The sequence below is a fragment of the Hypanus sabinus genome, chromosome 1 (genome assembly GCF_030144855.1).
Source record: "Hypanus sabinus isolate sHypSab1 chromosome 1, sHypSab1.hap1, whole genome shotgun sequence".
In the NCBI taxonomy this organism is placed as follows: domain Eukaryota; kingdom Metazoa; phylum Chordata; class Chondrichthyes; order Myliobatiformes; family Dasyatidae; genus Hypanus; species Hypanus sabinus.
The window spans coordinates 160604315-160745661 of NC_082706.1; the positions used below are offsets into that span (position 1 = coordinate 160604315).

Sequence of the window (141347 nt, forward strand, 5' to 3'; positions counted from 1 at the left end):
ACACTCAAAGCAGCTATGCAGGTTGACTCTGTGGTTAGGAAGGCATACAATGGCCTTCATCGTCATAGGATTGAGTTTGAGCCGAGAGGTAATGTTGCAGCTATATAGGACCCTGGTCAGACCCCACTTGGAGTACTGTGCTCAGTTCTGGTCGCCTCACTACAAGAAGGAAACCATAGAAAGGGTGCAGAGGAGATTTACAAGGATGTTGCCTGGATTGGGGAGCATGTCTTATGAGAATAGGTTGAGTGAACTCGGCCTTTACTCCTTGGAGCGATGGAGGATGAGAGGTGACCTGATAGAGGTGTATAAGATGATAAGAGGCATTGATCATGTGGATAGTCAGAGACATTTTCCCAGGGCTGAAATGGTTAGCACGAGAGGGCATAGCTTTAAGATGCTTGGAAGTAGGTACAGAGGAGATGTCAGGGGTAAGCTTTTTACAGAGTGGTGAGTCAGTGGAATGGGCTGCCAGCAGTGGTGGTGGAGGCGGAAATGATAGGGTCTTTTAAAAGACTCCTGGATGGATACATGGAGCTCAGAAAAATAGAGGACTATGGGTAAGCCTAGGTAGTTCTAAGGTAAGGACATGTTTGGCACAGCTTTGTGGGCCAAGGGGCTTGTATTGTGCAGTAGGCTTTCTATGTTTCAAGTTCAAGTTTAATTGCCATTCAACCATAAACATGAATACAGTCAAACAAAACTGTGTTCTTCCCATACGAACAATCACTCACAGTACACAGTACATATAGCACTTGGTCACACAGAAACATACAGTCACAGAAAAGTATAGCCCAAGTCCCTAAATGTCTTGACCTGTAAATTGATGGTGCATGGGATATTCTCCTGGTGCCACATTTCCTCATCACCATTAAGACCATAAGACACAGGAGCAGAATTAGGCTCGTCATTCCATTTTGACTGATTCATTATCCCTTTAAATCACTTTCTCCTGCCTCCTTCCAATAACCTTTGAGACCAGACTAACTAAGGAACTATCAACCTCCAAGGGAACTCTACAGTGATGGCTTACTGCCTTTACTTCAGCTGGTGGTCACCCATCCTCTTTCTGAAGCCTGCACTCTGGGTGTGACTACCTCACCTGAGGTTTTCTGCTTCTGGGCTGGTCCTGAGTCCATCCAGGTCCAGCTCCTTTTCCTGACAGATGTAGACATCAGGGAGACTATTAAGTACCCTGAAATCCCACAGTTCACAGGAGGAGCATTCCATTGCCTTAAGTACCTTCATGCCTACTCTTGTATTACCTCTAACTTCTCAAGCATAAGTTCTGGCCTGCACCTGCTCTCTCCTAAACCTCTTGAGCTAAATCCTGCCCACTGCTCATTCCAACAATGGCCTCTTCACTTACACCTCACATCATTTTATTGGTTCTTACTGAGTGCCTAAAGGATTGTGATAATTGCAGACCACTGAAATGTTCCAAAAGGCCCTGAGCTCTTTTTAAAGCTCATGCTACCTCTTCAACAAATGGCCCCACACGCTAGTACAGCGGCAAACAAATGCAATCCTGCTTGTGTTCCAGCATGAACACTAGAGGGCAGCACCGAAGGGAGAGGCCAGTGGCCTTAACCAGCACAGAATCCAGGAGAACCTCTGCTCTTTCTCACACAGCCTCCACTGTCTACTTCCCTGGGTGCTGTAACAGGAAACCCTGCTGTATGAGGGCCTGGTCCATGCAACAGCCAAAGCCACACAGCTCCTCTGCTGTTGGTCTCACCAATGAACCAGTAAACCCGATTTGCAATATTCTACTTTACCAATGTCTAACAGGGTCTTGCAATCATAAGAAAAATGTCCAAGACAATGACTTGCACCATATAGTGTCACTCTACATTTCTGCTGTGAATTCTGTTTGTGCATCAATAAAAGGGAAAGCGGACATGTTGTCTGGAGTGCAAACAAGAGAAAATCTGCAGATGCTGGGAATGCAATCGAAACACAAAATGTCTGACGAACTCAGTAAGCCAGCCAGCATTTATTGAAAAAAGTACAGTTGATTTTTTGGGCCAAGACACTTCATTGGGCCTGGAGAAAATAAAGATGAGGGGCAGGATAAGAAAGTGGGGAGGAGGGGAGGAAGAAACACAAGGTGATAAGTGAAGACAAGAGGGTGAGAGGTGAAGTAAAGAGCAGGGAAGTTGATTGGTGAAAGATACAGGGCTGGAGAAAGAGCAATCTGAAAGGAGAGGACAGAAGGCCATGGAAGAAAGAAAAGGGAGAGGGAGGTGATGGGTAGAAAAGGAGATTAGGTGAGAGAGGGAAATGCGGAATAGTGAAGGGAGGGGGGCATTTCCAGAAGTTTGAGAAATTGATGTTCATACCATCAGGTTGGAGGGTACCCAGACAGAATATAATGTGTTGCTCCTCCAGCCTGAATGTGACCTCATCACAACAGTAGAGGAAGCCACAGACTGACATGTTGGAATAGGAAGTGGAATTAAAATGGGTGATCACTGGGAGATCCCTCTTTTTCAGGTGGATGGAGCATAGCTTCTTGTGAAGCGGTCTCCCAATTTACATCGGGTATCACAGATATACAGAAGTCACACCGGGACTAACAGATATAGCAGAAGACATCAACAGGCTCACAGGTGAAGTAACGCCTCACCTGGAAGGACTGTTTGGGGCCCTGAATGGTGGTGAGGGAGGAGGTGTAGGGTTAGGATCTGCTTGCAGGGATAAGTGCCAGGAGGGAGATCAGTGGGGAGGGACAACTGGACAAGGGAGTCTCATAGGTAGCAATCCCTGCGAAAAGCAGAAAGTGGGGGCAGGGAGGGAAAGATGTGCTTGCTGGTGGGATCCTGTTGGAGTTGGCAGATGTTACAGAGAATTATGTGCTGGATGTGGAGGCTGGTGGGTTGATAGGTGAGAACGGGGAACCGTATCCCTGATGTGGTTGAGGGAGATGGAAGAGACGTGGTTGAGGGCAGTGTTGTCCCTTTCTTTGAAGAAAGAGGACATCTCCTTCATTCTGGAATGAAAAGCCTTATCCTGGCAGAGACAGAGGAATTGAGAGAAGGGAATAACATTTTTACAAGTAACAGAGTGGGAAGAGGTATAGTCCAGGTAGCTGTGAGAGTCAGTGGATTTATAATAGACATCAGTAGATAAGCTGTCTCCAGAGATAGAGACAGATCGAGAAAGGGGAGGGAGGTGTCAGAAATGCACGAGGTAAATTTGAGGGCAGAGTGGAAGTTGGAGGCAAAGTTGATGAAGTTGATGAGCTCTGTATGGGTGCAGGAAACAGCACCAATGCAGTCAACAACATAGTGTAGGAAATGTTGGGGAGTGATACCAATGTAGGCTTGGAACATCGTTTGTTCCACATAGCTGACAAAAAGGCAGGTATAACTGGGACCCATGTGAGTGCCCATGGCTACACTTTTTGTTTGAAGGAAGTGGGAGGAGCCAAAGGAGAAATTATTGAGAGGGAGCGCAAGTTCCGCCAGACGGAGGAGAGTGGTGGTGGGGGGAACTGGTTGGGTCTGGTGTTGAGAAAGAAATGGAGGGTTTTGAAGCCTTCCCGATTGGGGAGGGAAGTGGATAGGGAGTGGTCATTCATGTGAAAAATAATGTGATTGTGGCCAGGGAACTTGAAATCATTGAAAAGATCAAGAGTATGTGAAGTATCACCGAGGTAGGTAGGAAGGGACTGAACCGGGGGAGATAAAACAAAGTCAAGGTATACAGATATAAATTCAGTGGGACAGGAATAAGCAAAAACAATGGGTCTACCTGGACAGGCAGGTTTGTGGTTCTTGGGTAGGAGGTAGAAATGGGAGTGAGGAGTAAAGGAACTGTGAGGTTGGTGGCAATGGATGGGAAATCCCCACAGTCAATAAGGTCAGTGATGGTGTCACAGACAATGGCCTGGTGCTTCTTAGTGGGACCTGTTTGAGGGTAAGTAAGAGGAGATGTCTGAGAGTTGTCACCAGGCCTCAGCAAGGTAGAGGTCAGTCCACCAGACTACTGCAGTAAGCCCCTTATCTGCAAGTTTGATGGTGACACCAGGATTAGTGCAGAGAGAACAGAGAGCAGTGCATTTGGAAGGAGTGAGGTTGGAATTGGAGAGAAGAGTGGTGAAATTGAGATGGTTGATGTCCTGTTGGCAGTTAGCAATGAAAAGATCCAGAGCAGGCAAAAGACCTGATCAGGGTGTCTAGGAAGAGGAGGAGGAGGGTTGAAGAAGGGAGTGTGTCCTTGCCAAAAAAGTAGGCACAAAGACGGAGGCAGCAGAGAAAAAGCTCAGCATCATGGGGGGACAAACATGAGACCTTACTCAGGACAGAATATTCTACCTCAAAGAGAGGAAGGTCAGAGGGGATGGTGAAGGCCCAGCATGAATGAACTCTGGAATCAGAGGAGGTAAGGGGGTTGGTAGTGTCAGAGAAGAGTGAGTCCTGACAAAGGATCTCGGCCCAAAACATCGACTGTACTTCTTCCTATAGATGCTGCCTGGCCTGCTGAGTTCCACCAGCATTTTGTGTGCGTTGCTTGAATTTCCAGCATCTTCAGATTTCCTCATGTTTGGGAGATTAGGTTGTCTGAATAGCAGCCTCACTGTGGAGTCCTGGGACAACTAAATTTTCAGTACACTGTGCTGGACCAGGAACCCACAAACGTAAGTACAAATTTACCCTTCATCCTCTACTTTCTACTCCTCTCACTTGCTGATCTCAGCTTCAGCTCTTTGATCAGCACAGGTCTTGACCAATGGAATAAAACTTCAATCGTGCTCAAGATAGGAAGCATGAAAATCCACTGTTTACCCATAATTTACGTCCTATCTGCATCCTGTAAATACAACATATCTCAGATTGATGGAAGCCTAGTACCCTAGAGTTTGACTGGGGCTTTGGAAAGAAAGAAGGAAAGGGAGAAGGAGATTGGCTTTATTTGTCAGATACACATCAAAACATTGAAACATACAGTGAAAATGTGGTATTTTGTGTCAACAATGAACAGAGTTGAGGGACGTGCTGGGGAAGGTTTTTCCATGCCAGCATACCCATTGACTAACCCTAACTGCACAATCTTAGAATGCTGGAGGAAACCAGAGCACCTGGAGGAATCCCACACAGCCATGGGTAGAATGTACAAGCTCCTTACAAATAGCAGTGGGAATCAAACCCTGAATGGTGATTGCTGGCACAGTAAAGTGATTGAACTAACCACTACGCTACCATGTTATTCCTGAAGTTGAGTACTCTTGGGGGCTAGGAGGAGGAGGGAGTGTTTAAGGTAGTTGCTAATTGTCTAGTGCTTTAGTGGAGAGTGGAGAGGTTTGAAAGATCATGGTGTACATTACAAAATTGGGGCAAGGGGTGCATCATGTCATACAGGGGCGGGTAAGGGAAATGTGTTTACAGAATATGAGAGGAGTGACACTGATGCCCCAAAAGAGCAGGTAAATAAAACAAGTATAGATTACGTGCATATGGATCCCAGGACTGGGCCAAGATTGCCTCAGGAGGGCCTCATTAAATAGCCCTGTTACAGAAGCAGGGCCACCACAAAAACATGTTTCCCAACCACATTCACAACTAGAGCAAAGAAGCTAATTTGCCAGGCAAGATCCCAAAAAAAGCAGATCACAGGCAGTGACTCAATAGTGGAGTTAGAATACACTGGGGTGATTTGTAGCTGAAAGTACCTGAAAGTAATTGGCCAAATTTCAGGAGTGAAGAAATTAATCCCAGAAAAAAAATTGTCATTTGGCTTATGCTGCAGAAATAAGCAATTTTTCAAATCAGCACAAAATCAGAAAAATGCATCCATTTTCCCAAGCCAAACGGAAACTTTCTTCTGAGAACAATGAAGGGTTTGATTGCAGGATATTATAAAACAGTGGTGCCATTTATTGTATTCCAAACCTTGCAAAAGCCATAAACCCCCATAAATTTTTTTAAGTTCCTATTTTGCTGGAGACATGAGACTGCAAATGCCGGAAATCTGCAGCAACACAGAAAACTGGAGGAACTCAGTTAGTCAGGCAGCATCCGAGGAGGGAAATGGACAGTTGGGACTCTTCATCAGGACTGGAAGGAATGAGGAGAGCCAGTATAAAAAGGTGCAAGGATAGGGGTGGAACAAGAGCTGGTAGGTGATAGGTGAATGCAGGTGAGGTTGCTGATAGGCAGATGAGGGAGGGGAACAGTGGGAATGATGTGAGAAGCCGAAAGGTGATAGGTGAACATGAGAAAGCTTGAATAATATGGAGTCTGATAAGAGAGGCCATGGAACAGAGGAGCCAAAGGGAGGAATCCAGTTCCCCTGTTCACCTCTTTCCTGTTAATCTGTCTTTCCTGTCTTTATTTCATTGTTATTCCTTCTTTATTCCAACAATTATGAATGCATATCTCACTGTACTCCAGTTAATACTCTTTATCAGTAGCTTTCCTAGTAACCTCAAGTGGTTCATTATCAAAAAGGTTGAGCATTTTCATCATCTTTGCAATCATAGAAAGTGCACTATGCACAGATAATCATAGATGTAATTCCTAAGTTATGACATAGGAGCAAAGTAAGCCACTTATCCCCTTGAGCTTCCTTCGCCAATTTTTAAGATCATGATTGTCTTAGTGTCATTTTCTTGAACTATTCACATATCTCTTGTTTCTTTGCATTAAAAAAATGATCTCTTCTTAAAATAAAGATCATTGGGCCTCAATAGCTCTCCAGGTTTCAGAATTGCAAAGATTCATCACCTTCTGAGTGAAGAAGATCCTTCTCACATAGTGATAGACTGTGTGATAGGTCCTAAATGACCTATCATTTAGGTCCTAAATGACCTATCACTTATTCATAGACTGTGATCTTTGGTTCTAGACTCCACAGTCAGGAAAAACATCCTTTCTGTGAGGTCTCCTTTTGTTCACCTAGACACGAGAGAACAGAAATCAAATCTACTCAGTGTTTCCTCCATCCTTGGTGGAAATCTAGTGAATCTTCACTTCACTCACTCTATGCCAAGTCAATTCTTTTTTAAGTAAGGTGACGAAAATTGTAGCCTCACCAAGAACTTATGAAATTGCTGTAAGACTTCCTTTTTCCTGTATTCAAAACCTCTTGTAATTAAGATTAGTATCCCATTTGTATTCCTTTCTCTGGTTACATCTGAATGCTGGATTTCAGTGACTTGTATAATAGCACACACAGATACTCTCAACACCAACATCACCAAATTTCTCAAAGTTTAAAATGCTTTTCTGCTTTGAGCTCCACTGTGGATGACTTCACATTCACTTAGTGCACACTTCGGCAGCACAAATACTAAAATTGGAACGATACAGAGAAGATTAGCATGGCCCCTGCGCAAGGATGACACGCAAATTCGTGAAGCGTTCTATATTTTTAAAGGCCTGTTTCTCTGCTGTAATATTCTATGGTTCTATATTCCATCTGCTATACTCACACCCATCAAAGAGTGTGTCTTAAGCAGCACATGGGAATAAAAAAATGCTAACAGCCATAATTTCATGGGTGTCCTATTAGCTCTTTCTATTTCTGAATTTTTGTTGAATGCGGCATACTCTCTGCTACCCCATTCTCTCCAGTGCTACTATAACAACACAAAGCATACAAAGAAATCCACAAAGTGAATGCCTGCTTCAGAGAATTCTCAACAATTCTAGAGACTGGGAATTTCAGGTGACCTCACATTTCCGGAGACAGCAAGATGTAAACTAAGAATGACAAGCTGAATGCCAGAAATAAGCTGAAAATTTAAGAAAACAGATCATTTACTCATGCAACTTTCAACTCTCTCAAGGTCTAGACCTTACCTTTGCAACTGACTACAGCAAGAGAACTACATTATGTATGCTTTATTGGCATTTTATTCTTTGGATAAGAATGAATAGAAATGGAAGTTATATGATTTTACAACAGATGCCTTACCTCCCATTTTATGCTTCTGTGGTAAATAAAAAATAGCTCCCCACTCCAGCCCTCTAACTTTAGCTCACCAGTCATTGACAGTGAAAAACCTTTAAAGTTTAGGAATGCTGTACTCGTGTATTACTTTGCAAAGTATTTTAAAATTAAGTGATTGTGGACTCACAACTTGGATGGAGAAAAGATCCTTCTCATCTTTAGAAGGATGAGAAGGGATCTAATTGAAACATATAAGATTATTAAGGGATTGGACACACTAGAAGCAGGAAACATGTTCCCGATGTTCGGGGAGTCCAGAACCAGAGGCCACAGTATAAGAATAAGGGGTAGGCCATTTAGAACAGAGTTGAGAAAAAAACTTTTTCACCCAGAGAGTTGTGGATCTGTGGAATGCTCTGCCTCAGAAGGCAGTGGAGGTCAATTCTCTGGATGCTTTCAAGAAAGAGTTAGATAGAGCTCTTAAAGATAGCGGAGTCAAGGGATATGGGGAGAAGGCAGGAACAGGGTACTGATTGTGGATGATCAGCCATGGTCACAGTGAATGGTGGTGCTGGCTTGAAAGGCTGAATGTCCTACTCCTGCACCTATTGTCTATTGAATCATATCAGAAAACTTATAGATTGTTACAGTAGAAAACCTGTGGGAATTTACTTATTTCCCAATCTACTGTGCACACAACAAAAAAAGAGCTCATATTGTGAAGCCCAATGTTCTCACTTATTAAAGCTCGTTCAGTGTTGATGGGGGCTGCATGACCAAATACCAATTATATGAATGTAGCAACCTGGTGTCTGTAGAGAGCAAGCAGTAATGATACTATCTGAAGAATGGATATGACAACCAAGATTTGTTAGTACTTTTTGTTTTACTGTGAATATAGCCCTCAGTCATCATTTTGAGTGAAAACTTAACCTCTCAAGTGCAGTGAAAAATGTAAAGAATACCTTCTATTCCATAAATAATATAATAACATAATTAAATGGCATGTGCATTATCTTAATAATGCACTGTCTATGAAGTCAATTTCTATAATTTAGACACAGCACATTCTTCAGATTTTCTGAACAGAAGAATGCTGATCTTTGACTGAAGCTTGGCCACTTGCCAAGCTGCAAACAAAATGTGATTCTGATTCTCTCTAAAGTATAGTTGACACAGCAGTTAATTTTCCCTGCAGTCTTCTGTTTTTATCAGCCATCTATGTATTCTGCCGAAGTAACCATTCTTTTAGATGTGGTAAATCACAAAAAAAGGCTAAAGCAACTGATATGTTCCATTACCAAAATATGATAAGGCTACAACCTTTCACTTTCAGAAACCATACCCATAAATATAAAAATCAAATACAGCTCTCTTTTGATGTTGGTTCTGTTTTCAGGGTAAAAATATAGCCCTGTCGACTTTCCCTGAGAGCTCTGGTGTGATTAAATTGCTCTACTGAAAGAGCATGAATAATAAAAATGTAACAATATTCTAGATGAAAATGTGACATCATTCAAATGTGCTCATATTCTAAAAATCACAGAAACCATCATGAAATTCTGGTTATCAATGTTCTATGTGCAATAAGCCAATGTGAATAAATTGGGAAATTAAACTCATGGTTGGCAAATAATATTTAGTTGAGTAAGCATGACACTATACTTGGTCAATAATGAATGTAATGCCTCTGGGAGAAATACTAAGAGGGGGTGGATAGAGTTCTGAATCTTCTAAAAAGGGATCTATATATCATAGAATCATGGAAGCAGAACTGTTAGTTTAACAAGCCTATGCTAGAGTTCTAAGCCCAATGCAATCTATCACATCCTCCGGCTAGTCCTCTATTGGTTTTCAATTTGTTTTACTTTAAAAATGTATTTAATTTTCTTCCGGAAATGGCTATTTTCTAGCTCTGAGTGCATGTGTTTTGCCAGTCCTTTAAAATCTTTGTCCTCTAGTTCTTGATCATTGTTCCAATGGGAACAGTTTCATGTTTTAAATTTTTCATTATTTTGAGAACTTCTTGGAACCTACATTGTTCTCTCAGGAAAATAATCCGAGTCCCTCCAGTCTATTTGTGGAATTGAAGTCTGTCAGCTCTAGGAATATATGCTCAATCTTTTCTGCGACCAAGCATCAAAATAACAGACTTTTGAAAAGGCAAAACTAATGCTAGATGGGTCAGAAGTTAGTTCTCTTCTGGTGTGGTAAAAGATAAAAACATTCCACCAACTCTTTAAAAAAAATGGCTTGTGACAACTGTTAGTAATATCTGACTTCTCTCCTTTCACATTCCCTATCACAGACGATTATTCCTCTTACTTCAAATAAATAATGTTAGTAATGAATGCTTATTTCATACTATGCTTTGATTGCAAGAATTAATTCATGCGCATGCATTTGATTTATAAAGCTTGTATTACAACGTGTTTTTCTTTGCAATTTTAGACTTTTAATAGTGGCTTAAATTGAAAACTTGATGCAGCTTTTGATTGCTTTTAATATTTCACAGCTTTAAATTTCATATAAATTGCAAAACTGTTTCCTGTAATGCTAATCTATTAAACTCGCTATAAAGTATTGTATTGCGCTAGCTGTAATTCAGTTTGCTCATGCCTGTAAGTTGAAAAAAGATGACAGTCCATAGTTCTGCTACATAGTATCAGCTGCCACCTCACTGCAATGACCATTGTGTTGTTGGGGAAAGTAACTTTTAGACAAGTCATGAAATTAAAACCCTTCTGCTCCCCAGGTGGATATAACAAATTAACATGGCATTGTTTTGAAGGGCATGGAATTCCCTATCTTTGGTGTCATTTGCTGTATTCCTAAATCAAATCTCACTCAAAGTTGATAGGTAAACAAGCATTTAGCATATTGCTGTTTATGGGAGCATTATTTTGCGCAAGCTCTTTCTAGAAACATAGAAACATAGAAAATAGGTGCAGGAGTAGGCCATTCGGCCCCTGCACCGCCATTCAGTATGATCATGGCTGATCATCCAACTCAGAACCCAGTACCTGCTTTCTCTCCATACCCCCTGATCCCCTTAGACACAAGGGCCATATCTAACTTGCTCTTAAATATAGCCAAAGAACCAGCCTCAACTGTTTCCTTTGGCAGAGAATTCCACCGATTCACCACTCTCTGTGTGAAGAAGTTTTTCCTCATCTTGGTCATAAAAGGCTTCCCCTTTATCCTTAAACTGTGACCCCTCGTTCTGGACTTCCCCAACATCAGAAACAATCTTCCTGCATCTAGCCTGTCCAATCCCTTTAGAATTTTATACGTTTCAATAAGATCCCCCCCTCAATCTTCTAAATTCCAGTGAGTATAAGCCTAGTCGATCCAGTCTTTCTTCATATGAAAGTCCTGCCATCCCAGGAGTCAATCTGGTGAACCTTCTCTGTACTCCCTCTATGGCAAGAATGTCTTTCCTCAGATTAGGGGACCAAAACTGCACACAATATTCTAGGTGCGGTCTCACCAAGGCCTTGTACAACTGCAGTAGAACCTCCCTACTCCTGTACTCAAATCCTTTTGCTATGAATGCCAACATACCATTTGCCTTTTTCACCGCCTGCTGTACCTGCATGCCCACCTTCAATGACTGGTGTACAATGACACCCAGGTCTCGTTGCATCTCCCCGTTTTCCTAATCGGCCACCGTTCAGATAATAATCTGTTTTCCTGTTCTTGCAACCAAAGTGGATAACCTCACATTTATCCACATTAAATTGCATTTGCCATGAATTTGCCCACTCACCTAACCTATCCAAGTCACCCTGCATCCTCTTAGCATCCTCCTCACAGCTAACACTGCCGCCCAGCTTCGTGTCATCCGCAAACTTGGAGATGCTGCATTTAATTCCCTCGTCTAAATCATTAATATATATTGTAAACAACTGGGGTCCCAGCACTGCATTTGATATACTTTTAACTGTAATGCTATTAAAGGCAAAGTAACACACCCTCTCAGAAGTATTTTCTTTCTTTACCCTTTCTGATTTATAATGCCGAAAATTTTCATTTGCTTTTTACCAATTTTCTTTGAAATTCCTCTAAAGGAGATTTATGAAGGTGGACTTTGATGTATCTTTTGCCCTCTACCTTCACAGCTCTACAAAACTTCACCGTGGCTTGGAAAAAATTGCATCAATGGTAAAGCTTTCAGTGATCTTGTCCAAATACAAGGATGTGCAAAGGCAATAGAAATTAAATATATATTACTCCTGAACAAAATAAAACATTGTAATTTACACATTTCTCAGCTTATGTCTTCCTTGTGTATCACTATGAATACCTTACATAAATAAACCCCAGTTTTTCAGTGGTTTGCAGATGTAAATGATATCTCTAAAGTGCCAGGTACATTGTCATATTTATCTTTATGAAACATCAAAATACCTGACATCTTCCCCTGTAATTAGAGTCATGGGGTCACACAGCACATTATATCCATGCTGACCATCAGGTACCCATCTATACTTGTGATGGACATTCACTTCTTGACCAATGGGCCTCTTTCTTTCTTGGTTGTTTGCTAATCTTGCTTTCTAAACACAGCATCTTCTACTTGTAAGATCACAAACAGGTGTAAGTAAACTTCCAACTAACACTGGTTTGATTTAGAAACATAGAAAACCTACATCACCTTAGACATTACTAGGTTTACCCATAGCCTTCTGTTTTTCTAAGCTCCACGTACCTATCCAAAAGTCTCTTAAAAGACCCTATCGTATCTGCCTCCACCACCGTTGCCGGCACCCTCTGTATAAAAAAACTTACTCCTGACATCTCCTCTGTACCTACTCCCCAGCACCTTAAACCTGTTTCCTGTTGTGGCAACCATTTCAGCCCTGGGAAAAAGCCTCTGACTATCCACATGAGTAATGCCTCTCATCATCTTATACACCTCTATCGTGTCACCTCTCATCTGGTCATAAAAGAAGTCAGTCTTCAGTTCTTGAAACATAAATGGTAAGCACTAATCACCTTGAGGTTAAAACAAGTACTGTATTGTCTAAAGACCAGCTTTGCAAACAAGCTTTGTGGATAGTAAACATTCTGTCAGGGAGAAGTAAGGTTTAGTTCACTACACCTGCTTTATCACTACTCAAGATGCAGTATAAGCCAATGAGTTGTTTAATTCAGGTTGTTTCAGACAGAAAAGTAATGAATTCTTTGGACCTGTGCAGGGAGCTAGAAAGCATTGGAATCCAAGGTTTTTAGAGCACCTGTCTTGGTTCATTGTTGTTTTACGAGAGTCATTAATCATTTAGGTTTCCTTGTGTTTTTCTTGAGCAATTCACTCTTTGTAATGCTGAATCCTGGTGCTTTCTGTTTATACTTGTTAAGTTGAACTTGATAGGCTTGGGGATTCCGTGTTACTTGTAGTGCTTAAACAGATGCCTGTTTGGCACTGGTCGCAGGGTCCTAGTTTTGAGAGTGTTATATCTCACAGTGTTGCTCCGCCAAGCCACTGAAGTGCTGTTGAAATTATTATGAATAAACTCTGGTTGCCGTTACAGTCTACTTTCCTCCACACTTGGGTTCTGACATTTCCAGCACACATTGTGACAGAAGGACCCCACCAAGTAACGGAGGCAGTGGAGGTTGAACAGCAGCGTTTTAACATTAGTCAGCTTTAGGTGAGAACGTCATCTATTCTCAAGTCTACACTTTGGGTGTCTCACGTCTACATTCTGAGTGTCCCTAATCTAAGTTCTTGAGTTTCTCAAATCTACTTCCTTATTTTTTTTTTGTCCACATTCCAAGCTTCAGTCTATATTCAATGTTTTCCCTTTCTTGAGATTTCCAAGTCTCTTGAGGTTCCCTAATTTCTCTCAAGGTTCGCTTGTCTCTATCAAGATTCCCCAGTCACTCTCCAACTCCCCGGTCTCTCTCAAGTTTGTGATAAGCTCTTTGGGCCTGTGCAGGAAGCTGAAAAATGTTGGTTTCTGGGGTTTTTAAAACACCTGAATTGGTTAATTGTTGTTTAATGAGAATTGTAAATCGTTTAGAGTTCTCTGTGTTTTTCTCGAGTGATTCTCCTGGTGGTTTCTGTTTAAACTTGTTAAGTTTGGGATTCTGTGTTACTTGCATTATTGAAGCAGATGCCCAATTAGCTCTAATCACAGATACCTAGTTTTGAGAATGTTACTTCTCGCAGTTTCACTTGGCCAAGCCACTGATGTTCTGTTGAAATTTTCAATAATAAACTCTAATCACCATCTCTATATCGAAGTCTGTCTTTCCTCCACAGAACTACTGGTCAAAAGATGTTTTATTGTTTTTCTCTGTAAACTCTAGAAATTGTTGTATGTGGAAATCCCACGAGATCAGCAGTTTCTGAGATACTCAAACCTCCCTGTCTAGCACCAACAGACATTCCGTGATCAGTCACTTAGATCCCATTTCTTCCCTACTCTGATGTTCGGTCTGAACAACAAGTAATGCTCTTGACTATATCTGTATGTTTTTATGCATTGGGTTGTTGCCATGCGATTGGCTGATTAAATATTTGCATTAACAAGCAGGTATAAAGGTATACCTAAGAAAGTGGCCACTGAGTGTAGTATTCCAGTTGCAGCCCAACCACTATTGTATAAGGTTGTACCAAAACCTCCCTTCTTTTAGACTTCATACCCAAATAATTAATTCAGACATCTTATATGCCTTTTAAATCACCCGATCCACCTATGCTAATACCTTCAGGAATCTTTGGACTTGCTCACCGAAGTCCCTTTGTTCATCACTATTCCCTAAGTAGTCAGGCAAGTAGGGCTTGTCAGTCTTGGATGACAGCCCACCTGGGAGAAGGAAAACTCTGATCTTAAACCTCCGCTGCCTTGCCCAACCATGGGAAAGGCTTCGGGAGTAAACCCCAAGGAAGAAATCTGGGTCCCTAAGGCAGTTTGCTGTTGTTTACAACTTCACCCTGGCAACCTCTACAACAGCACTGGTGCCAAGCTGTATTGGCACTTGCCCTTCCCTTGGACTACATCAGTGACGTGGAGAGGGGGATCCCACTGCATGGGCAACAGCTGGTTCTTCAGATCTTCCCACCCAGGCTTGCGCCCTGGAGAGGACACTAGTCCACCATGAACCATTGGGACTGACGGCTGCCTGCTACTCCCTAAGGCTCTACATTTCATGTACATGTTCTACACTTATTTGAACCCCACCTCCTCAAATAATATCACCTCATGATTTTTTGGGATTAAATTCAACTTGCCATTCCTCTACCAACTTACCAATTGATCAATATCATTCTGAAGCCTAAGGCAATACTCCTCACCATCAAAAACAACATAAAATATAATCCATTTTTCATGAATATTAAATAATTTAATGAAAGATGTGCTGGCTCCCATCAGAATGTTGAGCATAGATTAGAATGAAATCCGGTTTTAATGGGTTTGATTTATGTTCCTTAATGATTTATTGGCAAAAGTTTAAAATGTGAAAAGATCCTAAACACAAGAAGATCTGCAAATACTGGAGTTCCAAGCAACACTCACAAAATGCTGGAGGAACTCAATACGCCAGCCATCATCTATGGAAAAGAGTAATCAATTGATGTTTCAGCCAAGACACTTCTTCAGGATGTGTTAAATGTGAAAATGTGTGGTCAGGGAAAGAAATTATTAATTTTGGTGATAGGAAACTAAGCAATGAGATACTGTAGCGATGTGCCACACACAGCGCTGAAATAATGACACGTAGTTGGTAAGTCATTTCAAGACTAGTTTATTCAAACTTCGCGGCGCTGGCACTTAATCCCTAGCGCCTGCCCTCTCCAGGTGGAAATGACTTCAGAGGTGCATTACCAAAGACTCCCCCCGCGAGCCGGTTCACCTGCGCAGAAAGTGGGTCGCCACATACCCCCCCCCAAGAACCAGTGATACACCCCCCAATGTCCACAGTCTGGATCAGCCTCTGTTTGGGAGGTCTGCCTCTGCGCCGCGGTGCCTGAACCCCGACCAGCCGCGCCAAGTCCACATGGACTGGTTTGAGTCGGTCCACCGTGAAAACCTCCTCTTTCCCCCCAATGTCCAGAATGTACGTGGACCCGTTGTTGTTGATCACCTTGAACAGCCCCTCGTATGGCTGCTGTAGCGGTGCCCGGTGTCCACCCCTTTGTACAAACACAAACCTACAGTTCTGCAGATCTTTGGGTACATGGGTCGGGGTCCGTCCGTGCTGTGACGTCGGTACGGGGGCCAGGTTGCCAAGCCTTTCATGTAGTCTGTCCAGGACTGCTGCGGGTTCTTCCTCTTGCCCCCTTGGGGCTGGTATGAACTCTCCTGGGACGGCCAGGGGTGCGCTGTACACCAACTCGGCCAACGAGGCGCGCAGATCGGCTTTGGGAGCTGTGCAAATTCCAAACAGGATCCAGGGAAGCTAGTCCACCTAGTTAGGTCCTCTCAGGCGGGCCATGAGAGCCGACTTCAAGTGACGGTGGAAGTGTTCCACTAGTCCGTTCGACTGTGGGTGGTAGGCAGTTGTGTGGTGTAGCTGCGTTCCCAACAGGCTGGCTATAGCCAACCACAGGCTGGAGATGAACTGGGAGCCTCTGTCGGAGGTAATGTGGGCCGGTACCCCAAAGCGTGCTACCCAGGTTGCAATCAGTGCTCGGGCGCAGGAATCGGCAGATGTGTCAGTGAGCGGGAGTGTCAGTGAGGGTGGCCACCTCGTGAACCAGTCTACCATAGTTAGGAGCTACTGCACTCCTCGGGACACTGGTAGGGGGCCCATGATATCCACATGAATATGGTCGAACCTCTGGTGGGTGGGTTTGAACTGCTGCAGCGGGGCTTTAGTGTGCTGCTGCACCTTGGCTGTTTGGAACTGTGCACACGTTCTGGCCCATTCACTGACCTGCTTGTGAAGTCCGTGCCACGCGAACTTGCTGGAGACCAGCCGGATGGTTGTCCTGATAGATGGGTGCTCCAAACTGTGTATGGAGTCAAAAAGTCGCCACCTGCAGGCTGCCAGGACAATGGGGCAAAGTTGGCCGGTAGCCACGTCGCACAGGAGGGTCCTCTCGGCTGGGCCTACGAGAAAGTCTTGCAGCTGCAAACCCGAGTCTGCGGTCCTGTAGCTGGGCATCTCGTCATCTGCCTGCTGTGCCTCTGTCAGTGCTGCATAGTCCACTCCCAGGGACAGAGTCTGGACAGCTGGTCTGGAGAGTGCGTCCACCATGACGTTGTCCTTTCCCGAGACATGCTGGATGTCCATCGTGTACTCGGAGATGTAGGACAGATGTTGCTGCTGGCAAGCTGACCAGGGATCGGACACCTTTGTGAACGCGAAGGTCAACAGTTTGTAGTTCGTGAACACGGTGAACAGCCTGCCTTCTAAGAAGTACCTGAAATGCCGGATTGCCAGATACAGTGCCAACAGCTCCCAGTCGAAAGCACTGTACTTGAGTTCGGGTGGTCGTAGGTGCTTGCTGAAGAACGCCAGGGGTTGCCAGTGCCCCTCCATGAGCTGATCCAGCACCCAACTGACTGCTGTGCGGGATGTGTCCTCCGTGAGGGTGGTCGGAACGTCCGTTCTGGGGTGCACCAGCATCGCGGCATCTGCCAAGGCTTCCTTGACTTTAACGAAAGCGGTCCCGGCCTCCTCGTCCCAAGTAATGTCCTTGCCTTTACCCGACATCAGGGTGTACAAAGGGCGCATAATACGGGCTGCTGAGGGGAGGAAATGTTGGTAGAAGTTCACCATACCAACAAACTCCTGTAGGCCTTTGACCATGTTGGGCCGGGCAAAGTGGCGGATCGTGTCTACCTTGGCGGGCAGAGGTGTTGCCCCGTCTTTGGTAATCCTGTGGCCCAGGAAGTCGATGGTATCGAGACCGAACTGGCACTTGGCCAGGTTGATCGTGAGGCCGAAATCACTCAGGCAGGAGTAGAGCTGGCGGAGGTGGGACAGATGCTCCTGGAGACTACTGCTGGCTATGAGGATGTCGTCCAAATAGATGAACGCAAAGTCCAGGTCATGTCCCACCGCATCCATTAGCTGCTGGAATGTCTGTGCGGCATTCTTCAGGCCAAACGGCATTTGGAGGAACTCGAACAGGCCGAACAGGGTGATAAGTGCTGTTTTGGGGATGTCTTCAGGTTGCATCGGGATTTGATGGTATCCCCGGACGAGGACTACTTTGGAAAAGATTCTTGCCCTGTGCAGGTTTGCTGCGAAGTCCTGTATGTGCGGCACAGGGTAGCGGTCTGGAGTTGTAGCCTCGTTCAGTCTGCGGTAGTCCCCGCATGGTCTCCAAACCCCGGCTGCTTTGGGCACCATGTGCAGGGGGGAGGCCCATGGGCTGTCGGACCTCCGTACAATCCCCAATTACTCCATCCTATTGAACTCCTCCTTCGCCAGGCGGAGCTTTTACGGGGGGAGCCTTCATCCACGGGCATGGAGTGGTGGTCCCTGGGTCGGGATGTGGTGCTGAACCCCGTGTCTGGGCATGGCTGTCGTGAACTGCGGTGCCAGAATTGATGGAAAGTCCGCCAGGATTCTGGTGAATTCATTGTCCGACAGCATGGTGGAGTCCAGGTGTGGGGTTGGCAACTTGACATCACCCAGGGAGAACGTCTGGAAAGTCTTGGCAAGTACTAGTCTTTTCCCTTTCAAGTCGACCAGCAGGCTGTGAGCTCGCAAGAAGTCCACCCCCAGGAGTGGTTGGGCCACCGCGGCCAGTGTGAAGACCCACGTGAACCGGCTGGTGCCGAACTGCAGCTGCACTGTGTGGGTGCCGTAGGTCCTTATCGTGCTGCTGTTTGTGGCCCTCAGGGTGGGTCCTGGTTTCCAGTTGCGGGTGTCATACCTCGTCAGGGGCAAGACGCTGATCTCCACTCTGGTGTCGACCAAGAAGCAGCATCTTGACTGTTTGTCCCAGACATACAAGAGGCTGTCCTGGTGGCCAGCCGCCATAGTCATTAGCGGCAGCTGGCCCTGGCCCTTGCAAGGCAGGCGACAACGGCAGGCTTTTGTGCCCCACCGCTGGTGGCAGAAACACCACTGTTCACTGGACTCCTCACTCCTGCCTCTGTGTTGTGTGCGCCCCCCTGCCGGGCCTGGTCTGGTCCGCTGTTGGGCGCGTGGCCTGGTAATCTGACCGAAGGATGCCACGCTCTCCCTCTTGGCTTTCCACAGCACATCTGCCCGGGCCGCCGCCTTCCGGGGGTCACTGAAATCTGCGTTAGCCGGCAGCAGATGTATGTCCTCGGGCAGTTGCTCTAGGAACGCTTGCTCGAACATGAGGCAGGGCTTGCGTCCGTCAGCCAGAACCAGCATCTCGTTCATCAATACTGACGGCAGTCTGTCTCCCAAACTGTCCAGGTGAAGCAGGCGGGCACCCCGCTCACGCCGTGAGAGGCCAAAGGTCCCAATGAGCAGCGCCTTGAATGCTTCATATTTGCCTTCTTCCAGGGGCGACTGTATGAAATCCGCAACCTGGGCAGCCGTCTCCTGGTCAAGGGTGCTCACCACGTGGTAGTAACGCGTGGAATCAGAAGATATCTGCCGAATCTGGAACTGGGCTTCTGCTTGGTCAAACCACACGCGTGGTCGCAGCGTCCAGAAAGTCGGCAGTTTTAGCCAAACTGCGTGAACAGATGAAGAGTCGGTCATCTTTGGTCCAAATCCTGTTTGGACCGTCGGGGTCACCAATGTAGCAACGTGCTACACACAGCGCTGAAATAACGACACACAGCCGGTAAGTTGTTTCGAGACTAGTTTATTCAAACTTAGTGGCGCTGGCATTTAATCCCTAGCGCCGGCTCTCTCCGGGCGGAAATGACGTCAGAGGTGCATTATCAAAGTCTCCCCCCGTGTGCTGGCTATTTGTGAGCCAGTTTGCCTGTGCAGAAAGTGGGTTGCCACAGTACTAGCTTAAAATGATGGCTTGGACATTCAGGAGTGAAGTCAGAAAGCATCATTTAAAGCAAGGACAAGCAGAAATCTGATCATTCATTTCTTGTGTATGGATAGTCTGTTGGGGAGGTACATCCTGTGTTTCCTGCAGATTTACCTCCAATTCACTACCATTCTTTCTGATACTTTGGATCACTGGTGGCTAATAAGCCATCGGAGTGAAAAGAAAAGAAACTTGTTGCAGTTCCTCCCTTTATCTTTTTTTCTTCATTTTTGGTATGTGGGCATTGCTGGTAAAGCCAGCATTAACCGTAATTTTCATCCATAACTAGTCTTTAGAAGGTGTGATGAAATGTCTTCTTACAGTCCTTTTTTGAAGTTTCCCCCTACAGAACTGATGGGAAGTGTGTTCCAGAATTTAGATCCAGTGAGATAGTATTATATTTCTAAGTCATTAAAGTGTGTGACGTGTAGGGAACCTGTGAAGTTGTTCAGGTGTGGCCTAAGTGCAGAAAGAGAGACACTGAAGTGAGTCGACTGTTCAGATTTTAATACGAACTTTGCCGGATTTTAAGGGAAAGGAAAAAAATGCTAGGCCAACAGGGCCATTAACTAAAACCCTCAAACTGAAAGTTAGATGCCAACACCATACCTGAACGTAATATATGAAGACTAAATGAATACCATTCGTTTCCAGCGTCAGTCGAAACGAAACAAAATACAAGGCCGAAGGTAAGCAGGGAGCGTGAGTTGCTGTACTTTGCTCAAGTCTCGACAACACTACACTGACAGGAAGGGAGTTAAATACCGCCATAAGGGAACAGTAATTAGCAATTGCCAAGCCTGTTGCACCTACAGCAAAGTCCATGGTTGTGACAGAACCATGGTGGTGTTCTCATGCACTCCTACCCTTATCCTTCTTGGTAACAGTTACCCATTGGTGCCCATTAACTCCAGTTCAAGCAGGACTTTCTTGAAGCCACCTTTGGCCAAGCATTGCTCTGACATTAAGGACAGGCATCCTTACCTAACCTGGAATCTTGATGTCATCTCTTTAATTGATATATGGATCAAGGATATAAGTAATTATACTGAAAATGAGCTGGACCTTGATGGCAAAGATGAGAAAATCTGCAGATGCTGGAAATTCAAGCAACACACACAAAATGCTGGTGAAATGCAGCAGGTCAGGCAGCATCTATAGGGAGAAGTGCTGTCGATGTTTCGGGCCAAGACCCTTTGTCAGGACATTGGTGGGTAGATTTTTGGTGAGTATGTGTTCCTTGATAGCACTGTCAACAAAACTTCACATCACTCTGCTGATTAGTGACAGGAAATTGATGGAATTGTAATTAGTTGGATTGGATTTATCCTGCTATTTGGACATTATGTACCCACTATTTCCATAAAATTAAAAAAAGCAATGAGTTGATTTTATAAACTCAAAAAATTGTGCGGATGCTGGAAATCTAGTGCTGGAAGAACTCAGCAGGTCAGGCAGCATCTACAGAAAGGCATAAAGAATTGATGTTTCAGCTGAGACCCTTCATCAGGACTCAAATCAGAAAGTTAATTTTATAACAAGTAAGATAGTGAGATATATTACAGCTTTTCTTTCATCACTGCATTTACTATTATGTGTAATATGAATATGTACACTGCTAGATGTATTACAGTACTTAATGATTAAAACAATAGTTGTCTTATTGTATTGGTCTAATTTTATTAACGATTGTTTTTAATAGGATGAGATCTTGCTTCTTATATGCCTTTTTTGAATGCATTTCTGACAGTGGATTGACGTTAATACCATTGTGGTGAAGAGGCTTCCATTATTTTGAATCAAACGCCTGTAGAAGAAAAGCATAAGTTCAGTCGGAATATTTATTCCTGACTGCTGTTCAGTGAAGATCTCCATGTGTACTTGGATGATTAAACCCAGTTTTGAGCAGAAAAATGTAGGGATAAGAATTCATCTTGCTATTCTCATACTTCCATGAAACATGTCAGGTTTCCTGGAACTGAGGATATTATATATTCTTCGGAGCCATCAAAAACATAATCCATAATCCCTCCCACAAAGATAATCAAGATTATGTTGCTTTGTGTTGGACAAACTTACGTGTTTAACATTAAACTAACAAAGTTCTGAATTTTCACAGGTGAAAAAATTATAGAATTGGAACTAAGTGCCCAACAGAGCTTGAATGTGATTTCACAGCACCAGTTATGACTTAATTTTGACTCTGCTGAGACCTCATCACTCATTAGGATTATATTTAACTGCAAAACCATTTCAAAATGATACAACTTTTTACAAATATACAGTTAAAATATATCTTCCCATCTAAGACTGTATATTTTAAGAGCTAAAAATGAGAGAAGTGTTTTATTCCAAGAATATTTTTAAATATTCCAATAGATATACTAAGGCATTCATGAAACATGCTATTGCACTGTTGGCTTTTGATATTATTCCTCATACATCATGGATGTGTGCTATGTCATTTATAGTACCAAAAGTCTTGTCTCAATAGCAGATTCAATGTACTAAATTGTACTATTTTGTCTAACTTAAAACTAGACGGCTGAAGTTGTCCCAAGCAGCATATTGCTCTGCTGCAATAATATAAATGACACAATGTCTGCAGCTTGATAGTACACAACCTCTGTGTTTTTAATGCCTACCTTTTAAAAATGCATCACTGCAAGAGTACTCAGAATAGTTCTAATCAAGATTGTCCATAGTTCGCAGTCTTATTAACAATGAATATTAATAGATTGGTTTCTTTGGCTGGTAACAGTGAGCTGCATATTAACTATGCAATTTTATCCATTCAATTATATCATGCCTTATCTGTGCTTTGTTAAATATAATATTGAGATTAACATTGTTAATATTAATTACAGTATGTTTAAAGGTTAATCTGAAATCAATTTATTGCCAACTTTCAGATGTAAATTCCTGTTTCAGTATATTTTCATTACTAGCTCATTTTATTCTTGATGGGTTTTATTAGATCCTGGGTCTTCAGATTTTATTTCTCATTCTAAACTGGTGTACTCAATATGCAAAGATATGCAATTATCAATACCAGTTTCTTAATATAGCAATAGACATCAACAGTATTGCATGAATACTTATATGTTAACTCAAATTCAGTTGACAAATGCAATTAAAATATCTTTGTGTCACCTATTAAAGTATCAGTTTGAAAAGATCCTAACACTGCTCTAACTGAACCCAAGTTCACAATACAAAATAGACCACCATTCTCTGTTGTATAATCACAGCACTCACACTGTGAATAGAAAAAAGGTGATTATGCTTAGAAATTGCACTCAGTGCTTTACAATTGAGCTGGGTTATGTTGAGAGCAGAACATTTCATATGCTCAGGAGGACTTTTGTTCCTTCCGGAAGAATGGTTAGTTTGGAGTTAGAAGGTCCTATTTCATCACAAGCATGATTCAAAATCCTGAGATTCTGCACTAGGGGTTTGGAAAACTTACGGAAAAAAAAAGATAGGAGGCAAACACAGTTAAATGTGCTGGTAATCAAAAACTGCTGGTAAGCAAAAACTAAAGTCCAGTATTGTATTTAAGGTGTTGTACTTAAATGCATGCAGCATAAGAAATAAGGTGGGTGATCTTGTCGTACAGCTACAGATTGGCAGGTATGATATTGTGGCCATCACTGAGACGTGGCTAAAGGATGCATGTCTCTGGGAGCTGAATGTCCAAGGACGTACGGTGTATCGGAAGGATAGGCGGGTAGGCAGAGGGGGTGGGGTGGCTTTATTGGTTAGAAATGATAATAAATCATTAGAAAGAGGTGACATAGGATCGGAAGGTGCAGAATCTTTATGGGTTGAGCTAAGAAATCACAGGGGTAAAAGGACCCTGATGGCAGTTATATACAGGCCTCCTAACAGCTGCAGTGATGTGGACTACAAATTACAATAGGAAATAGAAAAGGCTTGACAGAAGGGCAATGTTATGATAATTGTGGGGGATTGTAACATGTGAGTGGATTGGGGAAATCAGGTTAGCATTGGATCTCAAGAGGGAGAATTTGTAGAATGTCTACGAGATGGCTTTTTAGAACAGCTTGTTGTTGAGCCCACTAGGGGATCGGCTGTACTGGATTGGGTATTGTGTAATGAACCGAGGTGATTAGAGAGATTGAGGTGAAGGAACCCTTAGGAGACAGTGATCATAACATGATTGAGTTCACTGTGAAATTTGAGAAAGAGAAGCTGAAATCCAATGTGTCGGTATTTCAGTGGAGTAAAGGAAATTACAGTGACATGAGAGAGGAACTGGCCAAGGTTGACTGGAAAGGGACACTAGCGGGAAGAACAGCAGAGCAGCAGTCGCTGGAGTTTATGTGAGAAGTGAGGAAGGTACAAGACAGATATATTCTGAAAAAGAAGAAATTTTTCAATGGGAAAAGGATGCAACCGTGGCTGACAAGAGAAGTCAAAGCCGAAGTAAAAGCAAAGCAGAGGGCATACAAGGAAGCAAAAATTAGTGGGGAGACAGAGGATTGGGAAGTTTTTAAAAGCTTACAAAAGGAAACTAAGGTCATTAAGAGGGTAAAGATGAACTATGAAAGGAAGCTAGCAAATAATATCAAAGGGGATACTAAAAGCTTTACAAGTATATAAACAGTAAAAGACAGGTGAGAGTAGATATAGGACCAACAGAAAATGATGCTGGAGAAATTGTAATGGGAGATAAGGAGATGGCGGAGGAACTGAATGAGTATTTTGCATCAGTCTTCACTGAGGAAGCCATCAGCAATAAATCAGACATTCAAGGGTGTCAGGGAAGATAAGAGTGTGCAGTCACAATTGTGACAGAGAAAGTACTCAGGAAGATGAATAATCTAAGGGTAGATAAATTTCCAGGACCAGATAGAATGCACCCTCGTGTTCTGAAGGAAGTAGCTGTGGAGATTGCGGAGGTATTAGTAATGATCTTTCAAAAATCGATAGACTCTGGCATGGTTCCGGAGGACTGGAAGATTGCAAATGTCACTCTGCTATTTAAGAAGGGGGCAAGGAAGCAAAAATGAAATTATAGACCTGTTAGCTTGACATCAGTGGTTGGGAAGTTGTTGGAGTCGATTGTCAAGGATGAGGTTACGGAGTACCTGGAGGCACATGTCAAGATAGGCAGAACTCAGCATGATTTCCTTAAAGGAAAATCCTGCCTGACAAACCTATTGCAATTTTTTGAGGAAATTACAGGTAGGCTAGACAAGGGAGATGCAGTGTATGTTGTGTATTTGGATTTTCAGAAGGCCTTTGACAAGGTGCCACACATGAGGCTGCTAAACAAGATAAGAGCCCATGGAATTACGGGAAAGTTACATATGTGGGGGCAGGAAACAGAAAGTGGGAATAAAGGGATCCCATTCTGGTTGGCTGCCGGTTACCAGTGGTACTCTACTGGGGTCTGTGTTGGGGCTGCTTCTTTTTAGGTTGTATATCAACGATATGGATTATAAAATAGATGGCTTTGTGGATAAGTTTGCTGATGATACAAAGATAGGTGGAGGGGCCGGTAGTGCCGAGGAAACAGAAAATCTGCAGAGAGACTTGGGTAGATTGGGAGAATGGGCAAAGAAGTGGCAAATGAAATACAATGTTGGAAAGTGTATGGTCATGCACTTTGCTAGAAGAAATAAATGGGCAGACTATTATTTAAATGGGGAGAGAATTCAAAGTTCTGAGATGCAATGGGACTTGGGAGTCCTCGTGCAGGCAACCCTTAAGGTTAACCTCCAGGTTGAGTCAGTTGGCATTCATTTCTACAGGAATAGAGTATAGGAGCAGGGATGTGATGTTGAGGCTCTATAAGGCACTGGTAAGACCTCACTTGGAGTACTGTGTGCAGTTTTGGGCTCCTTATTTAAGAAAGAATGTGCTAACATTGGAGAGGGTTCAGAGAAAATTCACTAGAATGATTTCGGGAATGAGAGGGTTAACATATGAAGAACATTTGACCGCTCTTGGACTGTATTCCTCGTAGTTTAGAAGAATGAGGGGGACCTCATAAAAACATTTTGAATGTTGAAAGGCATGGACAATGTGGATGTGGCGAGGTTGTTTCCCATGGTGGGGGATTCTAGTACGAGAGGGCATGACTTAAGGATAGAAGGGCGCCCATTCAGAACAGAGATGCGAAGAAATTGTTTTAGCCAGGGGGTGGTGAATCTGTGGAATTTGTTGCCACAGGTGGCAGTGGAGGTCAAGTCATTGGGTGTATTTAAGGCAGAGATTGATAGGTATCTGAGTAGCCAGAGCAGCAAAGGTTAAGGTGCGAAGGCAGTGGAGTTGGACTAAATGGGAGAATGGATCAGCTCATTACAAAATGGTGGAGCAGACTCAATGGGCCGAATGGCTGACTTCTGCTCCTTTGTCTTATGGTCTTAAGGTCTAATCCTAATGTTAACTATTGATAAAAATGTTAGCATCAATTAACAGTAGACGTTTGGAAAGTCATATTCTGATTGAACGGAATCAGCACAACTTCATGAAGGGAAATCAAGTCATACAACTTTATTTGAGATCTTTGAGAAATATCAGTCAGACTAATACAGGGGAACAAGGAAATGCAATGTATTTGCATTTTCAAAAGGCATTTGGCAAGGTACCAAGCAACAGGTTCCTCGGCAATACAGAAACTCATGGCGTTGGAAGTAATAAATCAGCATGGACTGAAGACTGGCTAACCAGCAGGAAGTAACACATAAGGATTGAGATTATTTTCAACCATTTATAACCAATGGGGTGCTGCAAGGATTAGTGTGGATCACTAATCCTTGTTTGTAATATAAATTGTAGTAGGGAATAGTGATTTCTTAATTCTGTATTGCATTAGTGGGGGATCATGTAGCAAAGAGATAAAGAGACACTCTACAGGGTTAAAGAAAGTCTGTTACAGGTCCAACCCAGCCCAAGCTACAAACTGTAAGCCACAATGTATGATAGTAAACTCATGCTTAGTTATCAGCTTAAAAATGATTTGATAAACTGCAGGACAGAGGTAAAAGGTGGAACTACTCACACCTTAATGCAGCATACATAGCACTGAAGCTTGGCACTGCAAAAGGCTTACCTCCCTCTTTGTATACACAGCACACACATGGTAGAGACAGTGAGTGGCAAATAGATAAGAAATAGTATAAGAATAAAGAGAAAGTATGAAGTCTTTCCATTTACAAAATGATTTAAAGAAAGTGAATGTAGTGTTAGCCGGATTTGTAAATGATACAAAAGTAAGTGGGAATGCAGCTGTGAGAAAGATGCAAGCAGCTTACAGGGATATTGATAGGTTACGAGACTGTGCAAAAAAATGGCTAATGGAGTATAGTATGGGAAATATGAAGTTGCTCAATTTGGAAAGAAAAATGATAAAACAAATTACTATTTAAAAGAAGAAAGACTGCAGAAAGCTGAAGTTTGTGGATCTGTATATGAAATAGCAAAAACTACCACATTGGTGCAGCATGCGATTAGAAAGGCGAAAGGATTGCTGGCCTTAAAGGGTTGATGTATGGAAGTAAGAGTGTCTAATTACAAATGCACTACCAGTGAGTCCATGTGAAATATACTGTGAATAGTTTTTGTGCTCTTAGTAAAAAAATAATGCATTATTAATGAAGACAGTTTCACTTGGAGGGAATTCTGAGGAGGAAAGTTTGAACAGCTTGTCTGTATTCATTGAAGTTTAGAAGAACGAAAGGCAATGTTATGGAGATATGTAAGATTCTTAGAGCAGAGATCTGATAAGATCTCGGACCTTAAATGATAACTCTGATTCTCTTTCTACATGTGGCCTGACCTACAGAGTGCTTCTTGAATTTTCTGTTTTTACTTAAGTTTCTTAGAAAGATCGAAAGCATAAATATTTCCCTTGCGGAAGAATCTTAGACCAAAATATACAGTAACAGAATAATGGATCATTTATTTAAGACTCTTAGAAAGTTGTGAATCTTTGGCCGAGATATTTAATCCTTAAATATACTGAAATCTCAGGTAGATTTTATTCTGAAGGCAATCAAGGGCTTTGGGAAAGACCAAATTTGAGGATGAGGGAAAATGGATCCTAATCATATGGAATGGAAGAGCAGACCGAAGGGACTTGCTCTCCTTGTTCTTATTTGTTCTTGTTCTTATACTCTTGTCCTTATCTTTTCTACTGTTATGGTCAGGATTGTGATGCAAGACAACTATGCTAGAGGTGTGGAGGTTACTCTGGCAGTTAAGCAATAGTGAAGTGAATATGTTACCATAGAGTCCAAATTAAGTTGAAGTCAATAGGGATTAAATTTTTTTTTAATTTTCCAATGTTTGGACTAATTTCTGGCTCAAAAGAAGATGACTACGCCTGCCAGAAGCCAAAATTTCTCAGCTCTCAGGCCACCACTGCAGGAATACCTCAGGTCAGAATCTTGACCCCATCAGCGGACACTGCTTTAGCAGCGATATTCATTATAGCATAAAATCGGGAATGGTTCAGCTTAGTTCTATTCACACATTCTCCAAAATTGCAGCCTATACCACTTAGAGCAGATACAAACAAGAAATATTTGCAAATAAAAGTACCAGAAAATGAGTACTTCAGGCAGGAAAATACATAATTTACTGAGCTCCCTTCCTCACCCTTCCCAGCTTTATACCTACTTGGATGAGGATATTAAGTACAGCATAGTAATCTTTGCTGATGCTACAAAGCTGAGTGGCCTTGTGGACCATGAGGAGAATGCCAAGAAGCTTTAGGGAAACATAGACTGGTTAAGTAGAAGATGAACATAGCTGATGGGACAAAATAAGCAAAAATGTATGGTTGTACATTTTACTAGTGAAATAGAGAAGCAGGATTTATTTTTAATGGTGAATTTGAAATATATTAGCATATAGATCTTGATGTCATTGCTCATTGAAATTTAACGTGCAGGTACTGCAAGCAAATGTTATGTGGATTTTATTGCAAGAGGATTTGAGTGCAAGTGTAGTTACGATTACTTGATGAGATCGCATCAGGGTTATTGGGGACAAATGTGGCTTCTCTACCCAAGGAAGGATTGAGCAGACTGTGCCTGAACAGGGTAACTTAGGGATAATGTATCCCTTGGCAAGTTCTCCTAAACCAGCTTTCCAAAATAAGAGATCTATCATCCTGGATTGTGATAAGAAACCTTTCTTCATTTGGAGGAAAGCGAACCTTTGGAATTCTCTACTCAAAAGAGCTATGGAGGCTTAGTGATGAATGTATTCAAGAAAGAATTTGATGTGGTTAGTGCAGGAAAGTAGTGCTATGATTTACTGGCTGTAAAGCTGTCATGGGGGACTGAACGTTGCTTTTATTTCTTATGGTTTCATAAATTTCAAGCCAGAGTGGGATGGAATGCAGATGGGTGAAGTTACAACAATGTTCAGCAGACTGATTTTTTTTCTGAATGTATCTATCTGCATGATAGACACCCCAGACTGGAACATTATGACTGAAATTCTAAGTATACAATGCTAGAGCTGATTTTTTAACTTCAATGGCACTGTTCTATCTCACAACCACTGCAAATAACAGGAAGAGAGACTATAAGAAAATCATTATTTCCGAACTCTCCTCCAAGTTGTAAACAGTTCTGCATAATAGCATAGAGTCATGGAGTAATACATCATGGAAACAGGCCTTGCTACCCAGCTGGTCCTTGCCAACCTTAGCATTCTCCCTGCTAGTCCCACATTCAACTCATAAACCCTCAAACCCCTCCCCTCCATATATCCACCTATCAAAATGCCTCTTAATGTGTTGTAGTTGTATCTATCTTCATCACTTTGTCTAGCAGCTCATTCCAAGTACTCATTACAGTCTGTGTAAAGGAGTTACCCAGGAGGTCTCTTTTACCTCTCTCTCCACTTCTCTTGTATCTGTGCCCTCTAGTTTTAGACTTCCCTGCCATTCACTGTAATATAGTGAATAATATATCACAGTGAATATACTACATTACAGATCCTACCCTTGCTTGAATATCCAAAATGCATCACCTCACACTTATCTAAATTGAATTTTATTTGCTATTCTTCAGCCCATCTCTCTAACTGATGAAGATCTCTTTGCAATTCATTGTAATCTGCTTCACCATTGACAATATCTTCTAATGTAGTATCATCTGCAGACTTGTTAATTATGTGATGTATATTTATATTGAAATCATTTAAGTCTGTGTAAAAAACAGATTTCCCAACATTGACCCCTGGGGCACCCCATTAGTCACAGGTCTCATTGGAGAATTGACCTTCAATCATCAACCTCAGCTTTTTATCAACAAGCCAACTATAAATTCACCTCACTAACTCCCTTGAATTCCATGCAACCTAACCTTCCAGATCTGTTTTCCATTTTGGATCTTGTCAAAGGCCTTACTAAAGTCCATAAAGATAACATCCACTGCCCTACTTTTATCTTGAAAAGCTCCACAAGATTTGTCAGATATGATCTCCTGTGCAAAACTGCCATAATTTTACTGTAGCATAAACAAGAGAAAATCTGCAGATGCCGGAAATCCGAGCGAAACACACAAAATGCTGAAGAAGCTCAGCAGGTCAGGCAGCATCTATGGAAAAGAGTACAGTCGACATTCAGGGCTGGCTGAAGGGTCTCAGCCCAAAACTTCCAGATATTGTTTGGCCTGCTGAGTTCCTCCAGCACTTTGTATGTATTGCTTGACCTTTACCATAGACTTGGACAGGGATAGGTGCAGACAGAATGGGAAAATATTTAATTGGAGGAGAATTATGATGCTATTAGGCATGAATTTTGGACGGTGAGTCGCGAATAGATATACTCAGGCAAAAACATAATGGAAATGTGGAGGCTGCTTTGGGAGTACATGCATGAGGTTCTGGATAAATTTGTCCCATTGAAGCAGGGAAGAACAGTAGGATGAAGGAACCATGGTTGACAAGAGATGGGAACATCTAGACAAGGGGAAGAAAGAACCTTGCTTAAGGTTTAGGAAGCAAAGATAAGACAGGGCTCTAGGGAATCAAAAGCAAACCAGAAGGAGCTTAAGAATGAAATTAGGAAAGGTAGTCAGGGGCATAGGAAGGCCTTGGCAAGTAGAATTAAGGAAGATCCCAAGGCATTCTACATGTCTATGAGGAACAGGATAACTGGAATGATCAGGGATAGAAGTGGAAACAAATGCCTGAAGTCAGAGGAGGTAGGGGAGGTTCATAATGAATATTTTGCTTCAGCATTTACCAGTGAGACCTTGATGTTTGTAAGGAATTTGTAAAACAGGTTAACATGCTAAAACATGTTGCATGTAGAAAGAAGATATCCTGGAATTTTTGAAAAAAATTTGGATGGATAAGTCCCCAGGGTTGGACAGGATACACAGTTCCTCAGGTACTACATAAGCAAGAGAAGAGATAGCTGCGTCTTTGGTGTTGAACTTTGCATCCTCGCTGGCCATTGGAGGATTCCTTTGTTCAAGAAAGGTAATAGGGATAATCTGTGATGACCCATGATTTCAAAATGAAATTCAGTAGGCACTTGCATGAAATAAACTCTGGAGGTCTATGAGAAAAGACATGGGGAATGTCATTTAATATATAGAATTACCTCCTTCTGTGTTATAATGACTATGGTTGGTTAATTTGCTTTGCATTTTAGTTGTGTTAAGGCTTTTTCTGAGGCATCTGCTTGTTGACTCAGCTCTATTCTATCATGGAAATTGCATTGCATCATACATATTTCCCTGTCAGTGTTTCGGTGGTTCACACAACTATCCCCAAGGCAAGTATTTACAGCACAATATTTATCTGACTTGCATTACCTTCCAGGCTTTCACCCTTGCTGGATCTGATTTGAGCTCCTTTGAAGTGGCCATATGACCCACGTTTCAGTCTGAACTTTAGTTTCTTCATGTTGATTCCCTTTGCATCTTCATTGAGGCTCTCATTTTCCTCTCATAGTCGAACTCTGCTTCCAAGTTGTTTCTAGCTCTAGCTCTGTTTACCTTTCCACAAAACACACGTTATCTGCTATGGTCTTTACACCAGCAAGTCTATCAGGTCTTTGTTGACACTCCTCTGGTGTGGTGCTAATCGCAATATGAATCAAAAACCTCTCAAAGATGTGTTGATGCTGTTTAGGAACAAAATCTTATTATGAAACCAGGATTGCAAACTCCAGGACAATGAAGATTATTTATTCCACTTAGATCTGGCAGGATATCTTCAACTGTTTTCAGTGTAGAACACTTTGGATCCACAAAGGCCAAGCTTGATATCCAAGATAGGAATACCTGCTGGCATTATAATACTGTAAATGCCTCGTCCAGTTCTTCATGATTTATTTTTGTTTTTTCTTTGACAGCTGCCTTAAGAATGCACTATTGTTTAGTTACTCTCATTTGGTTCCAGACAGTAATTTTCTTTCCTGCTCCTTAAAAACACATGCAAAAATCATCTAACAGCTGCTCCCTGGTGAAAACAGAAATTGCTTCTACAATACCATCATCAGGTTCTCTGTCTATTATCAGTTTTATTAGTTCAGCTGCAGAGCTGTCAAGGTTGTTACAGTTAACTCAATACATCAAATTCTACTTTTTATTTTTTCAATTTTTAGATATTTTTAATTTCAGTTTGCATTTGTCCAGTGAGTCTATAGCCATGATTGTTTATAGTTAACACTTATCTTGTGTTTTCAAGTTTCCTTTGTTACATATTCACAGTTTGAACGGGACAGTGGGATGATGTAATGGTCTTGTACGTGGGATGATGTAATTGTCTCATGACCGTGGGATGATGTTATGTCACATAATGGCATTTTCCAAACAGTATTTAAACCAAGCCACAGTCTGTGACACAGTTCTCATTTTTATTATTGTGCAACGTTGTTGTTGTCGGTCGGAGGTGTGGAGGCTCCGCCGGTTTTGTTTGTTGCGTGTTTAGTTTTCCCTTACAGTCCAGTATTGGAGAGTGAAGGCATTACCGGAGCTATTCAAGTTCAAATGATTGGATAAAATTAATGTCGTTCAGCATCTTGGGAATGATAGACCTTTGTGACTTTGTTCAGGAATTGTGGCATGCACATTTGAGTTAAACCCCTGCAAGGTCAAGAAGGTTTGTGCAGTGACCACCCTCCAGTCAAAAGGTCAGTTCCTTTTATTTCCTCGTGATTTCTTCGAACAAGGCATCTCTGGGCTGTGGGATTGACAGATTTGTCGTTACTTCAAAGGAATCGTTGTTTCAGGGAAGTCTCTCCTTAATGACTGTATAAATCACATGGACTTTTGAATTTACCACTTTAAGTCTGTGCTTGGATGAGAGCTCGTTAAGAACAGTTTCTACATTCAACTGTTTGTTAAATATTGCAGTCTAACTGTTAACTTCTGGTTAAGTTAGTCACTTTTTTACTTTTCTAAGTTTTGAGCAGAGGTTAATAAGTCTTGGGATTTGTTTATAAACCCTGTCTCAGTTTCATATTCATCACTGCTGCATTCGTAACACCTTTCAAATGTTTAAAGGTATTTCATGAGTCAAATGTATCTTTTTTTTCAGCTTTTAATTATAGTAAGCTTTTGTGACATTGAGATTGGTCCCTGTTTCTTTACTGGTACTCTTCTGTTTGCAACTCATTTTCTCCTGCTGCAATGGAATGAAAAGTGATTGATTTTAAACAGACGTGTCATCCTTTTACTTAAACTCAGCATTTCTGCTTTGGTCATGAACCCCATTTGCCGCTTGCTTGTTTTAATATGCTGTGGTTCTTTCCAGCTGTAGAACTGTGTTGCCTGCCATTTACCCCATTTCATCTTTGAAGAGCTCTGAGCACGTGCAGAGCTTTTGCAACACATGCTCTCATTCATAAAACATTAATTCTGTATATAATTCAATCTCTTAGGTTGCTATTTACAAACAACAATTAACAGCTTCTGTTGAATTAAGTATCAAATGTCTTCTAATTCACCTGACGTCTCCTGTAAAACTTGAACCTATACACCATCCCACTTTATTGAGGAATATAGAACATCTTCCGGTATTGTAGTGGTAGGTTGGATTGTTTGGTAGAATCCTTTGTAATCAACCAAATGCAACAACACCTTTGTGTTTAACCTCATCACTTTGTTAGCCATTTACAACTCGATAAAGGCAGAACTTTTCACGTTCTATTGCTTCCACTCATTTGAACAGTTACTTGCCTCAAAGAGGAGCTACTAAGATTGCTTTCTCCAAAAGAATGTACAGCCAAGTGGAAGAAAATCCATTCTGGCATTTCCTGTCTCTCAGCTACATGTCTGCCATGTATCAGCTTAATATAGCGATCTAGTATCTGTAAACATGGCAGTTGGCACCCGTCCTTGGCAGATGAATCCAAAATCTGTCTTTTTTAATGTTCACCATACACTATTTCTCCTCTTGCAATTCTTGTATAATTTCTCAGAGGTGTGATCTGAGTAAAACCACACATTAATGTGACCTCTCTGACAACATGCTGCATTTTTCTGTAACCTCTAGATGTTTGTTCTTAAAATAAAGTATTCCTTGTCATTTTCTGTACATGCTTGGTGAGTCATTTCTGAACTCATGGACTCTGATGCCGTCACCCTCCATTTGGCAGCACCCTCTGATCTGGAAACATTTGGTGCTTACTCCTGTTTTTACCATGAGGTAGTACTGTGTGGCACTACACTTCTGACATTAACATATTAATATCGTAAATAGGAATTTGCTTTTATTCTACTTTAATCAGTCCTCATATTCTTTGCTCTTATCATTCCATTTATTAGATCTTCTCTGGCTTTATCCATTCAATTGCATCTCTTTGAAAACGCTATTAGTGTCTTTGATCACTATTGCAACTTGGAACTCAGAAATGTACACTGCAATTTATGTATTTATAATCTATTTTGGAAACTGTGATTTCCCAATCGATCTTAAGGGATGATACATCAATTTTAAACCTCCGAGTTTCTAACAGCACAAAACCTCCTCTCCACATCCCATCCTGTCATGACATTTTAGGGTTATATATGTTTATAACTAAGAATCGGGTTTATTATCACTGACATATGTACTGAAATATGTTGTTTTGCGGCAGCAGAATGGTGCAAGACCTGAAAATTACTTTAAGTTACAAAATAAATAAACAGTTCCAAAGATGAAAAACGAGGTAATGTTTGTGGGTTTATGGACTGTTTGGAAACTGGATGATGTAGGGGAAAAAGCTGTCCTTACAAAATTGAGTATGGGTCATCAGAGTTCTGTACCTCCTTCCTGGTTGTAAAAAGGTGAAGAGATCATATTCTGGATGGTGAGGGTCTGTTGTGATGGATGCTACCTTCTTGAGGCAAGCCTCTTGAAGATGTCCCTGATAGTGTGGGGGATAGTGTTTGTGATGGAACTGGCCGACCCTCTAAACGTCATCCAATTCTATGTATCTGCGCCTGCACAGCAGGCAGTGTCGCAACCATTCAGAATACTCTCATTGTACACTTGCAGAAATTTGCAAGTCTCCACTTACTCTCCTTGAGCAGATAAAAACCAACATTGTCATTCCAGATATTAATAAGCTTTCTTTAAACTGCTTCCAAAGCATTAGCATCCTTCCTTAAATAAGAAAACTAATTACATAAATAGTACTCCAGATGCGTACTCCCCAAAGCATAATTTCCAAAGCCTCACTGAAGCATAATTGAAAAATAACTTCACTGCCTTTGTATTAAATTTTGCTAGCAATAAATGATAGCATATTAGCTTTCCCAATTACTTGTTGTCCTTGTATACTAGCCTTTTGAGGATCACACTAGGTTACTCTGCATTTCAGAATTCTGCAATCTCTTTAAGTGCTGGATAATAGGGAAACAATATGTGGTCTTTTGTGGCTATATAACTTCTTCACAAGTTGCTTTCCTACTCACCTATCTACATCATCAGCAAACTTAGCAGCCGTACTTTCATCTTCCCATTCAAGCCACGTAACCTACACTCAGTGACCACTTTACAGTATTGGGTCCATCTTTACACCAGCTCATGAATGGAAATATCTAATCAGCCAATCATGTGCCATCAACTCAATGCATAAAAGCATACAGATTCCCCCCCCCCAAATGAGTTCAGCTGATTTAAAAAGGTCTAAGGATTCTGTTATGCCTAATAGTATGTCAGTTCATCAATATATTAAAGAAAATTACTTATTATGTTCACCATTTTTACAGGTGGATCAAAAGATAATTTAACCGGGAATGTTAGTGCGGCTGTTTCTGTGCCTGAATTACAAGTAACAATAAATAAATGACTTACTAACCATTTATTAGTATATACAGTAGAACTGGTTGCCAGCATTTTAGGCTTACAGTGGGTGGAGGAAATTTGTCCAATGTAAAGTTGTAATTTGTTCAGATTCCTTTTCCATTCTGATGAGTCTTAAAAAAGGTCATTCCAGCAGTAGGTCAGACTTACTGTTGGAAGCTCATCAAACACTATTTTGTGTACAGTATTGGTTTATATCAGGGATGGCCAACCTATGGCACATGCGACAAAAGTGGCTTAATTGACACTCGTGCGCTACAGAGTTGCGCTTTGTTCGTCCTTTGTGAACATTTGCAGTTTTGTACCTTTTCGAAAATTAAGTCTTGTTTTTACATTCAGTTACTCATCACAGTGCAAAAGAAAAGCAATAAGTGATAGTAAGCGTGAATTCAATGACAGTGGGAAAATTAGTTGTTATTTATAGCGGGTCCTTCAGGAAAACCATTGTGTATTGTTTGTGAAAACACTTGCTCACATAATAGAAGACAAGATCTTATCGACACAACATCAGACTGAAATAGAAGGAAAATTGAAGCTAGTGCTTGGGTCTGAGTCATGGCAAGAATATGTGATTAAGAAAAAGGAAGAAATCAAAAGCAGACAAAATATATTTGTTAAAAGTCTCATTAAGGTAAGTAATGTTTATCTTGTTTTTATATTAAATCAATATATCATGTAAAAATGCTAAATATGTCTATAGTAACGTACTTTTACAAGAATTGGATGGGGGTACAAGAGTTGTATGGCGCATCTGAACTCGTGCGTGAAAAAATTGATGCATGGAATGTAAAAGGTTGGCCATCCTTGGTTTATATGTTTGCTTCTTATGGGTCCCTGCACACAGAGGTGTTGAGGGGAAGGAGTGGGTTGATTCTTTAGCTAAGAAAGCTGTAAAATTTTAACTGCGGATACAGATCTCCCACTTAGCAAATCAGAAGCTGAGGGGTTGGTAGGGGTTTATGACGACTTGTTTGATAATAAGCATAAAGGGAGACACCTTTATAGAATACATAAAACTGTTGGGTTTATGGGAGGAAGGTGTAAAACAAGAAGGGAAGGAATTATTTTGATGCAACTTATAATTGGGCATACTATGATTAATTAATCCTGATATTTGTTGGAAGATATTATTCTGGGTTGAGTATGTTTTATCATCATTATAAAACAGTTGAACAAACTATATATTATTACAGTGTGAAGCACATAATGTTGAAAGCAATCAAATGCAGGCTTCATTACAATTTTTGGGGATTGATAGTTTTCATTTAAAAACTTAAGTTATGGGAGTAAATTTAATTTAATTCACAATATTGTTTTTCATTATTTACAATTTATTGGGCTTTTTGGGGTAATTTAGCTTTCATTTGAAAGAGAAGTAGTAAGGATTTTTTCCTTGATTCTCTGCACCACACCCCAGTCCAGTTGCTGGTAGTAATGCCCCTTAAAGTTGGACTGCCAACAGCAAAAAAAAGTCAGAAGAAGAGGTTCAGTTGTTGTTCAGACCAAGCATCAGAAAGTGGAAGAAATGTGATCTAAGTGGCTTTGACTGTGATGCAACATGGGGTGATTTTGAGAACCTTGAACTGCTGATCTCCTGGGATTTTCACTCACAATTGTCTCCAGAGGTTACAGAGAATGGCGCGAAAAACAAAAAAAAATCCAGTGTGCGGCAGTTCTGTGAGCGACAATGTGAGTTAATGAGAGAGGTCAGAGGAGAATTGCCAAACTGGCACAAGTTGACAGGAATGTGACAGTTACTCAGATAAACATGTGTTACAACAGTGGTGTGTAGGACATCTCTGAATGCACAACATGCCAGATTTTGTAGTGGATGGGCTACAGCAGTAGAAAACCACACTGGGTTCCACTCTTGTACCTAATAAAGTGGCCACTGATTGAATATTGAATAAAGTTAAAGCCCAACACTAATATCTGAGGTACACTACTTGCTACCGGAAAAAAACCAATCTATTTATGCATACTCTAATTTTTCTGTTACCTAGCTAAGTTTTCATCCATGCTAATATGTTACCTCCTGAACAACATTTTATTTTTTGCTATGTTTGATACGGCACCTAATAAAATGCCTATTCAATACACCCACAGGATCACAGGCTCATCAAGTAAATCAATAAATTAATTGAAAATTATTTCCCTTTCATTTGGTCTGATAGCCTTGAATTTTTTCAAGTGCCTTGAATGTTAGTGATCTGATCACATCATTTTCAGTCAAATGGGATCTTCCCACAATCTCAGAAAACATGGAAAATAAAAACCAACATATCATCGAGATCACAGATATATTAGCTTCATTAGAACTATTTCCTTTGTTATGGTACTTTTCCCAAGTTCCTCCCTCCTTCCCATTCCTGGATTTACAGCTGTTTTTGTTTTTTCCTCTAGAGTGAACATGGATGTAAAATATCAGTTTAAAAAATTGGCAATCTGACTGCTTGTCAATATTAATCCAGACTCATTTTTTATATGATCACAAGATATAGGAGCATAATTAGGCCATTTGGCCCATCTAGTCTGGTTCACCATTTTATCATGATTGATCCATTTCCCTCTTAGCCCCAATCTCCTGCTTTCTCCCTGTACCTCTTCATGCCCTAACGAACCAAGAACCCACCCATTTATCTCTGCCTTGGACATACCCAATAACTTGGACTCCACAGCCACCTGTTGCAGTGAATTCCACAGACTCACCACTCGCTGATTAGAGAAATTCCTCATCTCTGTCCAAAATGGAGGTCCCTATACTCATGAGGCTGTATCCTCTGGTTCTAGAATTCCCCACAACAGGAAACATTCACTCTGTTGAGACTTTTCCACGTTTGATATGGTTCAATCAGATGCTCCTTCATTCTTTTGAATTCCAGTGACTACAAGCCCAGAACCATCAATCAATCCTCATATTGTAATCCTTTCATTCCCAAAATCATTCTCATAAACCTACTCCCTCTCCAATGTCAGCACATCCTTTAGGGATAAGGGACCCAAAACTGCTCACACTATTCCAAGTGAGATCTTACCAGTGATTATAAAGCCTCAACATTACATCCTTGCTCTTATATTCTAATCCCCTTGAAATGAATGCTAACATTGCATTTTTCTTCCTCACCACTGACTCAACCTGCAACTTGACCTTTAGGAAATCCTGCAAGAGGACACCCAAGTTCCTTTGAACCTAGGCTTTTTAAATTTTATCTCATTTACAAAATAGTCTAAGCTTTTATTTCCTCTACAAGACTGCATGACCATATACTTCATGGCATGTATTCCATCTGCCACTTCTTTGCCAATTCTCCTAATATGGCTAAGTCCTTCTGCCAGCCTCTCTGCTTCCTCAACATTAACTGCCCTTCCACCTATCTTCATATTGTTCACAAAGCTGGTCATAAAACCATCAATTCCATCTCCAAAATCATTAACATATAACATAAAAAGAAGTGGTTCCAACACAGACTCCTGTGGAGCTCCATTAGTCACCGGCAGCCAACCAAGAAAGGCTCCCTTTATTCCCACTCTTTGCCTACTGCCAATCAGACACTGCTTTATCTGTGCTACAATCTTTACTGTAATACCATGTTATTCTTAACTTTATAGGTATACAAACTCCTTACAATTTATTTTTAACATTTCTGGGCAGAGATCTTAATCTTTCATTCTAATTTTTCCTTCCTTAATCTTTAATCTCGAAATTCTTTGCTTTTATAATATTCTGTTAAATATTCTTACTGTCAATCATCTTTGCACAATAATAATAGTTTTCCTTTAATTTTCATACTATCTTCAAATTTTTTGGTTAATCACAGATTTTGGGTCTTTTATTTCCTCCTATATAATTATTTTAATTTAGCTTTATGCAAATCACATCTCCATTTTGGTTTTCTGATCTCACCTTTTCGTTCTAAAATGTCATTAATTACCAGAGTCACTCCTCCACTTTTACCTTGCACTTTGTGAACCTGAAGTATCAAGAATCCTTCAGTATTTAAGTCCCAGTCTATTAAACAGCTGTTATGTATCTGTAGTGACTATTGGTCAAACTTATTTATTTCTATTTAGTCTCTCAGCACAAATATTTTAGTTTAAATGCTATAGGCACAGTTTTGATGCTTTAGTATTTTTGTCACCACCAGCCTTATCAGTTGAAATACCCTTAGACTTGGACTGTATCTGACCTTGTACCATATTCTTTATCAGTTCCCTTATGAGTACTTTTCCCCTACCCAATCTACTATTCTCTGATTTAGCAAATCTTCCTAACTTTGGTCATCCTGACATCTGAAGTTCCCATGCGTCTGTTTCTGTCCCTGTCTGTAGTTCAAATCAGAAGACCCCATATAGTGGGATGTGACTATTTTCTGCTGCAAAGTACCTGGGTAAGTCTCTATTCCTTGATGTGTCGCAATATCTACAGCCCAGTCTCCAGCCATAGCTTCCTGATCTGTGAACACTTACTGAGGACTTTTATCTCTAGTTTACATAAGCATCTGTAAATTCCATCTAGCACAGCCATAACATATCACTTGCCCTGCTGACTGGATCAATTAATCACTGAATTCAGTCCATTAAATCTGCATTGATTCCTTGTAAGAACTATTTACCTCATCCCACCCACTTCCCTAACCTACAAATTATTTTTTATGTATTTATCCAGCTCTCTTTTGAATCCTACAATTGAGTTTCACTCATACAATCCTGGCAGTGCATCCAACATTTTAATTACTTTCCTCACATTACGTTTTCTTCTTTCGCCAATCACTTTTATTTTCTGCCCCCAATTCTTGACCTCCCCACCAATAGGACAGTAGCTATCTAATTTATCTGAAACCTTATTGATCTAAATACCCCTGTCAAACTTCTTCGTTCTAAGGAAAGAAAACCCATCTTCTCTAATCTATTCAAGTAAATGAAGCCTGGAGAGACTTGTTCTAGAGCAGCTCTAGCCTATGGTTAGGCCACACTTAGACCCCCTCTAGTTCCCCTACCAGCCCTGACTAGGAGTTGAAGATGCCATCGTCTGCCTGCTGAACCATGTCTACGTCCACCTGGACAAGCTGGCGAGCACTGTGAGGGTCATGTTTTTTGACTTCTCCAGTGCGTTCAACACCATCTGCCCTGCTCTGCTGGGTGAGAAGCTGACAGTGATGCAGGTGGACGCTTCCCTGGTGTCATGGATTATTGATTACCTGACTGACAGACCACAGTACGTGCACTTGCAACACTGTGTGTCAGACAGAGTGGTCAGCAGCACTGGGGCTCCACAGGGGACTGTCCTGTCTCCCTTTCTCTTCACCATCTACACCTCGGACTTCAACTACTGCACAGAATCTTGCCATCTTCAGAAGTTTTCTGATGACTCTGCCATAGTTGGATGCATCAGCAAGGGAGATGAGGCGGAGTACAGGGCTATGGTGGGAAACGGTGTCTCCCATCCACTCCATAATGTACTGGTTAGGCATAGGAGTACGTTTAGCCAGACTCATTCCACCGAGATGCAACACTGAGCGTCACAGGAAGTCATTCCCGCCTGTGGCCATTAAACTTTACAGCTCCTCCCTCGGAGTGTCAGACACCCTAAGCCAATAGGCTGTTCCTGGACTTATTTCCACTTGGAATAATTTACTTATTATTATTTAATTATTTATGGTTTCATATTACTATATTTCTTCACTATTCTTGGTTGGTGCAACTGTAACAAAACCCAATTTCCCTCGGGATCAATAAAGTATGTCTGTCTGTCTTACCTTGGAATGATTTTGGTAAATCTTTTCTGCAACCTTTCTAATGCTTATTGGGATCTTTAATAGATCTTATTAGCACATTTATTATCACTGACATATGTCGTGAAATTTGTTGTTTTATGGCATTATAGTGTAAGACGTATAAACGTAAGGTTACTATAAAATTACTATATTTTATTACAATAAAAATAGGGTAAAAGAAGAGTAATGAATTAGTGTTCATGGCCCATTCAGGATCTAATGGCAGAGGGCGAGAAGCTGTTTCTAAAATGTTACGTGTGGATCTTCAGGTTGCTGTAGCTCCACCCTGACAGTAGTAATAAAAAGAGGGTATGTCCCAAGTGGTGGGTGTCCTTCTTGCTACACTGTCTTTTGAAGATGTCCTCGATGGTGGGGAGGCTTGCACCCACAATGGAGCAGGCTGAGTCTACAAACCCCCGTAGCCTCTTTTGATCCTGTGCATTAGAGCCTCCAAAGCAGGTGGATGATGCAACCTATCAGCGTGCTCTGTACTGTACATTTGCAGAAATTTGCTAGTGACTTTGGTAACATACCAAATCTCCTCAAACTCCTAGTGAAGTATAGCCACTGATGTCACTTCTTCATGATTGAGTAAATATGTTGGTTCCACAAAGGAGATGATGCAAGAAGGTGGAGTGGCCAAATGTGTAGACTGACAAATAAAATTTATGGCTGTAGGAGAGTTAGTGTATTGTGCATTTAAAAAGATGATTGGGCTATCTACAAAATGGCACTGGATTAAGATGACTGTCACGCTCTCTGCAGATCAAGTCATCAATAATATTATTATTGATTATCTCTTTTAAATCTAAATACCATGACTCAAAGAATGACTCGATGCACTAACATGATGAAATAATCTGAAAGTATTGAGAAATATACCCGACATAATCACTATATATACCTGAAATATAACCGCTATGTACTAGCTATTTACTATGTAATCACTCCTATGTACTGAATATTACTATGTATTATTTTACTAGACGCATTTTGCTATGTATTGTTTTACTAGATACCTTGTATTCTCTTAGCTACATACTGTGGCAGTTAAAGAACACCTGTTTAGCTAGCAGCACTAATTAGCTGAAATGTACTCCATGTATTATACTCAGCCTTTGTTTAGTAAGAGATAACGGTGGCGGACAGGATGGTATGAGCAGGAAATGTAATGTGAGGGAGGTTGTCTGAAAAAATAACCTTGGCCAGGAATGGGGCCCCAATGCGAACTGGAGAGAAATAATGGTGGCGCACCAAGAGCTAGGCAAAAGCGATTGATTAGTTAATGTATAGATGATATGCAACTAAAAATTGATTGTGTATGCTGATAAAACTGAAATGTAACAAGAAATTACTATAAAGAATGCTGTACACCAGAGCTCAGCGGGCTTTCGGTGACAAGTTCATTGATTGCCTCAGCCTTTGTTTGCAAATAAAGGTTTAAACTTCTCGAAGAATTGTCTGCGTCTCCTGGTCATTTCAAGTAACCATGACAAAAGAATGCTTTCACATACATCTGACAATATTAAACCAACTTACTTTAATGCATAAAATATTTCAGAAGGAAGTAATAATGATTTCAAGGAATTAGGTAGCAATACACAGGAGATGGAGAAGAGTGCCATTTGGAAGATCAGTGGGGACAGATATGATGATCACATTTCTTTATGCAGGGGCTTCTGATTTGATCAGTGATCAGGTTGTTTAAATGGTTGTTGCACAAGTGATCTCACATTTAGAGGCAGCAGGGAGGTCACAGTAGGTGTAGCGAGTCAGCTATATCTCATCAGCTTGTGCAAATCTGATACTTGGCTTTTACGGAGTAATAGATATGAGAAAGTTTAAATTAGATCCTTGGGGGATGCCGCAGTTGATAGCTGTGGGAATGGAGTTACTTCAGGTATTCCTAGGCTAGATAAGAATAAATAAAAACAGAAACAAGTGAATGTGGTCCCAGGCAGCTCCTCAGTTGGTGAAAGTATAACTGTCAAAGTCGGAGTCAATATTGTTAATTTAAGAACTGTGGAAGGGACCAGTGTGTTTTAGAGATGGGTCCACAATAATAGTTTTGAAAGATGAACGAAAAAGCCAAAGGGAGGTAATAACAATATAAGTAAATACTAGGTTGATGAGGAGTATACTTTTAATGAGATGTTACATTGTATGGGGAGAGGAGAGTCAAAACTTTGGAATGGGCAGCTAGTTGAAGGCTTGAGCAATTGGGTTATACTGTGATATGAAACAGGAGCGACAACATTTGTTGAAGTCAGTAGGTCGGGCTGCATCACCTGTTGAGTTCGTCCAGCTTTTTTTGTACGTCTTGGTTTGACCACAGCATCTGCAGTGCACTTTGTGTTTAACATTTGTTGAAGGTATGCAGTAAAAGTTCCTATTGATACTATTTTTGGAAGGATTTTGACATGACGTGAGGCTCCGAATAATGTATTCGCCACCTCTTGGAGAGAACAAGATTTCAGGAAGAAAAGTCATCCAACTACTTCTGAATCACTTTGATCCCCAAGATACGCATTTGCAATCACAAGTTCGAGGTTGTGTGTGAACCCTAACATTTTACCACCAATGCCTAAGGCACCCCAGCCTAAAATGAAATTTCTGCAATGGACGGATGTAGTAAAATAAACTGCAGATGTTGGAAATCTGTCACCTTTTCCACAGATGTTGAGCTTCTCCGGCGTTTACTGTTTTTAAAATCTTGTTACGATGTGATAACACAGGCTGCTAAAGCAGGTTTAAGCGTACGATGGGTCATTGTTTCCAGCACATCATTCCACAGCTGGCCGGACCAGAGGGAGCAGCGACTGCTCACAATCTCGACACCGACCCACCCGGCTTCAAACTGCCCGCCTGCTGAGGTCAGGGGTCGGTGTTAAAGCAAACAGTTCCGGAGACGGATGGCGGCTAAATTCCCTGCCGTACGGAGGATGGGGGCCTTCACTTTTATCGGTGAGTCTTTGAACAAAAGTGCAGTCCTTTGGCCAAGGACTTGAGAGGGGGCATTTAACATTAGTGAGCGGGCGGCTGCTAACAGAGGCCTTTCTGTGGGCGGGACGCTTGCCGTTGCTGGTTTAGCTCTGTAGGCCGCTACCGGTATTCCTGCCGCTGGTTCTCGGCTCAGGCTTCTGACCGGTTGGGATCCAGTCCCTCCAATCACCCGGGGTGACGGCGGAGCACATGTGAGTAGAGCTCCCCCCGCTGAGCCCATCGCAGCTTGGCTGCAGTTTGAGTTGCTAGCGGCGTTAACCCGCTCTGGCTCTCTCAGTAAACTACCTACTCCTTCTACTTTACATTATAACACTACTAAAGGACGTTAAATCTCTTTTCTTTAACCAGAATTGTACTCGGAATTGCCCTCTCCCTTGATGTTGACTGATGGGAGATGGTCTTTGTCAGAATCAGGGTAGAATCATGACTTGAAGATGGTTACTTTGTCCAGAATGTAGAACTAGATACCTGTATGTGTTATTGCAGAATTTGCACGAAATGCAACTTTGCAGTAGGTTATCTGATTTAAGATCTTTGCAAGAATATAGATGACTTTAAAGTACTACTATTAACATCAAAGTATAAATGGTAGGGCAAATAAAATAGGCTAAAAATGCTGTGTTTACCCCAGAATTATGTTGTAAACATTGGAGAAAGATGAATCTCGGGTCCTTGGAGTTTAAACATAAATATTGATTGATATAAATTAGAAATGGGATAAGTGAAAAAGGTATCTAGCTGCATGAATTATTAAGATGAAAATCGATTTTTAATATATTGCATTCTCATCATATAGTTAAAAGCAGAATTACTCTAATATAAGCAATATCCTTGCCATTATTCTGCAACAAAATTTGTTGCACAGCTCTGCTATGATGATGGGAAAAGTGATAAGAGCGTAGTTTGAAAATCCATACGATATCTCATTTCCATTTAGCAAAAAATGTTTTATTGACTTTGTGATTTATAAATTATTAGTTAATGTTTCAGTCAATTGAGAAAGATAAACAAATGTGTAAAAAAAGTTATTTCAGTCTTGCTTAGAAAGAAAGAAACCCCTGCTGAATTAAAAGGTTATGGCTAAACACCTTTTATTTAAATCCACTTCATCTTGAATTTTGAATATAAACAAACACAGAAAATACTGGGGAAATCTCAGGGGTGAGAGAGCATGTGTGGAGAGAGAAACAGTCAATGTTTCAGTTCTGACACCGAGCTCTGAACTGATGTACTAACTTTCTTTTTCTCAAATGCTGTTTGACTTAATGAATGTTTCCAACATTTTGTTTTTTAAATTTCAGATTTCCAGCATCTGTAGCCTTTTATAATTTTTCTTCTTCCTTGACACTGTTTGTTAGATATTTTAAGTTTAAGATGTTTTAATTTAAGATGATGGGTTATTCAATAATGCTGCAATCAATGTGTTCCAATGATAAGAATTTGAAAATTAAGGCCAATGTCCTGTTATCTTGAATACTTCTAATGAAGTTCTACATGACTCTTGCTTGAAAATTCAATGTTATCTAATTATTCTTTATATCTTAGTCTTCTGATTCTGAAGATTGATTTTTATTGTTCTTTACTCTATTGCCCTGGAGACTGGAATAATTTCTTGTCAAGATTTCAGAACACAGACCACATTCAGAATTGTGGGTCATCTTATATGACTTGGTAATGAACTGATTGGATTGTGAATCAACTTAGTTCTAACATAATTGAAATGCTGTGAAGTCAATGTGATTAGCATAATTTTGAGGGGAAAGATTTAAAAGGAAACTGGTGAGCATTTTTTTCCACCCAGAACATGGAAAGTGCATGGAACAAGTTGCAGAGGAAGCTAAAGAGGCGGGTACAATTACAACTTTTTAAAGACATGTAGGCAGGTATATGGACAGGAAGGGTTTGGGATATGGGTAAAATGGAGGCAAATACCATAGGACTAGCTCAGGTAGACATGGTCAGCATGAACAAGTTACATCTGCTTTTGTGCTATATGACTATGATGAAATTGGTGCATTGTAACCCTGTCTTAATTTCTGTTTGCCAAATAAGTTTGAAAGAATATTTACTCACTTTGAATTGTAAGCTAAATCTAGCAAGAAACAAACTGTTGAAGACTACAGCATGCCGAGCAGTATCAGTAGAGGCAAAGGGATCATTGATATTTGAATTGAAACTGTATCAGAACTTTTCCTCAGTGCTTATCTTTGTTTAATCCTCCAGGCTGCAGCATTGTGTTTCCAGCTAAAATAAAGTGTTTATTTTTAATTTTGTTATTGTCATCCCTTAAGTGTTTTTATTGAAAACATTGCTGAAGGTAATGTATCTTCAAACATATTGAAAAGAAAGGTTTGTAAAATGAAATATAATTTAAAATAACAGAAATCAATTAATTTCTGTTTTAGAATAAACCCAATGGCTGAGCTTCCACAGCCTTCTAGGATAATTCTGAATTAAAAAGTTTCGCCACCTTTTGAGTAAAATGAATACAATTACAATGTTTAAAAGATATTTATAGGAAAATGCATGAATAGAAAAGAGAACACAGCCTCAGAATAGAGGGGCATCCTTTTAGAATCAGAATCAGGTTTCTTATCACTGGCATGTGACGTGTAATTTGTTAACTTAGCAGCAGCAATTCAATGTAATACATAATCTAGCAGAGAAAAAAATAATAATAAATAAACAAGTAAATCAATTACGTATATTGAATAGATTTTAAAAAGTGCAAAAACAGAAATGCTGTTTATTTTTTTAAAAAGTGATGTACTGTAGTGTCCAAAGATTCAATGTCCATTTAGGAATTGGATGGCAGAGGGAAAGAAGCTGTTCCTGAATCACTGAGTGTGTGCCTTCAGGCTTCTGTACCTCCTACCTGATGGTAACAGTGATAAAAGGGCATGCCCTGGATGCTGAAGGTCCTTAATAATGGATGCTGTCTTTCTGAGACACTGCTCCCTGAAGATGTCCTGGGTACTTTGTAGACTACTGCCCAAGATAAAGCTGACTAGATTTACAACCTTCTGCAGCTTCTTTCAGTCCTGTGCAGTGAAGTATGGCCAGTGAAGTAGCCATAAGAAGACAGTGATGCAGCCTGTCAGAATACTCTTCACGGTACAACTATAGAAGTTTTTGAGTGTATTTGTTGACATGCCAAATCTCTTCAAACTCCTAATAAAGTATAGCCCCTGACTTGCCTTCTTTATAACTGTATCGATATGTTGAGACCAGGTTAGATCCTGACATCCAGGAACTTGAAGCTGCTCACTCTCTTCACTTCTGATCCCTCTATGAGGATTGGTATATATTCATTCATCTTACTCTTCCTGAAGTCCACAATCAGCTCTTTCATCTTACTAAAGTTGAGTGCCAGGTTGTTGCTGCGGCACCACTCCACTAGTTGGCAAATTTCACTCCTGTGTGCCCTCTCGTCACCACCTGAGATTCTACCAACAATGGTTGTATCATCAGCAAATTTGCAGATGGTATTTGAGCTATGCCTAGCCACACAGTCATGTGTATACAGAGAGTAGAGCAGTGGGCTAAGCACACATCCCTGAGGTATGCCAATGTTGATCGTCAGCGAGGAGGATATGTTATCACCAATCCGCACAGACTGTTGTCTTCCGGTTAGGAAGTCAAGGAGCCAATTGCAGAGGGAGGTACAGAGGCCCAGGTTCTGTAACTTCTCAATCAGGATTGTGGGAATGATGGTATTGAATGCTGAGCTATAGTCGATGAACAGCATCTTGACGTAGGTGTTTGTGTTGTCCAGGCAGTCTAAAGCTGTGTGGAAAGTCATTGAGATTGTGTCTGCCGTTGACCAATTGTGGCGAATGGCAAATTGCAATGGGTCCAGGTCCTGCAGAGGCAGGAGTTCAATCTAGTCACGACCAACCTCAAAGCATTTTGTCTCTGTTGATGTGAGTGTTACTGGGCAATAGTCATTAAGGTAGCCAACATTATTCTTCTTAGGCACTGGTATAATTGTTGCCTTTTTGAAGCAAGTGGAAACTTCTGCCCATAGCAGTGAGAGGCTGAAAATGTCCTTGAATACTCCAGCTCATTGGTTGGCACAGGTTTTCAGAGCCTTACCAGGCTCCATCAGGACCTTCCACCTTGCGAGGGTTCACTCTCTTTAAAGACAGCCTAACATCGGCCTCTGAGACAGAGATCACAGGGTCATCAGGTGCAGCAGGGATCTTCACAGCTGTAGTTACTTTCTCCCTTTCAAGGCAGGCATAGAAGGCGTGACAATGGAGATGAGGAGGTAATTCTTTAGCCGGAGGGTGGTGAATCTGTGGAATTCTTTGCCACAAGCAACTGTGGAGGCCAAGTCTTTATGTATATTTAAGAGAGAGGTTGATAGATTCTGGATTGGCCAGGGCATGAAGAGGTATGGGGAGAATGCAGGAGATTGGGGCTGAGAGGAAAGTTGAATCAGCCATGATGAAATGGTGGAGCAGACGTGATGGGCCAAATGATCTAAATCTGCTCCTATATCTTTTGGTCTAATACATATTAGTTTATTCAATCTGTTCTCATGGTATATTGGCCATTTTTGGAACCAATCTGTTAAATATACATTACACTTCCACAATGGCATTTTTTAAAATAGACCAGTCATAACTGTAGATGGTATAAAGAGAAAATCTGCAGATGCTGGAAATCTGAGCAACACACAAAATAGGCTGGAAGAACTCTGCAGGCCAGGCAGCATCTAAGGAAAAGAGTACAGTCATAGATGTTGCCTGACCTGCTGAGTTCCTCCAGCATTTTGTGTGTATAACTGTGGATGGAGTTCTGGTAAAATGGCGGCACGCTCGGAGGCAGCAGCCACTCTGCGTCCAATCGAAGGTGTATTTGTTCACCTCTCATGTCCTTTTTACGATTGCAAATCACTGTTGGATAGTAAGAACATCAAGTACTGCAGGACTACGCCATCAGCAAGTTGCTCAGACTTGCAGTATACTGTTGTTGTGTTGTGCCCTGGAGCTGTTGTGCTGAGACGGTGTACGGTCCAAAAAAATTATGCAGGTAATGGTCTTGGACAATTTGTGATTGCAAGAGCCTGTTTGGACATTTGTAACACAGTATACTGCAAATCCAATTTACTGGTTCATTGGTGACACTGATGATGGAGGAGCTGCATTGCCTTGGCTGTGGCAAGGACTAGGACTAGGCCCAATCCGTGGGCTTATCTGTGGAAACCGGCCAGGAGAGGGGACACCAAGGTGATGCAAGCCAATCTCTATAGGGCACTCGTTAATCCGTACTTGGGTTGGGGGCTGGCCACTGCCATCAGTGCTCCCCACTCTGTGCTGCTCTTCAGTGTTCGCTGGATGGAAGAACAAGCTGGACCAGGACAACTTGCCATCAATTCTACAGTCATACCACTCAGGGACTTGGGCTTTTTCTTAAATTGTAACCATGTATGTTTTTTGTGCTATGTGCAATGTGTTATGTGCTGTTGGTAATGCGTTTTGCACCCTGACCCCGGAAGAGTGCTGTTTCGTTTGGCTATATTCATGTACAGTTATACTTGAACTTAATACTCAAATGCAGTTTCACAAAAGGCTTGTATAATTGCAAAAAAAAATCTGTTATACCTACATGTCAGCTTTCAATAACTTGTGTTGAAGAACACTTTGATTCCTTTGAACACCGTAGTTTTGTCAGTTAAAAATGGTCTGCTTTTCTGTTTTGTGCACAAAATGTTCTTGTATGTTTCCATATTATACTCCATCTGCTATGTTCTCACCCACTCCCTTGTTCTCTTTATATACTCCATTCGATCACAATTCCATCTATTGTTATTAAACCTAGAATTCACATTTGACTCCAAGACATATTGTGGATATTGATTCTCTGCCTCCTGACAAGTCACAGTCTGTTAACCAACAAAAGACCTGTGTATTACCACTCCTAGTTTTCTACCTTTGGATGCGTGTTGTAATATTTCCTCTCCACTTCCATGTGATTTTAAACTTGTTGACTGACCTGTATGGGATCCTAGTGAAAGATTTCTAAACATCTAAGTGTAGCACATCCTTACCTATGCTATTAGATACATTCTCAGAGAATTCTGATAGATTAATCAAGCATGGTTTCTGTTTTATGAATCCATACTGAACTTGTACCATCCTATGATGTTTCAAGACAACACACACAAAATGCTGGAGGAACTCAGCAGGCCAGGCTGCATCTAGGAAAAGAGTACAGTTAACATTTTTGGGCTGAAACCCTTTGGCAGGACTGGAGAAGAAATCTGAGGAGTATATTTAAAAAGTTGGGGCGGGACGGGGGGGGGGGGAAGGGGGAGAAACACAAGGTGATAGGTGTATCCTGAAGGGGGAGGAGATGAAGTAACGAGCTGGGAAGTAAATTGGTGAAAGAGACAGAAGGCCATGGAGGAAAGAAAAGGCAGAAGAAGCACCAGAAGGAGGCAAGGAGAGAACTTATTGTGTTATTTTTTTCTCTGCTTCTCACTGGATTCCATGAACAGAAAGCCCTTAACTCCGAGTGGAGTCATTGGGACGCTGTTGTGATGACGTTTTTTTTAGCAGGCTGTCTTGTTTGAATGAGGCCGAGTTGCTATCTTGACGCTCAACCCAGCACGGATGGAAAGCGTGCAAGGGAGCTGGCTGGATTCAGAATTGGGAGCCTTCGCTCCGAAGTCCAGCGCTGATGCCACTACGCCACCAGCTGGCGGATTCCATATGTATTGCCTTGAATCTCTGCCCTCTGGTCATTGAACTTCCTGGTAAAAGGAGTAGGAAACAGACAAGACTTTCCATCAGTTGATTTTTAGAAACAGCATGTTAGTGCTAAGATGAATGAGGTATTCTGATTTTTTTTTCAACTGAATTCCCACGATTGTTATACTCACAGGTATTAATCTGCAAGCATAACTGGTGCTTTTGTAGTCTGTATGGCAGCTCTCCCAGTTTATAACATGGGGTTCTGCAGATGCTGAGAATCCAGAGCAACACATACATACAGTGGCATGCAAAATTTCTCTTACTGTTAATAGTTAAGTGAGTAGAAAATGAACTGATCTCCAAAAGTCTCAAAGTTAAAGAGGAAACATTCTTTTCATCATTTTATGCAAGATTAGTTTATTATTTTTGTTTTGTACAATTTTAGAGTGAATAAAGGAAAGGAGCGCCATGCAAAAGTTTGGGCACCCCAAGAGATTTGAGCTCTCAGATAACTTTTACCAAGGTCTCAGACCTTAATTAGCTTGTTAGGACTATGGCTTGTTCACAGTCATCATTAGGAAAGGCCAGGTAATGCAAATTTCAAAGCTTTATAAATACCCTGACTCCTCAAACCTTGTCCCAACAATCAGTAGCCATGAGCTCCGCTAAGCAGCTGCCTAGCACTCTGAAAATTAAAATAAATTATGCCCACAAAGCAGGAGAAGGCTATAAGAAGATAGCAAAGCATTTTCAGGTAGCCGTTTCTCAGTTCATAATGTAATTAAGAAATGGCAGTTAACAGAAATGGTGGAGGTCAAGTTGAGGTCTGGAAGACCAAGAAAACTTTCTGCGAGAACTGTTCATAGGATTGCTAGAAAGGCATATCAAACCCCCGTTTGAGTGCAAAAGACCTACAGGAAGATTTAGCAGACTCTGGAGTGGTGGTGCACTATTCTATTGTGTAATGACACCTGCATGAATTTGACCTTTATGGAAGAGTCATCAGAAGAAAACCTTTCCTGCACCCTCACCACAAAATTCAGCTTCAGAAGTTTGCAAAGGAACATCTAAACAAGTCTGATGCATTTTGGAAAAAAGTCCTGTGGACTGATGAAGTTAAAATAGAACTTTTTGGCCGCAATGAGCAAAAAGGTATGTTTGGAGAAAAAAGGCTGCAGAATTTCATGAAAAGAACATCTTTCTCCAACTGTTAAGCACGGGGGTGGATCGATCATGCTTTGCGCTTGAGTTGCAGCCAGTGGCAGGGGAACATTTCACTGGTAGAGGGAAGAATGAAATTCAATTAAATAGCAGCAAATTCTGGAAGCAAAACATCACACTGTCTGTTGGGGGGGGGGGGGAAGCTGAAGATGAAAGGAGAATGGCTTCTACAACAGGGTAATAATCCTAAACACGCCTGAAAATCCACAATGGACTACTTCAAGAGGCGCAAGCTGAAGGTTTTGCCATGGCCCTTACAGTGCCCCGACCTAAACATCATCGAAAATCTGTGGATAGACCTCAAAAGAGCAGTGCATGCAAGACGGCCCAAGAATCTCACAGAACTAGAAGCCTTTTGCAAGGAAGAATGGGCAAAAATCCCCCAAACAAGAATTGAAAGACTCAGCTGGCGACAAAAAGTATTTACAAGCTGTGACACTTTCCAAAGGGGGTGTTGCTAAGTACTGACCATGCAGGGTGCCCAAACTTTTGCTTCGGGCCCTTTTCCTTTTTTGTTATTTTGAAACTGTAAAAGATGGAAATAAATAGGTAATCTTGCTTAAAATATTAAAGAAATGTGTCATCTTTAACTTTATGCCTTTTGGAAATCAGGTCATCTTTTATTCTCTTAGCTATTCATAGTAACAGAAATTTTGGCCAGCGGTGCCCAAACTTTTGTATGCTACTGTAATGCTGGAGGAACTAGGGGAACAAACAGCCAATTTTTTTGGCTGAGACTGGAAAGAAAGGAAGCCAGAATTAAAAGATGGGGAGGGTGGGGAATGAGTACAAGCAAACTGGTGAAACCAGGTGAGGGAGGGGAAGTGAAGTAAGAAGCTCAGAGGTTAGAGGTGGAAAGGTGAATGGCTGAAGAAGGAGGAAAAAAGAGGAGGTAAAAAGTGAGCCAAAATGGAGAATGGAAAAATAGAGTAAGGTTAGAGGGAGAAATTACCAGAAGTTAGTGAAATCGATATTCATTCCATCAAGTCAGTGACTACCCAGACCGAATATGAGGTGTTGCTCTTCCAACCTCAGGGTGGCCCCTTCGTGGTAGTGGAAGAGGCATGGACTGATATATGGAAGTAGAATTTAAATGGTTGCTGCATAAGTGATCTCACATTTTAGATGCAGCAGGGAGGTTATGGTAGGTGTATATTTATATTTAAGACAAGGTTGGATAGAGTTTTGCATAGAAGAAGAATTAAGGGTTATGGGGAAAAGGCAGGTAGATGAGTCCATGGCCAGATCAGCCGCGATCTTATTGAAGGGTGGAACACACTTGACAGGCTAGATTCCCCTACTCCTGCTCCTATTTCTTATGTTCTGATGTAGCTACATGTCATCAACTTGTACAAATTTGATTTTTTGCTTTTAGACCATACGACACAGGAGCAGGATTAGGCCATCCGGCCCATCGAGTCTGCTCTGCCATTCAATTATGATTGATCCTTTTTTTTATCTCCTCAATCCTAGTTCCTCGCCTTCTCCCTGTAACCTTTGATGTCATGTCCAGTCAAGAACCTGTAAATCTCTGCCTTAAATACACTCAATGGCCTGACCTCCACAGCTGCATGTGGCAACAAATTCCACAAATTCACCACCCTTTGGCTAAAGAAATTTCTCCACATCTTTGTTTTGAAAGGGCACCCCTCTACCCTGAGGCTGTGCCCTCTTGTCCTAGACTCTCCCACCATGGGAAACAAACTTTCCACACCTACTCTGTCTAGGCCAGGCATGTGCAAACTACGGCCCGCGGGCCATATGCGGCCCGTAAAGCTTTTTAATCCGGCCTGCAGAACTTGATGAAATTATATTAATAAACCTTGTTAACGTTTTTTCCCCGCAATTCTGGCGTTTTCCCAACAGATGACGCACTCTATATACATTTGTGGCGACCCATTTCCTGGCACATCCGAACTGGCTCACAATTAGCCAGCGTTCCGGCTAAGGGAGGTAGCCTACGGGGGTTTGCGAGCACAGAGCTTTGGAGCCTCTGCGCAGGGGGGCAGGTTGAGGGAGGCTTAAAGTGAGGCTGGGGATTTCGAATAAAATTTTTTTTCTTCGACTGCAGTTACCGACTCCGTGTCATAATTTTAGCGCTGCATGTAGCACACCGCTACACATTGACCTTTGTTGAGGTGCAGCGTATTACTCCACATTTGCGCTTTACTCTTTGTTCGGCTCGACCTACTTGTGTGAACAGGCGTTCAGCGTCATGAACATCAACAAAGCCAGCCACAGATCCAAGTTAACTGACCAACACCTCAGATCCATCCTGAGAATCGCCACAACAAAACTAAATCCAGACTTTGATGTGCTGGCTAAAAAGGGAGACCAACAACACTGTTCCCACTGAAATTAAAAATAAGTTTCTTCATTGTGTTATGTAAAAAATGCATTTGAAAATATTTTTTTCAATAAGCCTTACATGTTACATGTCATTTCTGTTAAGTGATGGACATGAGTAGTGCGCAGGTGCACGTACGTTCTCAAAATAAAAAATGCGCTCCAGATCAAATAATGCGCTCTGCATACTGTTCTGTCATTGTACGGGTCGTTGTTGAGTTTTGGCACGGGGACAATTGAATAAGAAGGAGCAGGACAAGTAGACCTGCATCTCCTACCGTTTTTGAAATAAAGACAGTCAGGAGGAGAGGGATGATGATAATATCTTGAAGGATAACAGAATTTTCAGTGCTTTAAAATAATAACTGTTACTATTAAAAAAAGCTGTATTTTATTCATTTAATTTTCAGTGTTTTAAAAGTCATTTCAATAAATAGCTAAATACCATGGGACTTCAAAGACAGATATTTTGTTGTAATGCATGTGTTCATTTTCAATTGAATTTAAAGCACATGTTTTCTACATATCCCATGATATTTTATTTTCTCTTATGAGGTGTATTACCAAAACACTCCGTCCATCTGCTCCTCGTCCGGCCCCCCTTTCAAATCTAAGAACCCTTTGTGGCCCTCAAGTCAAAAAGTTTGCCCACCCCTGGTCTAGGCCTTTCAACATTCAAAGGGTTTCAATGAGATCCTCCCTTCTTCTTTCTGAATTCCAGCGAGTATGGTCCCAGAACCATCAAATGTTCCTCGTATGATAAACCTTTAATTCCTGGAATCATCCTTGTGAACCTCCTCTGGACCCTCTCCATTTCCAGCACATTTTTTCTAAGATGAGGAGCCCAAAACTGTTCACAATACTCAAGGCGAGGCCTTACCAGTGCCTGATAAAACCTCAGCATCACATCCTTGTTCTTGTCTTTTTTTCTTTGTTACTGTTGGGAAAGGGTTTCTTCATTTTGTTAACTAGCAGGAATGCTAATTTACTGATAACGAGAATGGTATTCCTTTGTAAACCAAATGGGGATTAATGTTCTTTCTTCTGAGTCTGTAAGCTTTTGTTGACGGGCTTTTGGGCAGATCGGCGCGAGGTGGTCGAGAGAGAGGACGCAATGCTGTAAGTGGGGCGAGGATCGGGGTCCGAGGCCGGGAGGTTCTCTGAGGAGAGGAGATGAAGCTAGATGTGCTTGGTTGACCACTCGGAGGGTCCTGAGCTGTCGATACCTTCAAATTCTACATAGTTCCTAACTTGCTGAAGTATTGAAGTAGGTTCCATTTTCAGACCCACCTACCTCTGACATCTCCAAGCCTGAGTGCTTAAAACTGCAATTAGCAAAACAGTTCGGAATTACCGTGTTATTACTTACTTCTTACCAACTATCAGTGACAAAAATCACTGATTTTTGAACACAAACACACACAACCGATGCTATTTAAAAATTATTCGCTCTAAGCACTAGAGCTGTAGATAGTGTCTAATTGCCACATAAATGCACACAACTGATACTAGGTAGAAACAGTCACCTGTCCCAATTAAGTGGGATAGTGTCCCAAATAAATGAAGGGAATCCTGTCTATTTTCTTGACTAGTTTTTGCTCTTTTAGAAGTTGTACCAAATAACCAGCTTCACCAATTAACAGATGGCCCATTTAATCGGAATCCACTGTATGGACTATGTGCCAAGACATCTGAAGGAAAAATATTTAGAGAGAGAGAGAGAGTAGGGAAAAAACAAAGAGTTAATAAATTACAATGCTGCTTTTAATAAATGAACAACATTCATTGCAGTTTTTATTCTTCCATGCAACAAATTTTCAATTGGTTTGCTTCCTGAAGTGGTGCTTGCGTGGGCCAATTCATGAAAAGTTAATGACAACATTTTGTTTTTATCTTTGGTTGGGAATTGCTTTCATTCTAAAATATGAGAGGGAAATACACAGATGTATATGCAATATAAATATTAATGAAGCTAATAACAATCTAAAATAATTTGTTGATTCTCTCATGTTCTCTTTACGTTGCCCTTTTTACCATTTAATACCATTGATCTCTTTAATTTATGTCATCTGTTTTACTCCTTTAACAGATATTGGTATAAATCTGACAGATCCTATGTTTCATGGGATTTATCGTGGTACTCAGAAGCATCAAGGTAAGTGTTATAATAAAATATACATCGTTTTTGTATTCAAAGAAGATAATTATCTAAATATTTTATGAAATGCTACTTGTGCTTGAGCATAGGAACTTAGTATTTTTAAATTACTGTCTTGTACTTGATGTTTAAATTTTGTACTTAAATGTGAGATAACTTTCAGTTTCCTTTTAATGGTCATTAATAGAAGGTTGGATAAGCAATTACAAACTTGAATTAGCATTTTGTTCTGGAGAAATGAGTAAGGTCAGATAAGATGGATTACATGTCTTTAATACTATTAGCATTACTACATTATCAAGTAGTCAGTGAAGAACATTTTCAACTATTTAGCTGACTTCTTGCTTTTTTCCCTTGGGGCATGGTTGGCAGTTAACATTGTAAGCTGATGTGCCTAGAAATTAAATTGCATCGCACCATTATTTTTGGTTTACTTCATAATGACAATATTCTGATTCCTGGATGGCAGCCCTAATACAGGGTTTTGACCCAAAGCATTGACTATTCCTTTTCTTCTCCAAGTGTTGCTCAACCTGCTGAGTTCCTCCAGCAGATTTTTGTTGTGAAGAAAAAACAGAATTTGCATGACATTTTTGATTTTTCAATTATATGGAATCAGTAACAGTTTTTTCATTCAGAATCCCGTTTGTGTTTGGTATACTCAAAAGTACACTGGAAGCTGCACTCTCCCGATTTTGAGTATTTGCAACTTGCTTCTGTTTACTTTCATTGTTTTCCCTCCTATGCCCCTAATATAAATAGCCTCTTTGGTTGTTGACAAGGGTAGGTCAGTTATCGATACTGATGCCCCTGTGTCCACTAACATTTTGCATTGCCGGCCCCCTAGCAGTGCTGTTGTGTACATCCATGGGTCACTAGCACTGGCAGTGGGGCCCGACGCCATATCTTTTTCTGACCTAGGAGCCGTCTTTACTAAACACAAAGTACACTGCAGATACTGTGGTCAAATCAAGACGTACAAAAAAGCTAGATGAACTCAGCAGGTAGGGCAGCATCCGCGGAAAGCTTCTTTCAATGGATGCTGCCCGACCTGCTGAGTTCATCCAGCTTTTTTGAGCTGTTTTTACTAGCTCTATGATCTGATCAGATTGGTCAGACTGGGCTCCGGTGGGCTGAGAGATTGCATGTCTGCTGTGACATTCACCTGATTTTCTTTCCTTTTTTTTGGACACTGCCTCCAACCATGTCCCAACAGGCCACACTTGTAGCATATCAACTCCTTTACCCTCCCATATCTATTCCAGCAGTTCCTTGCTTCATGCCCTGGTTGCTGACAAACAAAACACTCTGGGACATCACAGCAGCTGCATCTACTGTAGCCACCTTAGGATCTGTCTTGCACTTTCTCAGTCTATCTCACTGACCCACAGGTCAACCCCACTGTTATGCCTAAATCAAAAACTTCCTAGTGGGCTGAGCTCAGGCCTTCTGGAAGACTTGGTCGTCTCTCCTGGGATTATCCAACCCGGAATACTCCTCAAACACTCAATATTTATGTTCTCCATAATCCATAGCCATCTCATCTGCCTTTTGATTCACTGCCATTATCATTCCCCAGTTACTCTCACCTCCCCTCAGTCACTTCCTCACTTCCCCTTTAAAAAGGCACACCCAGCTTGAAAGAACTAACGGTGAAATATTGCCCATTACTACCTGCCAGGGGAGTTCACTTCAGGTGTCCTGAAGGTAGTCTACAGGTGGCCGTGAAGCCTGCATTCAAAGAATGATACACTGAGCACAAAGTATAATTAAAAAACACAAAATGCTGGCAGAACTCAGCAGGCCAGACAGCATCTATGGGAGGAGGTAGTGACGACATTTCAGGCCGATACTCCTGATGAAGGGTTTTGGCCCGAAACGTCGTCGCTACTTCCTTCCAAAGATGCTGTCTGGCCTGCTGAGTTCTGCCAGCATTTTGTGTTTTTTATTTATTTCCAGCATCTGCAGATTCACTCGTGTTGACAAAGTATAATTATTTGAGTATCCCACTTCAAAGTCAACAGCTTTGAAATGGGATATACTGGAGCCTTCTCCATTGCTGGTGACTTCAATCATGCCAACTTCAAAAGTGTACTACTAAAATACTGCTAGCATGTCTACTGTCCCACCAGTGGTCCAAACCTCCTTGACCATGCTAAACAGCCCTCAAAGATGCTACTGAGCCAACCCCTGCCCACACTGTAGTAAGTCAGAGTGCCAGAGTGTGCTTCTTCTCCCTAAATGCAAATGGAAGCTGAAACATGAGATTGAGTACAGAAAGCCGTGTAGTGCTGGTCTGAAGTTTGTGCATGACTGCTTTGTAGCCTGGTCCATTTTGAAGAAGTCAGCAGGTCACCACCTTCAAAAAATTTATCAGCAAGTGTTTTGAGAACTGTGTACCAAGGAGAACAGTCCAGGTGTTCCCAGACCAGAAACCATCGATGAATCGGGAGATCCAGGCCCTTCTGAAGACCGGGACTGCAGCTTTCAAATCAAGTGTCACTGATCCATAACTGAAATTGAGATGTGACCTCTGTAAAATTATCAGTCAGTTGTGGCAGCCCTTGCAAACTATAGCAGCTACAAGATGAATTCAAGTAGTATCAGCAACAACAGCTCATCCCTTCCAGTTCAGCTAATACATTCAATACACATTTTAACTGTTGAGTGCTAGTGTCTTCACTATGGAAGACACTAGCAGCATGGTGGAAGCTCCAGGTATCATAAGGCATGAAAGGTGTGAAGTTACCATAACTAAGGTGAAATTTCTTGGGGAACTGAAAAGTCTGAAAGTAGATAAGTTACCTGGACCAGATGGTGTACACCCCAGAGTTCTGAAAGGGGTGGCTGAAGAGATTGTGGAGACATTAGAAATTATTCAAGATTCTGCAGAAATTCCAGAAGACTGGAAAACTGAAGTGTCACTCCACTCTTCAAGAAGGGAAAGAGGCAGAAGAAACTCTTGGCCAGTTAGTCTGACTTCAGTGGCTGGGAAAATGTTGGAGTCAATTATTAAGGATGATGTCTCAGGGTACTTGGAGACACATGATAAAATAGGTCGTGGTCAGCATAGTTTCGCCAAGGGAAAATCTTGCCTGACAGATCTGTTGGAATTTTTTGAAGAAGTAACAAGCAGGATAGACAAAGGAGAATTGTTGATGTTGTGTACTTGGGTTTTCAGAAGGCCTATGACAAGGTGCCACACCTGAGGCTGCTTTAACAAGCTACAAGCTTGTGGTATTACAGGGAAGATTCTAGCATGGATAAAACAGTGGCTGATTGCCAGGAGGCAAAGAGTTTCTGGTTGGCTGCCAGTGACATGTTGTGTTTCACAGGGGTCTGTGTTGGGACCAATTCTTTTTACATAATATTTCAATAATTTGGATGATGGAATTGATGGCTTTGTTGTAAAGTTTGCAGACAATATGAAGGTGGGTGGGGGGCAGGTAGTTTTGAAGAAGCAAAGAGGCTACAGAAGGACTTCGATTAGGACAATGGGCAAAGAAATGGCAGAGGGAATGCAGTGCATGACCATAAAGTTCCTGACACTTTGTAGAAGAAATAAAAGGTTGGACTGTTTTCTAAACGGAGAGAAAATTCAAAAACCTGAAGTGCAAAGGGGCTTGGGAGTCCTTGTACAAGATTCGCTAAAGGTTAATTTGAAGGTTGAGTTGGTGATGAGGAAGGCAAATGCAGTGTTAGCATTCATTTCAAGAGGACTAAAATATAAAAGCAAGGATGTAATGTTGAGACTTTATAAATCACTGGTGGGGCCTTATTTGGAGTATTGTGAGCATGTTTGGGCACCTCATCTTAGAAAGGATGTGTTGAAACTGGAAAGGCTTCAAAGGAGGTTCATGAAAGCGATCCAGGATTGAATGGCTTGTCATATGAAGAGCATCTGGTGTTCACAGGAACTCAGAAGAATGAGGGTTGACCTCATTGAAACCTATCGAATGGTGAAAGGTCTTGATAGAGTGGGTGTGGAGAGGATGTTTCCTATGCTGGGAGAGTCTAAGACCAGAGGGCACAGCCTCAGAGTAGAGGAGCGTCCTTTTAGAATGCAGATGAGGAGGAATTCATTTAACTAGAGAGTGGTGAATCTATGGAATTCTTTGCCATATTGGAGGCCAAATGGAGGCCAAATCTTGTATATTTAAGGCAGAGGTTGATAGATTCTCGATTGGTCAGGCATGAAGGGGTATGGGGAAGAATGCAGCAGATTGGTGCTGAGATTAAAATTAGATCAGCCATGTTGAAATGGCAGAGCAGACTCAATGGGCCAAATGACCTAATTCTGCTCCTATATCTTCTGGTCTATACTGAGGGATATTAGAGCATCACTACCACCCCAACAGTCTCCAGGGCACCTGAACCAAAGTCCCCATTTGGACATTTGATGAAATTCCCAATAGTCAACCAATGATGCGCATCTGGCCCAGATGGTTTCCTTGGTCATGTCCTTATACCCTGTGTAGTCAGCTGACAGTCATATTTGCTGACATTTTTTAACCTTTCTCTGCTTCAGTCTAAGGTTCCTACCTGCTTTAAGAAGACCATTATCACCCTGGTACTTAAGAAAAACAAGGTAATGTGCCTTAATGACTACCACCAACTGGCTCCAACACCCACCATCATGAAGTGCTTTGAGATGCTGGACTTGGCACACATTAAATCCAGCTTCCCAGACTACCTCAACTGAGAAATCCAATCTATTGGAGATGTAATTTCCCTGGCCCCACATCTCTGGAGTATCTGGACAGTAAAGGCACCTATCTTAGACTATTGTTTATTGACTATAGTTTTACCTTGAATACTATATTTCCAAGCAAACTTATCCCAACTCTCAGACCTAAGACTCAACACCACCCCCCCCCCCCCCCCCCCGGCAAATGGATCCTTGATTTCCTGACCAGCCAGAGTAGACAGTAATTATAGGCTTTCACTAGATTATCCTCAACACTGGCAGCCCACAAGGCTGTGTCCTCAAGCACTCAACTCTACTCCCTGTGCACTCACGATTGTGTGGCTAGATTCTCCTTTTACTCCACATACAAGTTTGCATTTGATGTCACTGTAGTGGACTTTATCTCATATAACAATGAGTCAGATTACAGGAAGGAGAGAGAACCTAGTGACATGGTGTCATTTCAGCAACATTTCCCTCAGTGTCAGCAAAATAAAAAGTTGATCATTAACTCCAGGAATTTGGGGGTGGGAGGAAATTACACATGCTCCTGTTTAGACCAACAATGCTGAGGTCGGGAGGATTCCGAGCATCAAGTTCCCAGCAGTGAACATCACCAATGGCCTGTCCTGGTCCAGCCATGTACACCCAAGTATGCTCACAGGTGCTTCTACTTCCTCAGGTGGCAAAAGAATCTTGTCATGCCCCCTTTGATCTTCACCAATTTTTATCAGTGCATCCTGTCTGAATGCATCATGGTATGGCAACTGCTCTGCCCACGACCACAGAGAGTTGTGGACAGAGTTCAGTACCTCATGGAAAACAGCCTCCCAACCATGAATCCATTCTACCCATTTTGCTGCCTCAGTAAAGCAGCCAGCATGATCAAAGACCCCCCCCCCCACTCACCCACATATTCTCTGTACTCACAACTCCCATAAGGCACAAGTTATAAAAGCCTGTTAGCAGGCATCGGCAGGCTCAAGGGCAGCTTCTATCCTGTTGCTTATTAGACTATCGAATAGTCACCTAGTATGAGACAGACAGTGAACCTCACAGTCTAGCTTATTATCATTGTGCACCTTTTTGTCTACCTGCACTGTCCTTTCTCTGTGATACTTTATTCTGCATTCTGTTATTGTTTTACCTTGTACTATCTCTCTGTTGTAATGAATTTAACTACATGAATGGTCTACAAGAAATGTTTTTCACTATTCCTTGGTACATATGATAGAAATAAACCAATTTAAAATTTAGACCATGCAGTTCAGGTGTCTGGCTACTATTGTACTTAGAGTGACCTCTTGTGGTAACAGGAGTATCCTAACCTATAGGAGATGTAAAAAGGCACATGGAGGGATCTGGCTGCTAAACATCAGCTGTCCATGTCCTTTCACAGATGCTGCCTGATCTTCTGAGTGCCCCAAGCAGTTTGTTTTGATGTATCCTAGCATACTGAATTGCTAATGATTTTTCCCTCCTAACTTGTGTTCTTAATCTTATGCAGGATTTTCTTGGAGATGGTAACTTCATTTAAGTATTCTCCATTCCAAAACAAAATGATAACTACACAAGTTAGGAGAAAATAATGAAAATTAAAACGTTATCCGGTGCCAAGGAGAAAAATATAAAGTGTGTATATATAAAATAGCTTATTTAAATAATGTCTGTTAATATCAAAACAATGCGTAAAAAGAAAAAGATCAGCATGTCAGGCATTTTCAGTGGAAAGAGTAACAGTTAATGTTTTGAGTCAAAGAGCTGTCAGAAATGGGGAAAGAGAGAATAAGTTTTGAATTGCAGAGGATGGGGAAGTGATGGATGGGACACAAGAAATATCTCTGATAGGATTGTCATGGTGATTGTTGTCATTCAGTCAGTCATTTACAGGCACTGTTACAACTGTACGAGACAAATAGGTCAGAGTAGGAGTGGAATGCAGAATTAGAGTGGCAGGCAACAACACTTTGAGTCACCTCTTCAGACTGAAAACAAATGCTTTGCAAAGCAGTCTCCCGATCTGCATTTTGGGTTCTCCAATGTAGATGAACCAACATTGCGAATGCTATAGAATTGGTATAAGCACCAGCATAACTGGCTGACAGGCCTAATGTACAATTCCACGACTCTACATTTTTATGTTATCTATGCCTGTGGATTACTTAATATTAATTGACCAGATTAATTCACTCCTTGTAAAATGTCTGAAACAGTTTTAAGATAAGGTAACTGCTACATAATTGAAAGTGTTTTTATTTTATCATTACTGTCCCCTTAGTATATGAAAATAAAAAGTATTAGATAAATCCTGAACAATATTAGAGGCCCTCCAGAGATACATTATAGAAGAAAAAGTAGAGAGAATAAACGGGGACATAATTTGGAATAGCATGTTATCAAAAAGGAACAAACTGTAAAATTGTTTGTAATGGCTACTTAATATGTGGCTATTTTGAAAAATTATGATCGCTGACTGTAATATTGGCATAGTGTCCTCCTGTATGCAAAATGTTATTTACTTACAAAGGTTTGATAAATAAGAGCACCTGAACACTTGTCTCACAAGAGGTTTTTTTAAAATAAGCAATTTGTTTGTGGGCTCTTACAGATGACTTTCTAGATGTGGTGCAGAGGGCAGTAAAAACTGGAGTTCAGAAGGTAAGCAAAATTCTGCTTGGTGTTGAAGAAGAAGAAGAGCTTTTAAAATTTTTGTTTAAAATTCTGTTTGTATACTGTTTAGATATTAGGAGATTAAGATTGAGTTGCCAGATTAATGTATAACATTAAATCAAATCCTAAATTCATGGCATGCATAGCAGCAAAATTGATCCTGCGACTGCTGATGGCAACCGTTAGTCTCATGAGACCATGGATCTGCGCTTGGAAAATCTTGTTTCAGTCTCTTGTTGGTAGAGCAGTGTCTGTTGTGGCTGTAGAGGCCCACACGGGAGTGACAGTCTCGGTGATGTTTTTTCAGCGAGTGCGCTTTTCTTTAGCAGCAAGCCTCAGCTTCTCTTCTGTTTTTTTAGACTTCTGCATAGTTCTAGCCTCCAGCAAGAGTGATCGCTTGCAATGTCCTCCCACCTCTCGACATTCATGTTCAGTGACTTCATGTCTGTCTTGCAGACGTCGTTGAAACGAAGATGGGGCTCTCTTGCCGGAGGCCAATTCTCCTTACAGCAGGTCTTACAGGATCCTCCCGTCTGACATGCAGTGTACGTGGCCCAGCCAGAGGAGACGGCATTGTTGGAGCAGGGTGAAGAGGCTGGGTATCTGGGCTTGGGCCAGGACCTCATTGTTGATGACTCAGTCAGTCCACCATGTCCAGGATGTGTCTCAGGCTGCGAAGGTGGAAGATGTTGAGACGCTGCTTGTCTGAAGTCGAGGCTCCAGGTCTCGCTGCCGTAAAGCAGTGTGTTGAGGACGCAGGCCCTTTTAGACTGCAATCTTGGTATGCATTGTCAGCTTTCTGTTCTCCCAGACTCTCTTTGTCAGCCTGCTGAATGTTGAGGCTGCTCGTCTGATCTGTCTGTTGATCTCGGGGTGTAGTGAGAGACTGTCCACGATGGTGGAGCCAAGGTATGTAAACTCGTGAACTACCTCCAGCTCATAGTTGTTGTTGGTAATGGCAGGGGAGTGCTCAACATCTTGGCCCAACACGTTGGTCTTCTTCAGGCTGATGGTCACAAGCTGAAGTCCTGACAGGGTCGTGAGAAGCTGTCCATGAGGCGTTGCAGTTGCTCTTCAGAGTGTGTTGCCAGTGCCGCATCGTCTGCAAACAACATGTCCCTGATGAGTACTTCGCAAACCTTGGTTTTCATCCTCAGCCGGGACAGACTGAACAGCTTCCCGTCCGATCTGGTGTGGAGGGAGACACCATCACTTGATGTTCCAAAGGCGTGCTTCAGCATGACTGTGAAGAAGATGCCGAACAGGATGGGGGCAAGCACACAGCCCTGCGTCACACCACTGCAGATGTCGAAGGCCTCCGAAGAAGAGCCGTCAAACTGAAAGACGCCCCTCATGTCTGAGTGGAATGACTGAACTATCCTGAGGAGCCTTGGTTGGGCGGGGGGGGGGGGGGGGGGGAGGCAACCAATCCTGGCGAGGACTTTGAACAGGCCGTCTCTGCTGACAAGGTCGAAGGCCTTCGTGAGGTCAATGAAAGTGACGTAAAGTGGTTGTCTTTGCTCTCTGCATTTCTCTTGTAGCTGTTGAAGGGAGAAGATCAGGTTGATTGTGGAGTGTCTGACCTGAAACCGCACTGAGATTCTGGATATACCCTTTCGGCTATTTTCTGCAGTCTTATGGGCTTGTTATACTTGCGTTACATACCCTCAGCTCCAATGAAATGATTGTTCCAAAGATTTGAATCCTTTATTCGATCCTGTGTTAGTAATTAGAAAATACACAATCTTGAAGTGATGAACGTAAGCCTAACCAAATGTATGCTAAGCATTGTCCAGCATTATTAAGCATTTTCTCAGTGGTCAGCAAAAGATACAACCTCTTCCAGTTCCAAGCTACAAATTGCCTTGAAATAAGCAAGAACATGTAATTTATTTGTGCAACACGCAACACAAAGCGGATAGAGAATAGATACATGGCTCCTACATTCCAGCCCCCTAATATACTAGAATAATTACAACTACCCGCTACTAGAATGTAGGAGCCATGAAACTTCAACATTTACACACATTTCCTAGCAGTTTTTCCTGGATTGTGATTTTCTCCTGACAAACCAGGTTTGCTCCCCTTGACTGTATTAGAAAAATCTGTTTTGAATTGCTGCTGCCAAAGCTCACTTAAGTGTAAAACTGAAGTCCCTTTTCCTGTCAGCTCTGGCCAAGGGTAGCCTTTTCCACACCGCGGTCTTCAATGGTCTGTTTATAGTCTAATTCAGTATTGCTTTCTTTGCATAGGGTCCATCACTAATACCGCAAATCACTTGCAATGACTCCAGTGTCTTTGGCACATTCTATCAGCAGGTCAATTGCTGAACCCATTTCCGGTAAATAAATATGCTTCAGGTGTGATAACTCCTGAAGGTTTCTCTGACGAGCAACGTTCACTTTGCGGACAGGCAGATGTTTCTGTGTATAGATGTTATGCAGTTCACAATAGTTTTCACTATCTAAACCACCGACTTCAATCAAACAACGTAGCAACTTCCAACATTCTCTTGACCTGTGGTGCGTAAGAGAATGTGTGTTCCTTTCCCTGTCCAGTGAGCTTATTCATGAGGCGCTCTGTGCAGAGCACTGTTGTACTTCCTTGAACTAGGAAAGCACAAGTAGCAACTGTCTTGTTACTCTTCTTGGACTTCACCTGAACTGAGCTGGAATTATAGGAAGTTTATAGTCATGATCACCAGACCCCCTGAAGCCATTAGATATCAGGGCAGTACTCGCTGCTGTTTTGGCTTCATTCACGGTCTGTTTGGAATCTGCACCCTTTTCATCTTCACTTTCAGTTTCAGCTTCACTTTCCACACCAGCAAAGTTGTTCATTTAGCTTGAGAACGAGTTTGTGATCCAGTTTTGTTCATATCTTTATTTGCTCCTGGCAATGTAGCGTTGCATTGTTTTCCAAGCTCTGGGTGTGTAGCTATCTTTACTTGCCTTTCAATAAAATCATCAATGTTCAGTGAAAGTAACCTTACGGTTGTGCCTTTTTTAGCAGTTTACAGACCACTGATCTTTTTTTCCCAAGTTCATCAGGCAATTTATTTACGACCGTCTTTCAACTTGTGCATGTCCTACATGCCTTCCATAGCATTGCAGCAGCCTTTAAGAAAACTTGAAGAGCTTTCACATCTTCTAATTTGACATGTGACCAAGAAAGAGCCTTTTCCATGTAGGCCACAGCAATTTTGTGCTCATCACCAAACTCTTCTTATAGTAAACCTTAGGCCTTTAGATATTCTTGCTCCGGGCTGGCCCGCTGGCAACTTCTGACAAGCTCTCTAGGGTAACACCCCGCAAAGCTTGGTTTTACCTCCTCCCCAAGATCCACAAGCCTGACTGTCCCGGCAGACCCACAGTTTCAGCCTGCTCCTGCCCCACCGAACTTGTGTCTGCCTACCTGGACTCCATTTTATCCCCCATAGTTCAGTCTCTCCCCACCTACATCCAGGATACATCCCATGCCCTTCACCTCTTCAATAACTTCCAATTCCCCAGCTCCGACCGCTTAATTTTTACCATGGATGTTCAATCCTTATACACCTCCATCCCCCATCAAGAAGGCCTCAAAGCCCTCCGCTACTTTTTGGATAACAGACCCCACCAGTTCCCCAGCACCACCACACTTCTCCGGTTAGCGAAGCTTGTTCTAACTCTCAATGACTTCTCCTTTGGTTCTTCCCACTTTCTCCAGATCAAGGGTGTAGCCATGGGCAGTTGCATGGGCCCCAGCTATGCCTGCCTCTTTGTGGGTTACGTGGAACAGTCTATGCTCCAAATCTATACTGGCACCACTCCCCAACTTTTCCTTCGCTACATTGACAACTACATTGGTGCTGCTTCCTGCAACCATGCTGAGCTCATCAATTTCATCAACTTTGCCTCTAACTTTCACCCAGCCCTCAAATTTACTTGGTCCATCTCGGACACTTCTCTCCCCTTTCTTGATCTCTCGGTCTCTGGAGACAGACTATCCACTGACAATCTTCTACAAACCCACTGACTCCTATAACCACCTTGACTATACCTCTTCCCACCCTGCAAAAATGCCATTCCCTATTCCCAGTTCCTCCATCTCCGCCGCATCTGCTGCCAGGATGAGGCTTTCCGTTCCGGGACTTCTCAAATGTCCTCTTTCTTTCAGGATCATGGTTTCCCTTCTGGCGTCGTTAAAGATGCCCTCACCCGCATCTCCTCCACTTCCCGCACTTCAGCCCTTAACCCATCCTTCTGTCACCACAACAGGGACAGGATTCCCCTTGTCCTCACCTACCACCACACCAGCCTCCGGATCCAGCATATTATCCTCCACAACTTCCGCCACCTTCAACAGGACCCCACCACCAAGCACATCTTTCCCTCCCTACCCCTCTCAGCTTTTCGCAGGGATCATTCCCTCCACGACTACCTGGTCCACACGTCCCTCCCCACAGAACTCCCACCCGGCACTTATCCCTGCAAGCACAAATGCTACACCTGTCCCCACACCTCCCCCCTTACCACCATTCCAGGCCCCAGACAGTCCTTCCAGGTGAGGCAACACTTCACCTGCGAGTCTGCTGGAGTCGTCTATTGCATCCGGTGCTCCCAGTGCAGCCTCATTTACATTGGTGAGACCCGAAGCAGTTTGGAGGACCACTTCGTCAAGCACCTACACTCTGTCCTTCACAACAGACAGGACCTCCCGGTTGTCACCCACTTCAACTCTGCCTCTCATTCCCATCTAGATATGTCCGTACATGGCCTCCTTTACTGCCATGATGAGGCCAAACTCAGGTTGGAGGAGCAACGCCTCATCTATTGTCTGGGTAGCCTCCAGCCTGGTGGTATGAACATTGAATTCCCCAATTTCTGGTAATTCCCTCCCCCTCCCCCTTCCCCTATCCCAGGTCCCTCTCTGCCTCTCTCCCCTTTCAACTTTCTGTTTCTTTATCTCTACAGTTCTTTCATGCTTATCCCCTCCCCTCCCCCCTTTATCTTTCCTCTGATTGGTTTTCCACCTGGCGCCTCTAGGCCCTACCCCCTCCCCTATCTCTATTACTGGGCTTCGGCCATCTCTTCCCCCCCATTCCTGATGAAGGGTCTCGGCCCAAAACATTGGCTATTCTTTTCTCACGGGTGCTGCCTGGCCTGCTGAGTTCTTCCAGCGTTGTGTATGTATTCTTTGATCCACAGCATATAACCATATAACCATATAACAATCACAGCACGGAAACAGGCCATCTCGGCCCTCCTAGTCCGTGCCAAACTCTTAATCTCTCCTAGTCCCACCTACCCGCACTCAGCCCACAACCCTCCACTCCTTTCCTGTCCATATACCTATCCAATTTTACCTTAAATGACACAACTGAACTGGCCTCTACTACTTCTACAGGAAGCTCATTCCACACAGCTATTACTCTCTGAGTAAAGAAATACCCCCTCGTGTTTCCCTTAAACTTCTGCCCCCTAACTCTCAAATCATGTCCTCTCGTTTGAATCTCCCCTACTCTCAATGGAAACAGCCCATTCACGTCAACTCTATCTATCCCTCTCAAAATTTTAAATACCTCGATCAAATCCCCCCTCAACCTTCTACGCTCCAATGAATAGAGACCTAACTTGTTCAACCTTTCTCTGTAATTTAAGTGCTGAAACTCAGGTAACATCCTAGTAAATCGTCTCTGCACTCTCTCTAATTTATTGATATCTTTCCTATAATTCAGTGACCAGAACTGCACACAATATTCCAAATTTGGCCTTTCCAAAGCATCTGCAGTTGTATTTTTGTGTTTTGTAACCTTTGGAGAGTTGTTCGAGAAAATAGAAACAGTTGCCATAATTATCCATCTTGCCTTCAGTGCTAATCTTGAAAGCCCTTATAAATGAATGATACTCGAAGATTTGAATTTATCTTTTAGGCAGAGATGCAGTGCATTGTTGTTGCATCACTATGTTTGTTATTTCCTTTTGTGTCCTTATGGCCTCCAGCATGGCACTTAAACCTTTTCATGAAACATGAGTATCATCCGACTGTGTATTAACGTCCTCAGAGGCACCTTGTGCTATTGGATATGGCATAGGTTCAGAGCCCCTCCTTGATACAGGCTGAGAGTAAACATCCTGAACTACCCCTTGGAATTCAAACTCATGGCTCATAGGTATTTGTTCCTCAGCTGTATCCACATTGAGATCAAATATGCTGAGTTTTCTGTGCCATGTCAACGTAGGAATTCTCAGCAGAGAACTGCTGTACTGGTACATGTGTAGCACCCATGGCACTTGAAGCCCTTAGTACTTTAACTCTGGCTATTTTGGCTGCAATTTTCTCCTGCAACTTAAGTTACTGCTTCTTCCTCTGAAGTTCTTCCTGGTTTTCCCAAAGCTGTTCTTCCTTTTCTTCCAATGCATGTTTGTCCCTCAATATTTGTTGTCTTGTGTATAACTCAGCTAGATCAGCCTCCATTCTAAAGCATACCAGTGAGGTATCAGATGCATGAGTCATTCTGCTACAAATAGAACATGCTGCATGCATGTTAGATACACTGTCATTCTGTAACTCATCACCTTTAGACCGAACCTTTAGCCTGTTCTCAGGCTTTATAAATATTTCAATTTCCTCCAACAAACTGGTCTTCAACATTGCATGTTTGTTTAATTGCTCTCTTAGTCTTGGCATCAGGGGCACTGCTTCCAGCTGAACTCATGTTATTTTCCAAGTGCACAAACCAGACAAAACATAGACAAATTCAGTTCAGCCTTTAACAATGGAAGCAATTCAATTCTTAAGATTTTCAACAGAACCGAGTAGTTGACACTACTATACAGTTTTTCAGTCCAACCTAGTTTGACATGACAATGCTGACTATTCAAAACTGTTTTAAACCCAAACACACAGCATGAATCAACAAAAGGTCATTACTTGCCACAAACTACTCCAGGCTGCGGTGCTCATAATTGCATGGACATGTCCGTATTCTTAGTGTTCATTAAGAATAACTGTCGAAAACTTTTGCTGATGGAATGCAGCAGCAAAACCAAACCAAAACAATTGCATCTAGCCTGTGACTGTTACAAAGTTGTTATACTTGCATGACCTACCCCCAGCTCCAATAATTGTTCCAAAGAGTTATCCTTTATTTGATCCTTTATTGGTAAACATGCAATTTTGAAGCAACGAACTTAGATGTACCCAGATGTAAGCTAAGCATGATTCAGTGTTGTGTTATTTCAGCGGTCAGCAAAAGATACAACTTCAGCCGGTCCCATGCTACAAGCTGCCATGAAATAAGCAAGAATACATAATTGATTCCCTTAGCTTCTACCACGCCCCCACTGATGTGACTAGTTACCATAATAAACAGGCATTACAGAATACAAAGCAGATAGAGAATAGATGCATACCACCTTCACACTGTTTCTTAAATATTTGGTTAGTGTTCCACATGCCATTTAGATAGTAAACATCTGTATTTTCCCATGAATGTAAAGTGTGGAGCAAATGTTAAAAAAAATACACACAATATGACCCAGATATTAGAATGCACTTTATAGGATGTGTTAGATTACAGTACAGCAAGACATCTTTAACCATTTCAGTCTTTGACTAACAACAAAGGGATAGGAGCAAATGTGTTGGGCTGAGTCATGGAATTGGGGGTGGGGGGGAATGCTTTGAAACCCAGCATTGATCAACGATTGTTTGGAGTGTGCAACATGTGGATGGTTGGGTTTTGAGTGGAAGGAAGAATCTGAGGGGCCCTGGCATTGAAGATGGTTGTACTTGGCATGGTTGATTGATTGTGGCATGCAGTGGGCATAACAGATCAGGAGACCTAGGAGCATGATTTCACTCAACTCTAGAATTACATAATGCTGACCTAAAAATAAAACAACGGAATTATGCAAAGCAGCTGACACAAAATGCTGGAGTAACTCAGCAGCATCCATAGAGGTGTGTTGCTTTGGATTTCCAGCATTTTATGTGCATGCTCTGGACTTCCAGCATCTGCAGACTTTCTTGTGTTTATCAGCTTCTATGTATATGCATTTAAGGTTTGTCGTGCCTAATGATTTGTTTTAATTTTCAGTTCATGATTACAGGAGGCAGTTTGCAAGATAGTACAGATGCAGTGGAACTAGCAAAGACAAGTGGTAACTTAAAATTTATTCTGCTTTACTATTTCTTTTGGAAAATGTACTGTATAGCTGCAGGAGTAGCTGCATTTATCTTGTTAATTCCAGCCATTAACCTGCTCATCACTAGGGAGTGTAGACTATGTATACACAGTCTGTCTCGCCATGATAAATGGTTGGTGCAAATATGCTGACAATTTCTTTTTCATTTTGTTGGTTCAAAGATATTTTCTACAGTACTGTTGGCTGTCACCCCACACGGTGTGGTGAATTTGAGCAGAATAACCCAGAGCAGTATTTGAGTGACCTGAAAACATTGGCCACAGAAAACAAAGCGAAAGTAGTGGCCATTGGCGAGTGTGGCTTGGGTAAGTTTAACTAAAAATAAAATCAATTGAAAATGTTGGTCTATTTTGTAATGGAAATAACCATTTAATAGCTCCTGTAAATAGACTATGACAGAAGACTTTTGAATGATTGTTGTTTTTTAATTTTCATAGATTTTGACAGATTGGAATTCTGTCCAAAAGAGATACAATTAAAGTAAGTATTCCTTTTTTTTGTTTGATATCTTGTTCTCAGCCCTCCCCAGATTTCTTTCTAAGTCATAGCTTAAAAACACGTATTGATGGCTGGAAACAGTCTTCACCCAGATAAGAATAAAAAGCAAGCAGTGTTGTTAAATGATATTGTGCTACTGTTGTGTAATATGTCAGTGTTGCCACAGAATTTTGTGCTGAAAATTACAATTTTTATTGTGAAATGCAAGTTCAATAAATCATGGATAATTCATCAAATTATGTTCCTAGAAGTGGTAGTGAGCAAAATCTGTTCATCAAAAAATGGTATGTGGAAATATTTAAACAATTTGTGTTGTGGCTATCTGTAAGTTGTTCTCAAGTGCATTTTATTGTTTGGGTGCAATTAACCAATTGGTCTCAGTGGGAGGATGTATCTACAGTTCTTTTAGTATGCCATAAGTTTAAGATTGATTCACTAAGCATTTCTACAACATTGTACAGTTGAAAAGCAATTATTTTTTCTTCTGAATGAAACAAGGAAAGAATCATTTTCAGACTGTTCTGCATCACTCCAGACAATTAACTGGGTGTGAACCACCCTTGTTCCCTTGACTGTCTGTGTCACATTGCACAGGACGACGTTATTCCTTTGACAGCATTCCACTGGGATCATTGCAGATCTTGCACCATTTTGTTGAGCATAGTTGTCTGGCACTCCTGGAACAAATCAGTTTTCCCAACGGTTAAGAAGAAAGGAATTTCTCAAAACGGCCAGACAATTTGAGCACAGCATACCACCCATGACTATATTTCCCTCTCATCCTCTTGATCAGTTACCCCTCCATTGCCATCATCATTGATATCAAAATATTGCCAGAATCTCAAATTTCCCCCATTGTTCCCAGTCATAAAAAGGGCCTTGGCCACAGGCCATCCTGAGCTCTGCTTTCATGTGGACACAGCTTATGCATTTTCAGTGCTGAAAATATACAGTTGAAGTTTGCAGTGGTTGATATAGGGATGCAAAAACTGAATTGTTAGTGGTGTCCCACTGATAAAGTTATCAAGCACTCGATGGGGACATGTAGATCATACATTTCTCTTGGCAAGGTTTGTTCAATAATACCTTTACATCTAAAATAGTGGTAAATTTTAAGTGCATTTTGGACAAACTAATTAGCATATTAATGGATAAGGAGACAACATATGGAAAGTTGTGAAAGCAAAAGTTTGTCATCCCTTATTGAGGTGAGTGACATTAACTTTCCCAATATTGTCTTGGACTTCCTTAATTTGGAATACCATCTAAGCCTTCAGAACTTTGACCCAGTCCTTCCCCTCTACTTTTCTTTCTGTTGTAATTTCTTGAAGGTTGACAGGCCACATCAGAATCAGGTTTAATAACACCAGCATATTCTTTGAAATTTGTTAACTTTACAGCTGCAGCTCAATGTGACTCATATATATAAGACACCAGCAGTGTAGTGGAAGTTCCAGGTGTCAGGGGGCATGATGTGTATGTAGGTGTGTGAATAACTAGACAGAAGGTTCTCCGGAAACTGTAAGATCTGAAGGTAGATAATTCACTTGGACCAGATGGTGTACACCCCAGAGTTCTGAAGGAGGTAGCCGAAGAGATTATGGAGTTATTAGTAATGATCTTTCAAGAATCACAAGATTCTGGAATGGTTCCGGAGGACAAGAAAATTGCAAGTATCACTCAATGCTTCAAGAAGGGAGAGAGGTAGAAGAAAGGAAACTATAGGCCAGTCAGTCTGACCTCAGTGGTTGGAAAGATGTTGGAGTCTATTATTGAGGATGAGGTCTCAGGGTACTTGAAGGCACATGATAAAATAGGCCATAGTCAACATGGTTTCTTCAACGGAAAATCACGCCTAACAAATCTGTTGGAATTCTTTGAAGTAGTAACAAGCAGGACATACAAAGGAGAGTCGGTTGATGTGTAGTTGGAAGGCCTTTGACCAGGTGCCACACATGAGGCTGCTTAACAAGCTATGAGCCCTTGGTATTACAGGAAAGATCCTAGCATGGATAAACCTATTGAATGGTGAAAGGTCTTGATAGAGATGTGGATGTAGAGAGGATGTTTCCAATGAAGGGAAAGTCTAAGACCAGAGGGGACAGCCTCAGAATAGAGGGGTGGTGTTGTTTTAGAATGGAGATTGAGGAATTTCTTTAGCCAGAGAGTGGTGAATTGTGGAATTCTTTGCTACAGGCAGCTGTGGAGGCAGAGTTGATGTATATTGAAAGCAGAGGTTGATGAATTCTTGATTGGTCAGGGAATGAAGGGATATGGGGTGAAGGCAGGAGATTGGGGCTGAGAGGAAAGTTTGATCAGCATGATGAAATGGAGGAGCAGATGTGATAGGCCAAATCTTGGATACTACTGAGGCTAGTACCCATGATGGAGCTAACTAATTTTACAACTTTGCAGTTTATGACAGTGATGCAGCCAGTCAGATGCTCTCCATCTGTAGATGTTTTTGTGTGTTTTAGGTGACAAATCAGATCTCCTCAAACTGCTAATGAATTATGGCTGCTGATTTGCCTTCTTTATAGCTGCATCAGTATGTTGGGACCAGGTTAGGTCCTCAGAAATATTGACACCCAGGAGCTTGAAAATGCTCACTCCCTCCACTTCTGATCTTGTGAGGATTGGTTTGTATTCCCTTCTCTTACCCTTTCTGAAGTCCATAATCAGCTCTTTGGTCTTACTGTCCTTGAGTGCAAGATTGTTGCTATGACACCACTCAACTAGCTGATGTATCTCACTTCTGTACACCCTCTCATCACCATCTGAGATTCTGCCAACAATGGTTACATAGAAACATAGAAAATAGGTGCAGTAGTAGGCCTTTCGGCCCTTCGAGCCTGCACCGCCATTCAGTATGATCATGGCTGATCATCCAACTCAGAACCCTGTACCTACTTTCTCTCCATACCCCTTGATCCCTTTAGCCACAAGGGCCATATCTAACTTCATCTTAAATATAACCAATGAACCGGCTTCAACTGTTTCCTGTGGCAGAGAATTCCACAGATTCACCACTCTCTATGTGAAGAAGTTTTTCCTCATCTCGGTGCTAAAAGGCTTCCCCTTTATCTTTAAACTGTGACCCCTCGTTCTGGACTTCCTCAACATCGGAAGCAATCTTCCTGCATCTAATCTGTCCAATCCCTTTAGAATTTTATACGTTTCAATAAGATCCCCCCTCAATCTCCTAAATTCCAGTGAGTACAAGCCTAGTCGATCCAGTCTTTCTTCATATGAAAGTCCTGCCATCCCAGGAATCAATCTGGTGAACCTTCTCTGTACTCCCTCTATGACAAGAATTTCTTTCCTCAGATTAGGGGACCAAAACTGCACACAATATTCTAGGTGCGGTCTCACCAAGGCCTTGTACAACTGCAGTAGAACCTCCCTGCTCCTGTACTCAAATCCTTTTGCTATGAATGCCAACATACCATTTGCCTTTCTCACTGCCTGCTGTACCTGCATGCCCACCTTCAATGACTGGTGTACAATGACACCCAGGTCTTGTTGCATCTCCCCTTTTCCTAATCGGCCACCGTTCAGATAATAATCTGTTTTCCTGTTCTTGCAACCAAAGTGGATAACCCCACATTTATCCACATTAAATTGCATCTGCCATGAATTTGCCCACTCACCTAACCTATCCAAGTCACCCTGCATCCTCTTAGCATCCTCCTCACAGCTAACACCGCCACCTAGCTTCGTGTCATCCGCAAACTTGGAGATGCTGCATTTAATTCCCTCGTCTAAATCATTAATATATATTGTAAACAACTGGGGTCCCAGCACTGAGCCTTGCGGTACCCCACTAGTCACTTCCTGCCATTCTGAAAAGGTCCCGTTTACTCCCACTCTTTGTTTCCTGTCTGCCAACCAATTTTCTATCCACATTAATACCATACCCCCAATACCGTGCGCTTTAAGTTTGCACACTAATCTCCTGTGTGGGACCTTGTCAAGAGCCTTTTGAAAATCTAAATATACCACATCCACTGGCTCTCCCCTATCTACTCTACTAGTTACATCTTCAAAAAATTCTATAAGATTCGTCAGACATGATTTTCCTTTCACAAATCCATGCTGACTTTGTCCGATGATTTCACCTTTTTCCAAATGTGCTGTTATCACATCTTTGATAACCGACTCTAGCATTTTCCCCACCACCGATGTCAGACTAACCAGTCTATAATTCCCCGGTTTCTCTCTCCTTCCTTTTTTTTAAAAAGTGGGGTTACATTAGCCACCCTCCAATCCTCAGGAACTAATCCAGAATCCAAGGAGTTTTGAAAAATTATCACTAATGCATCCACTATTTCTTGGGCTACTTCCTTAAGCACTCTGGGATGCAGACCATCTGACCCTGGGGATTTATCTGCCTTTAATCCCTTCAATTTACCTAACACCACTTACTTACTAACATGTATTTCCCTCAGTTCCTCCATCTCACTAGACCCTCGGTCCCTTACTATTTCCGGAAGCTTATTTATGTCCTCCTTAGTGAAGACAGAACCAAAATAGTTATTCAATTGGTCTGCCATGTCTTTGTTCCCTGTGGTCAATTCACCTGTTTCTGACTGTAAAGGACCTACATTTGTCTTGACCAATCTTTTTCTTTTCACGTATCTATAAAAGCTTTTACAGTCAGTTTTTATGTTCCCTGCCAGCTTTCTCTCAATCTTATTTCCCTTTCCTAATTAAGCCCTTTGTCCTCCTCTGCTGGTCTCTGAATTTCTCCCACTCCTCAGGTGTGCTGCTTTTTTTTGCTAATTTATATGTTTCTTCTTTGGACTTGATACTATCCCTAATTTCCCTTGTCAGCCACGGGTGCACTACCTTCCCTGGTTTATTCTTTTGCCAAACTGGGATGAACAATTGTTGTAGTTCATCTATGCGATCTTTAAATGCTTGCCATTGCATATCCACCTTCAACCCTTTAAGTATCATTTGCCAGTCTATCTTAGCTAATTTAAGTCTCATACCTTCAAAGTTATCCTTCTTTCAGTTCAGAACCTTTGTTTCTGAATTAACTATGTCACTCTCCATCTTAATGGATTCCACCATATAATGGTCACTCTTACCCAAGGGGCCTCGCATGACAAGATTGCTAACTAACCCTTCCTCATTGCTTAATACCCAATCTAGAATGGCCTGCTCTCTAGTTGGTTCCTCGACATGTTGGTTCAGAAAACCATCCTGCATCCATTCCAAGAAATCCTCTTCCTCAGCGCCCTTACCAATTTGGTTCACCCAATCTATATGTAGATTGAAGTCACCCATTATAACTACTGTTCCCTTATTGCACGCATTTCTAATTTCCTGTTTAATGTCATCCCCAACCTCACTACTATTGTTAGGTGGCCTGTACACAACTCCCACCAGCGTTTTCTACCCCTTAGTGTTATGCAGCTCTACCCATATCGATTCCACATCCTCCAGGCTAATGTCCTTCCTTTCTATTGTGTTAATCTCCTCTCTAACCAGCAATGCTACCCCACCTCCTTTTCTTTCCTGTCTATCCCTCCTGAATATTGAATATTCATATAACCATATAACAATCACAGCACGGAAACAGGCCATCTCGGCCCTCCTAGTCCGTGCCGAACTCTTAATCTCACCTAGTCCCACCTACCCGCACTCAGCCCATAACCCTCCACTCCTTTCCTGTCCATATACCTATCCAATTTTACCTTAAATGACACAACTGAACTGGTCTCTACTACTTCTACAGGAAGCTCATTCCACACAGCTATCACTCTCTGAGTAAAGAAATACCCCCTCGTGTTTCCCTTAAACTTCTGCCCCCTAACTCTCAAATCATGTCCTCTCGTTTGAATCTCCCCTACTCTCAATGGAAACAGCCTATTCACGTCAACTCTATCTATCCCTCTCAAAATTTTAAATACCTCGATCAAATCCCCCCTCAACCTTCTACGCTCCAATGAATAGAGACCTAACTTGTTCAACCTTTCTCTGTAATTTAAGTGCTGAAACTCAGGTAACATCCTAGTAAATCGTCTCTGCACTCTCTCTAATTTATTGATATCTTTCCTATAATTCAGTGACCAGAACTGCACACAATATTCCAAATTTGGGCTTACCAATGCCTTGTACAATTTCAACATTACATCCCAACTTCTGTTCTCAATGCTCTGATTTATAAAGGCCAGCGTTCCAAAAGCCTTCTTTACCACCCTATCTACATGAGACTCCACCTTCAGGGAACCATAGTTCTATGCACTGTTATTCATAGATCTCTCTGTTCCACTGCATTCCTCAATGCCCTACCATTTACCCTGTATGTTCTATTTGGATTATTCCTGCCAAAATGTAGAACCTCACACTTCTCAGCATTAAACTCCATCTGCCAACGTTCAGCCCATTCTTCTAACTGGCATAAATCTCCCTGCAAGCTTTGAAAACCCACCTCATTATCCACAACACCTCCTACCTTAGTATCAGCGGCATATTTACTAATTCAATTTGCCACCCCATCATCCAGATCATTTATGTATATTACAAACAACATTGGGCCCAAAACAGATCCCTGAGGCACCCTGCTAGTCACCGGTCTCCATCCCGATAAACAATTATCCACCACTACTCTCTGGCATCTCCCATCTAGCCACTGTTGAATCCATTTTATTACTCCAGCATTAATACCTAACAACTGAACCTTCTTAACTAACCTTCCATGTGGAACTTTGTCAAAGGCCTTGCTGAAGTCCATATAGACTTCATCCACTGCCTTACCCTCGTCAACATTCCTGGTAACTTCTTCAAAAAATTCAATAAGGTTTGTCAAACATGACCTTCCACGTACAAATCCATGCTGGCTACTCCTAATCAGATCCTGTCTATCCAGATAATTATAAATACTATCTCTAAGAATACTTTCCATTAATTTACACACCACTGATGTCAAACCAACAGGTCTATAATTGCTAGGCTTACTTCTAGAACCCTTTTTAAACAATGGAACCACATGAGCAATACGCCAATCCTCCGGCACAATCCCCGTTTTTAATGACATCTTAAAGATCTCTGTCAGAGCTCCTGCTATTTCTACACAAACTTCCCTCAAGGTTCTGGGGAATATCCTGTCAGGACCCAGAGATTTATCCACTTTTAAATTTCTTAAAAGTGCCAGTACTCCCACCTCTTTAATTGTCATAGGTTCCATAACTTCCTTACTTGTTTCCCACACCTTACACAATTCAGTATCCTTCTCCTTAGTGAATACCAAAGAGAAGAAATCATTCAAAATCTCTCCCATCTCCCTCGGCTCCACACATAGCTGACCACTCTGATTTTCTGAGGGGCCAATTTTATCCCTCACTATCCTCTTGCTTCTAATATAACTGTAGAAACCTTTCGGATTTACTTTCACCTTATTTGCCAAACCGACCTCATATCTTCTTTTAGCTTTTCTAATCTCTTTCTTAAGATTCCTTTTACATTCTTTATATTCCTCGAGCAATTCCTTTACTCCATGCTGCCTATATCTATTGTAGACATCCCTCTTTTTCCGAACCAAATTTCTAATATCCCTTGAAAACCATGGTGCTTTCAAACCTTTAACCTTTCCTTTCAACCTAACAGGAACATAAAGATTCTGTACCCTCATAATTTCACCCTTAAATGACCTCCATTTCTCTATTACATCCTTCCCATAAAACAACTTGACCCAATCCACTCTCTCTAAATCCCTTCGCATCTCCTCAAAGTTAGCCTTTCTCCAATCAAAAATCTCAACTCTAGGTCCTGTCCTGTCCTTCTCCATAATTATATTGAAGCTAATGCTATTGTGATCACAGGACCTGAAATGCTCCCCAACACATACATCTGTCAGCTGACCTATCGCATTCCCTAACAGGAGATCCAACACTGCCCCATCTCTAGTCGGTACTTCTATGTATTGTTGCAAAAATCTATCCTGCACACATTTCACAAACACTAAACCATCCAGCCCTTTTACAGAATGAGCTTCCCAGTCTACGTGTGGAAAATTAAAATCTCCCACAATCACCACCTTGTGTTTACTACAAATATCTGCTATCTCCTTACACATTTGCTCTTCCAACTCACGCTCCTCATTAGGTGGCCTATAATACACTCCTATCAGTGTTACTACACCTTTCCCATTCCTCAATTCCACCCAAATTCCTCCCTAGAGGAGCTCTCTAATCTATCCTTCCAAAGCACCGCCATAAGATTTTCTCGGACAAGCAATGCAACACCTCCTCCTCTGGCCCCTCCTACTCTATCACACCTGAAGCAACTAAATCCAGGAATATTTAGTTGCCAATCACACCCTGTCTGCAACCATGTTTCACTAATAGCTACAACATCATAATTCCAGGTATCAATCCACGCTTTAAGCTCAACCACCTTTCTTACAATGCTCCTAGCATTAAAATAGACACATTTAAGATACTCTCTACCTCCTCCTCTCTTTTCATCCCTAAGAATGCATTCAAATTTATTATTCTTTTCTTTCTTCTCCCCTACATCTTCGGGCTGAGCGCATCCCTTCTCCATCACCTGCCTTTCCTCCCTCACACACTGTTTATTTACTTGCTCTACTGGTGAACTAACCTCCTCTCCCATAGTTTCCTCAAATTGATTCCCGCCCCCCCATCTTACTAGTTTAAAGTCTGCCCTGTAGCCCTAGCAAACCTCCCCGCTAGGATATTGGTCCCCTCAGGATTCAAGTGTAACCTGTCCTTCTTGAATAGGTCACACCTGCCCCAAAAGAGGTCCCAATGATCCAGAAACTTGAATCCCTGCCCCCTGCTCCAATCCCACAGCCACGCATTCATCCTCCACCTAATTCCATTCCTACTCTCACTGTCGCGTGGCACAGGCAGTAATCCCGAGATTACTACCTTTGCGGTCCTTCTTCTTAACTGCCTTCCTAACTCCCTATACTCTCGTTTCAGGACCTCTTCCTCTTTCCTACCTATGTCATTGGTACCTACATGTACCACGACCTCTGGCTCCTCACCCTCCCACTTCAGGATATCTTGGACGTGATCAGAAACGTCCTGAACCCTGGCACCAGGGAGGCAAATTAACATCCGGGACTCCCGATCACCTCCACAGAACCGCCTGTCTGAACCCCTGACTAACGAGTCCCCTATTACTATGGTCCTTTTTCTTCTATCCCTACCCTTCTGAGCTACAGGGCCGTCCTCTGTGCCGGAGGCCCGGCCACTGTCACTTCCACCAGGTAGGCTGTCCCCCCCAACAGTACTCAAACATGAGTACTTATTGTCAAGGGGTACAGCCACTGGGGTACTCTCTAGTACCTGCCTCTTCCCCTTCCTGACCGTGACCCACCTATCTGCCTCCTGTGGCCCCGGAGTGACCACCTGCCTGTAACTCCTCTCTATCACCTCCTCACTCTCCCTGACCAGGCGAAGGTCATCAAGCTGCAGCTCCAGTTCCCTAACTCAGTCCCTCATGAGCTGCAGTTCGGTGCACCTGGCGCAGATGTGACGTCCGGGAGGCTCGGAGACACCAGGACCTCCCACATCTGACACCGAGAACAACAAGCTGCCCTCACACTCATACTTCCCGAATAACTGAAAATAACAAGAACTAAAAGATAAGCCTACTGTGCCCTCTTCCGCCTAAGCCCCCTGAGCCCAAGCCCTACACTCTGTTCCCGGCGCACTCCGCTGCCCGCTTCTTAAGGCTGCGTTCTTTTTATATCTTCCCTCCTTCACACGCCTGCGCAGTCCTGCCTTTCAGAACTCCGATCTGAGACGCAATTGGACAATTTGAAAATGGCCACCGCCACACTTCCTCTCAAAGCCTCGCTCTCCTCTTCCAAAAGATGTTCCAAAACATCCCTGGATGTTGAGCTCCCATCCTTGGTCACCCTGGAGCCATGTCTCTGTGATCCCGACTATATCATATTCATTAATAACTATCTGCACATTCAATTCATTCACCTTGTTAAGAATGCTCCTCGCATTGACACACAAAGCCTTCAAGCTTGTTTTTACAACACTCTTAGCCCTTACACAATTATGTTGAAAAGTGGCTCTTTTTGCTTTTTGCCCTGGATTTGCCTGCCTGCCACTTTTACTTTTCACCTTACTACTTTTTGCTTCTACCGTCATTTTACACCCATCTGTCTCTCTGCACTTGTTCCCATCCCCCTGCCACATGAGTTTAAAGCCTCCTGAACAGCAGTAACAAACGCTCCCCCTAGGACATTGGTTCCAGTCCAGCCCAAGTGCAAATCGTCTTGTTATACTGGTCCCACCTCCCCAGAACTGGTTCCAATGTCCCAGAAATTTGAATCTCTCCCCCTTGCACCATTTATCAAGCCACGTATTCATCTGAAATATCCTCTTATTTCTACTCTGACTAGCACGTGGCACTGGTAGTAATCCAGAGATTATCACCTTTGTGGTCCTACTTTTTAGTTTATCTCCTAACTCCCTGAATTCACCTTGTAGGACCTCATCCCGTTTTTTACCTATATCGTTGGTACCTATGTGCACCACGACCACTGGCTGTTCACCCTCCCATTCCAGAATGTTCTGCAGCCACTCAGAGACATCCTTGACCGTTGCACCAGGGAGGCAACATACCGTCCTGGAGTTTTGTTTGTGGCCACAGAAATGCCTATCTATTCCCCTTAAAATCGAATCCCCTATCACTATAGCTCTCCCATTCCTTTTCCTTACCTCCTGTGCCGCAGAGCCACCCATGGTGCAATGAACTCGGCTGCTGCTGCCTTCCCCTGATGAGACATCTCCCCCAACAGTATCCAAACAGTATATCTGTTTAGGAGGGAGATGACCTCAGGGGACTCCTGCACTACCTGCCTACTGCTACGCTGTCTAGTGGCCACCCCTTCCCTTTCTGCCTGTGTAGCCTTTACCTGCGGTGTGGCCAACTCACTGAACATGCTATTCACGACTTTCTCAACATCATGGATGCTCCAGTATGAATCCAGTCGCTCAATGCGGTCTGCCAGAAGCTACAGTTGGACACACTTCCTGCACACATAGTCGTCAGGAGCACTGGATGTATCCCTGATTTCCCACATGCTGCACGATGAACAAACCACGGGGCTGATCTCAGCTGCCATGAACTACCCAATACTTGCCTCAACTTTTGAAACTTTCTCCTTTGAAAGGAACTTACCCGGCCTTACCTCGCTTGGAGTGAAGCTCATCCTCAGCCTCTCGAGTCAAAGCCTCAAATCTCCACTCACTCACTGGCCCACTCACTCACTGGCCGCTTTCCACAGGCCGCCCCGCTTGAGGTAACCCTCTATTCATTTGTTTGAGCTTTTCAAACTGCTTGGTCACCTGGCATGCCATTGTGAAAAGCCTCGAGGGAGCATGCAAAGTGAGAGATGAAGAGAACTTTTTGAAAACCTTGTCCATTCAACCTGTGTTCAAAGCTGCTTTTGAGAAGGTGCAGGTTCCTCCTAAGCAGGATGATGAACAGAAACAAGGAACTGTGCTGTACAACCAGTCTAAACCTGTCATGTTATGGCCTGGAGGAGTAGCTTTGATGACAGGAACCCCCAAATTTCCCGTAATGTCCAAGGAATGGAAAAGGAGATTATGTTGGGATGTGAAGATGTGTTTTCTACTGGCAAGTAGAAAACTCCTTGGTTACTCCAGAACTAGTTACCGCATTATTAGAGTGACCGAGGATACCCCTTTCCAAAACAGGACTCACAGGTTAGCACCAGGGGAGGTTGAAAATGTTTGGCAGCACCTGGTTAAACTGAAGGAAGTTAAATTCAGTCATGGAGCATGAGGACATGACTATTTTTGGTGAGGGAGATGTAATACCCTGGCTAAGATTTTTGCTGCTACGCTGTAGGTATTTATTTTAGCAGTTCTGTAAGAAACGTCTGATTGGCTTTTAGAATGTTTGGGCTTGAGCTAAAGATACGGAGCTATGTTGTTCAACTTGGGAATATTGTGTCGGCAAATCAGGAATTGGGAGATGGTTCTAGGGAACGCTGGGCGGAAAGATTTTTGTGATTGACACTGTTATGGGTCTAAGTCTTTTTCATGGGAGCTGGGAGAAGACGGGAGGGAAGATTGCTGAGGATGCCGTTCCTGTTACACAAGCTGTTTTGTGCAGATGAATGGCTTAAAGAGGAAGGACCAATATTAAAGGAGCCCGTTTGTTCGAGATGGATTTTGAGTGACGTTTGGAGTGTGGTGTGTGCTTTCCTGCAGACTGTGGGGCCAGCACGTGAGTTACAGGCAACTTCAAGATGACCTCCAACTATGTACCCATTCGGACTGGGTTAACCCTTTTCTTTTCTTTTTCCTACTAACTTCGATAAAGCTGAAATTTATAAATATACTTTCTTTATAATTAAATACAGTGGAAGATCTGTTACTTCTTGCTGGTAGCTAATTGTTTTAGGGCAGTATTTACACAGTACTCACACAGATTGGGGTTCAGGTGGTCAAAACGTCCCAGCTTCCCGGTCTTGTTGGAACCCAGTCATACCGACCCTTGATTTACGGAGTTTGAGAAAGGCGATTTGCTCACTGCTGAGCTCAGTTGCTGTTAGTGAGGTGCTATTGAGCCGAGAGACGCCCGATGAAAAGGGGTTTCATATCAATGACATTTCAGCTGTGCTGAGTCAAGCAGTCATGAGTGTAGAGTGAACCGAACAGTGGGCTAAGCACTCATCCTTGAGGTGCTCCAGTGTTGATTGTCGGTGAGGAGGAGATGTTATTTTTGATCCCTACAGTCTGTGGTCTCCCAGTGAGGAAATCAAGGAACAGTTGCAGAAAGAGGTACAGAGGCCCAGGTTTTGGAACTTGTTGATTAGAACTGAGTGTATGATTGTGTTGAATGTTGAGCTATAATCAATAAACAGCAGCTTGATGTAGTTATAACAATTGTCAAATCAAATTTACTTTAATTATCATTCAGACCATACATGGATACAGTCAAATAAGACAGTGTTCCTCTGTGGTCTAAGTGCATAATATACATTCAGAATACTGAGAGAGGGTGAGAGAGAAAAACACACACACAGTTAGACAAGAAAACACAAGTATAGTCCAAGTCCCTGAGTGACTTGCAAATTGATGGTACAGCTTCCGGCAATCCAGCCTATTCCTCCACTGGTCGAACACTGGAGGGCAGCACTGACAGGAGAGGCCAGCTCCTAACCGAGTACATACTCCACGCTGCACCACCTCCAGGATCGTCTTATCTGGACTGCAGCAGCAGCCAAGCCCACTTGAGGCCTTGTCCGTGTGCCAACTGAGGCCACGTAGCTGCCTCATTTCCTGTCTTACCACCAAACAAGGGAAACGGGCCTGTGGCATCTCACATTACCAATGTCCAACAGGGTCTTGCGATCCCAAGAGAACTGTCCAAGACACTCACGGTTACACTGCACACTGCTTTGGTGCACCAACTTTGATGACTTTGAGTAGCAGGCACAGTCTGCACACAGGTCAGCTTCTCCGAACCTTCACCCGGCCCCTCCACTGGCCTGCCCTCCACTGGCTTCCCCTCCACCCTGCTGGCCCACTAGATTCCCCTCTGCTGGGTCCCTCTGCCGGTCTCCCCTCCGCCAGCTTCCCCTCCACCCAGCTGATCCACCGGGCCTGTCCGCCAGATTCCCCTCCACCCAGTCGGTCCGCTAGCTTCCCCTCCACCCAGACTAACATCTCCAAACAACGAACAGATCACTGACGTGGTAGACCTCTGGAATCATTGTTTGTTGAGTACAATATAGTCTTACGATCATAAAAAATCCTGTTTGAAAGTTAAGTGCACCTATGGGTGGCACCTGAGCGGTCACCGCATTGAAACGCGCTGACATCTTACCAGAATTGCCTTGTCAGGTGCTTGAAGTCCGAGTGGAAATTCAGTTAGTTTGGATCTGCTGAAGACCTGTTGCAGTGGATCCAGGTCTTTGCTTAGGCAGGATTTTATTCTAGCCATGACCAATCTCTCAAAGCATTTCATCATATTAGATTTCAAAGCCACAGGGTGATGGTCGGTGAGGCAGCTCACCCTGCTCTTCTTGGGCACTGGTATGATTGTTGCCCTTTTGAAGCAGGTGGGAACATCCGACTGCAACAGTAAAAGATTGAAGATGTCCTTGAACTCTTATGCCAGTTAGTTGGCACAGGTTTTCATATTCCTGCTAGGTGCGCTGTCGGGGCCTGACGCCTTACAAGGGTTCACCTTCTTAAAAGATGTTCTGATGTCGGCCTCCGAGACAAAGATCATAGGGTCACCAGATGCTGCAGGGATTCGCAGAGGCCCTATAGCTGATTCTTCTGTTTTACTGTTCTATGTTGTAACAATATTTAATGAGCTCTAAAGGATAAAAGACACTATTCTGATATTGGGGGATTTGTTCGGCACTAGTAATTACAAGAAATAAAACTGAGAAATCTCTTTTTAAAACCAGACATACGAGCTACAGATGTTACAGAGTAAAGCCTAGAGGATATTATTATTACTTGGTGCATCAAGTACATTTTTTATTGTGTTAAATTAACATTTGGCTTACATTTTAATTAATATTTCCAATTTTATGCAAATAAAACTGTGAAATACAAAGCATTTTGAGGATAATTTGCTCAGCAGCAAGAAAAAGCATTTAAACGGGATGAATGAAATGCTCTTAATTTTTCATTGTAACATAAAAGATGTTGATTTTAATTGCTTTCCCTGGGTTACGTACAAAAGCCAAACATTGATTCATCTTAAGCTTTTGTGATGGAGGATATCAATCTCATTCATTCTACAGATAGGACAGAGGGTGAAACAACTTTTTAACTTTTGAAGTGATTTCCTGAAATTCTAGAGTACATTCACTTTAGAAAGTCAACAAGGATTAGCTAACATTAAGATTGAATAAACTGAGGTTTTTTTTTTGAACTTTTTAAAATGGTAACAATATAATAAAGCTATACTTTTTTCTTTCAGATACTTTGAAAAGCAATTTGACTTGGCAGAAGCAACTAAATTACCCATGTTTCTACACTGCAGAAATTCATCTGCAGAATTTTTAGGTATGATTTGAAAAATCAAAGTAAGGTTTCTTTGATAGATAGATACGCCATGCCTAGTCCTTGTCCTTGATTTGCATTTGCTTGCTGATGCGTCTGGTGGGCGCTGTTATTACTGCATTGACAGGGTTCACTTTTGTTTCTGATATGGACGAATTTCTAATTTTAAATTAATTGGATTCATAAATTGTATTTATTTATTATCAATTCATTCTTAATTTCTCTAAGGATTGTATTCTCCTGAATTTTTAAATATACATTTAAACCCTGGCAAGAATACACTTACTGCCATGTCTGATTACTGTACATGCCTTACAAGGTAATCACATATTTTGGATTTGAAGAAAAAGGCTAGCACCTTTTCTGAAAAACATTAAAAAACATTACTGCACTTGTTGAATTTTGTTACTGGCAGAATTCTTGGTTATTTTGTTCTTGCCAGTCCATAGTAAATGAGTTAATTTTCACAATTTGCTATGATGGTATTTGAATTCATAATTACTGAGCTATACTCCAAGAATATGACTACCAAGCTTATTTTTTTCATCCATGTTTTAATTTTTAATATTATTTTGCCATATTTTTAATTTTCCAAATACAGGTGTTATGTTCCAAACTTATAAAAACATCTTACAAAAGTTGTTAGTCTTTGTCAGATTACTCCATTTTCGCACTGGCAGTACAATTTCAGAATTGGCATGATCATAGATGTGATACCTTATATTTTGAATTATTGTTATTCTTGTCTCTCTGGTTCTTTTTCTGTGTTTCTTTGTATCTTTTTGAGGAGTCAATTCTTTTGGAATGGCTGAGAATTTATTATAAACCATCAAAATGGTGTGATACCATACGCTACACTTCGGTGGGAGAGGAATAGGAAAATCAAAAACCTATAAGGATCTAACTAAACCAAGCAGGAAACTAACTAAACCCAACAACATACCATATGAGTAAGGAAATGTAATTCTGGATGTTAAAATCACTGTCCAATTAGATAAAGGGGAGAAATATGGGAAAAGAGTCTTAACAGCTTTTTGTTTAATACAATTGAAACCTGAAGGAAATTGTGAAATTTCCAATGCCCATGAGTTAATTAGGTAGTAAATAATATTTATCATGCAGTTAAAAGGCTATGTGAAATCAAAGGCCAACCCAATGAAACATTCCTGGTTTGTATATTCCTTGCAAGCACAAGAATATCAAACCATTTATTTTATTTGAATGATGAATCACTTTTGTACCATTTTTGCACAGTGGACTGGAGCTGTCAGATAAACATAGATTTATAGAGTCATACAACATGGAAATAGTATTTGGCCAAACTGATCCATGCCAACCGAGATGACCATCCAAGTTAATCCCATTTGCCTGTATTTGGACCATAAACTTATAAACCTTTCCTATCTCTGTACCTGTGTATTTTAAAAGTTTTTATTGTGCCTGCCTCAACTACTTCCTCTGGCAACTCATCCACATGTATCACCTTAAATTTCTAACAAAAAAATGCCAGTCAAGATCCTGTAAAATCTTCCCCCTCATGCCTTAAACCTATGTCTCTAATACTTGAATCTTCTGTTGACCATTCATCGATGGAACTAGGTTAGGAAGCTCACTGTGCAACTCTTAATTAACCATATCTTGCACTTTATTGTCTCTGCCCAAACAACAACGTAACTATTTTGACCCCAGGCCAACAACTTAGAACATGAATTCTGCTGTTCTCCCTGTACCAATACTCATTCAGACCACTTGCCCAAATTCTAATACCAAAATGGGGTCTCCCATTGGCAGATGATCGATCCTTCTTCCAGCCCCTGGCATGGGGGTTCTTCCTTGAGATGGTGAATCTCTGGTAGAAGTTATCACTATCTTGTACCCGAAAGCCTCTGCTTTTATGTTCATTCCTTACTAGTTCAAATGATACATTTCAATGTTATTGGCTATGGGTCATCCAAGCCAGCATCAATTTATTGCCCTACTTCTGCAAATGAGAACTGACAACTGCTAATTTATGGCTCTCTGTTCGCAATCAGTAACCAGCTCGGATCACACAGGCAGACACAGACCCCAACATTCACAAACTTGCATGTTAAATCCAACCAAAGAATATTTCACATATAACTTCTTATTTGGAAATTATCTCAAACTCTGCAGATTACTTGGGGCATCATTGTGTCCACTTTAAAACTTAATCAAGCCAAGCAACTTCAGTCCACAACATGGAGGATGTAGAGCAATGGGTGCCTGAACATCATATAACCATCCATCATATAACCATATAACAATCACAGCACGGAAACAGGCCATCTCAGCCCTCCTAGTCCGTGCTGAACTCTTAATCTCACCTAGTCCCACCTACCCGCACTCAGCCCATAACCCTCCACTCCTTTCCTGTCCATATACCTATCCAATTTTACCTTAAATGACACAACTGAACTGGTCTCTACTACTTCTACAGGAAGCTCATTCCACACAGCTATCATTCTCTGAGTAAAGAAATATCCCCTCGTGTTTCCCTTAAACTTCTGCCCCCTAACTCTCAAATCATGTCCTCTCATTTGAATCTCCCCTACTCTCAATGGAAACAGCCTATTCACGTCAACTCTATCTATCCCAATCAAAATTTTAAATACCTCGATCAAATCCCCCCTCAACCTTCTACGCTCCAATGAATAGAGACCTAACTTGTTCAACCTTTCTCTGTAACTTAAGTGCTGAAACCCAGGTAACATCCTAGTAAATCTTCTCTGCACTCTCTCTAATTTATTGATATCTTTCCTATAATTCGGTGACCAGAACTGTACACAATATTCCAAATTTGGCTTCTGTACTCAATGCTCTGATTTATAAAGGCCAGCGTTCCAAAAGCCTTCTTCACCACCCTATCTACATGAGACTCCACCTTCAGGGAACTATGCACTGTTATTCCTAGATCTCTCTGTTCCACTGCATTCCTCAATGCCCTACCATTTACCCTGTATGTTCTATTTGGATTATTCCTGCCAAAATGTAGAACCTCACACTTCTCAGCATTAAACTCCATCTGCCAACGTTCAGCCCATTCTTCTAACTGGCATAAATCTCCCTGCAAGCTTTGAAAACCCACCTCATTATCCACAACACCTCCTACCTTAGTATCAGCGGCATATTTACTAATTCAATTTGCCACCCCATCATCCAGATCATTTATGTATATTACAAACAACATTGGGCCCAAAACAGATCCCTGAGGCACCCTGCTAGTCACCGGCCTCCATCCCGATAAACAATTACCCACCACTACTCTCTGGCATCTCCCATCTAGCCACTGTTGAATCCATTTTATTACTCCAGCATTAATACCTAACAACTGAACCTTCTTAACTAACCTTCCATGTGGAACTTTGTCAGAGGCCTTGCTGAAGTCCATATAGACTACATCCACTGCCTTACCCTCATCAACATTCCTCATAACTTCTTCAAAAAATTCAATAAGGTTTGTCAAACATGACCTTCCATGCACAAATCCATGCTGGCTACTCCTAATCAGATCCTGTCTATCCAGATAATTATAAATACTATCTCTAAGAATACTTTCCATTAATTTACCCACCACTGATGTCAAACTGACAGGTCTATAATTGCTAGGCTTACTTCTAGAACCCTTTTTAAACAATGGAACCACATGAGCAATACGCCAATCCTCCGGCACAATCCCCGTCTCTAATGACATCTGAAAGATCTCTGTCAGAGCTCCTGCTATCTCTACACAAATTTCCCTCAGGGTCCTGGGGAATATCCTGTCAGGACCCGGAGATTTATCCACTTTTAAATTTCTTAAAAGCGCCAGTACTTCCACCTCTTTAATTGTCATAGGTTCCATAACTTCCTTACTTGTTTCCCACACCTTACACAATTCAATATCCTTCTCCTTAGTGAATACCGAAGAGAAGAAATCATTCAAAATCTCTCCCATCTCCCTCGGCTCCACACATAGTTGACCACCCTGATTCTCTAAGGGACCAATTTTATCCCTCACTATCCTCTTGCTTTTAATATAACTGTAGAAACCTTTCGGATTTACTTTCGCCTTATTTGCCAAACCAACCTTGTATCTTCTTTTAGCTTTTCTAATCTCCTTCTTAAGATTCCTTTTACATTCTTTATATTCCTCGAGCAATTCCATTACTCCATGCTGCCTATATCTATTGTAGACATCCCTCTTTTTCCGAACCAAGTTTCTAATATCCCTTGAAAACCATGGTGCTTTCAAACCTTTAACCTTTCCTTTCAACCTAACAGGAACATAAAGATTCTGTACCCTCATAATTTCACCCTTAAATGACCTCCATTTCTCTATTACATCCTTCCCATAAAACAACTTGACCCAATCCACTCTCTCTAAATCCCTTTGCATCGCCTCAAAGTTAGCCATGGCAAGAACAGAGACAATTAGTTTGTTTGCTTCCACTGTCCTTGATCAATTCAAGTTTTTCGTTTCCTTCCATAATTTAATTTCTTCATGCTGTCTGGAGAAGAAAAGATTTGAGTGCATTCTCTCTATCTATGCCATCATGGTTTAATATGCTTCTTTAAAACCATGATACATAGGAACAGAATTAGGCCATCTGGCCCATCGAGTCTGCTCGCCATTCAATCATGTCTGTTCCATTTCCCTCTCAACTGTATTCTCTCAACCTGGATGTGGAAGTGAAGGGATGGGTTAGTAAGTTTGCTGATGACACAGAGTTGTGGATAGTGTGGAGGGCTGTCAGAGGTTACAGTGGGATATTGATAGGATGCAGAACTGGGCTGAGAAGTCGCAGATGGAGTTCAACCCAGTTAAGTGTGAAGTGGTTCATTTTGGTAGGTCAAGTATGATGGCAGAATGTAGTATTTCTGGTAAGACTCTTGGCAGTGTGGAGGATCAGAGGGATCTTGGAGTCCATAGGAAGCTCAAAGCAGCTGCACAGGTTGACTCTGTGGTTAAGAAGGCATACGGTAAATTGGCCTTCATCAATCGTGGAATTGAATTTAGGAGCCAAGAGGTAATGTTGCAGCTATATAGGACCCTGTTCGGACCCAACTTGGAGTACTGTGCTCAGCTGTGGTCGCCTCCATAGAAAGGGTGCAGGGGAGACTTACAAGGATGATGCCTGGATTGGGGAGCATGCTTTATGAGAATAGGTTGAGTGAACTCGGCCTTTTCTCCTTGGAGCGATGGAGGAAGAGAGGTGACCTGATAAGAGGCGCATAAGATGATGAGAGGCATTGATCGTGTGGATAGTCAGAGGCTTTTTCCCAGGGCTGAAATGGTTGGCAGAAGAGGACGCAGGTTTAAGGTGCTGAGGAGTAGGCACAGAAGAGATGTTAGAGGTAAGTTTTTTACTCAAAGAGTGGTGAATGCGTGGAAAAGGCTGCCGGCAATGGTGGTGGAGGCGGATACAATAGGGTCTTTTAAGAGACTTTTGGATAGATACATGGTGCTTAGAAAAGTAGAGGGCTATGGGTAAGCCTAGTAATTTCTAAGGTAGGGACATGTTTGCCACAACTTGGTGGGCTGAAGGGCCTGTATTGTGCTGTAGGTGCTGTATTGTGCCTTTTCCCCGTAACCTTTCATGCCTTGAGTAATCAAGAATTTATCATCTTCTGTCTTAAATACACACAATGATCTGTCTCCACAGCCGCCTATCGCAACAAATTCCACAGATTCACCACCCACTGGCTAAAGCATTTCCTCCCCATCGCTGTTCTAAATGGATGTTCTTCTATTCTGATGCTGTGCCCACTGGTCCTACACCTCCCCACTATAGAAACCATTCTCTCCACATCCACTCTATCTAGGGTTTTCAACATTGGATAGATTTCAATGACATCACCTCCTCCTCATTCTTCTAAATTCCATCAAGTAAAGGCCCAGATCCATCTTGGCCCAGGCCCAGCTCCCTGTAGAATAACCCTTACATTCACAGAATCATTCTTGTGAACCTCCTCTGAAACCTCTCCAGCATTAGCACGTCCTTTCTTAAATAAGGGGCCCAAAAGTGCTCATAACATTCCAAGTGAGGCCTACCAGTGCCTTGTAAAGCCTCAGCACTCAGCATTACATCCTTGCTTTTACATTCTCGTCCTCTCGAAATGAATGTTAACATTGCACTTGCCCTCCTCACCACTGACTCAATCTGCAAATTAACCTACATGAAGGTTCTCAATTCGCTTTGCACCTTGGATTTTTGATTCTCTCCTTGTTTAGAAAGTAGTCTGTGCTTTTATTCCTTCTACTAAGTGCATGATCATACACTTCCTGACACTGTATTCCATCTGCCTCTTCTTTACCTATACTCCTAATCTATGTCAGGGGTACCCAAACTGGGGTCCGTGGCATTTAAAAAGTTGGGAACTCCTGCAGTCTCCCTGCTTCCTCAACACTACCTACCCCACCACCTATCTTTGTATCCTCTGTAAAGTTGGCCACAAATCCATCAATCCTGTCATCCAAATCTTTGACGTATAACATAAAAAGAAGTGGGCCCAACACTGATCCCTGTGGAACACCACTAGTCACTAGCAGCCAATCAGAAAAATCTCCGTTTATTCCCACTCTTTGCCACCTACCAATCAGCCAATGTTCTATCCATGCCAGTATCTTTCCTTTAATACCACGGGATCCTATCTTGTTGAGCCTCAAATGTGGCACCTTGTCAAAGACCTTCTGAAAATCCAAGTACACAACGTACACCAGTTCTCCTTTGTCAAAGAATTTCAACAGATTCATCACGCAAGGTTTTTTCTTAAGGAAAACTGTGCTGACTTTGGCCTATTATCATACGTCTCCAAGTTTTCAAAACCACATCTTTAACAATCAACTCCAACATCTTCCAAACCATTGAGGTCAGGCTGAGGCCTATAATTTCCTTTCTTTTACCTCCCTCAATTCTTGAAGAGTGGAGTGACATTTCTAATTTTCCTGTACTCCGGAACCATGTTGGAATCTATTGATCCTTGAAAGATCATTACCAATGCCTCCACAATCTCTTCAGCTACCTATTTTAGAACCCTGTCCATCTAGTACAGGTGACATCTACCTTCAAACCTTTCCATCCAAGCACCTTCTCCCTCGTAATAGCAACTGCACTCACTTCTGTCCCTGACACTCTCGAACTTTTAGCATATTGCTAGTGTCTTCTTTGGTGAAGACTGATGTAAAATACTTAATCAGTTCATCTGCCATTTCCTTGTTCCCAATTACTATCTCTCCAGCATCATTTTCCAGCAGTCCAAAATCTACTCTCACCTCTCTTTTTTCACTCTTTATATATATATATATATATATATATATATAGATATATATATATATATATATATGAAAAAAAGTTTTGGTATTCTCTTTGATATTATTGACTATTATACCTTCATATTTAATTTTTCCCTCTTAATGATATTTTTAGTTGTCTTCTGTTGGCTTTTAAATGTCTCTCAACCCTCTAACTTTCCACTAATTTTTGCTGTATTATATGCCCTCTCTTTTGCTTTAATGTTTGCTTTGACTTCTCTTGTAAACTGTGGCTGACAAGGGAATAACACTTCCCTTGTTATCCTGCTTTCGAATATTTCCTCTACTTTGGGATGTATCTATCCTTCGCCTTCCAAATTGCTCCTGGAAACCACCCACTGCTGCTTTGCCATTATCTCTACCAGTGTCCCCTTCCAATCAACTATGGCCAGCTCTTCTCTCATACCTCTGTAATTCCCTTTACTGCACTGTAATACAGCTCCATCTGCCTTCAGCTTCTCCCTCTCAAATTGTAGGTGATCACCCTTCATTCTCCTATTCCCCAAGGAAACATATCCTAACCTGTTCAACTTCTCCCTATATCTCAATTTCTCAAGTCATAGCAATGTCCTTGTAAATCTTTCCAGCACTTTCTTCAGTTTAGTAATATATTTCAGATAGCAGGTTAATCAAATCTGAACACTATACACTAGTTGCTGCCACACCAGCATCTCTATCAATACACCATAACCTAACAACTTCTATACTCAATACATTTAATGTATAAATACTTTAGACATAATCTGCAATAAAATTCTCAACAATTCCCTCTGTTTCATTTGTAGATATAGCGAAGAGAAATATGGATAGATGTGTTGGAGGCGTGGTAAGTGCTTGTATATATACCCTACCTATTATGGAGAATTAGCATGATTTGTACCTGTAATCAAATCTCACATGATCTCTCTTATGCAAAATGGCTCACAAGATCCGCAGAGAATCTTACTGATTTACTAAGGGGGAATCTAAAATTCACTTAAGTGAAATATACATATTGTAAAGTAATACTATGAAGTAAATTTTCCATTGACGTCATGTGAACTTTATCATGATCATTTGCCTCTTAAAACAAGCAACACAATGAAAATTAGATGAACTTGTAACAACAAGTCCACTCTGGCAGATCACCACCTGCATAGGAAATTTATCCTCTAGAATACAGAGCTCAGCACCATTATCAATCCCTAATTTCACTTCACAGAACCAAGTGTGTTTATTCATAATTCAAGCGGGCATTTGAGTCAATCACATTGGTACATTTGGCAAATTTCCTTCCCTGAAAGATATCTAACTTTGATAGAGACTGATGCTCCTTGTTTTCCACTTATCCCAGTCCATAGTTTTTACTTGCTATTCACTTTAGTAAATAGGGAACTGTGAGCTGTTGAATTAATAGAAACAGTGCACATAACTCCAGCTATTTAATTTCTGTGTATTACTGTATTAGAATCATAGAAACATAAGACCATAAGACATAGGAGTGAATTAGGCCACTCAGCCCATCGAGTCTGCTCCACTACTCCATCATGGCTGACCCTGGATCCCACTCCTCTTCCTTCTCGCTATATCCTTTGATGCTGTGACTGATCAACTTTCACCTTAAATATACACACAGTCTTGGCCTCCACCACAGTCTGTGGCAGAGCATTGCACAGATTTACTACTCACTGTTTAAAAAAATTCTTCCTTACCTCTGTTCTAAAGGGTCACTCCTCAATTTTGAGGCAGTGCCCTCTAGTTCTGGTTACCCCCACCATATTAAACATCCTATCCACATCAACCCTTTCTAGTCCTTTCAACATTCAGTGGGTTTCAATGAGATTCCCCCGCATTCTTCTAAATTCTAGTGAGTACAGGCCCAAAGCTGCCAAATGCTCCTCATATGCTAACCCCTTCATTACCGGAATCATCCTTGTGAATCTCCTCTGAACCCTCTCCAATGACAGCATATCCTTTCTGAGATAAGGGACCCATAACTGTTGACAATACTCCATGTGCACCCTGACTAGTGTTAATAAAGCTTCAGCATTATAAGACCTTAAGACATTGGAGCAGAATTAGGCCATTTAGCCCATCGAGTCTTAACCCCATTCAATTCTGGATGATGCAACCTGTAAATTAACCTCCTGGGAGTCTTGCAGAAGGACTCCTAAGTCCCTCTGCATCTCTGAAGTTTGAACCTTCTCCCCATATAGGTAATAGTACACACTATTGTTCCTTTTACCAAAATGCACTATTATATATTTCCCAACACTGTATACCATCTGCCACTATTTTGCCCATTCTTCCAATTTGTCTAAATCCTGCTGCAATTGCATTGCTTCCTCAGCACTACCTACCCCTCCATCTATCTTTGTATTATCCACAAACTTTGTCACAAAGCCATCAATTTCATTATCTAAGTAATTGACAGTGTGAAAAGCAGTGGCCCCAATACTGACCCCTGAGGAACACCACTAGTAACTGGCAGCCGACCAGAAAAGGCCCTCTTTATTCCCACTCTCTGCCTCTGCTGTCCATGCCAGTATCTCTCCTGTAACACCATGGGATTTTGTCTTGTTAAGCAGTCTCATGTATAACACCTTATCAAATGCCTTCTGAAAATCCAAGTAAATGACATCCACTACCTCTCCTTTGTCCACCCTGCCTGTTAATTCCTCAAAGAACTCAACAGATTTGTCAGGTACGATTTCCCTTTACAGAAACCATGTTGACTTCGACTTATTTTATCATTAGTCTCAAAGCTCATCCATAATAATAGACTTGACTTCTTTTCCAACCATTATAGGGCTAACTACATATAATTTCCTTTCTTTTGCCTTCCTCGCTTCTTAAAGAATGCAGTGATATTTGCAATCTTCAGCACAGATTGTTCCCATTTCAACCGTCCTTGTCCATGATGACTGATACTTATCTACTTTGATTCCATTTACTTAAATTAGGCCCATATCTCTATCCAAGTATCTGTTAAAATGCCTTTTAAACATTATGATTATATCTGCTTCCACCACCTGCTTTGGCAGTTTGTACCAAATACAGACAGACAGACATACTTTATTGATCCCAAGGGGAAATTGATCCCAAGGGGAAGCCGCATCAACCAAGAATAGTGAAGAAATATAGCAATATAAAACCATAAATAATTAAATAATAATAAGTAAATTATGCCAAGTGGAAATAAGTCCAGGACCAGCCTATTGGCTCAGGGTGTCTGACACTCCGAGGGAGGAGTTGTAAAGTTTGATGGCCACAGGTAGGAATGACTTCCTATGATGCTCAGTGTTACATCTCGGTGGACCAGCCCATCCCATGTGTGGAAATATACCCCTCAAAACTTTTATTACTTCAAAACTTTTTCAAATTTTGCCTCTCACCTTTAACTTGTGCTTTATGAAGGGCAGATCGTGCCTAACAAGCCTGACAGTTCTTTGAGGAGGTGACCAGGCATATAGATGAGGGTAGTGCAGTGGATGTGCTCTACATGGATTTTAGTAAGGTATTTGACAAGGTTCCACATGGTAGGCTTATTCAGAAAGTCAGCAGGCATGGGATCCAGGGAAGTTTGGCCAGGTGGATTCAGAATTGGCTTGCCTGCAGAAGGCAGAGGGTCGTGGTGGAGGGAGTACATTCAGATTGGAGGGTTGTGACTAGTGGTGTCCCACAAGGATCTTTACTGGGACCTCTACTTCTTGTGATTTTTATTAAAGACCTGGATGTGGGGTTAGAGGGTGGGTTGGCAAGTTTGCAGACGACACAAAGGTTGGTGGTGTTGTAGGTAGTGTAGAGGATTGTCAAAGATTGCAGAGAGACATTGATAGGATGCAGAAATGGGCTGAGAAGTGGCAGATGGAGTTCAACCCAGAGAAGTGTGAGGTGGTACACTTTGGAAGGATGAACTCCAAGGCAGAGTACAAAGTAAATAACAGGATACTTGGTAGTGTGGAGGAGCAGAGGGATCTGGGGGGTACATGTCCACAGATCCCTGAAAGTTGCCTCACAGGTAGATAGGGTAGTTAAGAAAGCTTATGGGGTGTTAGTTTTCATAAGTCGAGGGATAGAGTTTAAGAGACGTGATGTAATGATGCAGCTCTATAAAACTCTAGTTAGGCCATACTTGGAGTACTGTGTCCATTTCTGGTCGCCTCACCATAGAAAGGATGTGGAAGCATTGGAAAGGGTACAGAGGAGATTTACCAGGATGCTGCCAGGTTTAGAGAGTATGCATTACGATCAGAGATCAAGGGAGCTAGGGCTTTACTCTTTGGAGAGAAGGAGGATGAGAGGAGACATGATAGAGGTGTACAAGATATTAAGAGGAATAGATAGAGTGGACAGCCAGCGCCTCTTCCCCAGGGCACCACTAATCCGTACAAGAGGACATGGCTTTAAGGTAAGGGGAGGGAAGTTCAAGGGGGATATTAGAGGAAGGTTTTTCACTCAGAGAGTGGTTGGTGCATGGAATGCACTGCCTGAGTCAGTGGTGGAGGCAGATACACTAGTGAAATTTGAGAGACTACTAGACAGCCCTCTATTTCAGGCAATAACCTGGTGGATCGCTTCTCCACCCTTTGGTACCACATCATCCTTGAGGTGTTGCAGCATGACAGCCAGAACTATACACAACCTACCAAGTGCAGTCTGTCAGGGATGATGAAACTATGGCACGCACAAAAATTGATATACCCAAAAATTTTGTTGGCACATGGCATGCAGTGCTGCCCTTCTATTCTTTACACCCCACACATAATAAAAAGAGACATAATGATCATCTTTACTACCAGATAAGGCAGCAAATTAATTTTTTTACAACTTGACAGCAGTGAGATATTTTCAGAGCAAATGTCTCCCACCAGCTAGATGGTTGTGAAAACACATGACGTTGGATGATACCTTTTGAAATCTTCACAGATCAGGTGTGCACATCAATATTGTGACAGTCAATGGTTGAACCAGTTGACATTACTCTTGCTCTGTTTTTGATTCTGTGGCTTGTGACTGAGTAATGGATATTCAGTGATGATAATGGCAAATATTGTATGCACTTTAGCACCTTCGTGAATAATTATTTCGCAAACATTTATATTAGAAAAACTATGTTTTAAGATCATCAATTAGATATTAAGTTGTTTACCTTTTCCATTCTATCTTGTTCACAACACTGTATTCTGAGTACAATAACAATTTATAAAAGATGTTATTTTTCTATTGCCTCTCAAAGATTAATATTGATAACTTTTGAACAGATTTTCTAAAATGCTTCATTTATTTCAATCTGTCTCTTATACTTTTACTAATAGTAGAGCAATGAATAAGCAACAGAATTCAGTCTTTTTTCCTTTTTAAAAAGTCTATAATTATTGATACTAACTCATTAATAAATAATAAATCTCTCCATTGCACACAAGTTTTTTTTTCTTTATTGCCAATTTGGGCACATGTTCTTAAGAGGGTTTGCCATCTCTGGTCTAACCAGTGGTTTTGTACACTGTAAAATAGTATCCAACTCTAATGCTCAATTCCCTTGCTTATAAAGACCTTGAAATCTCTCATAAAGAAAATTCTTTTCTCGTCATTCTAATGACCTGCTTCCTCTTCTGAGGAGCTACAGATATGCAGCCCAAGGTTTTTGGTCATCATTGCTCCTAAAATCCCTGTCATTTATTTTATGCTAGAATTTGACTTCCCAAAATGTTGATCTTTTATTGTCTTTTCTTTCTTTTAATCTCACTGTCTGTAATTTCTGCCTTGCTTTCTCATTTTAAACATTCTTGGAGGTCTTACTGATAACCTGTGCAATCTAATCAACACTTGATTTTTGCTTTGTCTTTTCTTTCTTTTAATCTCACTGTCTGTAATTTCTGCCTTGCTTTCTCATTTTAAACATTCTTGGAGGTCTTACTGATAACCTGTGCAATCTAATCAACACTTGATTTTTGCTTCTGGTAATGTGATCTTGGTGTGCTACCTGAATCTGTAAGGGTGGATTCAGAGTAACACATTCACACTAGTGTATGCTCTCTATCCTACCTGAAAATAATTATCACTTGATAAAGCCTGGAAATATAGGGTTAGTGTATTTTAAAAGTGACTTGTTAATTTCACTTAATTATTTTAGGTGCATTCTTTTGATGGCACAAAAGAAGAAGCTGCTGCCTTTCTAGAAATGGGCCTCTATATTGGAATAAATGGCTGGTAAATTTGAGTGGTACTATGAACTTGTAAATATTTGTATTTTTTTCTCATCATGTTAGAAGCTAAAAAGTCTGTATTTTAATTAGTTTTATTCATCATTCTTTTGTTTTCAATATTAATATTTTTGTGGTCTAATTTAATATTCCTATAATTTGGAATTTTTGACATTTGTATGTTCTACCAAGCAAAGCATAAACATCTCTACTCTATTTCTACAATGTGATTATAGCTATTATCATAACTAGATCATTAACTTAAATATCATCTCTATCCCCATATATCTAAAATCATACTAAAAAGATGACAATTTAAATTGTAAACCAATTCCAACAGATTCCAGCAAGAACATTTTTGAATTGACATTTGACCTAGTGAATTTTGGAGTTATGTACATGAAGGCTGCAAGAGCCAATGAATTATGACACTGGAGATGCTAATGAACCAGTTTACTGGAGGAAAACCATTTTACCAGGCTACTGTAGTTGTAAGGTGGATTGGAAATGCTGATGTAGTAAGCAGTAATTTTGAAGACGACTGACAGAAATTTGTTTTGAGACAATGAACATAATTCTGACTGAGGTTATTGTTTGGGTTTGAAAGGGGCAAAAACTGATGGATTCTTTGAGAAATGACAAGCAGTAATATTTACTAAAATGTCAGTTTTTCACCAATATATATAATTAAGTTAGGTGAAAAGTAGGGAGCTGTATAGTTAAGTGTGTAGCTAGACTGAATGAAAGTGAATGCAGAGGGAAGTACACCAATTGGGTAAAGCACTGAAAGTTGGTGTTCAACAAGGGAATGGTAAGTTCACTATTTTTGAAGTCCTCGAGTATCTGTCCCAGAATTCTGCATTTCAGTCTACCCAAATGGTACCTGGGTGATATCATTACCTTTGCACTTAATAGCAAAACTGCCCTGAGCAAAATTAATGATGTCCTGTCTGGTAGCTGGAACTAACACGTAATGCTGTCAGTTAGATGTATGGGCAGTGTTACCTGTACACAGAGCAAGAACGACACGATATTTTTTACAGAATCATGTTAGTAACAGTACATATTGGCCACCTTATAGTCTAGAACTCCGAAATGGGAGAGAGGGCTCTCAGCACATTGGAGGCCCAATCGATTCATTGCGTGATCAATCAGCAGCATGTGCACATGCTACATTCTCACACTCAGCCGATACAGTTCAGGCACAAAGTAAGTGCTAGATATTAACAGCATACTAAATCATTTCTCAGGTCTTTCCAGCTGACAACTTAGAAACTTCTGAATTCATTTCTTTGAATAATCCATTAGAAATTAAATAACTAAATTAAACAATTGTATTTTAAAAACACTCAAAATTAAAAGAAATTGAATCATTTAAGCAAATACTGAAAAACATGAAAGCAAACTTAATGTATAAATTTTAATAAAATATCAAAATTTAATTTCATCTGTGGCAGCGCAAGCTGATAAAACTTTCAACATCTCCCAGCATTTTCCTGTCCAGTGTAGTTAGGGGATCTCGTGCTCTGCTTATCATTTGAATCTGGATGTGAGATGCTGAAAAAATGCTTCCAGATATAGTATTTGTATTGTTGTGCAAGTATAGAATCCATTGATTGAAAATAATGGGGGCTTGATCAAAAATTCTTGATCCATTGTGGTAGTATAGAGAATGAATGAAAAGGACTCCATTTTTTTGGCAGTAGAAAAATTCTAACAAGGTCATCAATCTGAAGTATTATTAACTGTTTGTCCGCAAGAATTGCCTGATCTGATGAGTACTTCGGATTTTCAGCATCTGCAGGTTTTGCCTGTTCAAAGAAAATTAAAATGTAGCTAAGCTTGAGGCATACAGAATCTGTACAGTTTGATGTAATTCATAATGAATAGATTATTCAACCCTCTTCCAGGCTGCTTTTAAAATTTTTTCATTGTTTACTGCCCCATTGCTGTCTTTCCCCTACACCTGGTCCTGATTCAGCAGTTCTTTCCTCTTTGCGATTTTAAGCTCGTGTTGGCTTCTCATCTGCCATCTATAAACCCTCTTAAGTACATCTCAGGTTATAAAGTAGCACATTAAACTCATAACAACATTCAGAAAACAATTTCTATATAGTAGATTAGGATCTATTTTAATTTGCTGTGGATGAGGGCGTAGTCAGCGAGGTTCATTTCCGAACTGACCTCAAGAAAATGATGAAATACTACAGTCCAGAGAGTTGCAGGGTTTTGATGTGGTGGCTCTTAATTAAGCAATGGCTACTTGTTTCCAAACAAATGTTGCATGATTTGGGAGAGAGGTATGGGTTTGAATGCTTCTTGCAGGTAAAGTGTCACCCTTCTCTTTCTAGATAATAGATCATTAATTTGGGAAATTTAGTCCAAGAAAGCTTCCTCTGTTGCTCTTGTACATCTTGATGATATCCTATACCACTATGTCAACACATTTTCAATATTTTTGAAAAAGCATTCTTTGTGCTCAGTTATGTAATCAATTATATTTGGTCTTTTAGTCCTGGTGCCACTGTAGTAATACACCATGTCCACAAGATGGCAGAATAATTCCACATTGTCTTTATAATGTACTTTATGACAAACTATAGGCATTCACAATGCCATTTGGGAAAGTCAGATATTGCCAAGACACTTCAAGAGTATTATCAAACCAAATTTGGTCTACAACTACAGTAGGGATATTAGTAGAGTATTGGAGTTTAAAAGATTAGTCAAAGGAGCATCTAAAGGTATGACTGTTTTAAGGAGCATCTAAAGGAGAGTATAAAAAGAGATGGTGGCAATCCAGAATTCTGGTCTATAAAAATAAAGGAATGACTGTTATAAAGAATACACAGGGCCAGAACTGGAAGAGAACTGATAGCTATGACTGATGAAGAGCTGGAGTATGTAACAGTTATGGGGAGGAGAAAAATATGTAGGTGATTTGAAACAAGAATGAAACTTTTAAATTGAGGTAGTATCAGAAACAAGGTAATTAAACATTGGGATTATTGGTGAAGGTGGTGTATTTGCTTCAAAATGGTTCCTTTCAGGCTCTAAAGATTTTAAGTAAAGAAGAGGTATGGAATGCTTGCCTTCATTGGTAAGGGTATTGAGTAAAAGAGTAAAGTAGTCATGTTGTGGCTCTATAAAACTATAGTCCAACCATACTTGGAATATTGCGTGCAATTCTGGTTGCCTCATTGTAGGAAGTATGAGCAGCACGCAGAAGAGGTTTATCAGAATGCTGCTTGGATTAGGGTTAGGGTATGAGTAGAAGGAAAGCTTGGATAAATTTAGGTTATTCTCTCTAGAGTGTAGGAGGCGAAGAGGATACCTGTGTTCTTGTAAATTAAGAGGCATGGATAGGGAAAACTATCTTCCCCCAGGGTTGAAATGTCAAACACAAGAAGAAGACACGTTTTTAAAGTTAATAGTGACAGGAGGAGCAAGTTTTCTTTTTACACAGAGAGTGGGATGGTAATGGAAGCAGGCAGCTTGGAATTTAAGAGGCTTTTAGGTTGACATGAATATGAATAGAATTGAAGGTACAGATGATAAACAGGAGGATATTTAGAACATAGAGCAGTACAGCACAGGACAGGCCCTTTGGCTCTCACTGTTGTGCCAAATCAGCTAAAAGGCAAATCAAAACCACCCTTTAAACTAACCCTTCTATATACATATCCCTCCATCTTCCTTATATCCACGTGGCTATCCTAATGCCTCCTAAAAACTTCAATGTATTTGTCTCTACCACCATACCAGACAGCACATTCCAGGCATCCATGATTCACTGAGTAATAAACCACATTCTCCTTGAACCTATCCCCACTCACCTTCAATGTACGCCCTCTGGTATTAGACATTTCAACCCAGGGAAACAGATACCCTCTGTCCTTTCTATCAGATCTCCCCTCAGACCTCTGGTGCCCTAAACAACCCAAGTTTATCCAGCCTCTCATGATAGCACGTGCCTTCCAATCCAGGCAGCATCCCGGTGAACCTCTTGTGCACTCTCTCCTTCCCTCAACGGCCTTCCTATAGTTGAGCAATCAGAACTGTATGCAATACTCCAGATGTGGTCTCAGTGAGTTTTATGAAGTTGTAACACAACCTCCTGACTTTTGAACTCAATGTCTTTATTAATAATAGTAAGTATTCCATAAGCCTTTGTAACCACCCTATCGACTTTAAAGGAACTATGAACTTGGATCTCAAGAGTTCTCTGCTCAGCAACACTGTTAAGGACCTTGCAAAGACTGTCTCCTTGATTTGCCCTACTGAGGTGCAACACCTCATTTTTCTGGGTTGAACTCCATCTGCTATTTCTCAGCCCATATTTGCAACTGATCTATATTGTGCTGTATTCTTTGTCAGTCTTCTATCTGCTATCCACATCTCCACCAATCTTGGTATTATCTGCAAAATTACCACCCACCCATTTACATTTTCATCCAGGTCATTTATGTACATCACAAACAGCAGAGGTCCCAACACAAGTACCCGTGGAAGCTCACTAATAACAGACCTCCAGCTCAAATAAGTCCCTTCAACCACTACCCTTTGTCTTCTTAATCCAAACAGCCAATTCGCCGCAGACCCCCTGCATCTTAATCTTCTGTTTACTAAAAACTATGTAGACAGCATCCACTGCGCTACTCTCATCAATCTCTCTCATTACCTTGTCAAAAAACTCAATCAAGTTGGTAAGATATGACCTATCCCGTACAAAGCCATGCTGAATCTCCCTAATTAGGCCGTAGGTCTCCAAATGCTCATATGTCCTGACCCTAAGAATTTTCTCCCGCAGCTTTCCTGCAACTGACGTGACTTTTACTGGTCTATAGTTCCCAGGATTTTCCCTTGTTCCCTTCTTAAATAGAGGTACATTAACCACTCGCCAGTCCTCTGGGACTTCACCTGTGGTGAGAGAGGACACAAAGATACTGGTCAAGGATCCAGCAAACTCATCTCTTGCCTCTTTCAATAACCTGGGGTAAATCCCATCAGGCCCTGGGGACCTATCCACTTTAATACTCTTTAGGAGTCCCAGTGCTTCTGGTCCTTGACCTCTAAATGTCCTAATGTATTTATACACTCAGCACTGATCTCCTGTAATATTTGGTACTAATTGGCACAAACTCAGTACTAACATCTGGTACAAATTGGCATGAAGACTGGCACATCATGGGCTGAATAGCCTGTCCAGCGCTCTATTGTTTATGTTTAAACAGCTTTTAAACATTTTCTCGGTTTACTCAACCATTTTTACCGGTATTTTCTCTAGCCCTGAAAATCAAATAAATCGTCACAGCCCCTAGTTTGTATGTTCCAAGGGTTGGTGATGTCAGTAGTTCTGAAATTTTAATTTTAACACATTTAATATTGTAATTGAGCTTGGGAATTGTAATTAACTAATTGAAACTTTAGGGATAATTTTCAGTGAATATACACAATTTAAGGACATTTTTAATAGCAAAATAATTACACGGGTTCATTCATTCATAGCGTGTCACACCAGACAGTCAGCCATTCTGGTCTGGCGCCTGATGTCAGGATTGGTCTCCTTTTGGATGAACTGGGTCATCGTATGAATGTTCCTGACTCTACCCTTGTTTTTTACGAGGCCGAGTGGCTAGCTCGACGCCCAACCCAGCACGGGTGGAAAGCATGCCCGGGGGGAGGGGGGGCCAACTGGTTTCGAACTTGGGACCCTTCGCTTCTGAAGTCCGGAGCTGATGCCACTGTGCCACCAGGTAATTACACAGGTAATTTTACATTACGCAGTTGACAACAAGGTCTTGAATAAATCCTTACAATGAGGAATCATTCCTTTAGTAGTTGAAATATCTAGACCAAAACCTCAATGTGACGTGTACGATTTTCAGCACAATTGCTTTGCCTTTGAAATTCATAAGTGAAAAATGACAAGCAACAAGAGCTTGAATTGGGAATAATAGTTCAAGCATTTCTTCTATTAACAATCTGTGGAGACTGTTTGGAGAGCACAAAGTCACCATGCAATTGTCAGTGGAAGAATGAAACATGTTATATTATTAACATGCAGTGTGCAATACAAACAGGAGAACACATCTTAAACATCACCTAAAACTGCACTATTTTCTGAATTATTAACCAGCTGCAAGTTTGTTAAGTCCGTTGCAAATTAGACCTCAGGGAACTAGCCATACGTCAGCAGTGGAACGTGTTGTGTGGAATTGTGATGCGCTGATCACTGAAAAGTGCATACTTTAGTGATTGCCCTGTTGAGTTTGCAGCATGACCAAGTTCAAAGCAGGGACCAAATACAGCAACAGCGTGCCAGTGGATGCTGAAGAAGGAGAGCAAATGAGAAGGAAGCCTGAGCTAAGAGAGCCTACTACTCCCCTCTGAAGTCTTCAGGAGCCACAGTCTTACCTCCATCAGTCAGAGCATCAGTGCATCTGGGTGCCAAGGATCTCAAAGGCAATGACTCCAGGCATCTATTAATTTCAAGAGTGCATCTGCAAAGTCAGGAAGTTATGTTGCACCTTGGCCACATCTGAAGTATTGCATACAATTCTTGTCACCTCATTATAGGAACGACGTGTGGAAGCTATGGAGTTAGAAAACAGGAGATTTATCAGGATACTATCTGGATTAGAAGCCAACCCTGAGCTATCACTGGAGTCCTTCATTGGCACCCTTTACAGGCATAGTGGCATCAGTTAGATACGACACTGGTTGGAATGTAGGTCATATACCCTTGTACTTTTCAGGTGCTTACTCATTTATCTACTTTGAAGCTGGGCCTTTAACAATGAGAGGGAAGAGTTTTGTGAGTGTTTTGCAGATTTGGTGGATAAGGGTGTGGGTGGGTGTGTGTTTCGGTGACCGTGATACTGCTTATCCAGATAGACAAGGTTTGCAGCGTCTCTACTGACCTTCACCAGACAGCAAAATCATTAAAATTCCTTTTATCCTTGTGAAGAGGTCTGAAACCTCAGTCCAGGTATTTAATTTCCAGCATTTTCTCCTATGGCTGCTCATCTTTCTGGGAAGGTCTCCTGAACACCTTTACCTCTTCCCCTTTATCCTAAATATGTTATCTTTTTCCCATAGAGTATTTTCCATTTCCTTCTGAAAGTTTCCAATAAATCAGCTTTCCCCATCTTTTCAGGCAGAACCTTACAGCTCATAGTATCTCACTGCTGCCTCCCCTCACCTTCTGGTTCCAGGAGGAAACATCTTTGCACACCTTTTTGGTTGAGAGAAAATCTGCAAGAACTAAATAATAATTTGACTGTGAAGAATGTTTTGTCAGTTAAACATTTTTAAAAATAAGCAGAATCCTTAATTTTTGTTGTCATTGTCAGTTTGCTCCTTTGATGCAATTCCTTTTACTGTTACTAATTTATCATAAATAAGTGACATGGAAAAAGTCCAAAGTATCAATCGAATAGGTTTGATCCAGAAACTCTAGAGAACAAACAGTACTTCATTTTTAGTCTCTGATGAATCCAGAGGTAGAGCGGGAGGTCAGATGCATTGACAACTGACCTGTAGTTCATCTGACTTTCACATTTCAATGCATGGGCTTGGAAGTACAAGACTAGCTGACTTGAGATAAGACCTTAAGACAAAGGAGCAGAAGTCAGCCATTCGGCCCATCGAGTCTGCTCCGCCATTTCATCATGAGCTGATCCAATCTCCCCTTTAGTCCCATTCCGCCGCCTTCTCACCATAACCTTTGATGCCCTGACTACTCAGATACCTATCAATCTCTGCCTTAAATACACCCAATGACTTGGCCTCCACTGCCGCCCGTGGCAACAAATTCCATTCATCCATATTCATCTCTATTCATTCATAGAGATGAATGCAATTTTCTCCCAGCTCTACCATCCAGAGAAGTTTGAATTTGCCTTACAAGTATCATAGCAGTTAGAATTGAATAATTCGGAACATCCCAAATAAAATCAAGAATCATACACAAAATGTTGGAAGAACTCAGCAGGTCAGGCAGCATCTGTGGAAATGAATAGGTAGCAGAGTTCCTCCAGCAGTTTGTGTATGTTGCTTTGGGTTTCCAGCATCTGCAGACTTTCTCTTATTTAAAATTAAAATTTTCTTTTCAATTAATTTTTCAGTTAAGTACAAACTTTATTTTTTACAGTTCTTTAAAAACAGAATCAAATCTTGAAGCTATGAAATCCATCCCAAGTGAAAGACTGATGATAGAAACTGGTAAGTTGTATTTCAAATAAAAACAGTAGGTGCTGTAAGTGATATGTAAGCTCATAGAGAAAGAACCAGGTTTATGTTGCAGGCTAATGATCTTTTTACAAGGACTGAGAAAGTAGATTTTTATATCTACTTGATTAAAGTGAGAAGATAAATATAAAGTGATGAATGAGAACAAGTTAAAAGAAATAAACTAATCCTGCTGGGGTAAAGGATGATTTTCAAGTGAAGATTTCCTGAAAAAACAATAATACAAAAGGAGAATATTGCTGCTTTTGGAAATCAGAAGTCTTAATTCAAGACATACATTAATGATCTGGATATTAATGTAGCAGGTATGTTGACTAACTTTGCAAGTGAATCAAAAATTGATCGTATTGTTGATTGTGAGAAATAATCATAGGTTCATCATCGTCGTTAGGTCGCATCTGGAATTTCCAGTTGGCGGGCGATTTCCCTCCATACCATTCTGTCCTGACACTTGTCATTAATGTCATTTTTTTGATCCTTTATTGAGACTGACATATTGGGAAATCCTGTACTCGGCAGGTTACAGCAGTGTTTAGCTTTGCCTTCTGCCGGGTGAACTTAAAAAGATCACCACCTCTCTTCTTGATAGATGGTCTGCTTCCAAAGCAACCATTGTCTTCCAAGGTTGTAGTTCTTCCACCTTCCCCACCAGTCTCCTGCTGTGTCCACCGTTGGCCATCGCTCGTAACCCCAAGCAAGGGACCCTTACCAGGTGCTACCAGCCGGGTCAACCGGACCTGGGGCGTGTCACCGTGCCATGCTCCGGACCGGGTGTTGTGGCGAGGATACGGGGCATGAAACAGCTGGGCCTTGGCTTGAAGTGGGCGCAGTGGTGTAGGGCCACGAGCAGACATCACAGCTGAAGGCGAGCTCCCGGGGAAATAAATAACAGGAAGCACATTTTCGTCCTTAAGATCTTGTCCAAGCCTCCTTTGGAAGAGATGCATTCTCACAGTTCCCACTGTGTTCCTCCCACCTCTGCCTCCTCTCTCCGTCACCGTTGCTGCTATCCCACTGCCATCTTGTTTATAGGTTTCAGAACTAAATGGATATGCTGGTAAATTGAGCAATGGCAGATGGACTTTATTCCCAGTAACTGTGAGATGATGCATTTAGGGAGGTCTAATGAGGACGGGATATACACCATGAACAGTAGGGCCCTATGAAGCAATGAAATGATCTTTATGTTCAAGGCCTTGGATCGCTAAAGATGGCAGCACAGGTTGGTAAGATGGTGAAGATAATATACAGCTAATTGTTCATTAGCTAGGGCATAGAATTTAAGAGCATTGAGATCATGGTACAGCTTCATTGGGCCAGAGCTGGTTTAGTGTATACTTTTAGGAAGCATGTGATTATACTAGAGAAGATGTGGAAGAGATGTAGCACATTGTTGCCACTTTGGTTGAGGAAAACTGTATCAACTGGTATTGTTTTCCTTGAAACAGATGAGACTTGAAGGGGGACCTGATAGAGGTATACAAATCTAAGAGATATGAAGAGTGGATAGAGCATAGTTTTATGGTGAGGTGTTTCTCCCTCTCTCCAGTATGTATTGATGTTTGATTGTTAATGAGGTTCTGTGGCATTCAAGCTCCCAGCAATTCAGCATGCTACTTGGTGAGTGAATTATAGTCCTGTCCTCTCCCATGATCTGTAGGTGCACACCCAGCAGCAGCTGCTGAATAACTAATGTGAACTGGAACCAGCAATTACTCCATCTTCACAGCAGAGAGGTGCTGGAGATGTATGCGTCTCCCTGGCATGTTTGTTATTGAGATTGCGTAATCTGGACGTAGGAATGCAGCCTGGGAACTTAGTAGGTTGAAAGTCTCAGCTCTTGAACTAAATTTATTGAACAGTTGGAGTTATTATTCCCTTTTTCGTTCTGCTCTTCGAAAAACTGTGCACATACAATGCAGTACCCTGAATTTCAGAGGGATTTCCAAAACCCTGCCCTATCCCACGTGTGATCAGTATAATTAGCCAGTTTCAACCATGACAAGGGCAAGAGCAAATGGTTCCTTTCCCTTTTGTCCCTTAACAACTTCTCATTTGAAGCAAAGCTTGCCTTGGAATTTCTAGTGCATGTGGTTTTAAAATGATTATAACATACAAGAGCAGAATTAGGCTATTTTAGCCCATCAAATCTGGTCTACAAATTCACTGTGACTGAACCATTTCCCTCTCCCTGTCTTCTCTCCATAATCTGAAGACAAATGCAAAATACTTATTCAGTTCATCTGCCATTTTCCCATCCCCTATTACTATCTCTCCAGCATTTCAATATCTACTCTCGCCTCACTTTTACTCTTTAAATATCTTGAAAAACTTTTGGTATCATTTTTGATGTCATTTGCTAGCTTACCTTCAGATTTCATCTTTTCTTCCTTTCTTCCTTATGGTTGTTCAAAGTTGCCATCTGTTGGTTTTTAGAAATTTCCCCAATCCTCTAACTTCCCACTTTTTTTCCCTATTTTATGCCCTTTCTTTTGCTTTTATGTTGGCTTTGACTTCCCTCGTCAGCCACAGTTGCATCACCCCGCCTTTAGAATGCTTCCTCCTTTTTCGATGCATCTATCCTGCACATTCTGAATTGCTCACAGAAACGCCAGCAATTGCTGTACTGCCATTATCCCTGCTAATGGCCCAATCAATTTTGGCCAGCTCCTTTCCCATGCTCTAATTTCCATTACTTTGCTGTAGTACCAATGCATCTGACTTTGTGAGAGAGAAGCTAATTTGCAGGGTGAACTCTGTCATATTATGATCACTACCTCCCAAGGGTTCCATTACCTTAAGCTCCCTAATCATATCTGGTTCATTACACAACACCCAATCCAGAATTGCTGATCCCCTAGTGCACTCAACCACATGCTGCTCCAAAAAAGCCATCTCATAGGCATTCCAAAAATTTTCCCTCTTGGGATCGAGCATCAACTTGATTTTCCCAATCTGTCTGCATATTGAAATCCCCCATGACTAATATAACATTGTTTTTTTGACATGCTCTTTCTATCTCCTGCTGTAATTTGTAGACCACATCCTGGTTACTGTTTGGAGGCTAAATAACTCCCATCCCTATTAGGGTCATCTTACCCTCGCTGTTTCTTAACTTGAGGATCTTAGCGATTCAAAGGGCATCTGGGGGTAGCACAGAGGGAGGAAAAGAAAGGAACAGTCGATGTTTCAAGCTGAAACCCCGCATCAGATTCTCCAAGTGTTTTTGAAATAAAAGATAACCAGTAATGTGGAATATAAAGGCAGGCTTGAGTTCTAGCCCCTGCTATTTGTTATGTTTGAATATATAAATATATTTTCCAGAAAAGAATGTTGTATTATAATGTCTGGATCAGTTTCTATTCATAAAACGTGTGTTTTGACATGGTTTTTAAAGATCTGTCATGCAATTTGTTTATTTTTGGTAAGATGCACCATGGTGTGGAGTAAAGAACACTCATGCCGGTGCTAAATACGTGAAAACAACTTTTCCAACAAAGAAGAAGTGGGAAGAAGGATATTGCCTTAAGGATAGGAATGAACCATGCCATATTATGTGAGTATTCTTACTAAAGAAATTCCTTACTTCTCCCCCACCCCAACCTTCAGTAATTCAAGTTATGGCAAGTATCATTGTGATTCTCTTATCCTTGTCGTAAACAAAGGTCCATTGAGAATATACTTTCAAGGTATTGCATATGCTTGCAATTAATGTTGTGAGATTACGAAACTGCTATTCAATATGCATCATATTTTGGCATCCATTAACACCACTTGTTCAATTTTCTATGATTCATCCAATATTAGAACATGGCATTAGGCACAATTTCCTGTATAAATCAATAAACAAAGCCTTAAATAAATAAATCAATAAATAAATAATCCTTTTATTCTTATACACTCCTTATCAATTCAAATGTTGGCTTTGGCCTATTTAGCTAACAGGTGTCAACTTCTCATTGGCTCTGCTTCAAGCCAGCATCATTTTATTGCCTTTCTTTCAAGTGAAAAGTTGTAATAAATGTCTCTTTGTTCTGAATCAGAGCATACCAGCTAGTTACTAGGCTCAGGCTTCCCTATTTGTAAACTTACATGTTTTATCTTACCAAAGAACACAACACAAATAACTTCTTAATTGGACATTACTGCTATTCGTGAGCAAAACCAGTTCACAAGACAGCACACAAAATGGAGGTTACCGAGCAGCTTCCCAAAATAAGAATCATTCCCATTCCCATTCCTTCAACCACATGGCAAGAACAATGACAATTGGTTTGTCTACTTCCACTGTCCGGACTCATTCAAGTTTGATGTTTTCTTCCACATTTTACTTCCTTCATGGCCAACATCTTTCCCCTTTTGATCACAGAAAATTCTGAGAATCACACTACTGTTGATATGTCTGAGTGAATACAGTACAAAATTAATGCTGGTGTTCCTTTTGTACTGTATTCATTCAGACATAAACAGTAGAAAGTAACCATGAGGTAATAGGTTGTATAAACAGCATCCTTAGCATTTGAGTAGTTTCATTATTAACTCTGCCAATAATTCAGTTTGTCACATCTCCCAAGGGATGTAAAATGTGGAGCATCTCTGAAACTACATTCGCTTGTTCTTTAGAGAATTTAATGGAGAGTTTACCTCAGTAATATCTTGCATATTTAGTGCTTACCATGGAAACTCCAGCAGCATATCCTAATTCTCACAAGTTCATTAAGCCCCCTTCTTTGCCGCTCTCGTGTTTTAAATTTTGTATGGTTAAATTTTCAATTAATAAATGATGGATAAGTTCCTTGTTGGAAATGTTGGAGGCTTATTACACACCAACTACGAATTTGGAGTGATGTTAGTTGAGCAACACTTGAACATGTCTTTATCCTGGTAGTAGAACAATTTGTTCTTCTGTTTTGTCTAATAAAAGCCCTACTCCCTTTGCATCTGTCTGAATCTTATCACTCAACAAATTTCTAGTAACGGATGTCAGTACAATTGTTATGGTATAAGTTGTCATGGACTCTACCATGGGATATATGGAAGATCGAGGCTCAGGAGCAACTGGGATCAAGTTGTCTGGGGCACATGCTAACTGATCTCGGTTCTAATTTGTGTCCATGCCAACAATACTATTACGTTCACACTGAAGATGTACCTGAGTTATAAGTCCTTTTCTTCCTGAAGCAGGACCGAAAAAGACATGCTTTCCCACCATTATCCTAGTACTCCCATTTTTTCCCCATTACACAACCTTGATTATCAACAGACATTGTTCTTACTTCTTTTACAAAATCTTGTCTCAATTCATCATGAATTCATACTACCAGTTCACCTTCCTCATCCACACAGTCTTCTACCATTACCAGTGTATCGGATGCAATCCAAATAGGCATTTTCATGAATGTTGTGAATTGTGCATCTGCAGCCAATCTAATCTTCATACCTTGCAGCTGTCCAGATTAAAATGCATTTGGCCAATACATTTAATAGAACATGTAACCTTCAGCAAAGCCTTCAACTACTAAGGGGCCACTCGTCAGTAGTATTACAATACTACTCATTTACAAACAACTGGGAAAAAACATCAAGAGCAATTTCTATAGTTACTGAGTCATCTGATATTTCCTCTAAATTTAACTTTTCCATTCTCCGCTTTATATCCAGAAGATCTAGTGATGAACACAGCATCCCATCTGTTTCTCTTCCATTGCCTCTGCCTTGACTTAGACGATTACAATGGTTGCCTTGCTTTAAACCTTCCTTCTTGATGCTGAGTATGAAGTGAACTATTGTTAACCTCTGGATGCGAACTGTAAGTGGTTGCCCAACCACTTCCAGAACATCATATTGACAACCTGCCTTAAGACCTCAGCTACTAGAGAACAAGGGGTTTAAGTTGGTTAATATGATACCAACCTAACTTATTAGGAACAGTTTGGATTCAATAAACTGATGGATGGGCTCTGTCAGTGACGTTATATGGTATCATATACAAATCTCGAAGATGTAAAAGAACCTGGCTGATGTACTGAGGTCATAACTTTCAGTCCTATTAATTGCTGTAGCCATTTATCCTTTACAATACCGTCATACTCAGGCAATGATAAATCTAACCCAAGCAGGAATTCTAACCCTCATTTCTCTCCCTGTCATCAACTTAAAAGGTGTAAATCCAGCAAAAGTAGCTTCGGTGGTACAGATGATCATAAGGACATAGGGTAAGACAGTGGTCCTGTGCTGTTTAGCCATTATAGCCAATATTGTCTTTAAAGTCCTGTTCATCCATTCAACAATTCCACTGGATTGAGATCAATAAGGAACATGAAACCTCTATTTTATCCCAAACAACTTCATGAGAATTTGCATCACCTATGCAGTGAAATGAGGACCTTGATATGATTCTAAACTCCCTGGGTAAAAATTCCATCGAACAAAATCCTGGCTGTAATTTAGTAGAGCTATTTATAGTTGGCAAAGCCTCTATTCACTTGGATATATTTCAGTCACTAGGATATATTTCAATCCTTCAGGCAATGGAGGTAAAGGTTCCACAAAATCAGTCTACAAGTTAACCTATGGTTCTTTTATGGGGCTTGTTTGTCTTAGAACTGCTTTTCTAAGCAATTTATCTCGGTTATACTGGGCACAGGTCAAACTATTCTTAGAATAATGTCTTTATCTCTTGCAATTTTTGGCCACCAACAGAGATTCTTCAACTATTCCATAGTTCTGTCTGCTCTTTGATACCCAAAAATGTCATGGGGCACCAGTGCATCATCTGGTTTCTTTCACTTTCTGGCAACACAAATTTATCATTAAGTGCAATCCCATTCTGTACCTGTATTCCTGGATATTTCTCTTTCTCCTCAGAATTCTCTCCTCTCTGTACCTTTGCTAACTTACGATCCTGTTGCAGTACCTTGACTAAGTCTAAAGGTATACTCTTTGCTGGTTTCTTTGTCATCACTCCCTCTATATTTGGATTCCATTTCACCCCATGCCTTGCTCCTATTTTAGCTAATTTATCTGCCTTTCTGTTCCCTTCCGGGGATGTTTTTCAATGAGCTTTCGAGGTATTTACTCTATAACTGTTTCTTCTTGCCTTCTCAAAATATATATTTCAGCAAAGGTACTAATGCAAGGTTTACCATCTGCTGTAACGCAATCTCTAGCTTCCTGTAATGGTAAATATTCAGTAAGACTATTACATCCTTTCTGAGTGTATTACTGCTCCTGCAGGATACCTGCCTGGATGGCTAACAACAAAAGCTCTAACAGCAGGCTCTGCCACTCATGCACTCTTTTTTAGGTAACTTGATCACAACACTTTCCATCTCTACTCCTTCCTCATCCTCTACATATATACCACATCTCATAAGCCTCTCTCCATGAACTGATGACGATTTGTCATCAAAGATCCTCCAAGAGGAACTTACTGGTTGCATGACTTTATTATCCTCTCCTGATTTTAAGGTGGGAATGAATGGTCCTTTCCATTCTTTTTAATACTGTTACCTAACTCATGAGGTTCACTCCACTAAGTTAAATTGTCAGTGAGCATGATTGTGCTGCTAACTTTTAACTACAACATTAATTGCAATGTCCATTGGGCAAGTTGAGTTTGACTGACTACCCCATACTTGCAGCCATCCAGCAAAAGCTGAATTGGAATAAGCTCTGTTAAAATGGTTAGTGGATCAAGACTATCAATATAAGTGAAATGTTTAACTGCCCAAAATACTGCTAATAGATGATATTCACGAGTTTGAGATGCATACACCACTGGTTTCAGTTGGCCATGTATCTCCTGGAGTAACACAGCTAATATCATATTACTGGTGGCAGTGACATCTGAAGAGAATGGCTCGGAAGGGCTTAGGGTATAAAGAGCAGGTGCTTCTGCAAGGCTAATTTTAAGACCTGATTCTGCCTTAGACTTTTCTGGTTTCCATTCCTATGGAAAGCCTTCCTTCAAGAAAGTGGGTAAGCTTTGGTGTCAAAGCCATCTATGTAGTCTCTATAATACCCCACTCAACCAAGAAGCAACCTCAATCCCTTCACATCAGTAGGAAAAGGTAGTTTTGCCATAACATCTACATGCTGTTTATGAACAACTCATCTCCCGGGGTTATGACCACCCCAAGTAACTAATCTGCTGCCTCATGATTTGAGCTTTTTTAAGGCTTACCTTAAAGCCTATCTTCTGTAACAGTTGAAGTAATTCTTTAAATAACTTATAATGCTCCTCTGAAGTCTCTGTCAGCAATAGTACATCATCTACATATTGAATTAAACACTGGGGAGCTCAAATGACTTTCAGTCCATTGGCCAAACATTGATGGAAAATGGAGGGCAAATTATGAAACCCTTGTGACAAAGCTGTCCATGTATACTCTTCACCCTTGCAAGTGAAAGCACATTTATTTTGACATTCTCTTTTCAATGGGACAGGCCAAAATCCATTACTTGTATCTAGTTCTGAGAACCACTTTGCTGCACTATTCAGTTTAATCATAGGACTTGTGGCTACAGTAGAGGCAGTTGAAGGGATAACTTTATTGAATTCCCTTGCTTAGAAACATAGAAAACCTACAGCACAATACAGGCTCTTCGGCCCACAATACTGTCCTAAACATGTACTTACTTTAGAAATTACCTAGGGTTACCCATAGCCCTCTATTCTTCTAAGCTCCATGTATCTATCCAGGAGTCTCTTAAACGACCCTTTCGAATCTGTCTCCACCACCATCGACAGCAGCCCATTCCACACACTCACCACTCTCTGCCTAAAAAAAACAAGAACTTACCCTGACACCTCTGTACCTACTTCCAAGCACCTTTAAACTATGCCCTCTCATGTTAGCTATTTCAGCCCTGGAGAAAAAAACCTTTGATCTATGCCTCTCATCATTGTATATACCTCTATCAGGTCACCTCTCATCCTCCGTCACTCCAAGGAGAAAAGTCCGAGTTCACTCAACCTATTCTCATAAGGCATGCTCCCCAATCCAGGCAACATCCTTGTAATTGTGCTTTGCACCCTTTCTATGGTTTCCACATCCTTCCTACAGTGAGGTGACTTCCAAAAGTTGAATCCTGATGAAGGGTTTCAGCCCAAAACGTCGTCACTACCTCCTCCCATAGATGCTGTCTGGCCTGCTGAGTTCTGCCAGCATTGTGTTTTTATAAGGCAGAATATAGTTATGATAAAAGCAAATTTTCTAAGGCATCTCATGAACTAGAAAATGTTTCATAAAACATTACAGCAGCTCTTAAAGATTAATTCAAGAACAAGATTTATGTATATAGATTTAGAAATGTATTGCTTTTCAAATTAACAAGTCTCTTAAATTTTTTCCTTAATAGTCAAATATTGGAGATAATGGCTGCTGTACGAGAGGAAGACATGCGTGAACTGAGCAACACCATGTACAACAATACTGTGAAAGTTTTTTTTCCTAACAGCTGATTGCCAAGTATATTATCCCAGTGTATTTGCTCTCAGCGTGACACAACTGGCAGCTCTTAGAGATATTTGGGTACTTTTCCCTGGTTTATTTTGTTCAAGATGGATGTTGAACTCTGTGCACCAGAGAATTAGTATGAATGTTACCCTTACTATTAAGACACTTCCTGATAAATTTCCTGACCTTGGTAGAAATCTATGTAAACATGTAGTTTGAATGAAAGGGAAATAGCTTCCTTGGCAACCCAACAAGTCAAAGACCTCAAGATATTTAGTGATTTTTAAAAATACCTCATGTTATCACTTTACAATGTTGTATTTCAAAATCAATCTTAATTGCTTACAACTTTGTTTTAATACATCTCTAATAAGCAGATCAGTATGGTTTAAATATCCAGTCATACGTGAAGTATCAAAAGGTCAATGATAGTTTATATTGGGCCAGTCTGGTTCCAAGCAGGATGTATTACAGTGACTGAAGCAAACATACAACAGTATAATGTTAGTGTGCAATTTTATTGTATCTAATCATTTGTAACATATACTATATCAACTCAAGATCTATTCAAGTGCTTACGTTGAGACCATTAAAATAGCATGTTCATCTGTATATGCACAATTATTTCTGTGCCAATTCAGGTAAAAATTAAAATGGCTGAGCTAAGGAACAATGTAGTTACCATGATGTAGACAATCAATGTTAATGACCCAGAACTGTGGTAAAATCACTTATGAAGTTGCAAGAAATGGCAAATCATTGAGTTAGTATCATCATTCTAAAATGAATGAATGAATAAATAAATAAAGGAAGCATTTGTTGATACTTAGAATCTGTTCAAATTGGCTATAACACTGATTCATTGAAAAATACTGCTGCAGATGGAAAGGCAACAGAAGAGACGAACATAATTCAGAACCTCGTAGTTCAAGCCGCATTTGTGGAGGCAAAATATGCAAGTCGACATTTTAATTGAGCCCTTCATCAGAACTGAAAAGAAGAAATATTGCCAATAGTTTGAGGGGGGTGGTGTGGTAAGAGGCTGATGGATGACAGATGGAACAAGAAGGGGAGGGGTTGATGAGCAGATACAACCAGATGGTGTAGGGAAGAGAATGGGAGAGGCAGATGAAGGAAGAAGAAAACTAGGTGGACAATGATCTGTGGAAATAGAACACTGGGCATTTAAGTTAGCTGAAATTGGAAAAAATCCACATTTATCCCATTGGTTTGTAGTGTTACGTATTCAGGCAACAATAAATATATGAGTTTGGCAAGGGTTTCTTATAACAAACAACACGTTTATTAAACACAGAAAACAAACCCCCCAAAAGTAAACAAACACTACCGTAACCGGAAACAACTGCTGAGCGGCTGTTCAAACAGTTCGTAAAGTGATATTCTAAAACAGTTCTTAAAGTGATATTGCCAAAAGTTCGATATGCTCACAGTCCATTTAAAAGGAGAGACTTTATAGGACGATTTAGGTTCTCTTTCACGTCGCTTGCTTCGATCCCCGACGTCAAACTTCCCACGAAGAATTTACGAAACAGAACGGCTTAAAGGCACTGACCTTTCCTTCCTCACTATCCTCAATCCTTTCTGGTAAACCCAGGGATTAACATGAAGATAGTCAACGAAATCCTTCCAAATAAGGATCAAACAAAGGTCGCCCCCGTTTCACCGTAGAAAGCGATTCTCCTCGATCTTTAACTTCCAACTTCAAATCTTCACTCTCCTCTAATTCTCAAACTAACAGAATCATAAAGAACCTGCTGGCAATGACCTTTTAAACTTTAGACATTAAATAAAAACTTCATCCTTCAACTAAACTGCGTCATCACTTCAAACACGCAGTGGCATGAAGTCAACCTGGCAAATCCAGCCACAAACTGCCCCTCCTCACAGGGTGGGGTCTACCTTTTATAACCTGTAAAAAAAACCCGTCACATGATCTCTACTGGTGGGAAAATGACATCATTCCACCATCACAAGACCATCACCTCAAGTCCAATACAGCTTCAACCCCAGTCACATGACAAGGGCTCCACTGTCATGTGTCACGAGTACGTAACAGTAGCTACCCACGCTGATGGAACATTGTTCTCCCAATCTGCGTTTGTTACTTTCTTTAGCAATGGAGAAGGCTGACACAGACAGGCCAGTGCAGGTAGGTTAAAATGCCATGTAAATGGAAGGTCAATTGCCATTGCTGACAGAGCATAGATGCTTCACAGATCACTAGTGTGCATTTGGTTTTACCAAAATAGAAGATGCAATGCTGAGCTGTGGATGTAGACAACTAGGTTGGAGGAGATACAAGTGAACCTGCGTCACACGGAAGGGCTGTTTCAGTCTATCGATACTGAAGGAGGGGGGCGGAGTTTCAAGATGGTGACGTAAACATCTGCCTTTTAGGCGCTCTTCACTTTTCTAACTATAATCACCCTTTAATCAAATCTTTTCGAATTTAATCAAATGAGTTGATATTTTCGATTGACTTTTTTTTCCCTAAAACTATATTTGATCTAACTTTGCCGAACTTAAAATGGCTACAAGTCATTCGTCTAAGGAGCCTTTATCTATCGATGCAATTTCTAATCTTCTGGACGCTAAACTTGCAAGTTTGGAAAGCAAGATGGAAAGTAAAATGGCAAGTTTGGAATATAACCTGGAAAGTAAAATGGCAAGTTTGGAAGATAACCTGGAAAGTAAAATGGCAAGTTTGGAAGATAACCTGGAAAGTAAAATGGCAAGTTTGGAAGATAACCTGGAAAGTAAAATGGCAAGTTTGGAAAGGAAGCTTACCACGGAAATGTCTGAACTTGAAGGAGCTGTTAGATCGCTTGATAATAAGTTTCAGTCGTAGGCATCGGATATTCAGCGGCATGAAGATAAGTTGGCGACTCTTGAAAAATTAATTGTTGAAAAAGCACGTACACTTGAGGAGTTGGATAAGAAGGTACAATCGACTCTTAAAACTGTAGATCAGTATAAGTTTAAAATTTCTGATCTCGAAAATCGATCTCGCAGACAGAATTTGCGAATTATCGGGTTTTCCGAAAAAGTTGAGTCCGGTGATTTAACTGAATTTTTCTCTAAATTTTTCTCTAAATTTTCGGTGATGAAGGTTTGCAAACTAAACCTGTTATTGACCGCGCTCACAGAGTTGCGAGGTTTTCGTCTACGACTGATAAACCACGAGCGGTGATTGTTCGCCTTCATTATCCTCGTGAGAAAGAGCTTTTAATTCGATTAGCTCGTAAAAAAAGGTATGATTTCTTACAATAACTTCAAATTTCGAATTGTTGAGGGTTATTCTTATGAGGTAATGAGAGCCAGAATCGCTTTTAAACCAGTGATGGCAGAGATTTACTCGATTGGACTTAAACAAGTTTTAATATATCCAGCGAAGCTTAGAATTACGCTGAGCGACAACAGTCAGCAAATTTTTAACACTCCGGAAGAAGCGAAGAAATTTGTTGAAGAATTTCGATCTTCTACTGCAATTTGAACTATGTGTTATGTGGAAGATTTTTCGGAGAGAGGATATCTTTCTATTTTAAGTTTTAACCTATGAAGCTGGGTTATAACTTCTTATTTTGATCTATGGGTCTGGTTTTTTTTACTATCATCATTGTTTATAGATGTTCTTTTTAATTTTTATAATATCTTTTATTTTTCTTTCTGTTTTGGTCATATACGTTTATATTTTGCAATAATGATTTACTTTTTTTTAAGATGTTTCTTTTTCCCGTAAGATTCTGTTTTTTGTAAGCATTTATTTGTTTGCCTGTACTCAGAAATGGGACGAATGTTTTGGATTTTTGGTTTTTGTTTATATATATATTGTACTGTTTATTATATCCTTTTTTAAATCCTATTTTGTCTTTTAATAGATTGCTGAACTCACATTTGTATTTAGTAATATGGCTTTTTCAAAATGGCGTTTCTTCTTCCCATAAGTCTTTGCTTTTGAAACGTCATCTTGTATTTGTACACGGGATTTTTTTTAAAAGGTATATTACACTTAAATTTTGACGTTTATACTTTTTTTATTAATGATTGTTTTATTATATTAGTTTTCTTTTATTCTGATTGATATATATTTTTTTGCAACTCTATATCTTAATCTGGGTGTTATATAGTTTTCTTTTAATCTTTTTATGGAGCTGCCATCTTGAAATGTGGGTAATGTTAGTATTAGATTATGCGCCTGCCGCTTGGCTTTTTTTCAAAGGGTGGGGGGAGGGGGTAGGGATCTTTTTTCACGCTTTTGCTCTTTATTTTTTTGCTTTTAGTTTATGGGCCGACTTTAAATTATTAATATTGTTGAGGTGTCATGTTCTCCGGTTGCTCCTGAATCAATTTTCCTCCTTCCTGAATTGTGGGTTATGTGTCTTTTTAACCTTTTATGATATACACAACTAATATTAGTATGATGGATAAACCTGTTAACTTTATCTCCTGGAATACTAATGGTTTAAATCATCCGAAAAAAATATTTAAAGTATTCCATAGACTGAATGCTAATATTATCTTTGCACAGGAGACCCATATCAGGAGGGAGGATAATCAACGTTTTTTTAAGTTCTGGAAGGGTCAACAATTTCACTCGAATTGTACTGCTAAAATTAGGGGTGTGTCTATTTTTATAGACTCCTCAATATCGTTTACACATCATGAAATTATTTCTGACCCACAGGGTAGATTTTTGTTGATAACTGGCTTACTTTTTCATCGGAAAGTTGTTCTAGTTAATATTTATGCTCCAAACTTTGACTGCCCTGAATTTTTTAAACGTTTATTTACTTCCCTTCCTAATCTAAATGAATATATGTTGATAAAGGGTGGAGATTTTAATTGTTGTTTGAATCCTTCGATGGATAGATCTAAACCTATTCGTACTCTTCCGAACAGATCAGCCCTACTTATTAATTCGTTTATGGTTGATTCGGGAATTACAGAAATATGGCGGGTTTTGAACCCTAAAGATAAAGAATTTTCATTTTTTTCACATGTATATCATAGCTATTCTAGAATTGACTATTTTCTTATTGATCATCGGTTATTAACGGATGTTATTGATTGTAAATATGATTCTATTACTATTTCGGATCATGCACCTTTGAAGTTATCTTTTAAGATTTCGGACTATTCCAATAATATCAGATCTTGGAGGCTTAACGCTACTTTGCTTCAAGACCCAGAATTTATCACCTATATAAAACAGCAAATTGACTTGTTCTTCTCAACAAACTGTACTGAAGAAATCGACAGAGGAATACTTTGCGACTCTTTTAAGGCTTTTATTCGTGGACAAATTATCTCATATTCTGTTGGTAAAAGAAAACAAAGATATTTAGATATTGCTTTATTAGTGGATAAAATCAAGGAAATTGATAAGATTTATTCCGTGACTCCTACCAAAGAACTTTATAAGAAGAGAGTTGAGCTTCAAATGGAACATAGTTTACTATTATCTTCTTCAATTGAAAATCAATTAATTAGGACCAGGGCTCAATTCTATATTCACAGTGATCGTACTGGTAAACTGTTAGCTAATCAATTAAAAGCTATCTCGACTAAGCGACAAATTATTAAAATTCGCAAACAAGACGGTAATTTAACTACTGATCATAAAGAAATTAATAATACCTTTCAAGATTTTTATAAATCTCTATATCAATCAGAATTTGATGGTGACCAGTCCATGATAGATAATTTTTTTAACAATTTGAATATTCCTATACTGATTGATGAAGACCATAGCCTGTTAGATGCTCCTATCTCTATGGTGGAAATAGGAGAGGCTATCTCATCAATGAATTCAGGGAAAGCTCCTGGTCCTGATGGTTATATAGTAGAATTTTTTAAAACTTTTTCTTCTTTGCTCTCTCCTTGGTTATGTGAAATTTTTAATGATGCGTTTGCTAAGAAGAGATTACCTCAATCTTTTTATGAAGCTAATATCTCTCTAATTCTTAAAAAAGATAAAGATCCTACGTTATGTACATCTTATCGCCCTATATCACTATTAAATGTAGATTCTAAGATTCTTACAAAAATTTTAGCTATTAGATTAGAAAAAGTACTATCACAGATTATTTCAGAAGATCAAACTGGTTTTATGAGGAATCGGTATTCCTTTTTTAATGTTAGAAAATTGATTAATATAATTCATACTTCACCACCCACAATCCCAGAATGTGTTATTTCATTAGATGCTGAAAAAGCTTTTGATAGAGTTGAATGGATATATTTATTCAATACATTGAGAAATTTTAATTTTAGTCCTAACTTTATATCATGGATTAAATTAATATATCATAAACCCGTTGCTTCTGTTCTTACAAATAACTATAGATCCTCTTTTTTTCAATTATCTCGTGGTACGAGACAAGGCTGTCCCTTAAGTCCTTTATTATTTAATATTGCATTAGAACCTTTAGCTATTGCTATTCGTGAATCTCCTAATATTTTTGGTATTACCCGTAATGAGAAGTTATACAAATTATCACTTTATGCTGATCATTTGCTGTTATATATTTCTGACCCTGATAGGTCTATTCCCGCTATTTTATCCTTGGTTCAATTTGGTACTTTTTCTGGTTATAAACTAAATTTAGATAAGAGTGAATTATTTCCTTTAAATGCACAAACTTTATTGAGTGATAGGATACCATTTAAAGTTGTTACTGATAACTTTACCTATTTAGGTATAAAAATTACCAAGAAATATAAAGATTTATTTAGACTGAATTTTTTACCTATGCTTCATCAAATTCATCAACTTACTACAAGATGGTCTCCTTTGTTTTTATCATTAATTGGTCGGATTAATGCTATTAAAATGACGATTTTACCGAAATTTTTATACTTATTTCAAGTCTTACCAGTTTTTATTTCTAAATCTTTTTTTGATAACATTGATTCAAAAATTTCCTCATTTGTGTGGCAAAATAAAAACCCTAGGTTAAGTAAAAAGCAATTACAAAAATCTAAAAAAGATGGTGGTTTAGCTTTACCTAATTTTAGATTTTATTATTGGGCAAATAATATTCGTAATTTAGTGTATTGGAAACTAGATTTGGATTCACCACTGTGCCGACAGTGGGTAAATTTGGAATGTAATGAGGTAAAGGGATATTCTCTATTCTCTGTTCTTGGTTCTTGTCTTCCTGCTGATTTAGTTAAATTTAATAAACAAATATCTAATCCTGTTATTAAACATACATTACGAATTTGGTTTCAATTTCGTAAGTTTTTTACTTTGAAAAACTTTGTTCTTGATAGCCCTATCTTACTTAATTTCTTTTTCAAACCCTCTTGGACAGATCAAGCTTTTAACATATGGAAAAGGAAAGGTATAAAATGTTTTCGTGATCTCTTTTTTGAAGATACTTTGATGTCATTTGACCAACTTTCCAACAAATTTGAATTACCTATATCTCATTTTTTCAGATATTTACAAATTAGAAATTTCTTACATAAAGTTTTACCATCTTTTCCTAATTCAACTTTGGTGGACTTTACAGATTTGATTTTTACCTTAAATCCTTGTCAGAAGGGATTAGTAGCTTTTATTTATAATATGATTATGAAGATACAACCAGAAATATCAGTTAGAATTAAACAAGAATGGGAAAAAGAACTTCGATATAATATATCAACAGATAAATGGGAAAAAAATTTGCAAATGGTTAATTCTTCTTCTATATGTGCTAAACATGCTTTAATACAATTTAAAATTGTACATAGAGCTCATATGTCTAAAGATAAACTTGCTCGATTCTATTCTTATATTAACCCTCAATGTGACAGATGTCATTCAGAAGTGGCCTCATTGACCCATATGTTTTGGTCATGTCCCACTTTACATAACTATTGGAAGGACATATTTACTACTATTTCCTCAATTTGGAATATAGATTTACAACCTCATTTTATTACTGCAATTTTTGGCATACCAAATGAAGATGATAATCAGTTTTCCCCTTCAATCAGACGAATGATTGCTTTTGTAACATTAATGGCCAGAAGGTCTATATTACAAAATTGGAAAGAAGTAAATCCTCCTACCACGTTCCAGTGGCTTTCTCAAACTATTTCTTATCTGAGCCTGGAAAAAATTAGAAGCACTATTTTTGACTCATCAATTAAATTTGAAGAAACTTGGAGACCGTTTATTCGACATTTTCATATGAATTAATTTGGCCTTTTCCAGACCTTCTTTCTGCTTATTCATGTTCAGGTATGGAGTTCCGGAGTTTGTTGACACTATCATATACTTGTAAACTATTACTATTGCCCATGTTAGTTTAGTTTAGTGTTTTATTTTTCTTAATATATATTTTTTTTTCACATATTTTCAATTTTTTTTTCTCTATTTTAATGGTTATTTGTTTTTTTTTCATATATAATCATATGGACTTGATTGATTAAGGTATTTTTTCTGCTGATGTTTAATAGGACATTGTTATCTTATTATCAACGTGATTTCAAGTCTATTGTATTCATAATTTCTCATTATTATGTTATGTTTTTTTTATGTGTATATATGAAAATCAATAAAAAGATTGAAAAAGAAAGAAAGATACTGAAGGAGGAGAGGGAAGTAAAGAGTGTCACAGAATGTGCCGGATTATGGGGAAGATTGGCTGGTGAGAAATGACATGTCCACATCATGAAGAGAGTGATCTTCCACATCATGAAGAGAGTAAATGGGAGGAGAAGGTAGTCGGAGCTGACATAAATAGATGATATATTGGAGGAGGCGCTAGCTGATGAGGTCAAAGGTGAGGACTAAGGGAATTCTCTGTTCAGCTGGTGTGGGGAGATGGGTGGGAGGAAAAGGGAAAGAAGGAACCACATTTCTCAGAAGACCCAGACCACAGGACCTCATCACAAGAACTGCTTTGACAGAGAGATTTAGAAGAGATGGCATCTGTGCAAGAGATAAGGTACGGGCAGGTACAGTCTAGATAACTGTGGGAGTTGGTAGGTTTATCGATGTCATTGTCAAGTCTGTCTCCAAAGGAGACTGAGCCATAAAAAGAATTAGACCTGGTGAATTTAAGGGTAGGGTGCAATTTAGTAACAAAGGTGACAAATTCCGCTTTAGTGCAGAAAGCAGCACTGATGTTTTAGCAGTGAAAGCATTTGGGGGTCAGTGGGTGGTGCTGGATTAAGCTTGGAGCTAGAATAGTCTTGGAACAAACACTGTAGTGAAACAAAGATAAAGTACATGACCACATGAAATACCCATGCTCAGAAAATGATACATTTTGGGATATTCTGGTGAGAATTAATTACTCCCTGTCACATGGGGAAGTCAGAGCAATGAAGATATGGCAGGGGTTGGAGCTGGAGTGAGATACAAGTTCAGAGGAGGGTGGTAGAGGGTAGGCCTTGAATCAGTGGTCACAAAATGGAGGAATGGCAAAAAAAAGGGGGAGATCCCCATCAAGAGTCTGGAGTAAAATGAATTTGCAATCCTTGGTGGCCAAAAAGAAAGCAAAGAGCAATTGTTTGCAGTAGTGGATAGGACAGGAGGACATTGTTAACTACTGACAGTAGCAAGTTTGAAACAAGCTGGATACAGGGAAAAGGAGCAAAAAGGGATTGATGCATAGTAGTGAGGGTAGAGGGCAGGATGCAAAGGGGAGACTTGGGAAACACAATAAATGGATTGAACATACCGAAGGTCCTGGCTGTGACTGAACTAAGGTGCTCCAAGTTAGAAATCCGTGGAACGATATGGTAGTGAGCATATGTGCAGAAGGATGGTAATTAGTCTTAGTAAGGACGAGAACTCAATATAAAATTAAAAGCCCATGGAAAAGCCTGTTTAGAGAGTCCAGTACCTGTGTGAAAAGGACAACAAAACACGCATATTAATTAGACAATTGTTTTAAGCAGCATGATATGTGAACTAGGACAATTTAGAAAATTTAATGCTAGTCTGGTAATGAATAATGAAAACATGACTGATCTCTGCCATTTTGGACACAGCAATACAGCCCCGTGGCTTCACCATTCTTTGCAAAGGCAGAACAAGAACCAGAAGACCACAGTCTGAGTGGATTGGTGATAACATATCCTCTTTGCTGATGATTAACACTGGCACACCTCAGGGGTGTGTACTTAGCTCACTGTTTTACCCTTTGTATACACATGACTGGCTAGGCACAGCTCAAATGCCATCTATAAATTTGCTGATGATACAACCATTGTTGGTAGAATCTCAGGTGGTGACAAGAGAGCATACAGGAGTGAGATATGCCAACTGGTGGAATAGTGCCACAGCAACAACCTGTCACTCAACGTAAGTAAGACAAAAGAGCTGATAGTGGACTTCAGGAAGGGTAAGATGAAGGAACCCATACCAATCCTCATAGAGGGATAAGAAGTGGAGAGAGTGAGCAGCTTCAAGTTCCTGAGTGTCAAGATCTCTGAGGACCTAACCTGGTCCCAACATTGTGTAGTCATAAAGAAGGCAAGACAGTGGGTATACTTTATTAGGAGTTTGAAAAGATTTGGCATGTCAACAAATACACTCAAAAACTTCTGTAGTTGTATCGTGGAGAGCATTCTGACAGGCTGCATCACTCTGGTATGGAGGGACTACTACAGAGAACCGAAAGAATCTGCAGAATGTTATAAATCCAGTCGGCTCCATCTTGAGCACTGACCTACAAAGTATCCAGGACATCTTCAGGGAGTGGTGTCTCAAAGGCAGCATCCATTATTGAGGACCTCCAGCACCCAGGGCATGCCCTTTTCTCACTGTTACCATCAGGTAGGAGATACAGAAGCCTGAAGGCACACACTCAGCAATTCAGAAACAGCTTCTTCCCCTCTGCCACCCGATTCCTAAATGGACATTGAAGCTTTGGAAACTACCCCTTTTTTAAAAAATATATAGTATTGCTGTTTTTGCACTTTTAAAAATATATTCAATATATGTAATTGATTTACTTGTTCATTTATTATTATGTTTTATTTATTATAACTTTTTTCTCTCTGCTGGATTATGTATTGCATTGAACTGCTGCTACAAAGTTAACATATTTTGCATCACATACCGATGATAATAAACCTGATTCTAATTCTGATTCATAGCGGGGGATTGCAAACAGGCCAGCTTGAAGAAGTCTCTGAGCAACTACCACCAATATATCATCTGTAGAACCAAAAGAACCAACACTCTTGACCACTGTTATATCACCATCAAGAACACTTACTGTTCCATCCCACACCCACTCTTTGGAAAGACCAATCACCTGGTTGTATTTCTACTCTCAGTTATAGGCAGAGTCTAAAGACTGCAGCACCAATGGCGAGGACCAAAAAAGTGTACATGAGGAAATCTGCAGATGCTGGAAATTCAAGCAACACACACAAAATGCTGCCTGGACTGCTGCATTCCACCAGCATTTTGTGTGTGTTACCAAAAAGGTGTGGTCAATTGAGGCAGAGGAGCACTATACTGTAGGTCTGCTTTGAGATAGTGGACTGAACAGTATCCAGGGATTCATTTTCGAATCTGAATGAATATGCCACACTTGTCATCAGCTTCATCAAGACCTGAATGGATGAGTGTGCGCCTTTGAGAATATACCAGACATACACAAACCAAAAGCTGCAGATGAACCAGGAGATTTGTAGTCTGCTAAGGGTTAGATATGTGGCATTCAAGATCACCGGTCTTGAATGTCACAGATCTAGCCCTTAGTAGACTTCAAATCTCTTAAGGCATGACCTATGGAAGACTATTTCAAAAGTGAAAAAAACAATTCTAATTGAAGTTACAGAAGGAATCAGATGCACATCAGCTTGGTCATTACTTCCTACAAAGCGAAACCTAACGTGAATGGCTGTGATGCTTTACTCTAAGATGAACACATCTCCCTTTATGCACACTTTGAAAGGGAGAATAAAACTACACCTCTGCAAATTCCTGCAGCACCTGGTGACCCTGAGATCTCTAACTTTGAGCCCAACATCAGAACATCTTTCAAGAGGGTAAACCCTTGCAAAGTGTCAGGCCCTGATGGTTTACATGTAGTACACTGAAAATCTGTGCAAACCAACTGGTGGCAGTGTTCAAGGACACCAATCTCTCACTGCTGCAGTTGAAGATTCCCATCTTCTTCAAAAGGATGACAATCATACCAGTCCGCAAGAAAAGCAGGAGGAGCTGCATCAATGATTATTGTGATGTGGCACTCATGTCCTCTGATGAAGTGCTTTGAGAGGTTGATCAGCCAACTCCATCATGGGCACTGGCCTCCCCAGCAGCCAGGATACCTTCAAAAGGTGATGCCTCAAAAAGACAGCATCCATCTCTAAGGACCCCTATCATCCAGAACATGCCCTGTTCTCACTGTTACCATCAAGGAGGTGGTACAGGAGCCTGAGGACTCACACTCAATGTTTCAGGAACTGCTTCTTTCCCTCTCACCAAATTTCTGAATGGACAATAAACCATGAAGTCTACCTCAGTATTTTTTGTTCTCTCTGCACTATATATAACACACACCTCTTCCTATTGCAATTTATAAAAAAAAATTGTACTGCTACTGCAAATTAGCAAATTTCACAACCTGATTTTGATTCAGAGGAAGGAGAAAGAGGTCAGTCAAAGAAAAAGACAATTGTAGCCTTTTTAAATCTTTAATTAAAAATCTTAATCCTTCCAGTTGCTAGAAAATGTGTGTTGTTGTACTGAAAAATTGAGTATTGTACTGTCAAATATTACCCAGAAATATGCATTCTTTCATTTTTTTATGAATTGAGTGAATGGTGAATTATTTAGTAGCTTTGCACCTTTCATCTACTCCAATGATAATAAGACAGGAGAACTTTGAAGAAAAGGATGACTTGGCTGCAACTTTGATTTCTGCATTAAACTACACACAAGAGGTCACAAGAATTTGCTGTTTCGTTTACAGTTCATACATTGTTTTTTTAAAAATATAGTAGAATACACCCCAAACAGTAAACAATTATCAAAATATTTTTGCAAGATCTCATGAAATAGCAATCAACATTTTAGGAGGGTCCCTATGGAAGGTAGGAGTCCATTAAAATTTCAAAGCTAGGCACAGAAAATAATCAAAATGCATAATAGTTTATCTAGAGAACTGGACTAGAAATATGCTGCCCTTAACAAACCACCAATGGATAAGTATTCTGTTCTAGAGACCGTAACTTAAGAAGCATATTAGACTGAGGGGATATAGGGTACATTTGATAGAATTCTATCTGGAGTCCAGTAATAAGTTACAAAGAGAGATCATGCAAACAATTAGATATCCTGTAATAAAAAGATGAGAATTGATTTGATCAAGTATTTTAAGATTTAAAGTGAACTGAGCAGTGACTGGTTCCTTATGGTTGTCGTAGCTGAGGGAGCTGGTTGGGAATAACCACCCACCTGTTAAATGCTCCCAATGGCTTGCATCTCAAATAGCCTCTGACAACCAAGTCTAGCTCTTGACCTGCACGTGTGGCTTAGCTACTAAGCCCAGCAGAACCATTTCAACCTACAGGAGAAGGGGAAAAGGTGGATTACTGGCACCTTAAAAAACTATTGCTTCAGGCAGATGGGGCTCATCAGCTGTGGTTGGCAGCTCATCTAGGAGAAGGAAATCTCTGATCTCATACCTCTGCTGCCTTGTGGCTATATCCACTAATGGGGAAGGCTTTGGGAAATCCCAAGGAAAGATCTGGAGCTGGAGTTCCTAAGGCAGTCCTATGTCAAGTTCAATGCTGATAGGCAACTCCTGTGACACCACTGGTGCCAAACTGTTGGTCTCTCCCATTCCTTTGGATTCATCAGCTACGTGGAAACAGGGAGCCTACTGCATGGGCAACAGTTTGCTTTCCATATCTTACCAACCAATGGAGGACCTCAATAATCAGTGACTCTATAATTATGGGAGAACAGGAGATAAGTTTGTAAAGTAAGGAGACACTGATATCCCTAGAAGGCTGTTGGAAGTTCAGATATTTTAAATCTGAGTTTTTGTTTAAAACCATATATTAAAGAATAAAGGAATAAGGCAGGTACCTGAGCCAGGCCAGCAATTCTGTTAAGTAGTTTAGGACATCTGAGAGAACAAAACTCCCAAATATCTGTATGACTTGTATCTGCTCTCAGAATAAAAATTGCATTCTGTTTTTTTGCTTTTCGTGGGGTATAGCCAAGTACATGCACACATTTCCCTGATTTGAAGGGACAACAGCAATTGTCAAAAAATGTTCATGAATATAAATGCTCTAATACTCTATTAGCCTAGGGATATGTCTTAACTGTCAAAGCAATACTGAAGTAGGGGTTGACATTTAAGATCAAAATGTGTGCTGATCTCACCCACTGGGTGGGTGCCAGATTATGTGGAAGGTTACACATGGGGCAGATCCTTGAAAAGAGTAGTTTTCAAAAGTTCAAAATAAATTAAAGTACATCTATGTCACCATATACAACCATGATTCATTTTCTTGCAGGCATACACAGTAAATCTAAGAAACGGTAGAATCAATGAAAGGCAACACCCAGTGGAACGAATGTACAAAAGGCAACATTGCAAATACAAAAGAAAAAATATGAATAAGTAAGCAATAAATATCAATATGACATGCAGAGTCCTTGAGAGTCCATAGGTTGTGAGAACAGTTCAGTGATGGGGCAAGTGAAGTTATCCCTTCTGGTTAAAGAGTGTTTTTTTTTGCACATTAATTATTTGTCAACCCTTGTTTATGCATATTTTTTTTTGCAAATTCTATTGATTTTTTTCCCGTGTGCCTACAAGAAAAAGAAACAAATCTCAAGGTAATATATGGTAACATATCCATTCTCTGATAATAAAATTTACTTTGAAATTGAGATGAGTAGTGAGCTTGGACAGTCAGCTGGTCAGGAAACGGGTTCTGGAGTTGATACAGATCAGCTATAATCATACAAAGTGGCAGAACAGGTTCGAGTAGCTTAATGCCACATGTCAAAAACAGAATTAAATGAATTACAGTTTTTTTTAATTAGGTGTCAATACCCTTCTTTCTTTTGCATACTGTGACCTTAGAATCCGCTCAAACATAAGATTAGACAATGGTTTGGTGGTTCCTCAAATTATTACATACATCTAGCACACACTTAGTATTACATCTATTTTTTTTCTGGAGTGAAACTGATCTTTCAGCTTGGATGGGTGGTGCCAACCAATTCACTTTCATTTTTATATTTTCTGCAAAAGCTAGACAAATATGGCTTAACTATACAAAAAATTAATTCATGTGATAATATATCAATATAATGCCTTACATAACAAGTGAAAAAATACTTCTGGAATAGAAAAATTACAAGAGGTGGTCATTTAACGACATCAAATTTGGCCAATGTTAACCCAAGTCAGATGGATCAAGAAACATCCTGTAATTAATTTGCTGATTGAAGCAAGCATTGTTCGAAGTAAAATTTGTTATCATGCATACATGTCACCACATACAACATCTCCCTGGGCATACTTAACAAATCTATAGAACAGTGACTATAAAACTGTAAACATCAGGAACTATAAAATATAAATTGCAAATGCACATGTAAATAGATAGCAATAAATAACGACTATGAAATAACAATACGACAGAGTCCTTAAATGAATGCAGCTATCGCATTTTGTTCAAGAGCCTGATTGCTGAGGGGTAGTAATTGTTCTTAAACCTGGTGGTGCAAGTCCAGAAGCACCTGTACCTTTTTCTGGAGCAGCAGCGAGAAAAGAGCATCGCCTGGGTATTGACTATCTTTGACGATGCTTTTCTACAGCAACGTTTCACGCAGGTGTGCTCAATGATTGGGTGGTTTGTTACCCGTGATGTACTTTGCCGAATCCACTACCTTTTACAGGATTTTCCTACAAATAGCCATCAAAAGATATATTATAACATTATGAATGCATTGGGAAGTGGAAATTGGCCAGAAATCTTATTGCTTTACAACAATCAGCTAGAAATTGTCTGTAGATGTTGATCAAAAATAAAACCAAGCAAAATAAAACTGTGTACAGTTATAATGAATCTGCATTTCAGAAGCTATTTGTCAATAATATTTGAGGCTTATAGATGAATAACAGATATTTTTTGAAGGAAGTTTGCAGATTGAAATAAATGTAAGCCAACACCAAGAAGCAAAGAGAAGACCAATGCTGGCAGAACTCAGTCAAGCAGGATCTGTGGGTGGGAGGAATTGTCGATGTTTCCAATTGTAAACGTATTAGGACTGAGGCAAGATGGCCAGCATAAAGGGCAATGGTGAGAAAGGAGTATGAGGTGATTGGTAGAGTGAAAAGTGTAGGATGACAGGTAGGTTGCACGAGTTAGGGTGGGGAGCAGGGGTGGAGTTGAGATACAGTGATAAGTGAAAATACATGGAGGTAGTGGGAAAATGGAGAAGCAGATAAAAAAGGGGGAGGTGGGAGAGAGAAGTGTGAAGTTTGGAGACAGCTGCTGGAGATAGTTAAGAAATATAAAGAGAGTTACTAGTTTTGGACTCTAAGTAGGTGTAGATGGAAATGCTAGGGGATAAGTGAATGGAAATTGGCACCAGAACCAGATAGTACCTATTCTACTTGGTGTAATTTTAATCACATAGTCATGTGTTTTTGCTTACCCTTCTCCAGAAACTGTTTGCAATCCTCTCCTCAAACTTTACTCCATCTGCCTTTCCATATATTTCTCCTCCCCCACCCATTTGAAATGAAATGTTTTGAGCGGCTGGTCATGGCACCTTTCCAGTTTGCTTATTGCTCAATGACGATGCAATAGCTTCTGCCCTCCACTCTCTCCTGTTCAACCTGGAAAATGGGACCTCATGCGCCAGACTCCAGTTCAGTGTTCAACACCATCGTACCCCGGAAGCTGGTGGGGAAACTGTCCTGGCTGGGTCTCAACAATTGGGTACTGGATGTCATTGCAGTAAGGCCACCATCAGTCCGTGTGGGCAGAAAGGTCTCTAGTCTCATTACACCGAGCACTGGCACTCTCCAAGATTGAAAGAGGTAGAGAGATTTACAAGAATGTTGCCAAATCTGGAGATTGGGACTGTTCTTTAGAACATAGAAGATTGAGAAGAAATTCGATAGAGGTATACAAAATTATGATGGGTAGAGATAGGGTAAATGAAACTAGACTTTTATTCTAACAACCAGAAGTCATGGGTTAAGGGTGAAAGGTGAGAAGTTCAAGAAGAACATGAGGGGAAACTACTCAGAGGGTGGTGAGAATGGAATAAGCTGCCAGTACAAGTGGCACACGTGAGCTGGATTTCAACATTTAAGACAAGTTTGAATAGGTACATAGGTAGTAGAGATATGGAGGCTATAGTCCCGATGCAGGTCGGTGGGAGTAGGCAGTTTAAATTTTGGCATGGACTAGGTGGGCTAAAGGGCGTGTTTCTGTGCTGTACTTCTTGACTCTATCTATCCTGTAGGTAGGTAACTAGAACAGCATACAATACTCCAACTTTGACCTCGATGTTCTATACAACTTCAAAATAACATCCCAACTGCTATACTGTATTCAATGCCTTAATTTATGAAAGCTAAACTGCTAAAAATTCTTTGTATGGCCCTACCTACTTGTGATGTCACTTTCAAGGAATTATGGATCTGTATTCCCAGATATCTTTGTTCTACCACTCTCCTCAGTGCCCTACCATTCACTGTACAAGCCTGGTTTGTCCTCTCGAAGTGAATCACCTTACACTTGTTTTTCAGCTCATTTTCCTAGCAGGTCCAGATCACATTGCGAGCTTTGATAGCCTTCACTTATTCACTACACTTCTAACGTTGATATTTTCTGCTGATTTGGTTTACCACATTGTTATCTAGATCAGTAATATAAATAAACAACAGACCCAGCACGGATTCCTCTGACACACTAGTCACAAATATCCAGTCAGAGGGACAACCATTTACTCCCACTCTCTGGCTTTACCATTAAAGCTAATGTTGAATCCAATTGACTTAATACTCAGGATCAGCCTCCTTTGTGGGACTTTGTAAAGGCCTTGCTAAAATCCACATAGACAATGTGCACTGCTTTTCCTTCAACCACCTTCTTGGTCAATTGGAAACAACATGCTTTCCAAATCTTGATTCTTTGGGTATTTTGGAGAAATTGTTAGAACTAAATCCTTTTCAGAAAGGTGTAATATCAAATGTTTACAATATAATCATGAAAATACATTCAGAGGCCTATTATGAGATTAAAAATGATTGGGAAAGAGAACTTAACTTTACTATGCCTATTGAGAATTGGAATAAAATTCTTCAATTAGTTAATTTATCCTCTATATGTGCTAAACATTCATTGATACAATTTAAAGTTGTGCACAGGGCTCATATGTCCAAGGATAATTGGCTCATTTTTATTCCCATATAAATCCTATATGTGACAGATGTCATTCTGAGATAGCTTCTTTAACTCATATGTTTTGGTCATGTCTGCCCTTGAAAAAATATTGGAAAGACATTTTCGATATTATTTCCATGGTATTGAACATTGATTTACAACCTCATCCTATTACTGCAATTTTTGGTTTATCAATGATGGAGTCAATTCATTTATCTTCTTCTGCTTGTCGGATGATTGCATTTCTTACATTAATGGCCAGAAGATCTATTTTGTTGAATTGGAAAGAAATTAATCCCCCTACCATATTTCATTGTTTTTCTCAAACTATGTTATGACTACCTTTGGAAAAAAATTTGAAGTGTCATATTGTATTAAATTTGAAAAGACTTGAAGGCCATTTATTCAATATTTTCACATGACGTAATTTGACCCTGTTCCAATCGTATTTGTTTTTCCGGTTTTGATTATATATATGTTGAAAGGATCAGAGTTGGGGACACAGATGATTCTTTGTCTTTTTATAGAAACTATATTTCCCTCTTTTCCTTCTTTTTCTTTATTAGTTAGTGGTCAGTTTGTTAGATTAGTTTTTCTTGGGGTAATAATTTTTTTCTCTTTTTCTCTTTTCTGTTTTTTTCCAATGTAATATACCTAGTTTTTTTTGTTTCATTTATATGATATTTGTATCATTCATGATTTGGGAAGACTTAACTATATTATACTTATTGCTTGTGTATCCTTTTATGTTCATTTTAATTTTGTAATCCCAATAACTATGTATTAATCTTATTATGTTGTTATTAATAAAAAAAAGATTGAAAAAGGAAACAACATGCTTGTTTAGATGTGACCTGCCACGTACAAAACCACATTGATTAAACTAAATTGGACCCAGTCTGTCCAAGTACTGACATATCCTATCTCTTAGAATACGTTCCAATAATTTACCCATTTCTGACATCAGGCTCACTAGCCATATAATTTTGTAGTTTATACTTTGAGCCCTTCATTAAACTAATTTGCAAGGGGGATGGGACCCATAGCGATAGAGCAGTGAAAGAAGTGCATGGAGTAAAGCCAGATCTAACATATAGAGAGGCTTTGAGGAAAGAAGCAGAATAAAGGGTGTAAAGGTAGTAAGGTAGAAGTGCTAAAGTGTGTGTACTTCAATGCAAGGAGCATCAGGAACAAAGGTAATGAACTGAGAGCTTGGATACATACATGGAATTATGATGTAGTGGCCATTACAGAGAATTGGCTGGCACCAGGGCAGGAATGGATCCTCAATATTCCTGTATTTCATTGCTTTAAAAGGGAAGGGGGTGGGGAAAGGGAAGGGGGTGGGGAAAGGGAGGAGGGGTGGCATTACTGGTCAGGGATACTATTACAGCTGCAGAAAGGGTGGGTAATGTAGCAAGATCCTCTTTCGAGTCAGTATGGGTGGAAGTCAGGAACAGGAAGGAAGCAGTTACTTTATTGGGTGTATTCTATAGGCCCCCTGGCAGTAGCAGCAGAGATACTGAGGAGCAGATTGGGAGACAGATTTTGGAAAGGTTCAAAAATAACAGGGTTGTTATCATGGGTGATTTTAACTTCCCTAATATTGATTGGCACCTGATTAATTCCAAGGGTTTAGATGGGGCAGAGTTTGTTAAGTGTGTCCAGGACAGATTCCTGTCACAGTATGTTGACAGGCTGACAAGGGGGAATGCCATACTAGATCTAGTATTAGATAATGAACCGGGTCAGATCACAGATCTCTCAGTGGGTGAGCATCTGGGGGACAGTGATCACTGCTCCCTGGCCTTTAGCGTTATTATGGAAAAGGATAGAATCAGAGAAGACAGGAATATTTTTAATCGGGGAAGAGCAAATTATGAGGCTATAAGGCTAGAACTTGCGGGTGTCAATTGGGATGATGTTTTTGCAGGGAAATGTACTATGGACATGTGGTCGATGTTTAAGGATCTCTTGCAGGATGTTAGGGATAAATTTGTCCCGGTGAGGAAGATAAAGAATGGTAGGGTGAAGGAACCATGGGTGACAAGAGAGGTGGAGAATCTAGTCAGGTGGAAGAAGGCAGCATACATGAGGTTTAGGAAGCAAGGACCAGATGAGTCTATTGAGGAATATAGGATAGCAAGAAAGGAGCTTAAGAAGGGGCTGAGAAGAGCAAAAAGTGGGCATGAGAAGGCCTTGGTGAGTAGGGTAAAGGAAAACCCCAAGGCATTCTTCAACTATGTGAAGAACAAAAGGATGACAGGAGTGAAGGTAGGACCGATTAGAGATAAAGGTGGGAAGATGTGCCTGGAGGCTGTGGAAGTGAGCGAGGTCCTCAATGAATACTTCTCTTCGGTATTCACCAATGAGAGGGAACTTGATGACGGTGAGGACAATATGAGTGAGGTTGATGTTCTGGAGCATGTAGATATTAAGGGAGAGGAGGTGCTGGAGTTGTTAAAATACATTAGAATGGATAAGTTCTCGGGGCCTGACGGAATATTCCCCAGGCTGCTCCATGAGTTGACAGAAGAGATTGCTGAGCCTCTGGCTAGGATCTTTATGTCCTCGTTGTCCACGGGAATGGTACCGGAGGATTGGAGAGAGGCGAATGTTGACCCCTTGTTCAAAAAAGGTAGTAGGGATAGTCTGGGTAATTATAGACCAGTGAGCCTTATGTCTGTGGTGGGAAAGCTGTTGGAAAAGATTCTTAGAGATAGGATCTATGGGCATTTAGAGAATCATGGTCAGATCAGGGACAGTCAGCATGGCTTTGTGAAGGGCAGATCATGTCCTACAAGCCTGGTAGAGTTATTTGAGGTGGTGACCAGGTATATAGATGAGGGTAGTGCAGTGGATGTGATCTACATGGATTTTGGTAAGGCTTTTGACAAGATTCCACATGGTAGGCTTATTCAGAAAGTCAGAAGGCATGGGATCCAGGGAGGTTTGGTCAGGTGAATTCAGAATTGGTTTGCCTGTAGAAGGCAGAGGATCATGGTGGAGGGAGTACATTCAGATTGGAGGGTTGTGACTAGTGGTGTCCCACAAGGATCTGTTCTGGGACCTCTACTTTTTGTGATTTTTGTTAACAACCTGAATGTGGGGGTACAGGGTGGGTTGGCAAGTTTGCAGACGACACAAAGATTGGTGGTGTTGTAGATAGTGTAGAGGATTGTCGAAGATTGCAGAGAGACATTGATAAGATGCAGAAGTGGGCTGATAAGTGGCAGATGGAGTTCAACCCAGAGAAGTGTGAGGTGGTACACTTTGGAAGGACAAACTCCAAGGCAGA

The 141347-nt window shown here is 40.7% G+C and overlaps 1 protein-coding gene and 1 non-coding gene across 3 annotated transcripts; both read left to right on the plus strand.

Annotated features, from left to right (window-relative positions):
- The first annotated feature begins 7269 nt into the window (after positions 1–7269).
- On the plus strand, positions 7270–7376 carry LOC132402598 (U6 spliceosomal RNA). Its single transcript, XR_009514973.1, has one exon. It is a non-coding gene; the product is annotated as a U6 spliceosomal RNA (small nuclear RNA).
- Positions 7377–43533: 36157 nt separating this feature from the next.
- Positions 43534–120247, plus strand: tatdn1 (TatD DNase domain containing 1). Of its 2 annotated transcripts, XM_059979977.1 has the most exons (13): positions 44790–44859; positions 57256–57321; positions 61853–61912; positions 64620–64669; positions 72765–72828; positions 73035–73178; positions 73311–73353; positions 88342–88427; positions 96522–96562; positions 101852–101928; positions 110077–110147; positions 113604–113730; positions 119538–120247. In XM_059979977.1, the coding sequence occupies exons 5-13, from the start codon at positions 72768–72770 to the stop codon at positions 119638–119640; spliced, it is 753 nt and encodes a 250-aa protein (XP_059835960.1). In that variant the 5' UTR covers positions 44790–44859; positions 57256–57321; positions 61853–61912; positions 64620–64669; positions 72765–72767; the 3' UTR covers positions 119641–120247. The 2 variants fall into 2 exon arrangements, with proteins under 2 accessions (XP_059835951.1, XP_059835960.1); XM_059979968.1 differs by lacking the exon at positions 61853–61912 and having other exon boundaries at positions 43534–44859.
- Positions 120248–141347: the final 21100 nt, after the last annotated feature.

Excerpts from the sequence above, each read along its gene's own strand:
- tatdn1 (XM_059979968.1), top strand. The coding sequence starts at position 44,808 with ATGGCGGCTAAATTCCCTGCCGTACGGAGGATGGGGGCCTTCACTTTT. Across the intron at positions 57,322-64,619 it reads TGGTACTCAGAAGCATCAAG|ATGACTTTCTAGATGTGGTG; the intron begins GTAAGTGTTATA and ends GGGCTCTTACAG. Across the intron at positions 73,179-73,310 it reads CATTGGCGAGTGTGGCTTGG|ATTTTGACAGATTGGAATTC; the intron begins GTAAGTTTAACT and ends TAATTTTCATAG.